The following is a 144,179-nucleotide window of genomic DNA, read 5'->3' on the forward strand; positions in this document are numbered from 1 at the left end:
CGAGGAACTTTCTGAGGATTTTGAACTCTTGAGGATTCTGATGAGCCTTGAAGAGTTTCTTCCAGAAACGCTGCAAATGAGTTAATGTGATGAGAACCGAGAGATTCATCAGCTGACATGTGTGTACCTGTGAACAGAGTATAGTTGCGAGGAATTTGGAGAGGTCATATGCGTTCTCAAATTTGAAGAAAAAGGAAAGGTTTGACAGTTTGAGGAATATAACCAGTGGTTGAGGAATTTGCTTAAGCATTCTGTTCTTGGGTTCTAGAGTTGTACAGATCCGAAAATTCGCACAATTGAGGAATCTCGTGAAAATCTTAGATGCTTAGCTAGTTCATCAATGATTGTGGTGATGGATAGTGTGTGAGGAATCATGTGCGCATCGTATCTTGAAGAAAACCAGATTTTACAAGGGAGAGGTAAAATTTTAGATCAAGTCTGTTGTAAAAATGGGATATATTTGCCCTGGAAGATGCGAACGAAGAACACAAAAAGGTGGCGTTGAAGAGGCTCTTCGGTCAAGTGTCCAACGTACCCTAACTTGGCAGCAGAGGACGTCTACGGCGGCGGCGGACGTAGATGTTCCGTCTCCGGCGTGATCCTGGCGGCGAGAAGGTTGAGGCAGTGAAGCTCTTCCTTGCCGGCGTCAAGACTTCCAGCGGTGGCGCTAGGGTTCGGTGTGCTGTGGCAGGAGAGCGATGAGGCGAAGAAGATGATACCGAGGGGGTTAAGGACATATTTATAGCCCGAAAGTTACTGTTTGGCGCGAATGTTTCGGACCGAATAGCCCTTGCCTCTACGTCTCCGCAGGACACGTGTAGCTCCCGTACGATGCGGTGGAGATAGTGGAGATCGTGGCTATCCAATCGTGGGAAGTGGGGGTTCAGTCACTGTTCCTTTGAAGAAAACAATTTTTCGAAGATTTGAGGATTTTAGTTACAAAATCATCAGCTGACAAGGATACAGTGAGGATTTGGAACAAAGTTTCAAGTAGAACGCATACGAAGAATTAAATAGACTGGATAAGTATAGCATAGAGGGAAGATCGGGTCCGATCACATTCACTTAGCAGAAACATCAACTTGAAGAAATAGCAATAAGTGAATGCTGTTGAGGACTAGAAATCTCAGTCTACCTAGGCAAATGAAAGTCATCAGGTGTTTTTGAAGATTTTGCAATAGATCATCACAATGAAGAAGAACTGTTTTGAAGAAAAATGCATTGTGAGGAATTTGATCATTTGAAGAAAATCAACTTGAGGAATTTCACATTGGGCGGTGGCGTTGCACACCATATAAGAAAGTTGATTACAAACGCCGCGTACAATTGTCGTAGGGCCCTGAGAATCAATTTCTTCGTTAATTTTTTCACATTCAGAGTGACTTTCTTCATCGATTGAAGAAAATCGTTTCATCATGTGTTGCACATCTAAGTCATCAACTTTGCATAAGTGTTAGGATGTGTGCATGTTTTTACAAAACATTTGAAGACTCTAAGATATTTAGCTCACACCGCAACTTGCAAAACCTTTTCTCATCCAAGGGCTTAGTGAAGATATCAGCCAGTTGATCATCAGTCTTCACATGGTCGATGAGGATATTGCCCTTGAGGACATGGTCCCGAAGAAAATGATGACGAATCTGGATGTGCTTGGTCTTCGAGTGATGTACTGGGTTGTAGGCAATCTTGATAGCACTCTCATTGTCACAGTAGAGAGGCACATTCTTCATGTTGATGCCGTAGTCCTTGAGGGTTTGCTTCATCCATAGTAATTGAGCACAACAAGAACCAGCAGCAATGTACTCAGCTTCGGCAGTGGAGAGTGATACGCAGTTCTGCTTCATTGAGGACCAGCAAACAAGTGATCTTCCGAGGAAATGGCATGTGCCAGATGTTGACTTGCGATCCACACGGTCACCAGCATAGTCTGAATCAGAATACCCTACCAGATGAAGATTGGAGCACTTGGGATACCATAATCCTAGTGTTGGTGTGTGAGCTAAGTATCGAAGAATATCTTTCACAGCCTTATGGTGTGATTCCTTCGGTTTTGCTTGAAAACGTGCACACATGCAAACACTAAGCATTATGTCTGGCCTAGATGCACATAGATACAATAAAGAGCCAATCATAGAACTGTATACCTGCTGATCGAAATCTTTACCATTTTCATCAGTGCCGAGGTGACCGTTGGTAGGCATTGGAGTCTTGGCACCTTTGCATTCATGCATGTCGAATTTCCTCAGAACATCCTTGAGGTATTTCTCCTGTGATATGAAGATTCCATTGTTTTGTTGACGAATTTGAAGACCTAAGAAGAATTTCAGCTCCCCCATCATAGACATCCGATATTCTTCACTCATCATATAGGCAAATTCATCACTGTATCTTTTGTCAGTACAACCAAATATGATATCATCAACATAAATTTGACATACAAACAGTTCATTATCATAGGATTTTGTGAAAAGAGTTGGATCGAGTGAACCAGGTTTGAAGCCTTTCTTCATGAGGAATTCCTTCAATGTATCATACCATGCCCGAGGGGCTTGCTTGAGACCATATAGCGCCTTTTTGAGTCTGAAGACTTTGTCTTGATTCTTTGGATCCTCAAAACCTGGGGGCTGAGCAACATATACTTCTTCCTCAAGCTTACCATTGAGGAATGCACTTTTCACATCCATTTGATGTAAGATGATGTTATGATGATTAGCATAAGCAAGTAGAATTCGAATAGCTTCAAGTCTAGCAACAGGTGCAAAAGTTTCATCGAAATCTATTCCTTCAACCTGGGTGTAGCCTTGGGCTACAAGTCGTGCCTTGTTCCTCACCACTTGACCGTCCTCATCTTGCTTGTTTCAGAAAATCCACTTGGTGCCGATGATGTTATGCTTGCAAGGATCGGGTCGTTTGACGAGCTCCCATACGTCATTCAGCTTGAATTGAAGAAGTTCGTCTTGCATGGCTTGGATCCACTCCGGTTCCAGAAAAGCCTCAGTTACTTTTGAGGGTTCTGTGATAGATACAAAAGAGAAATGCCCACAGAAGTTAACTAAGTGTGAAGCTTTTGAGCGAGTGAGAGGACCTGGCGCGTTGATGTCGTTGAGGATTTTGTCAAGTTCTACTTCATTTGCAATCCTCGGATGAGCTGGTTGAGGATTTTGTCTGGGCTGAGGAAGTGGTGTTGTTGCAATTTCCTCAGGAGCATCTTCTTGGTTTCTGTCAGCGATAGGGATTATTTCTTCTTCAATTTCCTCAGTGGGGACAGTTTATCTGGATCAGAAGGCAATTTCTCTCTTTGCGAGCCATTAGTTTCATCGAACCGCACATCTACAGTCTCAACAACTTTGTTGTGATAGTTGTTGAAGACTTTGTAGGTGTGCGAGTCCTTTCCATAACCGAGCATAAAACCTTCATGTGCCTTAGGTGCAAATTTTGAGCTATGGTGAGGATCTCTAATCCAGCATTTTGCACCGAAGACTTTGAAATAACTTACATTGGGTTTCTTGTCAGTGAGGAGTTCATATGAGGTTTTCTTCAGGAATTTGTGAAGATATACCCTGTTGATGATATGACATGCAGTGTTGATTGCTTCAGGCCAGAAGCAACAAGGAGTCTGATATTCTTCAAGCATAGTTCTTGCCATTTCAACCAGAGTCCTGTTCTTTCTTTCGATGACACCATTCTGCTAAGGAGTATAAGGAGCAGACAATTCGTGAGTAATACCAAGTTCATCAAGATAATCATCAAGACCAGTGTTTTTGAACTCGGTTCCATTATCACTCCTAATATGTTTGATCTTGATGCCGAAGTTCGTCGAGGCCCTTGAAGAAAATCGTTTGAAGATTTCCTGCACTTTAGTTTTATACACTATGATATGCACCCAAGTGTATATGGAATAATCATCAACTATGACAAAGCCATATAGAGATGCTGCATTGGTTAGTGTTGCATAGTGAGTAGGTCCAAACAAATCCATATGAAGCAATTCAAATGGACGGGTAGTGGTCATGATGGTTTTGGAGGGATGCTTGGATCTGGTCATTTTCCCAGATTCACAAGCACCGCAGAGATGATCCTTGAGGAATTTGACAGATTCGATGCCAATGACATGCTTCTTCCTTGCAAGTGTGTGCAAATTCCTCATGCCTGCATGACCTAGTCTTCTGTGCCACAGCCATCCTTCTGAGGTTTTTGCTAGTAAGCAAGTGGCTGGTTGAGGACCTGTAGAGAAGTCAACAATGTACAAATTCCCTCTTCTTGCACCTTCGAAGACTTTGGATCTGTCAGATTCCATGATGACTACACATCTATATCTACCAAAGATAACAATCATATCAAGATCACAAAGCATCAAGACTGACATGAGGTTAAAACCAAGGGATTCAACAAGCATCACTTTGTCCATATGCCTATCCTTAGAAATAGCTACTTTGCCAAGTCCCAATACCTTGCTTTTACCTTTATCAGCATATGTGATTTGCTTCAGAGGTGATGGAGTTAGTGGCATATTCATCAGTAGGCTTTTATCACCAGTCATGTGATGTGTGCAGCCACTATCGAGAACCCACTCAGTGTTTTTGGGTTTGTCATCCTGCAGATGAATTAGTACAGCTTACCATCTCATATGCTTCAAGTTTGAAGAATATGATGCTAATTTCATCAGTTTAGTGATTTCATCACTACAGAAATGTAAGGACGTGTGAAATATTTCTATTTCATCAATCATTAGCTTGCGTCCTATCAAGCATTTCCTCAGGTCTCCAGCAAATTCTTCAGATGATGATTTTCATCTGGAGACCTGACCTGCAGAAGTGATTAGTTTGATTTCTTCACCACCCACATCTGAAGGGGTGGCAAAGCGTTCAACATCCTGCGAGCACCATATGAGAAAGGTTGCATTGAAGCTAATGCACTTCTCTTAACAGTAGGGGGGTTAAAGTACTCATATGAGTATGCAGAGAACTGGTTTGAGGATTTATGGACATAATGATTTGAGGAGTAGCGCTCATAATCATATTCCTTGTAGTTTCCCTGCATGTTAGACGCAGAAGCATGGGTACGAGCATAGTTTTGACCAATTGAGGATTTTGATCCTCTTGAAGACTTTGGTCCTCCTGAGGAATTTGATCTGGGGTTCAGATTCTTCAGAGGTGATGTCATGAGGACATTCACTTGAAGATTTTCAAGACAAATTTTGGGAACCCAGATTTTCCTCAGAGGAGGGCCATTCCTGCAGTTAGTTCCAACATATCGAGCAAATACTTTACCAGATTGATCTTTGAACAGTTTATAGTTGGAATCAAATGACTCATCCGAGGAATAGGATAATTCACATGAGAAGCCAGTTAGATTAGATGGATCAAAAGGAGGCCCAGTAGCAGCAACCCATGAGGTTTTGGGATACTGCTCAGGTTTCCAATAAGATCCATCAGCATTCAATTTCCTCTCAAAGGCAATTCCTTCTTTCCTCGGGTTCCTGTTCAGGATCTGCTTTTTGAGCACATCACAAAGGATTTGATGTCCTTTGAGGCTTTTGTACATGCCTGTCACGTACAATTCCTTCAACCCTGCATTTTCATCAGTGACATTTGTGTTTTCCTCAAGTGAGGAAATTGACACAACAGGTGCAGTTGAAGAATCTGTAGCAGTGGTAGCATTTGAAGATTCTGGTGAAGAATTAGCAGTTTCACGATCAATGCATTTAAGACATGGAGGAATAAATTCAACTTGAGTAGCGCTGATCTGTTGAGCTAGTAATGAATCATTTTCCATACGAAGATCATCATAAGACATCCTCAGCTTCTCAAGATCAAGCTTCCTTTGAAGAAATTCGTAGGAAAGCTTCTCATGATCAGTGAGGAGTGTATCATAATGATCCTGAAGAATATCAAATCTAGACTGAAGATTTTTCATGTCATCAGTGAGGATTTGATTAAGATTCATTTCTTCATTCAACAGACCATCACTTTTGTCTAGTAGTTTTTGAAGCTTTTCCAGAGCAGTTTGTTGTTTAGTGGCAATGATGGCAATTTACTGTAATTGGGTTTTTTGTAATCATCATGTTCACAATCACTTGAGTCAGAGGAGGAAGCATTATGTGATACCTTTGAACCTTTTGCCATGAAGCAATAGGTTGGAGCGCAGTCATCAGCATAGTCATCAGTATGGATGGTGCACTCATTTTCTTCAATATTGAAGATTGCCTTGCTGACGAAATTGGTTGCTAGTGCAAGACTAGCCTGTCCGGATTCTGAATCTTCTCCAGAGCCTTCTTCATCATCACATTCTTCTGATTCTGCCTCGGAATCCATTTCCTTGCCAATAAGTGCCCGAGCCTTTCTGAAGCTAGTATTCTTGTGTGAGGAGGACTTTGAAGATGAGAATTTTGAGGATTTGTTCTTCTTCCTTGAGTCATCAGAACTGTCATCTTTGTATTTCTTCCTTTTTGATTCCTTTCCCCAGCGAGGACAATCAGCAATGTAATGACCTGATTTCTTGCACTTGTGAGAGGTCCGTTTCTTGTAGTCCTCAGATGCAGATTCTGATTTCCTCATGTCTCTTTTTGATGATTTACCGAACTGGCCTCGTCGTGTAAATCTCTGGAATTTCCTCACAAGCATTGCAAGCTCCTGTCCAAATTCTTCAGGGTCACAACTGCTGTCATCTGTTTCTTCTTCAGATGAGGAAATTGCTCTAGCCTTCAGTGCTCGTGGTCTGGAATAGCTTGGTCCATATAGATCTCTCTTTTCTTCTTGCTGGAATTCATGAGTATTTAGCCTTTCAAGAATATCAGCTGGATCTAGCATCTTGTAGTCTGGTCTTTCTTGAATAATCAGAACTAGAGTGTCAAATGAAGGATCCAAGGATCTCAGCAGTTTCTTCACAACTTCGTGATCAGTGATGTCTCGAGCTCCCAGTGCTTGCAGTTCATTTGATATATCAGTGAGGCGATCAAAGGTGTCTTGGCAGCATTCATTGTCATGTCTCTTGAAGCGATTGAAGAGATTGCGAAGAATATCAACACGAGAGTCATCTGGGTAGATACCCCTCCATTTACCTTGCACAATATCTCCCAGATCAGTGTTGCAGATCCCAAAGCACTTACTCTTCCAAACTGACCTGGGCTCAAATAGCCACAGATTATGTTCTTCTCTTCAGAATCGAGTTGCTTAAATCTCTTCACATCAGCTGCAGTGACACTAGCAGAAACGAGGGGAATGCCATTTTCCATAATATACCAGAGATCATTGTCAATTGCTTGCACATGCATTTGCATTTTGTTCTTCCAGAAAGGAAAGTTCTTCCCTTCGTAGGTGGGACATGGTGCAGTCACCTTGAACATGCCTGCAGTCGACATAACTAAAACTCCAGGTGGTTAAACCAAAATCACACAGAACAAGGGAGTACCTTGCTCTGATACCAATTGAAAGTGCGTTATATCGACTAGAGGGGGGGTGAATAGGATATTTTTAGAATTTCATCACTAAGGAAATTCCTTTTGAGGAAATTCCTCACTGATGACTAACTTACAGCAGAAAAATTTAAGGATCAGTTGTGCAATCGTTCACAATGGCAGTATTACAGAGTGAAGATTATGAAAACAGATTGCACAGCAAGCAGGCACGCAGATTACAGATGATGATTTACTCAAGTGAAGAATTTGGGGTTGAGGAAATTCAGAGAAAGTCTTCAGCAAATTCTTCAAACAGTCACAGTGAAAGTCATCAACACATAATACAGAGAATGTAAAGAGTTGAGGAATTAGAACCCGATTCTTGGTGAAGACTGTTGTTGATGACCCAGTTCCAACTGCTGTGACAGTTGTACATCTGGTTTGGAGCGGCTTGGTATTTAAACCAAAGGACACCCAGTCCCAGGACACACAGTCCCTACCGTATTCTCCTTGAGCTAAGGACACACAGTCCTCGCCCAACACTCGTGGTAAGTCTTCAGGGCAGACTTCCAAACCCTCACAAACTTGGTCACCCGGCGATCCACAATTGACTTCTAGATTGCTCTAGACCATGACACCTAACCGTCTGGAGGATGCACAGTCCTCAAAGGTAAAAGGCTTCAGTCCCACACAGGAACAACTTCTTCAGTGATGCTCAATCACTAGATTTGGTTTGTGGTTTCGGTGGGTGGTGTATTTCCTCACTGATGATTTACTCTCGAAAGCTCTGAGGAATTGGGTTGCTCTTATGACAAGTGTCAGTTTCTAACGGAGCACCCAACCAGCTTGTGGTTGTGGGGGGCGGCTATTTATAGCCTGGGAGCATCCCGACATGATTTGACATTAATGCCCTTAAATAATATGACCGTTGGAGTGGATAAGATCAGTGACTTGGCGTGGCTTATCGAAACGGTCGGGACTCTTAACTGTGAGAGTTCTCATGTCACTCATATTCCTCACTTGAGGCTTTTGGTAGGATTTGGCTTGGGTTGAGCATCATGAGGAAATCCATTCCATAGTGTTACTTTGACCCCCTTTAACAGTACGGTGTTCCTATTCATCAAATGCGAAGAAAGTAAAACAGAAAGCGAAAATCTTCACGCTTCAATTTCTTCAGAACGATTTTCTTCAGGAATCACCGATCTTCTCAATATCAATATCTTCATGAGGAATATCAATTTCATCGCAGATTCTTCGCGATTCATTTCTTCAACTTCAGACCAATTTCTTCAACTGAAGACATATATTTTTAGGGGTCGATATTCTTCAAATATCTCAAACTCCTCAATGACTTATAGATCCTGTGTACACTTAAAAACACATTAGATACTTAACCTATAAGTCTTCAAACCACCAAAATCACTAAGGGGCACTAGATGCACTTACAATCTGTGATTGAAGAAGGTAGTAGCCCCTTGATGGCTAGTTCAGAGAGCCAGAAGCTTATTCTTCATGGGATGATACTGAGACTCGTCCGGCAAGCCCCATTCCTCCTCGCGTGATGAATACCAGAGAGCTCCTACTCAGTCTTCACCGGAAGATGGATCGCAACCACAAATGGGTCAAACGCCAGTTTGGTGCCATTGTGAAAACCCTCACTAAAACACAGAACTCTGTGAAGCTCAACCATCACTATCTGCATGAGGTTTTTGATCGCACCTGGGCTACACTTGCACATCTGAAGACTCAGACTGAGCTTGAAGAAATGGACTTTGAGTGAGACTTTGAATGGTCGTGGCCTCCCAAGAAGAAGTTCAGGCCTATTCCAGTGCTAGACCTTGAAGACATCTCCTTTTCTTCATTCCGCACTGCTGAAACTGATGAAGAACAGCTCGACACTGCCACCGGTCCAAGGAAGAAAACTACTCCCAAGAAGCATCACGGCTCTTCATCAACTGCCACGAAGTGAAGTCTTCATGGGCGTTAGTCCTCAGTTTGTCCCTTTTTGTCACTTGATGACAAAGGGGGAGAAACTTGAGAGTTAGTCTTCAAGCGGGATATTTTTGGGGCTTATGAACTATATTTAAGTTACAAACTCTTGGCTCTTCTGAAGTTTTTATGTAACGAGTTGTAACTTAAGCCCGATGGTACTCTGACGCTTTTGAACATTTTTCTTCGCATGCTTATTCCTCAAGTTTTTAATGCACGCATGCTGGAACTCGTCAGATACCATTTGTCATCATACATCTTCATTTTCTTCATATGATATGTTACATGTATGCATAATTTACAAGACTCAGCGGGAGATCTCCATGATATAAATCATCAATGTGCATTTTCTATAAAAGCAAAATCCTCAAGATATGCACATCTTCAGGGGGAGTCTCTCTGAATCTTGATTTCAAATTCCTCAAATGAGTATTTACACTTCATATTTTTGATCCCTGTTGAAAACTTAACCTAATTGTCATCAACCACCAAAAAGGGGGAGATTGTAAGTGCATCTAGTGCCCCTTAGTGATTTTGGTGGTTTGAAGACTTATAGGTTAAGTATCTAATGTGTTTGTGAGTGTACACAGGATCTATAAGTCATTGAGGAGTTTGAGATATTTGAAGAATATCGACCCCTAAAAAGGTATGCCTTCAGTTGAAGAAAATGGTCTGAAGCTGAAGAGATGAATCGCGAGGAATCTGCAATAAAATTGATATTCCTCATGAAGATACTGATATTGAGAAGTCCAGTGGTTCCTGAAGAAAATCACTCTGAAGAATTTGAAGCATGAAGATTTACACTTTCTGTTTCATTTTCTTCGCATTTGAGTAATAGGAACACCGTACTGTTAAAGGGGGTCGAAGTTACACTATGGAATGAATTTCCTCATGATGCTCAACCCAAGCCTAATCCTACCAAAAGCCTCAAGTGAGGAATATGAGTGACATGAGGACTCTCACAGTTGAGGGTTTCAACCGTTTCGATAGCCACGCCAAGTCACTGGTCTTATCCACTCCAACGGTCATATTACTTAAGGGCATTAGTGTCAAATCATGTCGGGATGCTCCCAGGCTATAAATAGCCACCCCCACAACAACTAGCTGGTTGTCTGCTCCGTTAGAAACTGACACTTGTCATAAGAGCAACCCAATTCCTCAGAGCCTTCTAGTGTAATTCATCAGTGAGGAAATACACCATACACCGAAACCACAAACCAAACCTAGTGATTGAGCATCACTGAAGAAGTTGTTCCTGTGTGGGACTGAAGCCTTTTACCTTTGAGGACTGTGCATCCTCCAGACGGTTAGGCGTCATGGTCTAGAGCTTTCCAACAGTCAATTGTGGATCGCCGGGTGACCAAGTTTGTGAGGGTTTGGAAGTCTGCCCTGAAGACTTACCACGAGTGTTGGGCGAGGACTGTGTGTCCTTAGCTCAAGGAGAATACGGTAGGCAATGTGTGTCCCGGGACTGTGTGTCCTTTGGTTTCAATACCAAGCCACTCCAAACCAGATGTATGACTGTCACAGCAGTTGGAATTGGGTCATCAACGACTGTCTTCACTCAGAAACGGGTTCTAATTCCTCAACTCCTTACTTTCCCCGTATTATGTGTTGATGATTTTCACTATGACTGTTTGAAGAATTTGCTGAAGACTTTCTCTGAATTTCCTCAACCCCAAATTCTTCACGTCAGTTAATCCTCATCTGAATTATGCGTGCCTTCTCACTGTGCAATCTGTTTTCACATTCTTCACTCTGAAAAACTGTTGTTGTGAAACTTTGCACTTCTGATCCTTTACTCTTTCTGTTGTAAGTTAGTCATCACTGAGGAATTTGCTCAAAAGGAATTTCCTCAGTGATGAAATTCTAAAAATCTCCTATTCACCCCCCCTCTAGTCGATATAACGCACTTTCAATACGTATCAAACATACTACATTTCTTATTATTCCATGCTGATATATTATAATTCTAGGATACTTTTTGGGTATTTTTTATCAATTTATATTATTTTATAGCACTAACCTATTAACCCAATGTCTAGTGCTAGTTGATGTTTTCTGCATGTTTTTCACTTTTTAGGTTTTCAATACCGAACGAAATCCAATTGACCTGAAACTTTTTAGAGATTTGTTCTGGATCAAAAGAAGACAAATGAGCATCAGAAGAAGGTTGCACGCCACCCAAGGGCCCCACAAGACAACCTGTTGAGTCCTACGGGGGATGATGTCTTGTGGGCCCCTCAAGGCTCTCCCGGCTCCTATCTCTGGCTTATAAATTCTCATATATCCCAAAAACCCAAAAGGTATTTCCAAAACACTTTTTATGTCGCCGCAAGTATCTATTCTAGCGGGAGGCCATGTGGAGCTCCGTTTCGGCACCCTGTCGGAGGGATTCGATTAGAGAGGCCCTCTTGATCAACGCTGCTGCCCTCATATTGATGTGTGAGTAGTTCACCATAGACCTAGGGGCACATAGCTAGTAAATACATAGCAATATCTCTCTCTCTTGATCTTCAATACAATGATCATCACATCTTCACTTTGATCCATATGATGTAATCCTTTTGTGAGTGCGTTTGTTGGGATCCGGTGAATTGGGGGTTTATGTTTAGATTATTCGTGATAAATATATGAGTCTCCTCTGAATACTAATATGATTCTTATGTGCATGACTATGATAGCTTCATAATTCTCTTCAATCTATTGAAATAGTTTGGCCAACTAGATTGATATTTCTTCGATGAGAGAGGTGCGTTGTAATAGGTTCAACCTGGTGAATTTTTATATCCCAGTGATAGAAGGGGACAAGATGCGTCTTTGTGTTGCTCCTACTAAGGATAACATGATGGAGTTTATTCATATTGCCTGAGTTTACTTTGTCTACATCATGTCATCGTTCTCCATGCATTACTCTGTTTTACTTAATACTCTACATGCATGCTAGATAGCGGTCAATGAGTGGAGTAATAGTAATAGGTGCAGGCAGGAGTCCGCCTATTTGTTTATGGATGTGATGCCTATATACACACGATCATTGTCGTGAATATCGTATAGCTATCCGATTTTCTCTCAATTGCCCAACAGTAATTTGTTTACCCACCGTATGTTGTTTTCATGAGAGATGCCATTTGGGAAAACTATGCCCCCGGGTCTATTCACCATAACTTACGAAACCTTCAATACCTTGCTGGCATTTACTTGTTTTCATTTTATTTTGCAATCTACAATTATCTACACATCTCACTTGCTTGAAAATAACAAGACCAAGGAGATTGACAACTCTCTTCCCATGTTGGGTGCAAGTTATTTGTTCTTTAGTGTGCAGCCGTTGAAGACGGTTGTTGTTGATATTCCTATTGGTTCGATAAATCTTTGTTTCAAAACTGAGGGAAATACTTACCCACATTGTGTTGTGATAACCGGTTCCTCTTCACGGAAAACCTATTGCAGATCACAAGTATTAGTACTATATCATTTTGACTTAAAGTAGTGCTAATATCCACATGAGCCTCACTATATATTACCTTGGTAGTAATAGCCTCATGAGCTAAATTTAGCACATTATGGGATACTAGAAGATCATAATGAGAGCTTGTGAGCATTACATGACTTTCTTCCAATTTCCCATAATTGCTAGATAGCAATTCAAGTTGAGCCCTTAGATCAAGATGTTTCACAAGAAATAGAGTCAGTACCACAAGCATTATCATTAACAACAAGAGGAGAAGGCAACTTGGCAAGCTCTTTTACATAAGAATTTTAAATTGGGCATGAGACTCGGTGAGTTCGATGAGCGAACTCTTAATGACCACTGAGTCATTTTTGAGGTGCTCAAAGTCCTGAAGGATTTTAGAATGTGCAACTTCAAGCTTATCATTTTTAGTTCTAAAATCATAAGCCACCTCAAGAGCCCTGTCATGGATTCCTTTGATATGGATGATTCTAGAGCAAACGTCTCCTCAAGAGATTCCCTGGTGGTTTGTTCATTTTCAAGAGCTTGAGTTAGCATTGTGATCTCATTAGCGTAATCACGCTCATGACCTTCCATTGTTTTAGTGGTGGCCTCATGCTCCTCGAGATGAGCTTCCAACTCCTTACTATATTTCTTGTCCTCAATGGCAATAGACATGATTTTCAAGAAGTTGGAACAAATAATTTTATTCTTGTGAAGATCTTTAAAAATCATTTCACCCTTAATTTTGAAGGAAGCAATATTATCACTCTCTTCATCATTATCCTCATCCTCATTATTATCAACATCATCATCATGAGAAATATTGGGGTTCAAAGTCGGAGTTAACTTTGGAGCCTTAGCCCTAAGAAAAAAGTGAGAAACAATAGATGATGATGTAGGATCCCTTGAAGCACCCTTCAAGACCACATCTTGTTCCATGGAGTGTTGGGTTTCCTCTACATCGTTAGCACAACAACTACAGGAAAACGATGCATTTTTATCATGGCAACAAGACATATCAAACATATCATCATGAGCTTTAGTCAAATAATTTCTACATGATATGCATAGAATATCAACACAAGCATGTGAAACGTTAAGATGCTCATAGTATTAAAGTCCAAACATGAAGCATTGCAATAAGATAGTAATGAAGGATCATCAAAAACAAGCCCACTATCATCATTACAAAGATCACCACTACTCACCATATCATTACCTTGTGGCAATCCACATGTAGGAGAAGTAAATGAAGTTGAGAAGACAACACGACCACGGGTGGAGGGGGAACAATCATCGCTACAAATCTTGGACACACCATATTTATCTTCAAGCTTTGTACTCAACTCATGAGCAGCCCAGAACGACATGAGTTGAAATATAACTACATTGTTCAAAGCATCAGAAAGCACATTAGAAGCTTGAGAATTGGGATAAGAGTTTTTTCTCATCCTCTAATGATATGTTTTGAGAATCCTTTGGAGGGTAAAACCCCATATCTATAGTTTGCTGCAAATTTGGGTCCATGACCCTAAAGAGATTAAGCATGTGAATTACCCAAACATCAAAATGTGTGCCGTCGAAACTAAGGGTGTTAGAGAATCCTGATCCCCTAGTCGACATCCTTACTATCTAGGTGGTCAAACCTAATAATGAGAGACCTAGGTATGATACCAATTGAAAGGACATGGATGTCCCCTGGAGGAGGTGAATAGGCGCATTAAAATAATTGCAGTTTAGGCTTGACCAAATGTGGAATAAAACTAACGTTTAATTAGTCAAGCACAAAACCTGAAGTAACTAGGATCACCTATGTACACCAACAAATTATGCTAAGCAAGATAAACAACTAAGTGATAGCAAGACATATAACAGGAAACAATAAGGCTATCACAAAGTAAAGTGCATAAGTAAAGGGCTCGGCTAAGAGATAACCGAGGCACGCGGGGACAACAACTTATCCCGAAGTTCACACTCTTGCATATGCTAATCTCCGTTTGGAGTAGTGTGAAGGCATAATGCTCCCCAATAAGCTACTAAGGCCAACGTAATATCCTCGCACCCTTGCACAATGCAAGATGCCATGATTCCACTAAGGTATCCTAGAGTGTGGTCACTGAACCCTTACAAACAAGGTTGAGGCAATCTCCACAACTTAATTGGAGGCTCCCAACACAACCACGAAGCTTCACCACAATGGATTGTGGCTCTGAGGTGCGAAATGCCCAGCGCAATCTCCACAATCTAATTGGAGACCCCCGACGCTTGCCCAGAGTTTTATGCCACAATGATTGAGCTCTGAGGCTCCACCAACCATCTAGGGCGCCAAAGCACCCAAGAGGCACAAGCTATAGGGTGCCCAAACAACCAGGAGTAATAGGTTTCTTAAACTTCAGTTCCATGTATCATCATGGAGAACTCAAACCGATGCAACTAATGCAGTGGCAAGAACACACAAAGTGGTCAAGTCCCTCACACTCAAATCCCTCCACAAAAACAAAGCTATGAAAGAATATTATAGAAAGAACAAGGAGCTCACAAATAACTCCAAGATCTATATCCAAGGGGTATCCCTCACACACAGGAGAAAGTGATTGGTGGAAACATAGATCTAGATCTCCTCTCTCTTTTCCCTCAAGAACTAGCAAGAATCATTGGAGGGATTGAGAGCTATCAAGATCGAAGAAGTTCAATAATGGGGGAAGAACATGAGCTCAAAGGATGGGAACCATTGGGGAAGAAGCCCCCCCCCCCCCAGAATCCAACGGTTATGCCCACCATTAGTGCTCAAGCAGTACTACCGCTCATGGGAGGGGTACTACCACTTAGCACTGTTGGAAATATGCCCTAGAGGAAGTTATAAAATGATGATTATTATATTTCCTTGGCCATGATAATTTTCTATTGTTCATGCTATAATTGTATTAACCGGAAACCGTAACACATGTGTGAATACATAGACCACACCATGTCCCTAGTGAGCCTCTAGTTGACTAGCTCATTGATCAATAGATGGTCATGGTTTCCTGACCATTGACATTGGATGTCGTTGATAACAGGGTCACATCATTAGGAGAATGATTTCATGTACAAGACCCAATCCTAAGCATAGCGCAAGATCGCGTAGTTTGTCTACTAGAGCTTTTCTAATGTCAAGTATTATTTCCATAGACCATGGGATTGTGCAACTCGCAGATACTATAGGAATTCTTTGGGTGTCTCAAACGTGACAACGTAACTGGGTGACTATAAAGGTGCACTACAGGTATCTCCGAAAATGTATGTTGGGTTGGTACGAATCGAGACTGGGATTTGTCACTCTGTGTGACGGAGAGGTGTCTCTGGGCCCACTCAGTAATACATCATCATAATGAGATCAATGTGACTAAGTATTTATCCACCGGATCATGTGTTACAGAATGAGTAAATAGACTTGCCCGTAACGATATTTAACAAGGTATAGGGACACCGACGACCGAATCTCGGGCAAGTATCATACTGATAGACAAAGGGAATTGTATACGGGATTAAGTGAATCACGGACATCGTGGTTAAGATGATGAGATCATCATGGAACATGTGGGAGCCAATATGGGTATCCACATCCCACTGTTGGTTATTGGCCGGAGAGGTGTCTCGGTCATGTCAGCATGGTTCCCGAACCCGTAGGATCTACACACTTAAGGTTCGGTGACGCTAGAGTTGTATTGGGAATTGTATGTGGTTACCGAAAGTTGTTCGGAGTCTCGGATGAGATCTTGGACTTCACGAGGAATTCTGGAATAGTCCGGGGTGAAGATTTATATATTGGAAGTCTAGTTTCAGTCACCGAAATGGTTTCGGGGTTTATCGGTATTATACCGGGACCACCGAAAGGGTTCCGGGGGTCCACCGGGAGGGGCCACCTGTCACAGAGGGCCACGTGGGCTGAAGGTGGGTGGGAACCACCTCCCTGGTGGGCTGGTGCGTGATGACCCACAAGTATAGGGGATCAATCGTAGTCCTTTCGATAAGTAAGAGTGTCGAACCCAACGAGGAGCAGAAGGCTCTGATAAGCAGATTTCAGCAAGGTAATAACTGCAAGCACTGAAAGTAGCGGTAACAAGTGATTGTGTAGCGAGGTGAAACGTAGAAAACAAAGAGTAACAAGTAACAACTAGTAGCAACGGTGCAGCAAGTGGCCCAATCCCTTCTGTAGCAAGGGACAAGCCTGAACAAAGTCTTATAGGAGGAAAAATGCTCACGAGGACACACGGGAATTTCTGTCATGCTAGTTTCATCATGTTCATATGATTTGCGTTTGTTACTTTGATAGTTTGATATGTGGGTGGACCGGCGCTTGGGTACTGCCATTACTTGGACAAGCATCCCACTTATGATTACCTCTCTCGCAAGCATCCGCAACTACAAAAGAAGAATTAAGACAAAGTCTAACCATAGCATTAAACTAGTGGATCCAAATCAGCCCCTCACGAAGCAACGCATAGACTGGGGTTTAAGCTTCTATCACTCCAGCAACCCATCATCTACGTACTACTTCCCAATGCCTTCCTCTAGGCCCAAATATGGTGAAGTGTTATGTAGTCGACGTTCACATAACACCACTAGAGGAAAAACAAAATACAACAGAACAAAATACCGAACGAATATCAAATTCACATGACTATTATCAGCATGACTTATCCCATGTCCTCAGGAAAAAAGTAACTACTCACAAAACATAATCATAATCATGATCAGAGGTGTAATGAATAGCATCAAGGATCTGAACATAAACTCTTCCACCAAGTAATCCAACTAGCATCAACTACAAAGAGTAATCAACACTACTAGCAACCTTACAAGTACCAATCGGAGTCGTGACACGAAGATTGGTTAGAAGAGATGAACTAGGGATTGGAGAGGAGATGGTGCTGATGAAGATGCCTCCCTTCCGACGAGAGGAGTGTTGGTGAAGACGATGACGACGATTTCCCCCTCCGGGAGGGAAGTTTCCCCCGGAGGATCGTCCTGCCGGAGCTCTAGATTGGATCTGCTCAAGTTCCGCCTCGTGGTGGCGGCGAAACCACAAAAAAGCTCCCGATTGATTTTTTTTCCAGACCAGGACTCTTCATATAGCAAAAGAGGGGGCTAGTCGGCCTTCAGGCAGCCCACAAGCCTGCCCTGCGCCACCAGGGGGGTGGTAGCGGTGGGCAAGCTTGTGGAGCCCTGGTGGCCCCCTCCGGTAGTTCTTTCGCGTAGTATTTTTAATATATTCCCAAAAAATTCCACCTAAATTTTCAGGGCATTTGGAGATGTGCAGAATAGTGGACTAGGATTTGCTCCTTTTCCAGTCCAGAATTCCAGCTGCCTGAGTTCTCCCTCTTCAAATAAACATTGCAAAATAAGAGAGAAAAGGCATAAATATGGTACCACAAGTAATATAACAGCCCAAAAAGCAATAAATATCAACATGAAAGCATGATGCAAAATGGACGTATCAACTCCCTGTGGGGACCCCGACTGATGTGTCGAGATCGACGTGCCCAGTGAACACAAATACTAAATAATAGAGTCTTACATCCAAATACCGAATATTACATCAAATGACCGAGGGGTCAGGTTCACAAAGAAGGCCTAAGGCTAAATAAAACGGGTACAACGGGTAGCGGAAACTCATAAGGGCTAAGCGGGTGCCCATGCCATCAAGCCTACACCGACAGGCATTCTGACTTGGAAGCGTCCTAGATCGCAGGTCCGTCTCTGAAGACGTACTCGTCGCCAAACTCCGGTCCTTCCTTGTCTGGTCAATAATATAACCAGTGGCAAGCCAATGAGTACTTTGAATGTACTCGCAAACAGCCCATGATATGAACAATGAAAGTGAAGGATGACAATATCATGCATTTCTAGTATGACTCATTTGGGTAGAATGATCATGAATATGCATCAAGTTAAAGAATTACTTTTGAAGAACAGGTTACAGATATCAACATATCTTCTAAGGGTTGAACCATACGGGTTCACCCTATATGCCAAGTCATCGGACTTGTCATAACCTCGAGGTATTAGCTGAGGGCTAAACCATCCGGGTTTACCCTATATGCCCAGTCACCGAACTTGGTCATATTATTATCTTTACAACAACACCTTTTTAACACCACACACACTCTCACACACACTTGGTTTATGCGGAAATATCATAACGTAGTTTAAGAAGGATTACCCAACTGTCCTTGACCGTGGCCACGACTATTCAAATAGTTTACACTCTGCAAAGGTAGTACGCTGGACCCACGAGATCCGGGAAACTTCCGTGTCTTCCACGACTCATGGTATATCACATATACCCGAGGTAAGTACCCGATCATCATCTTTCCCCTGAGAATACTAGACAAAGAGGTCCACTCGATTGGTACTCAGCCCACATGTTTTATGTCTTACGAGCACCGACTCTGGACAGTATCAACCATGCGGGGACCAACGGTGTGCCTGGAACTCATAATAATTGCATAGTCGTCCTACCTGGCACGACCCCATCATGAGAGTGACAACAATCACTCCCGCCACTAGTAATGTGGCTCTTTGCTAGCACCGACCAGAGTAATCAACAAAGCCCCGTCCCATAAAGGGGTATCGTGGTCGTACTGGTAAGGTTGCGACGGTCGACACATCATAAATCGGTGCATCACACAAAACACCGGTGCATCACATCACCAAAGTGATCACCAACTCATCATCACCCTCGGGCATTAGTGGCACCCAACGGGGTTTTCATAAACTCTTGATTTAACTCATCATTATGCTCATGATAATATGCTTCTATCTTTACTTGTCAACATGGTATTAGCGTGACCCTCAAGGGGTAGGGTCAAGCTCAATGCAATGGTTCTTTAACTCTACTAGTCAACATGACAGTAGCATGATCCTCATAGATGGTAGGGTCAAGCTCATCATGCTTATGCTCAGAGGAGCCATATTTATAACATCACCATCATGCAAGTGCTTCGAAGAAGCCTTTGGTACCATCACATCAATGATGAACCGGCACTGTGATCACATGCAACGAAAAAGTACTTGCTATTCTAGCATGCATCAATTCATATGCTTAAGTCATAGTCAAAGGGCTGCTTGCCTTGGTCAGCTAGGTATCCTGGGTCTTCGAGGTCATCCGCTCTGAATCCTTCGTCACTCGGTAATTCTATCGTCGAGAATAGAATAAATAAGAAATAGCTCACACAAAAACAGATCAGAAACCACTTTTAAAAATGTTACAAAAGTTGGTAAAAATCAGGTTGTTACTTTGAAAAATATTTTCTCTTTGCTTTTACTAGCAAAGCATTTTTAATAATTACAAAACAGGAGCAAACTATTTCTTTTAATGCCTTTATATTATTATAAAACAGATTCTCTTTTTGAAAAATGTCAACAATGGCAGAATCAAATACTACTCATTTTTAGAAAAATATCAGTGGAAGAATCATATTTTTCCACTGGATAGTTATTTTTCTAAAAATCATTTTAGTCTCAGGTTTAAAAATGAAAGAAAAGGCCAAAGCCTGGCCTGGGAAGCAGGCCGGCCCAGCCAGCCAGCAGGCTGCCAGGCGCGCGCGCACCAGGTTTGAACCTGACGTGCGGGCCCCCGGAGTCAGCGGCAGTGGGTGCACACGGGGCAGCTCCAGGACGCCGACAGGTGGAGCCCACCTGTCGGGTTCTTCCCCTACCTCCAGCCAAGGAGGAGGAGACGAACGCCGGCGAGGCTACCGTCGTCCATGGGCCTAGCTAAAGGCAGGAATGGGTTCAGCATGCCTCCGCCTACCTACATGTGCTTGGGACAACGCCGGAGAGGCGTGGAGTCACCGGCGACGAGGTGGCCGTGGCGGAGGTGTTTCGGGAGGTGGTTGAACTGGTAGCTAGGGGCACGGAAAAGCTTGGGGCTGTTGGGGGAAAGGTTCCTAGTGTCGAGGGGAGTGCTCTGGTGGGTCGAGTGTCGCAGGAGCCGACGTGTGGCCGGAGATCGACCGGAGCTCTGAGGCGGAGGGGCCTCGGTCCATCTCGAGCACCGGGGCTCTGCGAGCTCGATTGGGTGGCTAGGGGGGAGCTAGTGGTCGTGCAGAGGCTGTTGGAGGGGTGCTGAGGTGCCGGGGGGCCTATTTACAGGCTCACGACGGTGATCCGAACTCGGTGCGCCGGTGACTCACCGCGGCGCGCGTGCGTGCACAGTGAGGAGTTGGCTGTGAAACCATGGTCTCCGGATGTGGTTTAGGATGCTCTCAAGCATCAGCCGCAGAGGGAGAAGGCGTGGGGTCGAGCTGCAGCGTCCGTGCATGCTCGGCCGAGTCGGGTGCGCGCGGGCACGCATCGCCCGAGCTCTAGCGCGGGGGAGGAGTGTCCCTGGCTGCTGCTTTACACTGAGGGGTTGTCGGGGGAGGTCTTGGACACTTCGGGGGAGGTTGGAACCGGCCGGGAGCGTCGTCCCCTTCTCCGTTGCTCCCTGTAGCGCGTCCAGAGCGTAGTTTTGGCATTCCACGCCATGCTGGCGCGCTCTGGTGCACTTCAGACGTGTCCCTCATGTCCTGGGTGTTGCTGGGAGTGTAACTAGCCGCTGTGTGCTAGTGTGAGCACTGGCTGGTCAAGGGGGACATGTTTTACTAGTGTTGCCAGTCCTGATCTGTGGCACAAATTGGAGTTTTTGCCACTTGTGCTTTGAACTGAGGAGGGGCCAGTTGACTGGGTGTTTAGGTTGGTCTGAGGCACTAATACACCAAGTTTGAGGCTCTGACATTGGGTAAAACAGTGCTAGGTGGGTTATTACCTTGCTGTCAGAAGGTGTTCGACAGTGGTTTGGGGTGCTTCCACTCCACCACTGGAACTACAACCTAAAAGGTTTGGTCTTGGGGTTAAAGTAGGGGTTTCCACCAATTTTGAGCTCCATTGCACAAGTTTAGCTTTGTAAACTTGAAAATGCATGAGAGTGGCCAAATCTGTCCTCGCCAAAGGGAGTGTGACTAAACAGAGTCTAACAAATCTCATTTTTGGTGTGGAGTCCTCATTTGAGGTGCCAAACACCCCTGCAAAGTTTCAGCCCTATTGGACAAATTTTGCTACATAGAGTTGTTCCAACTCTATTCTGGATAGAGAGGGTTTTAGGCCTATTTGGTGACCCTCCCCACCTTGGATCAAGCTGAGATTTTATGTGGGCACCAAATATGGTTTGGGGAGGCTCCTGTAATTTAATGGGATTTTATTGAGAATATTTCCTTTGGAAATATCTCAAAAGGTTAAAACAGAGAGGGATGGTTTTCAGGGTTTTACTCAAATAATTATAATGTAAAATGGGGTTGAAAATCTTATGTATGGAAAATATATGTCCTTCTAAGTTTCCATGATTTTACTCAGAATTTTCTAAGGCAGAGAAGCATTTTTCCTTGTGGGAATATCATTCCTGGCCTTAGAAACAGACATGCATTTAAAATAGAGAAATGATGTTTTAAATCATTAAATAATGTTTTTGGCAAATAATAATAGTATTAGAGTTCAGATCACCAACTATGGTTGGGAGTGCTACTAGGCATCATGAGCTAGTAGTGTAACCCAAGCAAGGTAGAGGTGATTTGATGTCAAAGAAAAGAGTTTTGGAAATTCATTTTAAATAAATAGATTTGCCATGGGTTTGGTTCAACAAGCAAACAAGCATACATTCATACAAGGCATTCATAGCACTCACAACATCATTAGAAAAAGTTTTAACAAGCCCTGATTTTTGCAACTCAAAACATTGGTGGTGAAAAACAGGGTGTGACCAACCTATCCCTCTTACAAGAATCTCGTCCCCGAGATTCCTAAGCTAGGCGTTAAATAGCTGTGGAAACTCTGATTGGAGATAGTCTTCACGTTCCCATGTTGCTTCTGCTTCGGTATGGTTGCTCCACCGAACCTTGAAATACTTGATGGTGCGGCTTCTGGTGCAACGCTCTGCTTCATCCAGAATGCGAATCGGCTTCTCACAATAGGTAAGGTCTGGTTGAAGGTCAACAGCTTGGTGGTCAATGTCATTGCAATGATCGGAACGGTTCGGCACTTGTAAGCACTTCCAGAGTTGTGACACGTGGAACACGTTGTGCACACCCGTAAGTTCTGGGGGTAGCTCTAACTGATAAGCCACTTCCCCGCGCCTTGCCGCGATCTTGAAGGGTCCAATAAACCTTGGGGCTAGCTTCCCCTTGACGTGGAAACGCTTGGTTCCCTTGAGAAGCGTAACGCGCAGGTACACCTGGTCTCCCGGAATGAACTCCACATTCTTGCGGTGGGAGTCCGCATAGCTCTTCTGTCGTGACTTAGCTGCCTTCAGGTTTTCTTGGACGAGCTACACCTTTCTTTCCGCTTCCTGCAGCGCTTTTGTCCCGAAAACTAGTCCTTCTCCGGTTTCGGACCAATTGAGTGGGGTGCGACACTTCCGCCCATATAGCACCTCGAATGGGGACATTTGGAGACTGGACTGGTAGGTGTTGTTGTATGAGAACTCAGCAAACAGCAGACAGTCTTCCCACTTGGCAGCATGGGCCAGGACACATGCGCGGAGCATGTTCTCGAGTATCTGGTTCACCCTCTCGGTCTGTCCGCCCGTTTGCGGGTGGAAAGTCGTGCTGAAGGAGAGTTTGGTTCCGAGAGCTTCTTGAAACTTCTTCCATAATCTTGAGGTGAATCGCGTGCCGCGGTCGGACACGATCTCCTTAGGAACTCCATGAAGGCTAACGATGCGCTCAATGTAGAGGCTAGCTAACTTGTCGCCCCATAGGTGGTGTTGACCGGAATGAAATGAGACACCTTAGTTAAGTGGTCGACGATGACCCATATGGAGTCATGACCCCTGCTTGACCGGGGTAGTCCCGTGATGAAGTCCATGCCGACTGATGGGGTCATAGTCCTAGGGTAGGGTCATAGGCTTGTCATATAGGTCCTACCCAAGGACTACCCCTCACAAAGGACAAGGCCCTAGTCAGTCCCGACTGAATTAAGAGGTCCCCATCATCCAGTCGGTAACAGGTCCTCAACCATCCAGTCGGAGACTAGCATTCGGATTATACCAAGCTAACCGACTGGCTACACTCGGTACATCGTAACCTCTCTGGAGGGAAACTGCCGTACGTTTCCCGGTGCATTTATTAGCATTTAGAGCATACGTTACCCGTAACGTACGCATTCAATCGCTACTACTCCACCCCTGTACCAGAACCGTTGTGGAGGGCAACGCACTCTATATAAGCCGCCCTCCCCCACTGGTAGAGGGGTTAGAAAATCATTGTATTCCATATTCCACTCGACAACAAGCTCCGAGAGCACTGAGACGTAGGGCTGTTACCTCCACCGCAGAGGGGCCTGAACTCATACAACCTTGCCGTAGCTAGGACTCTGCCCATCTCATCCGTACCCTACACATCTACTGTCAGGCTTATACCCACGACAGTTGGCGCCCACCGTGGGGCAGGTGTCTAAGCGACTTCCAGCGAGTTTGCGACTACTTCCTTTCGTCATGTCGTCCGGTGGAGATTCGAGCATGGGTCACCAGATCTTCTTCGGTGCTCTCTCCTTCATCGTTGACGATTCGGTGTGGCTTCGGGATGCGCCCCTCGACATCGAGGCGCTTCCCCGTCGCGGGGCCACGCACTTCCGTGCCGGCGCCCGCGGCATTCTTCTTCTCCAGCGGTCGGCTCCGGTGTCGACCTACACCGCCGTCACGCGCCGTGTCAAGCGGTCCCGCCGTCCGCGGCTCCAGCGTTGGGTGCAGCACGCCCAAGCGCGCAAGAATGCATCTTCGCAAGTGGCGGTTCTTGAGTCCGTTGTGGTTGCCCCGTCGTCCCAGCACTCGGACTCGGTTCCGACTGAGTTTCCTTCCGAGTATGCGGGTCACGGGCCCGCCGCAGAAGTACACATGGCCAACTCCCATGAAGATCCCCGTCAGGCTGGCCGGAATGAGCACGAGATCGACGAAGCGTCCGGCGCACGTCGTCCACCTCGCCGTTCTGCTAGTCGGCACACTCGGCGGAGCAACGTGGAGCTGTTCCGCACACCACTCCTCAACTTGGTTGCAGCTGCCAAGATAGCCGATTCCCTACAGCCGACTGATTTAGAGGCTGGTAGAGGGATCGAGCAGATCCGAGCCTTGTTGCACACGACGCAGCAGCAGAATTCAGCAGTCTCCCAGTCGCACAACCGGATCTATAACAGTTCCGTCCACGCGAATACGCATCGGTCGGTTCACAGCCCTGGTTCCCATCAGCGCCACAGGGGAGGCAGCCGTTCCGTGATTCATGAAGATCGCCGCCGCTCACGCACCCCTCCGCGGGGTGGGCCATATGGGTCCCGACATCATGATGATCGGCGTTGAGTCGGCGACACTTACGACCCAAGAACCGACGCAAGAGGACATATCTCCCAGCGGAGAGTCGACAGAGGTCGAGCCCACCGCGATGGTCGCGATACCGACCGTCCGAGTGGAAGCAGGGCCACCGTGTCTGGTCCCGAGTGTTTCAGTCGAGGCATCCGTTCGGCTGACATCCCTCCCAACTTCCGATTGGCGACGGGAATTAGCAAGTTCACAGGAGAGTCCAAGCCAGAAACATGGCTAGATGACTACCGAGTGGCGGTCCAGATCGGAGGAGGGGACGACCATGTTGCCATGAAGCACCTCCCTCTGATGCTCGACGGCTCGGCACAAGCGTGGCTAAACCAGTTGGCCCCCTCAAGCATCTACAGTTGGGCTGATCTGGCCCGAGTGTTCATCAAGACCTTCGAAGGGGCGTGCAAGCGCCCTGCTGGCCTTGTGGAGCTCCAGCACTGCGTCCAGAAGCAGAATGAGCCCCTGCGTGACTTGATCCAGCGCTGGACAACTCTCTATCACACGGTGGAGAACGTCACCGAGCATCAAGCAGTCTGCGCTTTCAAGGCAGGCGTGCGGTACAGGGATCTGTACCTGAAGTTCGGCCGAACAGGGGACATCTCCATGAGCAAGATGATAGAGATAGCAACACGCTACGCAAATGGCTAAGAAGAGGACCGCATCCGGAGCGGCAAGCACGAAACAGTCGCTGATGGCGATGGGGGCAACACTCGGAAACAGAAGCAGAAAGCTCCGACCGCTCTGCAAGCGGAGGATGCAGCCGTAACCAATGCCAAGTTCAAGGGTAAAGGGAAGGCTCAGTTCACCCCCAAGAAGAAGCAGTTCAATAACCCCATCCTGGACCAGCCATGTCCGGTTCATACGAAGATGGACGAAGAAGGCAACCCAATATATGCGAAGCATACCACTCGACAGTGTCGCCTCCTGATCCAGGGGTTCAGCGAAGGGCAACCGAGCGAGAAGGACCATGAACAGGATGAGGTGGATAAGGAGGATCCGTTCCCCCAAGTCCATGCAACCCTGATGATCTTTGCTGACATCGAGAGCAAGAGCCGACTGAAGCTGGTGAACAGAGAGGTGAACATGGCCACCCCTTCTAACCCCAAGTTCCTCAAATGGTCTCAGACTGCGATCACCTTCAACCAGTCGGATCATCCGGCATATGTACCCACCCCGGGGAGACAGGCCCTGGTCGTCGACCCGGTGGTAGAAGGAGTCCGACTGCGCAAAGTCCTCATGGATGGCGGGAGCGGCTTGAACATCATGTACGCCGACACCCTCAAGGGGATGGGCATCCCGATGTCCAAACTAAGCGAGAGCAGCATGCAGTTCCACGGAGTCGTCCCTGGACGGAAGGCCAAGTCACTCGGCCAGATCGCTTTGGACGTCGTTTTCGGCTCCGACAAGAACTTCCGCAAGGTAAAGGTGACGTTCGAAGTGGTTGACTTCCAGAGCGCTTATCACGCAATTCTGGGTCGCCCAGCATATGCGCACTTCATGGCCCGTCCATGTTACGTGTACCTGAAGCTGAAGATGCCAGGCCCGAAAGGTGTGATCACCATCACAGGCAATCGGCAGCGGGCTGAAAAGTGTCTATAGCAGGGATCAAGAATCGCCGACCAGCAAATGGCCGTCCTCGAGCTGGACGAGTACAAGAAAACAGTCGACCCCGCCGACCTGATGCGCTCGAAGAAGCCGGCTTCAGAGTCTGCATTTCAGTCGGCGGGAGAGACGAAGAAGGTCAGCATCCACCCGACGGACGCCACTGCTGCCCCGACGAACATCTCCACCACCCTCGATCCTAAATAGGAAGCCGAGCTCACCCAATTCCTCCGTGAGAACTGGGACATCTTCGCATGGAAACCCTCTGACATGCCAGGTTTACCCAGGGAGTTGGCTGAGCACCGACTACACGTGGATTCCATGGCTCGGCCTGTCCGAGAGCGCTTGCGCCGGTCCGCAGCACACAAGAGGAAGGCAACCGGGGAAGAGTTGGCCAAGCTGCTGGCAGCCAACTTCATTCGCGAGGTTCACCACTCCGAGTGTCCCGCTAATGTTGTCATGGTGCCCAAGAAGGACAAGTCGCTCCGAATGTGCATCGACTTCAAGCATCTCAATAAGGTCTGCCCGAAAGACCATTTTCCGCTCCCCCGCATAGATCCAATTGTCGATTCGACTGCGGGCTACGAGCGTCTGTCATTTCTCGATGCCTACTCGGCCTATCATCAGATCCGTCTGTATGGCCCAGATGAGTTAAAAAAAGCCTTCATCACCCCATTCGGTTGCTTCTGGTACATCACTATGCCATTCGGTCTGAAGAATGCAGGAGCTACCTTTATGCGCATGATCCAAAAATGTCTCCTCGATCAGATCGGTCGGAATGTGGAGGCATATATGGATGATATCGTAGTCAAGTCACGCAAAGGTTCCGACCTGCTGACTGACTTGGTAGAAACATTCGCCAACCTTCGTAGGTACGATATCAAGCTCAACCCAGCCAAATGTTCATTCAGTGTTCCCAGCGGAAAGTTACTTAGTTTCTTCGTTTCCGAACGAGGGATCGACGTCAACCCCGAAAAGATCGGGACCATCGTCCGAATGGAGAGGCCGGTCAGAATACACGATGTTCAACGGCTCACAGGTTGCCTAGCGGCTTTGAGCAGGTTCATCAGTCGACTCGGCGAAAAAGCACTTCCTCTGTACCGACTCATGAAGAAATCAGATACCTTCGAGTGGACAGATGAAGCCCAAGTCGCATTCGACGACCTCAAAGTCCTACTTTCCACCCAGCCGGTTCTTACTGCTCCGCTCAGTAAAGAGCCCCTTCTTCTGTATATCGGGGCTACAAATCAAGTCGTCAGTACTGTTCTTACAGTCGAATGAGAAGAAGAAGGAAAAGCATACAAAGTTCAGCGGCCAGTGTACTACGTCTCTGAAGTCCTGACTCCTTCCAAGCAAAGGTATCCCCACTATCAAAAACTTATCTACGTGATTTACATGACTGCGAAGAAGGTGGCCCACTATTTCCAAGACCACTCGGTGTCTGTCGTTTCTGATGCTCCATTGTCGGAAATTCTCCACAATCGAGATGCGTCAGGCCGGGTGGAGAAGTGGGCGATGGAGATGCTATACTGTGACATCAAGTTCGAGGCCAACAAAGCTATTAAGTCTCAAGCTCTGGCTGACTTCATAGTAGAATGGGTAGAACAACAGCAACCGACCCACATCTGCTCGGCCCATTAGACAATGTTCTTCGATGGGTCCAAGATGTTGAATGGCTCCGGCGCTGGCGTTGTGATCATATCACCAAAGGGCGACAAGCTCAAGTACGCACTACAAATACACTTCGATTCCTCCAACAACGAGGCGGAGTATGAAGCTCTCCTCTACGGGTTGCGTATGGCCATCTCACTCGGCGTCCATCGCATGATGGTCTACGGCGATTCAGATCTGGTGGTCAATCAAGTGATGAAAGAGTGGGACGTCAGAAACCCCCCATGACTACATATTGCAATGCAGTGAGGAAGCTTGAGAAGAAGTTTGAAGGTCTAGAACTTCACCATGTTCCAAGACTGAAGAACCAAGCAGCTGACGAGTTAGCAAAACTCGAATCCACTCGGAGACCAGTCTCGAGTGACGTCTGCCTCAAGCACCTCCACCTCCCCTCAGTCAAAGAAGACCCTTTCACAAAGGAACCAGTACAACCCAAGAGCACAACAGATCCGACTGAAGTCGATATACCTGCTGTGGTTGATCTGGTCATGGAGATTCTGTCTGTCATTCCCGATTGGACTGTGCCGATCATGGCATATACCTTAAGGCAAGAACTTCCAGAAGATGAAGTACAAGCCAGGCAGATAGTCCGCAGGTCGAAGTCATTCACTATCATTGATGGCCAATTATACAAGGAAAGTATCTCAGGTGTTCTTCAGCGATGCATCTCCCAGAGGAGGGGCAGCTGATTCTGGAGGATATTCACTCGGGGACCTGCGGTCATCACGCTTCTTCGAGAGCAATCGTCGCCAAGGCATTCAGGGCTGGCTTATTTTGGCTGCAGGCTAACGAGATGGCTAAGGATATGGTTGATCGATGTGAGGGCTGCCAGTTTTACTCCAACAAATCCCACAAGCCAACGTCTGCGTTGAAGATGATCCCTCTAGTGTGGCCGTTTGCAGTGTGGGGATTATTTACAGTCGGCCCATTCAAGACAGGCCAAGGTGGATACACACATCTGTTGGTGGCAGTCGACAAGTTCACGAAATGGATCGAAGCGAAGCCCATCAAGAAGCTCGATGCCTCAACAGCCGTCAAGTTTGTGAGGGATATCATCTTCAGATTCGGTGTACCTCACAGTATAATCACGGACAACGGGACAAACATTGACTCGGACAGATTCAAAGGTTTCTGTACAAGCCAAGGCATCCGAGTGGATTTTGCTTCCGTAGCACATCCTCAGTCCAATGGACAAGCAGAGCGGGCAAACGGACTTATTTTGCAAGGTTTGAAGCCCCGACTCCTGCGAGAGATAGGACATGCCGCTGGCGCTTGGGTTACCGAGCTACCTTCAGTGCTTTGGGGACTTCGCACAACCCCGAACAGATCCACAGGGCGATCACCGTTCTTCCTCATTTATGGAGCAGAAGCGGTCCTTCCGAGTGACTTGCTTCACAATGCAGCACGAGTCGAACTCTTCTCCGAAGCCGAAGCAGAACAAGCAAGGCAAGACGGAGTGGATCTTCTGGAGGAGGAGCGCGAGATGGCATTAACTCGCTCGACCATTTATCAACAAAATCTGCGGCGTTTTCATGCACGCCACATCAGAAGTCGCACGTTCCAAGCAGGTGATCTGGTGCTCCGAGTGGATCAGCAAAGACCTCACAAGTTGGCTCCGGCCTGGGAAGGACCCTTCATCATCTCCAAGGTGCTGAACAACGGAGCATACATACTCTACAACATCAAGAGGGAGACAGACGAGCCGCGTGCATGGAATGGAGATCTCCTGAAGCGCTTCTACACGTGACCGTCGACTGAAGCAATGTAAAGAACAAGTGTTGGCGAAATAATATAAAGCAGATTGAGTTTTTTGCAGGTTCAAAGTTCTTCCGCGGCCGCAGACTTCGGTCTCAAAAAAAAACCGAGTGTGCACTACACGTCACACTCGGGGGCTTAGCTGCGATCCAGAATCGCCTAAGTACTAACCTTCTCCGAGTCTGCACTACACGTCACACTCGGGGGCTTAGCTGCGATCCAGAATCGCCTAAGTATTAACCTTCTCTGAGTGTGCACTACACGTCACACTCGGGGGCTTAGCTGCGATCCAGAATCGCCTAAGTATTAACCTTCTCTGAGTGTGCACTACACGTCACACTCGGGGGCTTAGCTGCCATCTAGAATCGCCTAAGTATTACCCTTCTCCGAGTGTGCACTACACGTCACACTCGGGGGATTAGCTGCGATCCAGAATCGCCTAAGTATTAACCTTCTCCGAGTGTGCACTACACGTCACACTCGGGGGATTAGCTGCGATCCAGAATCGCCTAAGTATTAACCTTCTCCGAGTGTGCACTACACGTCACACTCGGGGGCTTAGCTGCGATCCAGAATCGCCTAAGTATTAACCTTCTCCGAGTGTGCACTACACGTCACACTCGGGGGCTTAGCTGCGATCCAGAATCGCCTAAGTATTAACCTTCTCCGAGTGTGCACTACACGTCACACTCGGGGGCTTAGCTGCGATCCAGAATCGCCTAAGTATTAACCTTCTCCGAGTGTGCACTACACGTCACACTCGGGGGCTTAGCTGCGATCCAGAATCGCCTAAGTATTAACCTTCTCTGAGTGTGCACTACACGTCACACTCGGGGGCTTAGCTGCCATCCAGAATCTCCTAAGTATTACCCTTCTCCGAGTGTGCACTACACGTCACACTCGGGGGATTAGCTGCGATCCAGAATCGCCTAAGTATTACCCTTCTCCGAGTGTGCATTACACGTCACACTCGGGGGCTTAGCTGCGATCCAGAATCGCCTAAGTATTAACCTTCTCCGAGTGTGCACTACACGTCACACTCGGGGGCTTAGCTGCGATCGAGGATCGCCTAAGTATTACCCTTCTCCGAGTGTGCATTACACGTCACACTCGGGGGCTTAGCTGCGATCCAGAATCGCCTAAGTATTAACCTTCTCCGAGTGTGCACTACACGTCACACTCGGGGGCTTAGCTGCGATCGAGGATCGCCGAAGTATTAACCTTCTCCGAGTGTGCACTACACGTCACACTCGGGGGCTTAGCTGCGATCCAGAATCGCCTAAGTACTAATTATCTCCGAGTGTGCACTACACGTCACACTCGGAGGCTTAGCTGCGATCCAGCATCGCCTAAGTACTACCTATCTCCGAGTGTGCACTACACGTCACACTCGGGGGGTTTAGCTGCGATCCAGAATCGCCTAAGTATTAACCTTCTCCGAGTGTGCACTACACGTCACACTCGGGGGCTTAGCTGCGATCCAGAATCGCCTAAGTACTAATTATCTCCGAGTGTGCACTACACGTCACACTCGGAGGCTTAGCTGCGATCCAACATCGCCTAAGTACTACCTATCTCCGAGTGTGCACTACACGTCACACTCGGGGGTTTAGCTGCGATCCTGAATCGCCTATGTATTAACCTTCTCCGAGTGTGCGCTAAACGTCACACTCGGGAGCTTAGCTGCGATCAAGAATCGCCTAAGTATTAACCTTCTCCGAGTGTACTCTTAACGTCACACACGGAGACTTTTGGAATTCCACGAAACAACTGACATGTTCAGCATGTTTGCCTTTGGCTTCACCAAGAAACGCCAAACAAAAACCCGAATCAAAATTGCAACAGAAGAGCAAAAATTCGATTCAAAGCTGTAGCAAAGATAGTTTACTCGGTGCGGATCAAGCTTACCCGCACCGATCTAAGAATGTACCGGCCAACAGCAGTGGCCAAAGTTTCTTATAGATTAACACTCGGCATACCGAGGATAAAGTTTTTTCAAGCGTCAGCTGGGTCGGCGCCAGGACTGGAGGGCTCTACAGAGGTGTCCAAGTCGATTCCGTCGGCGATGCGGGTAGCACTCTCAAGGAACGTCTCCATGAAGTCCTCGAATCGAAGCTTCTTCGTGTTGGCGAACTTCAGTGTCTTCAACTTCTCCTCGCGCACCTCCTTGCAATGGACTCGGACCAGGGACAGAGCAACATCTGCACCGCAACGAGCTGCAGATTTCTTCCACGACTGCACTTGGTTGGGAATCTCCTCCAGTCGGGCCATCAGGTTCTCCATCTCCTGCCGCAACTCATCCTCTAGCCAAAGTTCCTTCTCGATTCGGCCGACGACTTCTCTCGGTCGACCGATGAAAGGACCCACTTTGCCTACGCGGATATGCGCCCGGAGCAAATCCCGATTGGCGTCCTCGCCGAGTGGCACGTTGTCGCGAATGGACCGCTCCACGTCTGCCGCTTCAGCTTCAGCATCAACGCAAAAGTCTGCAACAAAAGGGCAAGCGCATAATAAACGCCGAGTGTCACGCACACAGTACAAGCACTCGGCAAAACATAAGACTTACCAGCCAGACGCGTCATCATCTGCCCAGCCCAGTCGCTGACATACTTCTCCTGAGCGGTGCATCGCTTATTCAGGACGACCATCTGATTTGTGAGAGCAGCCCTCTGTTTCTTCATCTTTTCCACTTCCTCAGTCAACACCTTGTTCGCTTCACGCGCCTCCTCCAAGGACTTCTCTCGTCCCTCCAGAGCATCCTTCATGCCGACCATTGCGAGCATAGCCGCATCAAGCTCCCCAGCGACCTGGTTCTTCTCCGCTTTGAGAGCCTCATAGGCCGTCCCCATTTCACAAGTTCTCTGCCACCAAGCACCAAGGAACAATCAGAAAGTTCAACAGTTAAAAGTCTAAGTTCTTCAGACCACCGCCGACGCAAGCAGTCGACAGCGGTCTCGGGGACTACACCCAGTGGGTTCACTAAGAGTGAGCCCACTGGCATGCAGCTCAGGCAGGTCTGCCCTATTGAGATGCATGTCATCACCTACGCCTACGAGGCCAATAATACCCGACCTGAGTACAAATTACTCTCGGGGACTCTTACAGTAAGTGCACTCCGAGTGCCACAACTACGCACTCGGGCATGTTATTTACAGACCTGACCAAAGCACAGACAATATGTATAAAGACAACTGCCGGTGCAAGCACTCGACAGAAGTCTCGGGGACTACACCCACTGGGTTCACTCAGAGTGAACCCATTGCGAACAACAGATGCTATCTAAAAACACCCAGTGGGTTACAGGAGAAAAGTAAATACTTACTAGCCCACTTACTCGGATATCATCCCGCAGCTCCAGGCTCCGCTGGTACAAGGACGCGACGGAGTCGTAGGTCCTCTTGGCCTCCCCAGCCATCAGCTCCGCCTGCACCATGGCTCCCTTGGCCGCTCCCACCTGCTCCTCCGGGAGACGCCGGATGTTGAATTCGGCATTCGACGAGCCTGGCATCGTCGAAAGCTCCTGAGGCATCCCGAGGTCCGCTCCAGTCGGCACCTCAACCACCGGCGCCGACCAGTTCAGTCGGCGGCAGCACCTCAGTCGGCAGCATGTCGGCGGCGAGAGCAGCAGCGGGAGGAGCAGCCTCAAGAACAGGCTCCACGGCTGGGTCGGCTCTCCTCTGGTACCCCTCGTCCGGGCAAATCGCCCCTGACAGGCCGAATGACACGAGGTCTCAGAAAAATGAAGAGGCAGAACCTATGGTAGAATAAAACACTCGGAGTCACTACAACGCACCTGGCTGGGACGAGACGACATTGTCCGTGTCCATGGGGTCATCTACTTGACGCGCCGGAGAGGTGGCAGAAGTAGAAACACTGTCGAGTAAAATCCATTCGACCAATGAACAAGAATTCACTCGGATATCAGAAGAAATTAGAGGATCGATACACTTACGTGGAGGTAACGGGGACAGCAACCCTCATCCGCGGCAGAGCCTTCCGAGGTTTGGACCCACTCGGTCTGGCTGCCTTGGAAGACTGACCCGCAGGCTGAGCGGCAGCATCCCTAACCCTTTTGGTGCTCTGAGCACTCGGGACCACCGGGGCAGTAGGTGGAGCACTGGAAGATGCTGGAGGGGCCGAGGGAACGACGGGCTCGTGTCGGCGCTTGGTCCGATGCTCTATTTGTGGAGGCGGAGAGTCCTGCTCTTCGTCTTCCTCCTCTTCCTCACTGGTCTCTTCCTCCGACTCCCCGCTGTCGGAGACATATTCAGCGCTCTCCACGCTGTCTTCCTCCTCCTCAGTCGGGTTCCCGTTCGAGACGGGGGAGAACCAGTTGGTCCACTCCTGCATAAAATTCAGTCGGCGGCATCAGACATCACATAGAGATATAGACAAACGACAAGAGTTCAGTGCACTCGACAAGTGTCACTCACCTGATTCGGTGGAGGATGATCCGCGCTGTAAGGCTTCACTCGCCGAGATCCTTTGGGATTCTCGCAAGGGCCCGTGATTTGGAGCACCCACGAGGTCACCCTCTCCTCAGTCACGCCCACCACGTTGGTCCGAGTGGAATCTTCGGGCCCCGTGTAATGCCACATGGTATGGTCGTGAGCCTGCAGAGGCTGGATCCGCCGACCAAGGAAGACCTCCAGCAAGTCTATGCCGGTGACCCCCCTCCTGACGACGTCCACGAGTGCCTCGACCAAGGGCTGAATGTCGATCTTCTCCGCCTTCGAGAGCCGAAGTTTCTTAGGCGGAGCGGGCCGATATAAACTAAAAGGAGGCAGCCCAGTCGACGCATTCGGACAGGCGATATCCTGGCAGTACAACCACGTCGACTACCAGTTCCTGACCGACTCACTTAACTGAAGAGCAGGATAACTACTCCGACTCTTCTTCTGAAAACCTAAACCCCCGCAGAGCTGGAGGAGATGCGTCTTGTCAACCGACTGGCTAAGTCGTTTGATGGTTTGGGATCTGGCGGAAAAGATGTGTTTGAACAAACCCCAATGGGGAGGGCAGCCGATGAAACACTCGCACAAAACTATAAAGGCAGAAAGATGGGCGATGGCATTCGGATGAAAATGGTGAAGTTGGGCCCCGAAGTGATTCATGATGCCCTTGAAGAAAGGATGCGGGGGCAAAGAAAAACCTCGGTGGACGTGGCTGAGGAGCAGGACGCGCTCCCCCTCCCGAGGCGCTGGCTCGACCTCGTCCTTCGCTGGCAGCCTCCAGGACTCATGCACGATCATTCCGTGCTCCACCAGCTGCAACAGATCCCCCTCCGTCACTGTGGAGGGGAGGAAGTCGCCCTGAATCCACCCCGCCGGCAGCGGCCGCTGCCGCCGCTGAGCAGGCGCCACCGCCTTGCCCTTCTTCTTCCTCGCCTCCATCTTGCTGGTCTGACCCTTGATCATGGAGGCGACGGCGAACCCTTGGGAGGAAGGAGAAGGAAGGAGTGTAGGAGCACTGGAGGTGGCGATGAAGACGGAACAGACAAGAGCGAAAGATTCGGCGAGCGTAACGAAGAAGCCTCGCCGCCGAGATTTAAATAGGGTTCCGACTGAGTCGCTGGCGGGTGGCCCCGAAACCTTATCCACCCGACCGGCTGTGGCGATATAAGTGGAGGAGTTGAAGGCGCGAGAATCAAGGCGTCAGGCGCTACTCGAGCGCGCCAGCGTCATCCCCGCTGGACGCACGGAAACCGAAATTTGAAGATCTCAGAAAATCCGCCGCTGTCAGTTGACCGGTCGCGTCAAAAGATGCCGCAGAAGCACTCGGCTTTTGACAGTCTGTTTCGCGAATACTTCCACTCGGATCGTTGGTCACAAAAGATAAAATGGATCGAGGCAAGCAACGCCCAAGCCAAATCTGTTCCAGTCGGATCCAAGCTTCGTCGTTTCAACCCCAATCCATTCGTGGACTAATGATGGGGTCATAGTCCTAGGGTAGGGTCATAGGCCTGTCATATAGGTCCTACCTAAGGACTACCCCACACAAAGGACAAGGCCCTAGTCAGTCCCAACTGAATTAAGAGGTCCCCATCATCCAGTCGGTAACAGGTCCTCAACCATCCAGTCGGAGACTAGCATTCGGAGGATACCAAGCTAACCGACTGGCTACACTCGGTACATCGTAACCTCTCTAGAGGGAAACTGTCGTACGTTTCCCGGTGCATTTATTAGCATTTAGAGCATACACTACCTGTAACGTATGCATTCAATCCCCACTACTCCACCCCTATACCGGAACCGTTGTGGAGGGCAGCGCACTCTATATAAGCCGCCCTCCCCCACTGGTAGAGGGGTTAGAAAATCATTGTATTCCATATTCCACTCGACAACAAGCTCCGAGAGCACTGAGACGTAGGGCTGTTACCTCCACCGCAGAGGGGCCTGAACTCATACAACCTTGCCGTAGCTAGGACTCTGCCCATCTCATCTGTACCCTACACATCTACTGTCAGGCTTATACCCACGACACCGACCTTGTGTCATTTCCATTCTGGCACTTGAAGAGGTTGTAGTAGCCCAGCAGGTCGTTGATGCTCAGCCTTGACCCGCTGGCATACATCACACTTAGCGACATAGGAGCCTATTTCTCTTCTCATGCCATGCCACAAGAATCGATCTTGGAGGTCTTGATACATCTTGGTACCACCGGGATGGATGGAGTATGGTGTGTCATGAGACTCTTGCAGGATCAAGTTCTTGAGTTCGGCCTTGTTGGGCACGCATAAACGTTTCCTGTACCACACCACTCCTTGATCATCGACCGAGAACCATGGGGCCTTGCCTTCCCGAATCTTCCTCTTGAGGCCTTCAATACTCTTGTGTCCCTTCTGGGCTTCCTTGATATCATCAGCCAGAGTTGGTTTGACTTCAAGGTTGGCCAGTTATCCTGGTCCGACCAATTCCAGTCCGAAGCTTTCCATCTCTTCATACAAGGCGGGCAACCGTTCCTTGAGTATGACGTTCAAGGTGCCGGCCTTCCGGCTTAAACCATCGGCTACCACGTTTACCTTACCGGGGTGGTACTAAATGTTGTGGTCATAATCCTTGATTAACTCAAGCCATCTTCGTTGCCTCATATTCATCTCCCTTTGGGTGAAGATATATTTCAGACTCTTGTGGTCCGTGTATATTTCACATCGCTTCCCTAGAAGGTAATGTCGCCATGTCTTCAAGGCATGCACTACGGCTGCTAACTCGAGGTCATGGGTGGCGTAGTTCTCCTCATGCGGACGCAGTTGCCGTGACAAGTACGCCACGACTCTGCCATCTTGCATTAGAACTCCACCGAGTCCGGTTCCGGAGGCATCACAGTAAATCACAAACTCCTTGTTGATGTCCGGGGTAGCTAGTACCGGGGCGGTGTCAGTCTTTTCTTCAACTCTTGGAAGCTTGCTTCACATGCCGGTGTCCACTCAAACTTCCGACCTTTCTTCAAAAGCCGAGTCATAGGTCGAGCGATGTTGGAGAATCCCTCTACGAACTTGCGGTAGTATCCCGCGAGTCCGAGGAAACTCCTGACATCCTTCACATCCCTCGATGATTCCCAGTTGGCCACCGTGGTAATCTTGGATGGATCTACTGTCAATCCGCTTGCCGTCATGATATGACCCAAAAATCCAACTTCGTTCAGCCAGAATTGACACTTGCTGAACTTAGCATACAGTTGGTGCTCTCGAAGCTTTCCCAGAACTATCCTCAAGTGTTGCTCATGTTCTTCTTCGGATTTTGAGAAGATTAGAATGTCATCGATGAATACGACGACAAACTTATCTAAATACTCAGTAAAGACCTTGTTCAATAGGTACGTGAAGTAAGTTGGGGCATTTGTCAATCCGAAGGGCATGACGGTGCACTCATAGAGACCGTATCAGGTCACGAATGCAGTCTTGGTTATGTCCTCGGGTCGAATCTTCAACTAGTAATATCCGGATCAAAGATCGATCTTGTAAAATACCTTAGCTCCATTTAACTGGTCAAACAAGGTCTTCTATCTTGGGGAGCGGGTACTTGTTCTTGATTGTGACTTCGTTGACAGAACGGTAATCGACGCAGAGTCGAATGGTACCATCCTTCTTTCACACAAATAGAACAGGTGATCCCCAAGGTGATGCACTCGGACGGATGAATCCTTTCCTGAGTTGCTCCTCTAGTTGCTTCTTCAGCTCTGATAGCTCCTCGGATCCCATCCTGTAAGGCTTCTTATAAATAGGCCTTGACCCGGGCATGAGCTCGATGATGAACTCGATGTCTCGGTCAGGAGGCATTCCGGGTAGCTCGTCAGGAAAGACGTCCGGGTACTCACAGACTACTCGCACTTGGTCGAGCTCTACCTCGGATAGGCTGTTGATTCGAGGTACTTCAGCTGATACCGGCTCAGAGACATACTTGACCTTGACCCCTAGGTTGTTTGTCATGGTAATGCCCCTGTTGGCACAGTCCAAGAGACTCTGGTGCTTGGCGAGCCAATCCATGCCGAGAATTACCTCTAAGCCTTGCGACTTAAGAACAATGAGATCTGCCAAGAAGCTCGTCCCATTAATATCTATCTCGACCTTTATACACCCTAGATTAGACCTCAACACTGCTCCCGGGGTTTGAATTGCCATCTGCCCGCAAAGCAGAGTGGGTTTTGAACCACACTTCTCCGCAAACCTTTGAGTAACAAAAGAGTGCGAAGCACCACAATCAAACAACACTGTAGCTGGGGTGGAGTTGACGAGGAACGTATCGAGAATGCAGTCTGGGTCTTCCTACGCCTATTCGGCGGTGATGTGATTGATCCGCCCCCTGCTGTTGAACTGCTGATTGCGGGGAACTTGGTTTCTTCTTGGTTCTCCTTGACCTGGGTTGGGTTCATTGGGAAGCCGTGCATCGGGCTTCTTGTTGGGACCCTGCCTGGAATAGTGCCCGGTTTAACCAGACCCAAAACATGTGACCTGACCCGGAGGGTTGGTCTTGACTCCACTGTTGTTTGGCGGGTTGGAAACTGGCTTGGTGTTTACTTGAGGCTGATAATTCCGATGGAATACAGGGGTCTTGTACTGCTGCTGCTGATAGTTGGGCCTCGGAGGTGCTGACTACCATCGTCTTGGTCTTGCATTAGTGGGTCCTCCACAACCTATCATCGTGCGCTTGAGGGTGTCGTCCATTGCACGACGCTTGTCTTCCAACATAAGTGCCTTGTTAACTAGGTCGCTGAAGGTCTTGCAGTCACAAAATACCAACTGATATTGCAGGGACTGCTGCAATCCTTCCATGAAGCGTTCCACCTTAGCGGCCTCGGTGTTAACATCCTCATGGGCATACCTCGACAAGAGGTTAAACTTCTGCAGATATTCCTTAACAGTTCCACTGCCTTGCCTCAAGGCTCGGAATTCCCGCTTCTTGATGGTCATCATTCCTGGCGGAATATGAGCCGCGCGGAATCCTTCCTTGAACATTTCCCAAGTGATGACTTGCCCATCTCGCATGATCTGGAAACCATCCCACCAAGCCCTGGCGGTGCCTTTGAGACAGTGAGAGGCATAAAGGACCTTCTCACGTTCATCGGTGCACTTGACCAGTGCAAGGAGGTCTGCAATAGTGCGAATCCAGTCATCGGCATCCAACAGTTCAGTCATCTCTGTGAATATGGGAGGCGTAGTCCGCATAAACTCCGAGAGAGTAGAGCGGCCATTTCCATTCCCGTTCTGAGGTGGGTTGTTCACTAGGACTTGAGTCAGTTGCTGAATAGCGGCATTGTTGGCTTGTCGCTCCTCGCGAAGAGCATGAAGGAACTGAGCCATAGTCAAGTTCTCAGTAGGAGGTGGCGGAGGAACATTTCCATGCTGCTCATGGTGATCTCCAGCGTGAGCTTCTCCTTCGGTTCTCTGTGGCTGACCTAAGGAGGCGGTGTCGGGGTTGCCGAAGGTGCTGTTGCGGGTTGCATTCACCATCCTATCATGGAAACAGAAAGGTCCAAAATCCGCCTTGCTTGAAACCACAAGAGGGGGGTCCAAGTGTGCTAGTGCGAGTTTACAAAAAATCAAAGTCTTGAAAACGGAATTTGCATTCATTGAAAACAAGTGATGTAGTCGCGTACAGGCTGCCTAAAGCAGAATGCGGCTTACATCATACACACTCATAACTTAAAAGATCGGATACATGGATACTCTATGCTTATGGGTACTCCTAGTTGCCTACGCTGAAATCCTACGCGGCGGACTGCTCGGTCTCAAAAGTGGGTTCGGCAGGATCTTCGTCTTTGTCGGTGTCTTCTTCCTTCAACGGAGTGGAAGAAAGAATCCGCACATCACGGTGTCTCTTAGGTGAGGCGGCGAAGAGCTTAGTATATTCTTCCGGTGTCAGGCGGCGACTCTGAAGAGGGACGGCCCGGATCGGTAGCACACCACCCCTTGTAGCAATACCGGCCCTTCCTTCAGGTGCGCCTTCTTTCTTCATCTTGCGATTCTTCATCTTCTCAGTGTGAAGTAGGCCCTTGACTTGGTGTAGTTCTTGTCGAAGCTTCGTCGATTCCTTAACCAGAAGGTGCGTCAGGGTGTCGGATGAGAGACTGAAGTAGGTCTGAAACCTTAATGGCATCCCATCCTTAGACGATGGAGTGAGCGTCTAGCTCCCGTCCACTCCTTCCTTAAGAAAAGGTAGGTGGCGAGTAGCGGGTTCATCAGCCATCTCAGGGAGGATATCGCGGAGATGCACGAGCGCCTCTCATGCGGCTGTCTCTACTACCATCATCAGTTCTCCCATTTGTGGTCCTTCAAAGAACCAACTAGTCGGGGAGTCATTAGCCTTCACTATCACGTCCACGTGATATTCCCTGGTGTCGGCGTTGACTCAGTGCTCGTGGTAGAGGAAGATGGGCGTGCAGCGTACGTGGCACTTCTCGAGACTATCCACCAGAAGTAGGGGAAAGCCGGTCTCTAGAAGCGTCTCAGGTACGGCGGCCATCTACAAGATATAGGAGAGAGAAAATCAGAAGGTTTTAGGTGCAAAGTTGTGTAAGGCAGGTGTACTAATCGTTTATGGCTAACGTCCATGCTACCTAAGGCTTCATATAGTCAGGATGGCTCTGATACCAGTTCTGTGGGGACCCCGACTGGTGAGTCGAGATCGCCGTGCCCAGTGATCCCAAGGATCAATGCTCACTGAACACAGATACTGAATAATAGAGTCTTACATCCAAATACCAAATATTACATCAAATGACCGAGGGGTCAGGTTCAAAAACAGGGCCTAAGGCCAAATAAAACGGGTACAACGGGTAGCGGAAACTCATAAGGGCTAAGCGGGTGCCCATGCCATCAAGCCTACACCGACATGCATTCTGACTTGGAAGCGTCCTAGATCGCAGGTCCGTCTTCGAAGACGTACTCGTCGCCAAACTCTGGTCCTTCCTTGCCTGGTCAATAATATAACCAGTGGCAAGCCAATGAGTACTTTGAATGTACTTGCAAACAGCCCATGATATCAACAATGAAAGTGAAGGATGACAATATCATGCATTTCTAGTATAACTCATTTGGGTAGAAGGATCATAAATATGCATCAAGTTAAAGAATTACTTTTGAAGAACCGGTTACAGATATCAACATATCTGCTAAGGGTTGAACCATCCGGGTTCACCCTATATACCAAGTCATCGGACTTGTCATAACCTCAAGGTATCAGCTGAGGGCTAAACCATCCGGGTTTGCCCTATATGCCAAGTCACCGAACTTGGTCATATTATTATCTTTATAACAACACCTTTTTAACACCACACACACTTGGTTTATGCGGAAATATCAGGAAGTAGTTTAAGCAGGATTACCGAACTGTCCTTGACCGTGGACACGGCTATTCGAATAGTTTACACTCCGCAAAGGTAGTACGTTGGACCCACGAGATCCGGGAAACTTCTGTGGCATCCACGACTCCTGGTATATCACATGTACCCGAGGTAAGTACCCGATCATCATCTTTCCCCTGACGATACTAGACAAAGAGGTCCACTCAATTGGTACCCATCCCACATGTTCTACGTCTTACGAGCACCGACTCTCGACAGTATCAACCATGCGGGGACCAACGGTGTGCCTGGAACTCATAATAATGGCATAGTCGTCCTACCTGGCACGTCCCCATCACGAGAGTGACGACAATCACTCCCGCCACTAGTAATGTGGCTCTTTGCTAGCACCGACCAGAGTAATCAACAAAGCCCCGTCCCATAAAGGGGTATCATGGTTGTACTGGTAAGGTTGGGACGGTCGACACATCATAAATCTAATCCCATTTCTGAAACCATACTCACACAAAACACCACTGCAGCACTTCAGCAAAAGTGATCACCAACTCATCATCACCCTCGGGTATTAGTGGCACCCGACGGGGTTTTCATAAACTCTTGATTTAACTCATCATTATGCTCATGATAATATGCTTCTATCTTTACTTGTCAACATGGTATTACCGTGACCCTCAAGGGGTAGGGTCAAGCTGAATGCAATGGTTCTTTAACTCTACTAGTCAACATGACAGTAGCATGATCCTCATAGATGGTAGGGTCAAGCTCATCATGCTTATGCTCAGAGGAGCCATATGTATAACATCACCATCATGCAAGTGCTTCGAAGAATCCTTCGGTACCATCACACCAATGATGAACCGGCACTGTGATCACATGCAACGGAAAAGTACTTGCTATTCTAGCATGCATCAATTCATATGCTTAAGTCATGGTCAAAGGGCTACTTGCCTTTGTCAGCTAGGTATCCTCGTTCTTCAAGGTCTTCTGCTCCGAATCCTTCGTCACTCGATAATTCTATCGTCGAGAATAGAATAAATAAGAAATAGCTCACACAAAACATATCACAAACCACATTTATAAATGTTGCAATACTTGGTAAAAATCAGGTTGTTACTTTGAAAAATATTTTCTCTTTGTTTTTACTAGCAAAGTATTTTTAATAATTACAGAACAGGAGCAAACTATTGCTTTTAATGCCTTTATATTATTATAAAACAGATTCTGTTTTTGAAAAATGTCAACAATAGCAGAATCAAATACTACTCATTTTTAGAAAAATATCAGTGGAAGAATCATATTTTTCCATTGGATAGTTATTTTTATAAAAATCATTTTAGTCGCAGGTTTCAAAATAAAAGAAAAGGCCAAAGCCAGGGCTGGGAAGCAGGTCGGCCCAGCGAACCAGCAGGCTGCCAGGCGCGCGCGCGCCAGGTTTGAACCTGACGTGCGGGCCCGTGGAGTCAGCGGCAGTGGCTGTGCGGCAGGGCAGCTCCAGGACGCCGACAGGTGGAGCCCACCTGTCGGGTTCTTCCCCTACCTCCAACCAGGGAGGAGGAGACGAACGTCGGTGAGGCTACCGTCGTCCATGGGCCTAACTAAGGGTAGGAATGGGTTCAGCATGCAGAGGGAGAAGGCGTGGGGTCGAGCTGCAGCGTTCGTGCATGCTCGGCCGAGTCGGGTGTGCGCGGGCACGCGTCGCCCGAGTTCTAGCGCGGGGGAGGACAATCCCTGGCGGCTGCTTTACACTCAGGGGTTGTCGGGGGAGGTCTTGGACACTTCGGGGGAGGTTGGAACCGGCCGGGAGCGTCGTCCCCTTCTCGGTTGCTCCCTGTAGCGCGTCCAGAGCGCAGTTTTGGCATGCCACGACATGCTGGCACGCTCTGGTGCACTTCAGACATGTCCCTCATGTCCTGGGTGTTGTTGGGAGTGTAACTAGCCGTTGTGTGCTAGTGTGAGCACTGGCTGGTCAAGGGGGACATGTTTTACTAGTGCTGCCAGTCCTGATCTGGGGCACAAATTGAGTTTTTGTCACTTGTGCTTTGAACTATGGAGGGGCCAGTTGACTGGGTGTTTAGGTTGGTCTCAGGCACTAATACACCAAGTTTGAGGCTCTGACAATGGGTAAAACAATGGCTAGGTGGGTTTTTACCTTGCTGTCAGAAGGTGTTCGACAGTGGTTTGGGGTGCTTCCACTCCACCACTGGAACTACAACTTAACAGGTTTGGTCTTGGGGTTAAAGTAGGGGTTTGCATCAATTTTGAGCTCCATTGCACAAGTTTAGCTTTGTAAACTTGAAAATGCATGAAAGTGGCCAGATCTGTCCTCTCCAAAGGGAGTGTGACTAAACAGAGTCTAGCAAATCTCATTTTTGGTGTGGAGTCCTCATTTGAGGTGCCAAACACCCCTGCAAAGTTTCAGCCCTATTGGACAAATTTTGCTATGTAGAGTTGTTCCAACTCTATTCTGGACACACAGGGTTTTAGGCTTATTTGGTGACCTTCCCCACCTTGGATCAAGGTGAGATTTTATGTGGGCACCAAATATGGCTTCGGGAGGCTCCTGTAATTTAACGGGATTTTATTGAGAATATTTCCTTTGGAAATATCTCAAAAGGTTAAAACAGACAGGAATGGTTTTCAGGGTTTTACTCAAATAATTATAATATAAAATGGGGTTGAAAATCTTATGTATGGAAAATATATGTCCTTCTGAGTTTCCATGATTTTACTCAGAATTTTCTAAGGCAGAGAAGCATTTTTACTTGTGGGCATATCATTCCTGGCCTTAGAAACACACATGCATTTAAAATAGAGAAATAATGTTTTAAATCATTAAATAATGTTTTTGGCAAATAATAATAGTATTAAAGTTCAGATCACCAACTATGGTTGGGAGTGCTACTAGGCATCATGAGATAGTAGTGTAACCCAAGCAAGGTAGAGGTCATCTGATGTCAAAGAAAAGAGTTTTGGAAATTCATTTTAAATAAATAGATTTGCCATGGGTTTGGTTCAACAAGCAAACAAGCATATATTCATACAAGGCATTCATAGCACTCACAACATCATTAGAAAAAGTTTTAACAACCCTGATTTTTGCAACTCAAAACATTGGTGGTGAAAAACAGGGTGTGACACTCCCCTAAGCTTAGACCTCGCTTGTCCTCAAGCGAAAACCAAGTTCGATAAACATGTCCTCATGTTGAGGGACGAAGATGTCAATAAAACATAATACGGACATTAGGGCATCGTGATCACACATAGAATAGCAATACATCATAAAGATTCTTATGGGAAAGTAACAATTCCTTCACAAAGCAAAGCATGAAGCAAAAACCTTACCGAGAAGTAACCAACAATAGTCCGTAGTCATTGAAGCAATTGCAATTTATCACAACATCAGAAAGAGTCAAATAAGTGCTTGTAAGGCAAACCCACATACTCAATCATCTCTTTCGTTTTCCACAATAGTTACAACTCACATGGTACTCATGGTGTCAAAGTTTCAACTGGACACAGAGGAAGATAGGAGCTTATAGTTTTGCCTCCCAACGATTTACCTCAAGGGTAAAGTCAACAACAATAAAGCATGAGAACTCAACTCCAAGTTGATATAAGCATATAGATCTATCCCAAGCATGTGACGGTAGCCAAGACTAAGGAAAAAAGGGAATTGGTGAAGATCACCATGACTCTTACAAGGGTAAAAGGTAAAGGTACAAGATAGGCCCTTCGCAGAGGGAAGCAGAGGTTGTCAAGCGCTTTTGGGGTTTGAATGCGTGTCCTCTTAGTGCGGAGGAACTTCACTTTGTATTGCCTCCTGTGATAAAGAACTTTATTATGCAGTCTGTCGCTTTTATGTCTTCCTCATCACAGGTTCGTACAAACCTTATTTTCCACACACTAATAGATCATACATATTAGAGAGCAATTTTTATTGCTTGCACCGATGACAACTTACTTGAAGGATCTTATTCAATCCATAGGTAGGTATGGCGGACTCTCATGGCAAAACTAGGTTGGAGGTTTATGGATGCACAAGTAGTATCTCTACTTGGTGCGGGAGTTTCGGCTAATATGAGGTGGAAGCAATCGTCACATGCTAAGGGATCTCTAATCATATAACATTGTTTGGAACCAAGCAAACACAATTCATTATGTTGTCTTCCTTGTCCAACATCTACTCCTAGGCATGTAATAGTTTGGTGAGTGCTCACAATTGTAAAAAGTGTCTAAGATGATATATTTATATGTGAACCTCTCTTTCCTTATTACTTCTTATTAATTGCAACAATGACTGAGGTCTATGTTGATTTATTCTCAACAAGTTTCAATCATCATACGTGTCATAAGTGAAGTTATCACTTTCCATAAGATCGTCTCTTGATCTTTCATGCCATTGTTCTTTTCATACTTTTGATCATGGCACAAAGCAAAATCCCTTGACTAAGACACTCTTTATTATATAGCTCTTAAGCTTGAATACATCGGGGGGGGGGAGACAAAAGCAAAAGACTCAAACTAAAAACTAAAGACTTACTCCTCTAAGAGAAGAAATAAAAACTGAACATGAAAGAACTAAAACAAAGGTAAAAGCAAAAGATATAAAGGTGATACGATACCAGGGCAACTCCCCCAAGCTTGGCAGAAGCCAAGGGGATTTCCCATACCAATGCTTAGTTGTCTTCCTTTGGTGGGGATGGTAGTTTTGTTGGAGTAGTCTGATCCTCCGTCTTCCAAGGCATAGGTGCTCCATCATGGCAGGATGAACGAGTCGCCGGAATCCTCAAATCTGCAGCCAACCTTATTGATTTAAATGTGTACTCATACTCACAGTTTTGATTCTACCGGTCATAGATCTGGCCGTGAAGTTTGTCAACCCTATCGTAGAGCCTGGAGAGGTATTTCCCAATATCAATGGCATCCATCATGTGATTGCTAGTGAACTCCGTGATCATCGTGTGGTTGGCGTTGAGTCCACGCTCCACCATCCCTTGGCACTTAAAGACTTGTTGCTCCATTGCTTCGAGCCTCGTCTCCACGCTTCCGGTCTTCTTAGGCCCCTCAACGTCACGGATGTGCAACATCCCCTCGCTCATCTTGATAGATTGAGGGTGTTTCAGCACTTTCGTGAGGTAGGGATTGATGACCTTCTCGAAGATCTTGTCCTTAGGAGCGCTGGGGGAAGTCATGATGATCTAGATCTGCGGCAGAAACAAGCTCGAAACGAAAACAGAGGAAAACTGCGTGATACGGAGATCAAAACCTTCGGGCGACTAGATATTGATTTTTTCTGCGCCAGAAGGAGTCCTCCACAAGAAAACGGAGTCCAGGAGGCACACGAGGTGCCCACAAGCTTGCCCACCGCCACCAGGGGGTAGGGGGCGGTGGCAGGGCTTGTGGCTGCCTCGTTCGCTCTCCAGACTGCTTTTTATTTTTCTAATTTTCCAAAAATTCCAAAACTGAGGAAATTTCCTATTGGGAAAGTATCGGAGTCCAATTTCTTGTCGAAACAGATACATCTTCGTTTTCAAGGTCTGAAACAGGCTGATAAACATCCCTTATGTACTCCTCTGGAGTTATGACATTGATGATATTGGTCTCAACATTTATGGGAGTACGAGAGATGTAATGCTTGATTCTTTGCCCATTTACCACTCTAGGAAAATTTCCTTCTGTGTTATTGATTTTGATGGCACCGGAACGATATACTTCCTCGACAACATAGGGACCTTCCCATTTAGAGAGAAGCCTGCCTGCAAAGAATCTCAAACGAGAATTGTATAGCAGGACATAATCACCTACATTGAACTCTTGTTTCTGTATCCGTTTGTCGTGCCATCTCTTAACCTTTTCCTTGAACAACCTGGCATTCTCATATGCCTGGGCTCTCCATTCATCTAAAGAGCTGATATCAAACAACCGCTTCTCACCGGCAAGTTTGAAATCAAAGTTGACCTCTTTGATTGCCCAATAAGCTTTGTGTTCCTGCTCAAGAGGTAAATGTCAGGCCTTACCGTAAACAATTTTATACGGTGACATGCCCATGGGATTCTTATAAGCAGTCCTATAAGCCCATAGTGGATCGTCAAGTTTGCTAGACCAGTTCTTTCGAGATCTATTGACGGTCTTTTGTAGGATCAACTTGATCTCCCTATTACTCAACTCCACTAGACCACTAGAGTGAGGATGATAAGGAGATGCAACTCTATGGTTGACATCATACTTAGCTAGCATCTTGCGGAAAACACCATGAATGAAGTGTGAACTGCCATCAGTCATCAAGTATCTAGGGACTCCAAATCTTGGGAATATGACTTCTTTAAGCATCTTAATACAGGTGTGGTGATCAACATTTTTAGTGGGGATAGCTTCTACCCACTTAGTAACGTAATCCACAGAAACTAAGATGTGAGTGTACCTATTGGAACTCGGGAAGGCTCCCATATAATCAAAGCCCAGACATCAAATGGTTCAATGACAAGTGAATAGTTCATAGGCATCTCTTGACGCTTACTAATGTTCCCTATCCTTTGGCATTCGTCACAAGACAAGACAAACTTACGGGCATCCTTGAAGAGAGTGGGCCAATAGAAACCTGATTGCAATACCTTATGGGCAGTTCTATCTCCAGCATGGTGTCCTCCGTAGGCTTCAGAATAACACTTCTGCAGGATCTGTCCCTGTTCATGTTCAGGCACACAACGTCTAATAACACCATCTACTCCTTCCTTAAAAGGTGAGGATCATCCCACAAGTAGTGTCTCAAATCAAAGAAGAATTTCTTCTTTTGCTGATAGGTCAAACCGGGTGGTATGTATTTGGCTACGATATAGTTTGCATAATCGGCATACCACTGTGCACTAAGTGAAGTGCGGATGACATTTAATTGCTCATTAGGAAAGTTGTCATCAATAGGTAGTGGGTCATCAAGGACATTCTCTAGCCTAGACAAGTTATCTGCTACAGGGTTATCAGCACCCTTTCAGTCAACGACGTGCAAATCAAATTCCTGTAGCAGGAGAACCCATCTGATCAGCCTAGGCTTAGCGTCCTTCTTCTCCATGAGGTACTTAACAGCAGCATGATCAGAGTGAATAGTGACTTTGGAGTCAACTATGTAAGATCTGAACTTTTCACATGCAAACACGACTGCTAAAAAATCCTTTTCTGTAGTGGCATAGTTTCTTTGGGCACTGTCTAGAGTTTTACTAGCGTAGTGAATGACATTCAACTTCTTGTCAACTCTTTGTCCTAGAACAGCACCAACAGCATAATCACTAGCGTCGCACATGATTTCGAAGGTCAAGTTCCAGTCAGGTGGTTGAACAATAGATGCGGTTATCAAAGCCTTCTTAAGTATTTCAAAGGCTTCCTCACAATCCTCATCAAAAACAAAAGGAACATCCTTCTGCAAGAGGTTGGTAAGAGGACTAGAAATCTTAGAGAAGTCTTCAATGAACCTTATATAGAAACCAGTATGACCTAGGAAACTTCGTATACCTCTGATATCCGTGGGGCAAGGCATTTTCTCAATTGCATCAACCTTAGACTTATCAAATTCAATGCCTCTCTCAGAAATTTTGTGTCCTAAGATGATACCTTCATTAACCATAAAGTGGGACTTCTCCCAATTCAAGACGAGGTTGGTTTCTTCGCATCTCTGTAAGACTCGATCAAGGTTGCTAAGGCAATCATCAAAGGAAGACCCGTAAATGGAGAAGTCATCCATGAAAACCTCGATGATATTTTCACAAAAGTCAGAGAATATAGCCATCATACATCTTTGTAAGGTGGCAGGTACATTACATAAGCCAAAAGGCATACGTCTATAGGCAAAGGTACCGAAAGGGCAGGTGCAAGTGGTTTTCTCTTGGTCAGATTGTGCAACAGGTATTTGCGAGAAACCTGAATAAACGTCTAGAAAGCAGAAGTGTGTGTGTTTTGATAGCCTTTGTAGCATTTGGTCGATGAACGACAAAGGATAATGATCTTTCCTGGTTCCCTTGTTCAGTTTCCGAAAGTCTATCACCATTCTATAGCCGGTAATAATCCTTTGTGGGATTAGTTCATCCTTATCATTAGGAACAACGGTGATACCTCCCTTCTTAGGTACGCAATGTACTGGACTTACCCAATCACTATGAGCAATAGGATAAATGATTCCTGCTTCCAGAAGCTTTAATATTTCTTTTCTAACAACCTCTTTCATCTTAGGATTTAATCTCCTTTGATGATCAGCAACTGGTTTAAAGTCAGGATCGGTTTTAATCTTGCGCTGACATAGAGTAGGACTAATACCCTTAAGATCATCAAGAGTATATCCAATAGCAGCGCGGTGCTTCCTCAGAATTTTTTGTAACTTCTTCTCTTCACGCTCTGAGAGGAGAGCACTAATAATGACAGGATATATCTCCTTCTCATCAAGATAGGCATACTTAAGAGTATCAGGCAACTGTTTAAGCTCGAACACATGATCACCCTTCGGTGGGGGAGGATCCCAAAGCAGTTCAACAGGCAGATTATTCTTGAGAATAGGATATTGTTCTAGGGAAATTTTATCTATCTCATCTCTCTCCTCCATATGCATATCATTTTCATGCTCAAGCAGATATTGCTCTAAAGGATCCATAGGAGGTACGGCAATAGAGGCAAGAGCAACGATTTCATCCCTACCAGACGACTCTCTTTCATGGGTTTGTCTTCCAAACTTGGAGAAGTTAAATTCATGAGACACACCCTCGAAACTTACCGTGACAGTCTGCTTAATGCAATCAATGTGAGCATTGACAGTGTTGAGAAAGGGTCTACCAAATATGATGGGACAAAAGCTATCTTGTGCAGTACCAAGGACGAGGAAATCAGTAGGATACTTCGTCTTACCACACAGGACTTCTACGTCTCTCACAATTCCGAGAGGGCAAATAGTGTCTCTATTAGCTAGCGTAATAGTGACATCAATGGGTTCTAACTCAGCAGGTGCAATCTCATCTTTGATTTCATCATATAGAAAACGGGGTATTGCACTAACACTAGCTCCCATATCACATAAACCATGGTAACAGTGATCTCCTATCTTAACAGAAACAACGGGCAGGCCAACTGCAGGTCCGTGTTTGTCTTTCGCGTGAGGCTTAGCAATTCTAGCGGAGTCCTCACAAAATTTGATAACATGCACTTTTATGTCTTCGGCTAAGAGATCTTTGATAATAACAACACTAGGTTCAACTCTAATCTCCTCAGGGGGTGCAAGTGGTCTAATGTAACCCCTACGTATCATAGTTGGAGCTTTATAATAATCCTTTATCCTAGCCGGGTATGATGGTTTCTCACTGTAAGCACAAGGAACAACAGGATCACTAAAAGCTATGATTTTCTCCTCAACTAGATTGGTGTTGGCTATGTTGCTTTCTATAGGAGGATGATATTTAAACCACTTCTCTTTGGGAAGATCAACATGAGCAGCAAAAGATTCACATAGAGAAGCTACTATCTCAGAGTCAAGTCCATACTTAGCGCTAAAATCTCTAGAAGTGTTTGTCTCAACAAAAGATTCAAAGCAATCAAACTGGAAATTCATACCTGACTCCTTACCTTCCTCCAGCTCCCAATCTTCAGATTTGCGTTTGATTCTCTCAAATAAATTCCACTTGTGATCAATATCCTTCTTCATAAAAGAACCGGCATGGTACGATCTTCATGAGAAAGCCGAGCATAAAAGTTTTGAGTGATGATTTCTCTCGAGAGCTCATGATTGGGGCATGAATATAACTTTGATTTAAGCCTCCCCCAAGCTTGAGCTATGCTTTCCCTGTCACGAGGCCAAAAGTTATAAATAAAGTTCCGATCATGATGTACTAAATGCATAGGATAGAACTTTTGCTGAAATTCCAATTTCAACCGATTGTAGCCCCATGATCCAGTATCATCACATAGCCTATACCATGTCAACGCCTTATCCTTCAAAGATAAAGGAAAGCCTTTCTTCTTTACCTCATCCTCGGGCAAACCTGCAAGCTTAAATAAACCACAAACTTCATCTACATAGATTAGATGCAAGTTTGGATGTGAAGATCCATATCCTGTGAAAGGATTAGCCAGCAGTTTCTCAAGCATACCCGAAGGAATTTCATAAAAGATATTTTTAGTAGGTACCTCAGGTTGAGGAGCAACTCCTCATTCTTACGTTCGTGGTGAAGATACCCCGAACAAACTCCTCAAAGGAACATTTTCCATAGTGACAAGTGACAATAAATTTCAGCACGGTATATAAATGTTTCCTTACCACTTTCCACTTATCAAAGGCGCTTCACTCCCCCGCAACTGCTCCAGAAAAGAGTCTTGATGACTCAAAAGTATAGGGGATCAATCGTAGTCCTTTCGATAAGTAAGAGTGTCGAACCCAACGAGGAGCAGAAGGCTCTGATAAGCGGATTTCAGCAAGGTAATAACTGCAAGCACTAAAAGTAGCGGTAACAAGTGATTGTGTAGCGAGGTGAAACGTAGCAAGCAAAGAGTAACAAGTAACAAGTAGTAGCAACGGTGCAGCAAGTGGCCCAATCCCTTTTGTAGCAAGGGACAAGCCTGAACAAAGTCTTATAGGAGGAAAAACGCTCCCGAGGACACGCGGGAATTTCTGTCATGCTAGTTTCATCATGTTCATATGATTCACGTTCTTTACTTTGATAGTTTCATATGTGGGTGGACCGGCGCTTGGGTACTGCCCTTACTTGGACAAGCATCCCACTTATGATTAACCTCTCTCGCAAGCATCCGCAACTACAAAAGAAGAATTAAGACAAAGTCTAACCATAGCATTAAACTAGTGGATCCAAATCAGCCCCTCACGAAGCAACGCATAGACGGGGGTTTAAGCTTCTGTCACTCCAGCAACCCATCATCTACTTACTACTTCCCAATGCCTTCCTCTAGGCCCAAATATGGTGAAGTGTTATGTAGTCGACGTTCACATAACAACACTAGAGGAAAAACAACATACAACATAACAAAATACCGAACGAATATCAAATTCACATGACTATTATCAGCATGACTTATCCCATGTCCTCGGGAACAAAAGTAGCTACTCACAAAACATAATCATAATCAGGATCAGAGGTGTAATGAATAGCATCAAGGATCTGAACATAAACTGTTCCACCAAGTAATCCAACTAGCATCAACTACAAAGAGTAATCAACACTACTAGCAACCTTACAAGTACCAATCGGAGTCGCGAGACGAAGATTGGTTACAAGAGATGAACTAGGGATTGGAGAGGAGATGGTGTTGATGAAAATGTTGATGAAGATGCCTCCGCTCCGACGAGAGGAGTGTTGGTGATGACGATGGCGAGGATTTCCCCCTCCGGGAGGGATGTTGCCCCGGCAGGATCGTCATGCCGAAGCTCAAGATTGGATATGCTCAAGTTCTGCCTCGTGGCGGCGGCAAAACCACGAAAAATCTCCCGATTGATTTTTTTTTCCAGACCAGGATGCTTCCTATAGCAAAAGAGGGGGGCTAATGGGCCTTCAGGCAGCCCAGAAGCCTGCCCTGCGCCACCAGGGGGGTGGTGGCTGTGGGCAAGCTTGTGGAGCCCTGGTGGCCTCCCTACGGTAGTTCTTTCGCCCAGTATTTTTAATATATTCCCAAAAAATTCCACGTAAATTTTCCGGGCATTTGGAGATATGCAGAATAGTGGACTAGGATTTGCTCCTTTTCCAGTCCAGAATTCCAGCTGCCTGAATTCTCCCTCTTCAAATAAACCTTGCAAAATAAGAGAGAAAAGGCATAAATATGGTACCACAAGTAATATAACAGCCCAAAAAGCAATAAATATCAACATGAAAGCATGACGCAAAATGGACGTATCAGTGCGCACCACCCAAGGGCCCAAGGCGCCTAGGGTTGGGAACCCTAGCGCGTGGGGGCTACCTCCCACCAACTTGGGAGGCAAGCCACCCCCTTGGGCACCGTCGCCCCCTCCTAGGCCATCTAGGGTTTCCGGACCCTCTCTCATTTCCCGGGTGAGAGGGTTGCAGCAGGCCTGAACCCTCTCCCCCTGGAGCAGCCCTACCCCCTACACCTCCTCCTCTGTTGAGCTTATCGAAGCTCTAATGGAGAACCACGAGCTCTACCGCCACCATGCCGTCGTGCTGCCAGAGCTCTCCCTCAACTTCTCCTTCCCCTTGCTGGATCAAGAAGGAGGAGACATCCCCGGGCTGTATGTGTGTTGTACACTGAGGCACCGTTCGTTCAGTGCTTGGATCAGATCTTCCGCGATTTGAATCGTCGCGAGTACGACCCCATCAAACGCGTTCTTTGCAACCTTCCGCTTAGCGATCTTCAACGGTATGAATATGCTATCTCTCTCTCTCTCTCTAGTTGCTAGCATCTCCTAGATTGATCTTGGTGACACGTAGGAATTTTTTGAATTATTACTACATTCCCCAACAGTGGCACCTTGAGCTAGGTCTATGCGGGGCTTCTATGCACGAGTAGAACACAAGTAAGTTGTGCGTGATGATTTGGTCAATTTTCTTACCATTACTAGTACTATCTTGATTCGGTGGCATTGTGGGATGAAGCGGCCCGGACCAACTTTACATGTATGCTTACGTGAGACTGGTTCCACCACCTGACATGCACTTGTTGCATAAGGTGGCTAGCGGGTGGTTGTCTCTCCCACTTTAGTCGGATCGGATTCGATGAAGATGGTCCTTATGAAGGGTAAATAACCATTGGCATATCACCGTTGTGGCTGTAACATAGGTGAGAAACGTTCTTGCTGGAAACCCATAGCAGACTCGTAAAACTTGCAACAACAATTAGAGGACGTCTAACTTGTTTTTGCACGGTATGCTATGTGATGTGATATGGCCAAAAGGATGTGATGAAATATATGTGATGTATAAGATTGATCATGTTCTTGTAATAGGAATCACGACTTGCATGTTGATGAGTATGAAAACTGGCAGGACCCATAGGAGTTGTCTTAATTTATTGTATGGCCTGCGTGTCAATCAAAAACGCCATATGATTACTTTACTTTATTGCTAACCGTTAGCCATAGTAGTAGAAGTAATAGTTGGTGAGACAACTTCATGAAGACACAATGATGGAGATCGTGGTGTAGTGCCGGTGACAATGGTGATCATGTCGCGCCCCGAAGATGGAGATCAAAGGCGCAAGATGATATTGGCCATATCATGTCACTTTATGATTTACATGTGATGCTTATGATGTTTTTACATCTTATTTCCTTAGAATGACGGTAGTAAATAAGATGGTTCCTCACTAAAATTTCAAGAAACATGTTCCCCCTAAGTGTGCACCGTTGCGAAGGATCGTTGTTTCGGAGCACCACGTGATGATCGGGTGTGATAGATTCTAACGTTCGCATACAATGGGTATAAGCCAAATTTACACATGCGGAACACTTAGGTTGACTTGACGAGCCTAGCATGTAGAGACACGGCATAGGAGTTGTCTTAATTTATTGTATGGCCTGCGTGTCAATCAAAAACGCCATATGATTACTTTACTTTATTGCTAACCGTTAGCCATAGTAGTAGAAGTAATAGTTGGTGAGACAACTTCATGAAGACACAATGATGGAGATCGTGGTGTAGTGCCGGTGACAATGGTGATCATGTCGCGCCCCGAAGATGGAGATCAAAGGCGCAAGATGATATTGGCCATATCATGTCACTTTATGATTTACATGTGATGCTTATGATGTTTTTACATCTTATTTCCTTAGAATGACGGTAGTAAATAAGATGGTTCCTCACTAAAATTTCAAGAAACATGTTCCCCCTAAGTGTGCACCGTTGCGAAGGATCGTTGTTTCGGAGCACCACGTGATGATCGGGTGTGATAGATTCTAACGTTCGCATACAATGGGTATAAGCCAAATTTACACATGCGGAACACTTAGGTTGACTTGACGAGCCTAGCATGTAGAGACACGGCCTCGGTACACGAGAGACTGAAACGTCGAACATGAATCGTATAGTTGATGTGATCAACATGAAGATGTACACCATTGATGACTAGTCCGTCCCACGTGATGATCGGACACGACCTAGTCGATATGGATCACGTATCACTTAGATGACTAGAGGGATGTCTATCTGAGTGGGAGTTCATTAAATAATTGGGTTTTTTATTTCCGTGCCCCTGGTTCGTTAGCTCTACTCATTCATCCCCACGCTCTTAACTTTTGATCACTTTTCCCCACTCATTTCCCTGAAACCCTCAGAACTGGTCACGGCGGATGTTGTCGTTGGGTCAACGCTTTGACCATTAACTGTGACGAGTGGGGCCACGCTGGACTGTATCACCCGTTGGACCTGACAATTGGGGCCACGTCGAACGATGCCGCTATTTACTCGTTGGGTCGTGGTTAGATTGTTGGCCCTGCGCGCGCCGTAACGACATGAGCCTGCTATGCATGCACATAGCTAGCCAGCCTCCGTGCGCTGATGCCCGCCGCCACGATGCGCTGACCTCCCCTCTTTCTGCACACAAGCCGCCACGTACGCTGACTGGCCTCTTTCTGCATGCTAGCCGCCACGGACTTAGGGACGGTCGCTGCTGGGCCTTGCGCGCGCCGTAACGACATGAGCCTGCTATGCATGCACGTTGCTAGCCTGCCTCCATGCGCTGATGCCCGCCGCCACGATGCACTGACCTCCCCTCTTTATACACACGAGACGCCACGTATGCTGACCGACCTCTTTCTGCATGCTAGCCGCCACGGACGCAGGGACGGTTGCTACTGCTGGTTCGTCTCATGTCACACGCTTGTCTCCCCGATCCACTCGCATCTATTCAACGTGGCAATTAAAGTGGCGAGCCACCATGATTTCTGCACGCTAGCCGCCACGATAAGCCTGCTATGCATGCGCGACATGAACCGCCTGCCTGCCTGCCAGCATGCGTCGATGCGCCCCGCCACGGATGCAGCCTTCCTGTGAGCCGCCACAGGACGCAATGTCTGTCGCCTCCTCGATCGATTTACAGTTCACACCGTCTCAGCCTTTGATCATCGCAGCATCAATTCAGCATGGAAATTAAACTCTAGGGCATACCGATTGACGTGCGCCGCCATGATACCGAAGCCTGCTGTGCATGCCATGTGATCGAGCTAGGCTGCCTGCCTGCGCGTCGTCACGGACGCAGCGTTAGTCGCGGCCACTCGTTAGTCTCTTCTCGCACCCGTCTCCACCTTCCAAGTGCCACAGACCAAGGCTAGGGTGCAGTGCTACATTTAGGGTTAGGGTTTAGGTATTTTAGGGTTTAGGGCTTTGAAGCATCAACAAAAAGCATGTAATATATTTTTTGAAGCATCACATTTTGAAGCATCAACATACATAGCTCAGAGAGCATAATAACGAAAGCATACATGCTGAAGCATCAACAAACATAGCTCAGAGAGCATAATAACGAAAGTATACAATATAGGGAAGCCTATGATATATATCCTACGTACTTCCTAGTGCACTATGCGTCTTCATAGTCGGAGATGGCTCGATCCGCCTGCGCCGGAGCCTGGTCCTCCTAGGCCACCACCTGTGCCCCCTCCTGCGCCGCTCGCGCTGCCTGCATTTGCTACTAACGAAGATGTCGGGCCTGCGCAGCTGCTTCCGAGCGGATGGAGTTGAGGATCACCACTTGGTCGGGCCGCAGTTAGTAGACAGGCGGTGCCTCCACTTTCGTCTCCTGCGATGACGCCTCCACGTCCGGCTCCTGTGGCGGCGCCTGCACCTCCAGCTCTTGTGGTGGCGCCTCCACCTCTGGCTCCTCTGGTGTCGCCTCCTCCTCCAGCGATGCCTCCACTTCCGGCTCCTACGACGGCGCCTCCTCCTCCGGCTCCTCGAAATCCTCTAGAGGTAGCCTCGCTGGCCTCTGTATTTCAGCCCGCCGAAGAAGATAGAGACGTTCTTAGATCGTGTAGTACTGGCGGCGTGGTGGCATGGATGATGGGCTGGGAGAGGGGAGTTCTCGGGTCTCGGTGGGAAAACGGAGCAGGCAAATGAGCTACGGCTGGGGGAGGGGAGTATCCGTCTGGCTTAAATAGCCATTGTAACCTAAACCCTAAACCACCCCGTTTTAACACCCACCGCGGCATCAGGAGTGTACACGCGTGGGAAACTGTGATTTGTTTGATGAGTGGACTGTGATCGGGGTCAAATGTGACAGAGCCAGCACGTTCACAAACGATGCAAAAAACAATGCAAAAAAACGATGCAAAAAAAACGACGCGATTTGACGGCGCAACTAGAGCTTGGTGTCCTTTTGGGCCTAACACCACCCTTTTTTCTCGGAGTCAGTGGTGGGCAAGCAGCCGAGCACAACCAACAGGATCGCCTCTCGCGGATCACCCCACGATCCAACGATGTGGAGCCATCCTTGTGATCCAACGGCCTGGAGCCTGCACGCAGCCTGCCCACCGAATTCCTTTTAGAAGACCACATCCGAGGGTTGTCGCTTGGCGCCAGGGTGTGATCGGACGGCTGACGTTGGGATCTAGGGTTAGGCGAAACCCCGTGGGGTTTAGAGGGGTTTTGAGCTCGTCAACGGGGTTACAAAAGCTTTGACTCAGGATAACTAATTTAAAAAAAATCGAAAAAATATGAAACCTTCGCCATTCGTTGTTTTATAAGACACGCTAACTAGGAAAAATACTAAACTTGGTATATGGTCATTTTCATGAAATAAAACCTAGCTAGCACGATCGAGGTCAAATGAGCACCATTAATTTAAAAAAAATCAAACAAATATGAAACATGCGCACAATGTTGTCTTATGTGACATGTTACCAACCAAAAATCATAAACTTGGTCTATGGTCATTTTCATGAGAAAACCTTCACACATATTAGCTATCACCTACAAGATTTCATAGAGTACAAGGAGATGAGGTAGGGTTACCTTCTGTTTTTGAAATTTAAAAAAAAAATCAAAAAAATCACCAAAGCTTTATTTCAAAGTGAATAAGAAGGATCTGAACTTAGTTTTACATTTTCGTATTTTAAACGTGTTTTAATTGTTTTTATATTAAAGTGTATTTTTCAAAAGAAAATGTAAAAATATGAAGATTAATTTAAAAAATAGTGAGACTTCGAATCTACACTATATAGATTGAATAGGTGTTATTACAAAACATTTGGCTCATTTAGATTAGGTCCAAAAAACTTGATTACAAATGGGCTGGTTACCCTAGCGTGGCAGCTTATTTGGAGCATATTTCGAATCTACACTATATAGATTGAATCCATCACTAGTAGCCAATTGAAAATTTAGATATGCACACATGACACATTGATCATAGGGCTAATGTACTCCCAATATGAGAAATGTTTTAGAAGTGGGGTTTTTTATTTTTGTGCCCCTTAGCTCTATGCATTCGAAAACCACATCCATCACTAGTATATAAATGTATTAGATTTGTACACACATTGATCAAAAACCCCAATATGATATTCAAATAACACATTGATCATTCGTCATGCACACACATTGAAGAACAGAGCTAATATAACTACATATTGTGGACAAATTTATATACTAATGAATCAAATTTATATACTAACGAATCAAAAAACCCCAATATGACAAATTTACACACATTGAATCAAATTTATGACTTCTTAATCAATGGATTCCATTTGGGCATATGACATTCAAAACACCAATCTGAGTAGCTTTATTTCAAAGTGAATAAGAAGGATTTGAACCTAGTTTTACATTTTTCATATTTTAAACATGTTTTTAATAGTTTTTATATTAAAGTATATTTTTCAAAATAAAATGTAAAAACATGAAGATTAATACAAAAAATAGTAAGACTTCGAATCTACACTGTATAGATTGAATAGGTGTTAATACAAAACAGAACTAACCATACACCACAGGCAAATATAAGGACACACAAATATAGATAGAATAATACGTTACTAGCATCACCATAGATTAAGTTGACACCATAAACTGCCACATTAAGTTTACCATAAGTAACCGGACCCTGAGTACTCAAAAGATTAAGATTTAGTTCACATCATCACACCATCACAGCATCATAACATCACTTCACGCCGGAGTCAGGGCCTTCGCGAGCGCAGCATGCTGCCCCCTGATCTTGTAGTCCTCCACGTGGATCGCTACATCCTCTGCATGAGACAAAAGGTGATCGAGGCGGCCATCCTTGGGCTTTGGTTTGGTGGTGCAGTAGGGGCAGTGCCACTTCTTGAACTTGCGACAGAAGGAAGCAACTACCTTGGCCTTGATCTTCTGCACCTCCTTGGCTATGAAGGACGCGACGTTTCCCTTGTACACATCATCTCCAGAATCATGCTGCACACACGAATGAATTGCATTACCCTTAATAAATTATAGATTCATATACACCATGTCAAAGGAACTAAATGAACAAGGGATAGGCTTACCTCATATTCAGAATCGTCACTAAACGCCCCCTCGTACGGGTCATAGTCGGTCAGCTTCCTTTCTCTCCACCCCAACCATCATCCTCCTGAATATACAATTACATCCATCACTAGTATATCAATGTATTAGATTTGTACACGCATTGATCAGAAACCCCAATATGACATTCAAATAACACACTGATCATTTGTCATGCACACACATTAAAGAATAGAGCTAATATAACTACATATTGTGGACAAATTTATATACTAATGAATCAAATTTATATACTAATGAATTAAAAAAACCAATATGATATATTTACACACATTGAATCAAATTTATAACTTCTTAATCAATGGATTCCATTTGGGAATATGACATTCAAAACCCCAATATGAGTAGCATTCAAAAACAAATCTAATAGGGACCCAATCTAAGGCAACGAATCAGAGTAGCATTAAAACCCCAATTTGTGAGCACTAAAAACAAATCTAATAAGCATCATAGTATTAAAAAACCCAACCTGTTCACAACATCTAACATTTTTGCAACGAATTTATGCAAATCTAAAAACAAATTTAAAAACCCCAATCATTGCAGCACCTAAAATCATAGTTCACAACATAGCATTTTTGCAACGAAATTATCCAACAAACCCTAGTCCAAAAACCCCCGTCCCCCAAACCCATACCCTACAAAAAACCCCGGCCCATCTGTCAAACCAACTACTCTAACCATCTGAACTACCGTATCAATCACAATCTAACCAAGGCAACCAGGGAGCAATTAACTCTACAAGCTAAGCAAGTGCAAATACCTGCTCCTCCATGGCAGGCGGCGCAACGGGGGCATCTGGATTGACTGCGTCGCTCGACGCCTTCACCTTCTGCAGCGATGAGGCGGAGCCAGCCACATCCGCAGTGGTTGCAAGTTACCCCGCACCGCCGTGGACGTCGACGACATCCGCGGTCACCGCGCCTGGACCCTCCAGCTCCACCACATCTCCGGACGTTGCGCCGACGTCGCCACGAGCGTCGGCCATCTTAAATATGGAGGCGATGAAGGTAAGGAAGAGGATGCGGTGGTGGAGAGCGAGAAGGTGTGGTGGAGGCAGTGGAGGAGAGCGAGACGACGTTGGCGGGGGAGAGGAAGACGATGCGACAGGGAGGGGATTTGGGAAATGGTAGGTGCGATGGAGGTGGTTGCCCTCTTTATATGATGGGACGTTTCTGGCATGTCCATGGACACGTGCTACCCCACGACCGCGGTCTCGCATGTGCCCACATATACGCGGCCCCACTCGTCAGCTAACGGTCAAATGCATAGACCCGATGGCAACGACCGTTATAACCTGTTCTGAGGGTTTCAGGCAAGTGAGTGAGGAAAAGTGAGCAAAAGTTAACAGAGTGGGGATGAATGAGTAGAGCTAATGAACCAGGGGCACAGAAATAAAAAAACCTAAATAATTTGATTAGATGAACTTAATTATCATGAACTTGGTCTAAAATTGTCTTTACAATCTATATTGTAGATCCAATGGCCCACGCTAATGTTGCCCTCAACTTGAACGCATTCCTAGAGAAAACCAAGTTGAAAGACGATGGAAGCAACTATATGGACTGGGTCTGTAACTTGAGGCTCATCCTCATAGCTTCCAAGAAAATATATGTCATTGATGCACCGCTAGGTGACGCACCCGGTTTCCCAGCAACTCAAGATGTTATGAACACCTATAGCAGTCGCGTAGTGATGATTACTCCCTGGTTCAGTGCGGCATGCTTTACAGTTTAGAACCGGGGATCCAAAAGCATTTTGAGCAACATGGAGCATATGATATGTTCCAAGAGATGAGAATGGTTTTCCAAGCTCATGCCTGGGTCGATAGATATGAAGTCTCTGACAAGTTCTTTAGCTGTAAGATGGAGGAAAATAGTTCTGTCACCGAGCACATACTCAAATGTTTGGCTTGCACAACCGCTTGTCTCAGCTGGGAATTAATCTTCTAGATGACTCTGTTATTGACAGAATCCTCCAGTCGCTTGCACAGAAATCCATTCCTAAGTTATATTCAATGCTGAAATTAGCGGAGGTGGAAATCAAAAAGGAATATCAAGTGTTGTTGGTGAATAAGACCACCAGTTCCAAGAAAGGCAAGGGTAAGAAGAACTTCAAGAAGGACGGCAAAGCAGTTGCCGCGCCTGGTAAATCAGTTGCCGGGAAGGAGCCCAATAATGGACCCAAGCCTTAGAATGTGTGCTATTATTGCAAGGGAACCGGTCACTGGAAGCAGAACTGCCCCAAGTACTTAGCGGATAAGAAGGTTGGCAACGTCAAAGGTATATATGATATATATGTTATTGATGTGTACCTTACCTGCGCTCGTAGTAGCTCCTGGGTATTTGATATCGGTGCAGTTGCTCACATTTGTAACTCAAAACAGGAGCTGCGGAATAAGCGGAGATTGGCGAAGGACGAGGTGACGATGCGCGTCGGGAATGGTTCGAACGTCGATGTGATCGTCGTCGCCATGCCACCTCTGCATCTACCTTCGGGGTTAGTTTTAAACCTTAATAATTGTTATTTAGTACCTGCTTTGAGCATGAACATTGCATCTGGATCTCGTTTGATGCGAGATGGCTACTCATTTAAATCCAAGAATAGTGGTTGTTCTATTTATATGAGAGATATGTTTTATGGTCATGCCCCGCTGGTCAATGGTTTATTCTTATTTAACCTCGAACGTGATGTTACACATATTCATAGTGTGAGTACCAAAATATGTAAGGTTGATAATGATAGTCCCACATACTTGTGGCACTGCCGCCTTGGTCATATTGGTGTCAAACACATGAAGAAACTCCATGCAGATGGACTTTTGGGGACTCTTGATTATGAATCATTTGACATGTGCGAAACCATGCCTCACGGGCAAGATGATTAAGACTCCGTTCTCTGGAACAATGGAGCGAGCAACCAACTTGTTGGAAATAATACATACTGATGTATGCAGACCAATGAGCATTGAGGCTCACGGTGGCTATCATTATGTTCTCACCCTCACTGATGACTTAAGCAGATATGGGTATGTGTACTTAATGAAACACAAGTCTGAGACCTTTGGAAAGTTCAAGGAATTTCAGAGTGAGGTAGAGAATCAACGTGACAAGAAAATAAAGTTCTTGCGATCTGATCGTGGAGGAGAATATTAGAGTCACGAGTTTGGCACACACTTAAGGAAATGTAGAATTGTTTCACAACTCACGTCGCCTGGCACACCTCAACATCATGGTGTGTCTGAACGTCGTAATCGCACTCTATTGGATATGGTGCGATCTATGATGTCTCTTACTGATTTACCGCTATCATTTTGGGGGTATGCATTGGAGACTGCCACATTTACTTTAAATAGGGCACCGTCTAAATCCGTTGAGACGACACCGTATGAATTATGGTTTGGGAAGAAACCTAAGTTTTCATTTTTTAAAGTTTGCGTATGTGATGCTTATGTCAAGAAACTTCAACCTGAAAAACTCCAATCCAAGTCAGAACAGTGCATCTTCATAGGATACCCTCAAGAAACTATTGGGTATAGCTTCTATCTCAGATCCGAATGCAAGATCTTTGTTGCAAAGAATGGATCCTTTCTAGAGAAAGAGTTTCTCTCGAAAGAAGTGAGTGGGAGGAAAGTAGAACTTGATGAGCTAATTGTACCCCCTCTCAAACCGGAGAGTAGCGTAGCACAGGAAAATGTTTCTGGGGTGCCTGCACCGACTACAGAGGAAGTTAATGATGATGATCATGAAACTTCGGATCAAGTTACTACTGAAATTCATAGGTCCACGAGGACACGTTCCGCACCAGAGTGGTACGACAACCGTGTCCTGGAAATAATGTTGTTAGATAACAGTGAGCCTTCGAACTATGAAGAAGCCATGGCGGGCCAGGATTCCAACTAATGGCTTGAAGCCATAAAATCTGAGATAGGATCCATGTATGAGAACAAAGTATGGACTTTGGTGGACTTGCCCGATGATCCGCAAGCCATAGAAAATAAATGGATCTTTAAGAAGAAGACTGGCGCAGATGGTAATGTGACCGTATATTGTGGCACCCCGGCTCAGAGGAAACCGGAACGCCCCGTATTCCAGGCCAGGACAAGTCTTCTGGAATACGACACCGTTGGCATAGAACAAATCAGCTCTTTGTTACTATGGAAAAGATTATAGGGGAACATGGATTACATCGCCTCGGTGATACTACACCTGCCTACGGTAATTCCTACCACTAGCAGCGGAACAATAACTGATGTGATGAACTCCACTCCGCATGGACTCGGCCTGGAACGCGCATCCTAGCTTGCAACTCGGAATCCTCGACAATCAAGCAATCATGGCATGACCTGTAAACTGGCATGACACGCCAGGTGAGTACTTTGAATGTACTCGCAAGCTCACAACAAACATTGGCATTAAGGCAAGTCAACATCATAGCAATCAAGAATACGTAAAGATTTGCTATCACTAAAGGGGTAGTTGACAAATAATTATACCAGGCTACTACCACCGTACTCTGGTCATACCAACTCTTAAGATCTTACTCAGAACCTTTAGAAAATATCCTCAAGACAGACACCAAGATTTGTCACCGGCATGATGCCCAACTGTTACCATACTCAGACGAGTTCTTCCATCATTACTATCATAGTTATGGTTGACCACCTACTGAGGTCTGGACGGGCTGTCCAATACCATGCACGCGGCTATTCAAATAGGTTTGACACTCTCCAGAGGTTGCACACTTTACCCACATCATGGAGCACTGACCTCGTGATCCCATTCGGGTGGACCAACATTGCTCCAACGAAACTTGTCTTACCCGTGACTCTTTCATCGTACCACCAGCATTCATCCTCCCCCGGAGTCCTGCCCTAGGTGGCCCTGTGTCCTCATGACACCTTCCACCAACGTGGCCAAAATAAACTGTCCCAAATCGGGACATGCACACAAAACAACTCAACTGGCTCACATGGTTATCACCGCCTACCGGGCCAAGGTAGCACGCGTGCATAACCCTCCCTCTTTGGAGGTACTGGTGAAAGAGCACGCAATCAGACCAAGTCAAGGTCGTCCCATATTGGCAAATGTGGCTGCACGGATAAGCCTGAACAGGTGACTCTCGATCAACCAACTAAGTTATCTTATCTCCGAATAATATATTTGTCATAGCTTACACTCCGATGTCACAGTAATCCAATGACCGATAAGCTCAACCACTACTTGATCCAAATCCATAAACTGTCGGTTGAAACCCAAAGTAATCATAGAAAGTAATCTCGACATCAGGGCATCGACTAGTGTGTAAGACACTAGTCACTAACAATCTCGTACTCATCATAGTAGTCATCTATTCAAACAGTGCATACTCACATTCCAGACTATAAACAGATATACTTGTGAGTAAAATAGTTAATTAAACTATGGTATTGCATTGCAATTAAGCAAATGAGAGTTGTGGCTTGCCTGGGATGAGGGATCCACCGGGAAGAAGTGCGAGGAGCTCGCAGAAGGAATCGCTGGAAACAGTTCTCTCTCGGAGGAGGTGTTACTTACAGCAATGGCAACATGGTCATTTCCACCGTGGGAACACATAGTGGAAATGGTACCATGTTTACGGGCTCGATGAGACAAAGACGTGGGCTTTGGAATAACTAGAATCGGAGTTATGGGTAAAAAAATATGAGTGCTTTTTTGTCAAGGACCTATTTGCAAAAACAATATTTCCACTGGGGTCCCTAGCATCTCAGCAGGTCGCGCACTTTGGAAGAATTCGATTTCCCTTGGGGAAAGCGTAACTATGCCAGGACGTCTCCACTTAATCCAGCTGGCGGCGCCTCCTCTCACCGACACGTGGGGTCGGGGGCCACGTTTCGGGTCCCTTTCTCTCTCCTCTTGTCTCCTTCTTCCTCCTCCCCCATCTGTCCCGACCGAGAATAGCACAGGCGACAACCTCGTCGGTGCCGGCAACGGGAGACCACGTCGGTCTTGGGCACCGACGGGGATGGATGCGCCGATCCACCCCGCGCCCATGGGTGGTCGAGGCGGAGACGGGGGTGTCCTCAGGCGGCCGGTCAAGGTGGAGGAAAAAGGGCGGCGGTGGTGAGCTCGAGCCGGAGCTCTGGTCTATCCCAAGAGGAAATGGAGGTGTGCGGAGCCTGCTGATGGTGGTGGTGGTCTGCCATGGCGACTGGCGAAGAAATAGGGGCGGAAGGAGAGAAAATTTTGGCGAGGGGGAGGAGCGGCCATGCCGGCCATTGGAGGGTAGGAGAGCTCCTCGAGCTCGGCCAGGAGGTTGGGAAGGGGTAGAGGAGAGAGGGAGGCTCTAGGTGAGCTCAAAGGGCTCCAGGGAGGGCTATAAATAGGTGCCCGACAGCGAGCAGATGGGCTCGGCCTCCGTTGCGACCTTATCACCTCACTGGAGCTCGGGGGATGGCGTGGTCGGCCGTTTGCGGAGTCTAGAAGACCCATGGAAGAGAAAGGGAGGCCAGCTGGGCTTCGGGAGGGCTCGGGAAGGAAGAAGACAACGGCGGTCACTGGTGGAATAGGTCTAAGCTCGTCGCGGCGCGGCGAGGAAGAATCCAGAGGGGGGAGGGCTCCAGGAGGAAGGGGACGATGAGGGGGGATAGCTCGAAATGACTAGAGCTCGAGGGAGAGAAGAAATTGACGAAGCCGAGGGCCCCAATGCACAGAGCGCGCGTTTGGCATGCCAAAGGCATGGTAACCGCGTGCACTGTCACTGAGAGGACAAGAGAGGCTCGCACACCATGTCTAGCAGATAGTCCTTCCAAGGAGGGGGTCCAACAGAGGTGATAGATCACCAAAAGACACCAAGAGTTGATGGGAAACTTCACTCGAAGGTTCCTGCAGCAGACTTGGTCCTATTATCATGATCAACAGAGAGGATATAAGGGCAAACTATCATGTCTGGGAGGTTTAGGGTACGAAGAACTATAATCCTGTGAAATTTGAGAATCACATGACCAAGATTTAATAGGGTTGCTTTGCATCTGACTAATCTGGTCCAGAACAAGAGTTTTGATGTGGCACTCACATACTTGCTTGGATGGAGCTGAAACTTGGAGGAGATGAGTTATTTGGGATTAGGAAGACATTGTATAAATTTCATACCATCTGGATAAACCAAAGTGGTACTTCCTTCACACTGTATCCCACTGCACAGAATCTTAGGAAAAATACTAGGAATAATTTGCTAGATAAAATGAGCTCAAATTTTGTTGAGAGAGGTTTTATAGGTAGGAGAATTTCCTAGTAGAATTTCAGAATTTCTGCAGCAACAAAAAGCATAGTTGCTTCACAATCCAAAATAATGACCAGAGACAAAGATTTGATGCTATGGTCACATGGTTGAAGGAGTGATGCTCAAATTTGGTGGAGAGGCATGATTTGAGCATATTGAGATAATGGAAAAGTTTCAACGCATTTGAACACTCCTAGCTAGCACTTGCTTCACAAAGCTTCCTCTGGATCGGAAACTTTGGAAATTTGCCAAGAAATATTTACTAGCTAAATTGAGTTGAATTTTGGCATGAGGCAATGATATGGATAGGAAAGAGTGCCCGCAAATTTTGAGATCACGCAAGCAAATAACAAGGGTACTTGCTTCACAACTTGACAGATAGGGCAAAATTAGAAAAGGAATATTTGACGAATATTTTTGAACATGGCAAGGAAAGATTTTGTCATATCTGAGGAATATATGACCCAAGAGATTTATGAGAATTATTTGGGAATCTTTGGAGACATAGAAATGGGGGGTTGCCTCACTACTCAAGGCAAAGGGAATTATTCCTTTAAAAGAAAAAGGAATATTCCCGGGGAAAAGAATATTGATATTGGCTCAGGATGAAAATGACAAGGTCTTGGGATGGTTTTGGCATTGGCAAGCCACTAGGAAGAAGAATCAAGGGTGATCCCTTTAGGGTTCAAAACTATTAAGCCACAGAAAATCATAACCAGACCAAAATCAAAGGAAAAAGAAACGGGCAAAATCCACGGTTGATGGGGTTATAGTCCCAGGGTAGGGTCATAGGCCTGCCCTATAGGTCCTACCCAAGGACTACCCTTCATAGAGGACAAGGCCCTTAGACAGTTTCGACTGAACTAAGGACTCCCCCATCATCCAGTCGGCGACGAGCACTCGGAGCATATTTAACGTACCGACTAGAATCCACTCTGTACATCGTAACCTCCCAGGAGGGCAACGGTCATACGTTTTCATACACCATTATTAGCATTAAAGACTTACGTTACCTGTAACGTAGGCATTTATTCGCCACTATTCCACCCTTTCCCACCGGGCCATTATGAAGGGAAGCGCACTCTATATAAGCCGCTCTTTCTCACTGGTGCAAGGGTTGGCACTTGTTGTAATCCTATAATCCACTCGACACTAAGCTCCCAAGAGCACTGAGACGTAGGGCTTTTACCTCCACCGTAGAGGGGCCTGAACTCATACATCCTCGCCGTAGCTAAGGCTCTGCCCATCCTTTCGTACCCTACACTTCTACTGTTAGACTTATACCCACGACAGTTGGCGCCCACCATGGGCCAGGCGTCTAAGCGACTTCCGGCGAGTTTGCGGTTTCATCTTTTCATCATGTCGTCCGGCGGATATCTGTGCGTGGGTCATGAGATCCTGTTCGGCGCACTCTCCTTCATCGTCGACGATTCGGTATGCGCCCCTCGACGTCGAGGCGCTCCCCAGTCGCGGGGCTACGCACCTCCGTGCCAATTCCCGTGGCGTCCTTCTTCTCCAGCCATCGGCCCCAGTGTCGATCTTCGCCCCCGTCACGCGCCGCAACAAGCAATCCCGTCGTCCGCGGCTCCAGCATTGGGTGCGACACGCCCACGCACGACAGAATGCTTCCTCTCAAGTGGTGGTCCTCGAATCGGTTGTGGTCACGCCGCCATCCCAGTGCTTGGACTCAATTCCGACTGAGCTACCTTCCGAATACCTGGGTCGCGGGCCTGCAGCCGAAGTTCTCATGGCCAATTCCCATGAAAGTCCCCTCTGGACCGGTCGGAACGAGCATGAGGTCGGAGAATCATCCGGCGCTCGTCGTCAACACCATCGTTCTGCCACTCGACGCACTCGCCAGAGGAACGTCGAGGTGTTCTGCATACCCGTCCTCAACCTGGCTGCGGCTGCCAGGATAGCCGATTCTCTCCCGCCGACTGATTCAGAGGCTGGTAGAGGGATCGAGAAGATCCGTGCCCTGTTGCATACGGCGCAACAGCAAAATTCGGCGGTCTCCCAATCGCGCAACGGGATCCACAACACTTCTGTTCACGCGAACACGGATCGGTCGGTTTTCATCCCCGACTCTCATCAGCGATGCAAAGGGGGCAGCCGTTCCAGGAATCCCGAAGATTGTCGCCGTTCGCGCACCCCTCCACATGGTGGGCCTTACGGGCCCCGGCATCACGATGACCGTCGTTCAGTCGGTGATGCGCATGATCCAAGGCCCGACGCAAGACAGTACATCGCCCAGAAGAAGGTCGACAGAAGTCGAGCCCACCGTGATGGTCACGATAGAGACCGTCCGAGTGGAAGCAGGACCGTCGTCTCTGGTCCCGAGTGCTTTAGTCGGGCCATCCACTCAGCTGACATCCCTCCCAACTTCCGATTGGCGACGGGAATCAGCAAGTTCACAGGAGAGTCCAAGCCAGAAACTTGGTTGGACGACTACAGAGTGGCGGTCCAGATCGGTGGCGGAGATGACCAGGTCGCCATGAAACATCTCCCCCTGATGCTCGACGGCTCGGCGCGAGCTTGGCTGAACCAGTTAGCTCCGTCAAGCATCTACAGCTGGGCAGATCTGTCCCGAGTCTTCATCAATACCTTCGAGGGTACGTGCAAGCGCCCTGCTGGTCTCGTAGAGCTCCAGCACTGTGTCCAGAAGCAGAACGAGCCCCTGCGCGATTTCATCCAGCGCTGGACGACCCTCTACCACACGGTGGAGAACGTCATAGAACACCAAGCAGTCTATGCCTTCAAGGCAGGCGTGCGGTACAGAGATCTGTACCTGAAGTTCGGTCGGACAGGAGACATCTCCATGAGCAAGATGATGGAGATAGCCGCACGCTATGCAAATGGCGAAGAAGAGGACCACATACATAGCGGCAAGCATAAGTCAGTCGCCGATGGAGATGGGAACACCAATCGGAAGCAGAAGCAGAAAGCTCAATCCACTCCGCACGCAGAGGCAGCAGCCGTTACGAATGCCAAGTTCAAAGGCAAGGGGAAAGCTCAGTACACCCCCAAGAAGAAGCAGTCAGGAAACTTCATCCTCGATCAACCGTGTCCAATTCACACGAAGACAGATGAAGAAGGCAATGTCATATTGCCGAAGTATACCACTCGGCAGTGTCGCCTCCTGATCCAAGGATTCGGCGACGGACAGCCGAGTGAGAAGGACACCGAGCAGGATGGCGAAGAGGAGGATCCGTTCCCCCAAGTCCATGCAACGTTGATGATTTTTGCTGATGTGGAAAGAAAAAGTCGACTGAAGCTGGTCAACAGGGAGGTGAACTTGGCAACCCCATCCACTCCCACGTTCCTCAAGTGGTCACAGACTGCGATCACCTTTGATCAGTCAGACCACCCATCACACGTACCCACCCCTAGGAGGCAAGCTCTAGTCGTCGACCCGGTGCTGGAAGGAGTCAGGCTGCGCAAAGTCCTCATGGACGGCGGCAGCGGCTTGAACATCATGTACGCCGACACTCTCAAGGGGATGGACATTCCGATGTCCAAACTTAGCAAGAGCAGTATGCAGTTCCACGGAGTCGTCCCAGGACGAAAGGCCAAGTCACTCGGCCAGATCGCGTTGGATGTCGTCTTCGGCTCTGACAAGAACTTCCGCAAGCAGAAGTTGACATTCGAGGTGGTGGACTTCCAGAGTGCATACCATGCGATTCTCGGCCGTCCGGCATATGCGCGTTTCACGGCCCGACCATGTTACGTCTATTTGAAGCTCAAGATGCCAGGCCCCAAAGGTGTGATTACGGTCACAGGCAATCGGCAGCGGGCCGAGGAGTGTCTGCAGCAGGGGTCGAGGATTGCCAATCAACAGATGGCTATTCTCGAGCTGGATGAGTACAAGAAGACCGCCGACCCCGCTGACCTGATGCATTCAAAGAAGCCAGCTTCCGAGTCCGCATTCCAGTCGGTGGGAGACACGAAGAAAGTCGGCATCCACCCGACGGACGACGCCGCTGGCCCGACAAACATCTCCACCACCCTTGATCCAAAATAGGAAGCCGAGCTCATCCAATTCCTCCGTGAGAACTGGGACATTTTTGCATGGAAGCCCGCTGACATGCCAGGTGTACCCAGGGAGTTGGCTGAGCACCGACTGCATGTGGATCCTGCTGCTTGGCCCGTCCGAGAACGCTTGCGTCGGTCCGCCGCGCACAAGAGGAAGGCAATCGAAGAGGAGGTGGCTAAACTTTTGGCAGCCAACTTCATTCGCGAGGTACACCACTCCGAGTGGCTCGCTAATGTTGTCATGGTGCCCAAGAAGGACAAGTCTCTCCGTATGTGCATCGATTTCAAGCATCTCAATAAGGTATGTCCGAAAGATCACTTCCCGCTCCCCCGCACTGACCAAATTGTTGGTTCGACTGTGGGTTGCGAGCGTTTATCCTCCCTTGATGCCTATTCTGGCTATCAGCAGATCTGTCTGTATGGTCCGGATGAATTAAAAACAGCCTTCATCACCCCATTCGGGTGTTTCTGTTACATCACTATGCCATTCGGTTTGAAGAATGCAGGAGCAACTTTTATGCGCATGATCTAAAAATGCCTCCTAGACCAGATCGGTCGAAATGTGGAGGCATATATGGACGATATCGTAGTCAAGTCACGCAAAGGTTCCGACCTGCTGACTGACTTGGCAGAAACATTCACCAACCTACGTAGGTACGATATCAAGCTTAACCCAGCCAAGTGTTCATTCGGTGTTCCCAACGGGAAGTTACTCGGTTTCTTCGTTTCCGAACGAGGGATCGATGTCAACCCCGAAAAGATCGGGACCATCGTCCGAATGGAGCGGCCGGTAAGAATACATGATGTTCAAAGGCTCACAGGTTGCCTAGCGGCTTTGAGCAGGTTTATCGCTCGACTCTGCGAGAAAGCATTACCTCTGTACCAACTCATGAAGAAATCAGATACCTTCGAGTGGACAGACGAAGCCCAAATTGCATTCGACGACCTCAAAGCCCTGCTTTCCACCCAGCCGGTTGTTACTGCCCCGCTCAGTAAAGAACCCCTTCTTCTGTACATCGCGGCTACAAATCAAGTCGTCAGCACCGTTCGAACGCGAAGAAGAAGGCAAAGCGTACAAGGTTTAGCGGCCAGTATATTATGTCTCCGAAGTCCTGACTCCTTCTAAGCAGAGGTATCCCCATTATCATAAGCTTATTTATGGGATCTACATGACTGCAAAGAAGGTGGCTCATTATTTCCAAGACCACTCGGTGTCTGTCATATCTGATGCTCCGTTGTCGGAAATTCTCCACAATCGGGACGCATCAAGCCGATGGCAAAGTGGGCAATGGAGATGCTATACTGCGACATCAAGTTCGAAGCCAAGAAAGCTATAAAGTCTCAAGCTCTGGCTGACTTCATAGCAGAATGGGTAGAACAACAGCAACTGACTCACATCTACTCGGCCCATTGGACCATGTTCTTCGATGGGTCCAAGATGTTGAATGGCTCCGGCGCCGGCGTAGTGATCATATCCCCAAAAGGTGATAAACTCAAGTATGTGTTGCAGATACATTTTGATTCTTCCAACAATGAAGCAGAGTACGAAGCTCTCCTTTACGGGTTGCGCATGGCCATCACACTCGGCGTCCGTCGCCTGATGGTCTATGGTGACTCAGATCTGGTGGTTAATCAAGTAATGAAGGAGTGGGATGTAAGGAACCCCACCATGACTGCATACTGCAACGCAGTAAGGAAGCTCGAGAAGAAGTTTGAAGGTCTGGAACTTCACCATGTTCCCCGACTGAAAAACCAAGCAGTAGATGAATTGGCAAAACTTGGATCCACTCGGAGACCAGTTCCAAGTGATGTCTGCCTCGAGCACCTACACCTCCCCTCGGTGAAGGAAGATCCTTTTACAGAGGAGCCAGTACAACCAAAGAGCTCAACAGATCCGACTGAAGTCGAGGTCCCAGCTGTGGTTTATTTGGTCATGGAGATTCTCGCTGTCATCCCCGAGTGGACTGTGCCGTTCATTGCGTACATCATGAGGCAAGAGTTACCACAGGACGAAGTCCAAGCTAGGAAGATCATCCGCAGGTCGAAGTCCTTCACCGTCATTGATGGCCAGTTGTACAGGGAAAGTGTTTCAGGCGTCCTCCAGCGGTGTATCTCCCCTGAGGAGGGACAGTTAATCTTGGAAGAAATTACCTGAGGTCATCATGCCTCTTCAAGGGCAATCGTCGCCAAAGCATTCAGAGCTGGTTTCTTCTGGTTGCAGGCGAATGAAATGGCAAAAGATATGGTCGACCATTGTGAAGGCTGTCAATTCTATTCAAACAAGTCCCACAAGCCAACGTCTGCGATGAAGACAATTCCTCTTGTTTGGCCATTCGCCGTGTGGGGATTAGATACAGTCGGACCATTCAGAACAGGCCAAGGAGGATTCACCCATCTGCTGGTAGTAGTCGACAAGTTTACCAAGTGGATTGAACCCAAGTCCATCAAGAAGCTTGATGCCCTTACGACCATCAAATTTATCAGAGACATCATCGCCGGATACGGGGTTCCGCACAGCATAATCACCGACAATGGCACAAACTTTGACTCGGACAGATTCAAAGGTTTTTGCACAGGCCAAGGTATCCGAGTGGATTTTGCATCTGTGGCGCACCCCCAAACAAACGGGCAAGCAGAGCAGGCGAATGGACTTATTCTTCAAGGGTGGAAGCCTCGACTCCTGCAAGAAGTTGGACATGCCGCTGGCGCATGGGTCACTGAGCTGCCTTCGGTGCTGTGGGGCCTCCGCACAACTCCGAATAGATCTACAGGGTGATCCCCGTTCTTCCTCGTGTATGGAGCAGAGGCAGTCCTCCCCAGTGACTTGCTTCACAACTCTCCATGAGTCGAACTCTTCTCCGAAGTCGAAGCAGAGCAAGCCAGGAAAGACGGAGTGGATCTTCTAGAAGAAGAGCGCGAGATGGCACTGATCCGTTCAACAATTTATCAGCAAGATCTGCGGCGATTTCACGCGCGGCACGTCACGAGCCGCACATTCCAAGGAGGCGACCTGGTGCTCCGAGGGGCTCAGCAGAGACCACACAAGTTGGCTCCCGCCTGGGAAGGACCCTTCATCATCTCTAAGGTGCTGAACAACGGAGCATATCGACTCTAGAACCTCGACAGGGAAATGGACGAGCCGCGAGCATGGAATGGAGATCTCCTGAAGCGCTTCTACACATAATCACTGACGGAGACAATGTAAAGAACAAGTATCATTGAAGTAATACGAAGCAGATCGATTTCTTGCTGATTCAAAATTCTTCCGCATTCGCAGGCTCCGGTCTTAAAAAAAACTAACTCTGAGTGTGCACTAAAAGTCACACTCGGGGACTTAGCTGCGACCCAGAGTCGCCTAAGTACAAACTCACTCCGAGTGTGCACTAAAAGTCGCACTCGGGGACTTAGCTATGATCCAGAGTCGCCTAAGTACAAACTCGCTCCGAGTGTGCACTAAAAGTCGCATTCGGAGACTTAGCTGCGACCCAGAGTCGCCTAAGTGAAAAACTAATTCCAAGTGTGCACTAAAAGTCGCATTCGGGGACTTAGCTGCGACCCAGAGTCGCCTAAGTACAAACTCGTTCCGAGTGTGCACTACAAGTCACACTCGGGGACTTAGCTACGACCCAGAGTCGCCTAAGTACAAACTCGCTCCGAGTGTGCATTACAAGCCGCACTCGGAGACTTAGCTGCGACCCAGAATCGCCTAAGTACAAACTCGCTCCGAGTGTGCACTAAAAGTCACACTCGGGGACTTAGCTGCGACCCAGAGTCGCCTAACAACAAACTCGCTCCGAGTGTGCACTACAAGCCACACTCGGAGACTTAGCTGCGACCTAGAATCGCCTAAGTACAAACTCGCTCCGAGTGTGCACTAAAAGTCACACTCGAAGACTTAGCTGCGACACAGGGTCGCCTAAGTAAAACTCCGCTCCGAGTGTGCACGAACAGTTACACTCGGGGACTTAGCTGCGACTCAGAGTCGCCTAAATAAAAAGCTTCCTCCAAGTGTGTACTAGAGATACACTCGGAGGTTTAGTAGACCCTCATTGAGACTCATGTGGGTGTGAAGACAACTGACAACTACATGAAAACAACTCATTCCGAGTGTGCATGAACGATCACACTCGGGGACTTAGCTGCGATTCAGAGTCGCCTAACTAAAAAGCTTCCTCCGAGTGTGTACTAGAGATACACTCGGAGGCTTAGCAAACCCTCATTGAGGCTCATGTGGATGTGAAGACAACTGACAACTACATGAGTAACAACTCACTCCGAGTGTGCATGAACGGTCACACTCGGGGACTTAGCTGCGACTCAGAGTCGCCTAAGTAAAAAGCTTCCTCCGAGTGTGTACTAGAGATACACTCGGAGGCTTAGCAGACCCTCATTGAGGCTCATGTGGATGTGAAGACAACTGACAACTACATGCTCCGCATGTTTGCCATTGGCTTCACCAAGAGACGCCAAACAAAAACCACAAGCCAAAATCGTGTCAAAAAAAAACTCAGCGAAGGAAGAGCAAAAGATCCGATTCGAATTCAAAGTTGGATCTACGATCAGTCGGCTCGTTGTGAATCAAGCTTATCCACACCGAACCACGAATGTGATGGCCAACAGCACTGGCCAAAGTTTAATACAGATACCACTCGGCATACCGAGGCAAATGTGCGTTCATCATAAAGTTTTTTCAAGCATCGCCGGGACTGGCAGGCTCGACAAAGGTGTCAAGGTCGATTCCATCTGCGATGCGAGTGGCTGTGTCAAGGAAAGTCTCCATGAAATCTTCGAATCAAAGCTTCTTGGTGTTGGCGACCTGCAACGTCTTCAGCTTTTCTTCGCGGGCTTCCTTGCAGTGCACTCGGACCAGAGATAGCGCCACGTCCGCACCGCAACGAGCGGCAGACTTCTTCCATGCATGCACTCTGCTTGGGACGTCCTCCAGCCGAGTCATCAACCCATCTATTTCTTTCCGGGAGTCGTCTTCAGGCCACAGCTCCTTGTCAATCCGGCAGACAACTTTTCTCAGGCGGCCAATGAAAGGGCCCACCCTGTTAAGGCGACAATGCGCTCGGAGCATGTCCCGGTTAGCTTCGTCGCCGATTGGAACATTCAGAACAAGTGACCGCTCAATGTCGGCTGCTTCAGCCTCAACGTCCCGACAGAAGTCTGCAAAGAGAAGACAAGCACAAAGTAAGCACGATAGAGTGAACTCCAAAGTCAAGAAGCACTCGGCAACAACTTACCACAAAGCAGTGCGACCATCTTCCTTGCCCAGTCGCTGACATAGTTCTCCTGCGCCGTGCACCGAGTGTTCATCACCTTCAGCTGGCCCATCCATTCGGATCTCTGACTCTTCAATTTTTTCTACTTCGGCTAGCAATGCCTTGTTGGTCTCCCGAGACTCCTCCAAAGATTTCTCTCGGTCAGCAAAAGCCTCCTTCACACCAGCCAGGTCATTCATAGCCACCTCCAAGTCCGCAACAAGCTGAATCTTCTCAGCCTTCAGAGCATTGTACGCAGATCCCATTTCACAAGTCTTCTGCTAAATAGACACAAAAGGAGGATCAGACACATTCAACAAGGAAAAAGTCTCGACAGATACGACAAAACAAACAAAGCTCAAAATTCTTCAGACCCCTGCCGATGCAAGCAATCGACAGCGGTCTCGGGGACTACACCAAGTGGGTTCACTAAGAGTGACCCCACTGGTATGAAGCTCGAACAGGTCGGCCCTATCGATCTCCATAGCAAACAGACAACACTATGAGACTACTATTACCCGACCTGAGTAACACTACTCTCGGGGACTACACCCAGTGGGTGCACTCGGAGTGCCCCCACTGATACCATTCGGGCAGATCAGCTCTGATCTGTTCAGATTACAGAAAATACATATAAAGACAATTTCCGGTGCAAGCACTCCGCAGAAGTCTCGGGGACTACACCCACTGGGTTCACTCGGAGTGAACCCACTGCAAAATCATCCTACTGTATCCGAGTATATCGCTGAAACCCCCAGTCGGTAACAAGAGGAAAGTAAACACTTACTAGCGCACTTACTCAGATATCGTCCCGGAGCTCCAAGCTTTTCTTGTACAAAGACGCGATGGAGTCATACGCTCCCTTGGCGTCACCCACCATCAGCTCCACCTGCACCATGGCATCCTTGGCGGCCCCCACCTGGTCTTCCGGGAGGCGTCGGGCGTCATATTGAACGGCTGACGGACCCGGCGCAACAGAAGACTCCCTGGGCATCCCGAGTTCCGCTCCAGTCGGTTCCGCCGTGAGGGGCACCGTCTCAGTCGGCGGCACGTTCATGGTGGGAGCAGCAGTAGATGGGACAACCTCAAGGACAGGTGCCAAAGCTGGCTCCGACCCCCTTTGGTCGTCGCCCTCCAGATGGATCACCTCCAAAGGAAGCCCGACTGAACAAAATGAAATTACAGAAAAAGGGCAAGATCAAAGACAGCACTCGCGAAACAATAATACAACTCCCGGAGTCGTGACAACGTACCTTGCTGGGAGGTGGCGGCATTATCCGTGTCCATGGGATCATCATCCTGGCGCGGTAGAGAGGTGGCTGAGGTAGCAGCTCTGTTGAGTGAAATCCACTCGACGAATAAGCATGAGTTCCCAAAAAGAGGAGTTCAATCGGATACTAAAAGGAGATGGAAGAACAAGACACTTACGATGAGGCGACCGGAACAGCGATCCTCATCCGAGGCAAAGCTTTCCGAGGCTTAGGCCCACTAGGTTTGGCCACCTTGGACGGCTGGTTCACGGTCTCGGCAGCAGCGACCCTGGTCCTCTTCACATTCCGAGCACTCGGAGCTGGTGGAGCTGGTGGAGCACTCGGAGCCGCTGGAGGAGCCGGCGGAGCAGCAGGGTCCTGACGGCGCTTGGTTCGCTGCTCTGGTGGTGAGGGTGGCGAGCTCTGCTCCCCATCCTCCTCCTCCTCCTCTTCCGTCTCCTCCTCCGTCTCCCCACTGTCGGAGACGTACTCGGCGCTATCCACGCTGCCCTCCTAGCTGCCCTCCTCTTCCTTGGCTGGATTCCCGTTCGAGACAGTAGAATACCAGTTGGTCCACTCCTACACAGAACACAGTCGGCAAGGTCAGTCAGCGGGACAAGAAAAGCAATAAATCTAAGAAGATTAAAAGCACTCGACAAGATGTACTCACCTCATTCGGAGGAGGATTGTCGGCGCGGAAGGGCTTCACCCGCCGGGCTCCCTCGGGGTTATCACACGTGCCTGTGATGCCACGGACCCACGCCCTCACAGTCTCCCCGCTCACGCACTCTCGATGAGACCGAGTGGAATCTGAAGGCCCCGCGTAGTGCCACATGGCATGTGTCGGGCCTGCAGCGGCTCGATGCGCCGACCCAGAAAAGTCTCCAGCAGGTCTGTGCGGGTGACTCCTTTACGGACAATGGCTATTAGCGCGTCGACCAAAGTTTGGATCTGGATCCTCTCCCCATTAGAGAGCGCAAGCTTCCTGGGAGGGCCCGGACGGTCTAAGCTAAAAGGTGGCAACCCACTCGAAGCATTCGGACAAGCAATGTCCTGGCAATAGAACCAGGATGATTGCCAGTTCCTAACTGACTCGGACAGCTGGAGGGGGTAGCTACTCTTTGTTTTCTTCTGGAAGCCTAAACCCCCGCAGAGCTGGAGGATATGGGTCTTATCGTCCGACTGGCTAAGCTTTTTGATAGTTTGGGATCTAGTGGAGAAGACGTACTTAAAGAGCCCCCAGTGGGGGGGACATCCAATAAAGCACTCGCAGAGGGTGACGAATGCAGCAAGGTGGGCTATTGCGTTCGGAGGAAAATGATGGAGCGGCGCCCCGAAGTAAGTCATGATACCTCGGAAGAAAGGATGGGGAGGCAAGGAGAAGCCTCTGAACACGTGGCTGAGCAGCAGAACGCGCTCCCCCTCCTTCGACGCCGGCTCCGTCTCGCCTTCCGGCAGCCTCCAGGACTTGTTGACGATCATGCCATGCTCCACCAGCTCCAGCAAGTCGTCCTCTATCACCGAGGAGGGGAGGAAATATTCCTGGATCCAACCCGCAGGCAGCGCCCGCTGCCGCCGCTGAGTAGGGGCCGCCCCCTTCTTCTTCTTCTTCTGCGTCTCGAGTTTGCTGGTCTGCCCCTTCATCATGGCGAAGGCGACGGATCCGCAGAGGAGGAGGGGAAGGAGGAGGCTTGAGGCGTGCACAGAGCTGCGGGAGGAGCGGGATTAATGCGAGGAAGATGAGCAGCGCAACAGGAAATCCCGCCGGGAGGTTTAAGTAGGCTTCCGGCTGGGTCGCTAACAGGTGACCCCAAGATCTTATCTGCCCAATCGGCCGCTACGATGTTAGTGTAGAAGATAAAGGCACGGTAATCGAGGAGGCAAAACCTACTCGATGGCGATGTCGTCATCCCCGCTGAGCGCGCGGCAACCAAAATTTGAGGATCCCGAAAAATCCGACGCTGTCAGTTTGACCAGTCACGTCGAAAGATTCCGCGGAAGCACTCGGTCCCTGACGGTTCGTTCACTGATATATTCACTCGGATCACAGGTTGAAAGGATAAAATGGATCGAGGCAAACAACGCTAAAGTCACCTCCGTACCAGTCGGTTCCATACTCCAGACATCACTTCATCGTTCCAACCCCGATCCATTCGGGGACTAATGATGGGGTTATAGTCCCAGGGTAGGGTCATCGGCTTGCCCTATAGGTCCTACCCAAGCACTAACCTTCATAGAGGACAAGGCCCTTAGACAGTTCCGACTGAACTAAGGACTCCCCCATCATCCAGTCGGCAACGAGCACTCGGAGCATATTTAACGTACCGACTGGAATCCACTCTGTACATCGTAACCTCCCAGGAGGGCAACGGTCATACGTTTTCATACACCATTATTAGCATTTAAGGCTTACGTTACCTGTAACGTAGGCATTTATTCGCAACTATTCCACCCTTGCCCACCGGGCCATTATGAAGGGCAGCGCACTCTATATAAGCCGCTCTTCCTCACTGGTGCAAGGGTTGGCACTTGCTGTAATCCAATAATCCACTCGACACTAAGATCCCAAGAGCACTAAGACGTAGGGATTTTACCTCCACCGTAGAGGGGCCTAAACTCATACATCCTCGCCGTAGCTAAGGCTCTGCCCATCCTTTCGTACCCTACACTTCTACTGTCAGACTTATACCCACGACAACGGTGTTACAAACCTACCCCCCTTAAAGAAATCTCGCCCTCGAGATTTGGTTGCTCAGGGTTTAGGCATGAATATCCTTCCTTAAGGAAACTGTTTCCAACTCGGGTTTCCTTTTTGCCTTGATATAATGCTCTCGGTATCAGGTGACCGACTGTCTGGGTTCGGGTGGTTTGTTTCACTAGATCCTCATATATCACTCTCACTTCCATCCGTTTATGTGTGCTGACTTGACTGACGGGTGTTCTGGTAGAAAGATCTTGTTTATGGCAGGCTACCTTTTCACTGATTCCCGTATATTCTCCGAGGTTGTTGTCCAACATTCTGGTCGTTCCGTCTGTCGACATCTTTTGGTGAATAGTAGGCCATATAATGCTTTAACACTGCCGCTGCAACCGGAATGTGGACTCATCGTTACAGATTCTCTCTAGACCCTTCAAATGATTCTGAGCATATCTGGTTGGGCTGAGTGGGTTGTCTAGATATAGGATCTTTGCAAATGGAATAGATTCCATGGGTGTGTACCTACGGTGATTGGTATCGATCCATACTGTTTTCAGCATCTGTACCATGTTGATCTTGCAACCATTGTTATACCTATATGGACAATCTTGCTCCTTCATTATAGTTCTCTTTGCCTGGATCCTTAGTTGAAAGAGCTATGCCTGATGCGTTCTTGATCCTTCAGATGACCATAGGTGCTGCCAGTTGCAATATTCCGGCAAGCCTATTACATAACAACTTGTAGTTATAGGGTAACGACCGTCTGAACCCTTGGATAAAACCGGCAAATAAACCAGTAGCCACCAGAACGGTTTTACAACTCAGATCTGGGACATTACTGGGGTAACTCAACCCCTACTCAAGATGGCTGAAAAGCAGCTCAGAGCATGAGACAGTGTCGATAAGAAGAAAGTAGCAGTTCCCTAAGACGGTCGTGAAACAGCTCACAGCATAGGGTCACTACTACGGAAAGAAATTCAACAGCTGCCCGAGACGGTCGAAAAACAGCTCAGAACACGAGCTAGTTGCTAGCAAGAGAAATAAAAGTCGGCATCCACCCCGGACGGCCGAAAACATCTCAGAAAACAAGCATGGTGCCGTCACCAAAGAAAGACGGGCAAGGGTTCATCCGTGTCCCATACAACTTATCCATAGGTTGTTGGTCATCTCACTAAAGTGTATAACTCGCGTCCTTCTTCTTCTTATATAGCTTATGCAATAGTCGGATTCTCACCAGGCTGACATCTCTGTATGATTAACTCATGTGACCTTGGCAGCATGTCCACCATACATATTGAGTATATGAGGATGAGCGCTTGATTCCTGAAGCAAGCTTGTGTCTTGACTCACTATTTTGCCTTCTGACCAACTATTGCGGATTTGATCCTTGAGATACATAGTCATATGCTGCCAACTGTTGGTAGAATAAATGTACCAGTGAGAATGCGATGCCTTCCCAACAAGGGTTACTTAGTTCGTCTTGTAAGTCATCAAGAGTATCATGTCAAGGAAGACCGGGTAGCTTGTTCTCGCTGCTTCTATCGGGGTAGCTTGTGAAGAAGATTGGGTACCATATCTCAAATGCTTTTGTTCTTTACAGACTTGATGAGTAAGACTTGGTACCTTATGCCGGAAACTTGCTGTGATAACTCACTGGAGGAGCATGGGTGTCCTGTATGAACAAAGATCCCTGTGTCATATTGAGGAAGTCACAGAAACCTTGCATCGTAAGATTTTCTGGTAGCTTGCGGAGAAAAACTGGGTTGCTTATACCTGAAGCTTTCTTTTTGTCATATGCAAGCTAAGTGCATGTATATATCCTTAACGTTCGTGTTGTCGGTTACTTGCTGTATGCAATAGGATATTCGGATATCCTTCTTTCTGAACATTAAGTTCATAAACATTTTGACTTCCTTCCTTAGTATAGCAGGTTTCAAATTGTGCTCATAATAGACTCAACCGCGTATATGAATCATACCTTTGACTCGAAATGTACACATCTCTTCCTTCTTGTTGATTCCATGATTGTTGCTGCGAAGGTGGTATTGATGTCAGCTTGTTGTTGATAACTCATCCAGTGAGAATATCATTTATATTTAGGCTCGATATTCCTGATATCATGTAGTGTGCTGAAAACTTCTATATTGCTGAACTGAGCTTCCAAATGCGTGTCTTCACTAATTCCTTGAGTCCAGTGTCGGTGATCAACTTTCATAAGGGGAAAAAAGGTAACACCAAGGGCCCAAAGAAAAAGCAAACGACAATCACACAAAGCGGCAAGATCACACACATGCAATATCATATTCTACAGCTATTAACAACAATAATATGCATTCCTACTTAAGCACAAAAAACTCGCAAGAACTCCGGTACTACGGTCTAACATGTTATGCCGGTGTGCACGAAAGTGAATCAATGTCTCGAAGGGAGACGGTGTAAACAAAGCTACACCAAACAGGGGCTTACACTGGTTCCGTTTGGACGGACACGATGACAAGGACGAACTTGGTGATCGTGGGTCGGAACACAGGGGTCTCCACCACGTTATCATCAAGCATATGGAAGAGAGCCGTACTCGTCTAGAGGATGGATGGCAGAGTGGGATAACGATGGAAAAAGGGCTTGCGGACATTGCCCTTTTCTGATAAGAAAGATCAGTAAGGGTTGCCAACGCGGCTAGAGGGATGGGCAAGATCCGGGATAGAAGTAGGTCTATCACCGAAACAATAGGGCGGCTTAATAGAATGCATTGGTGTGGTACCGGTGCATTAATCCGACAAGGGATCGACACCACCAGGCATCTTGGCATCACTCCGCTAGGGCGAAGATGACACCACACCAAGTGATAAGAATGCAAGCTGGAGAGCGCAGGTAGTGCATCGGAACCAATACCACCTACACTCGCCAGATCCATCGTTAGTGATAAAATATCTAATCTTTATGCATGTTATGCACAAACAAGTGCAGCCAACCAACTGGATCCTATACTACCGGTTACTAACGCTCGCGCGATCTAGGGCGTCCTACAACCACACCTGCTCTGATACCAACTCTTGTGGCACCCCGGCTCAGAGGAAACCGAAACGCCCCGTATTTGGGCCCAGGGACAAGTCTTCTAGAATATGGCACCATTGGCATAGAACAAATCAGCTCTTTATTACTATGGAAAAGATTACAAGGGAACATGGATTACATCGCCTCAGCGATACTACACCTACCTTCGGTAATTCCTTCACTAGCAGCGGAACAACAACGGATGTGATGAACTCCACTCCGCATGGACTCTGGCTGGAACGTGCATCCTAGCTCGCAACTTGGAATCCTCGACGATCAAGCAATCATGGCATGACCTGCAAACTGGCATGACACGCCAGGTGAGTACTTTGAATGTACTCGCAAGCTCACAACAAATATTAGAAATAAGGCAAGACAACATAATAGCAATCAAGATTAGGTAAAGATTTTCTCTCACTAAAGGGGTAGTTGAAAAATAATTATACCAGGCTACTACCATCGTACTCTGGTCATACCAACTCTTGAGATCTTACTCAGAACCTTTAGCAAATATCCTCAAGACGGACACCAAGACTTTTCACCGTCATGATGCCTAACTGTTACCATACTCAGACGAGTTCTTCCATAATTACTATCATAGTTACGATTGACCACCTACTGAGGTCTAGACAGGGTGTCTAATACCATGGACGCAGCTATTCGAATAGGTTTCACACTGTGCAGAGGTTGCACACTTTACCCACATCATGGAGCACTGACCTCGTGATCCCATTCGGGTGGACCAGCATTGCTCCAACGAAACTTGTCTGACCCGTGACTCTTTCATCGTACCACCGGCATTCATCCTCCCTCGAAGTCCTGCCCTGGGTGGCCATGTGTCCTCATGACACCTGCCACCGTCGTGGCCAAACTAAATTGTCCCAAACGGGGACGTGCAAACAAAACAACTCAACTGGCTCACAGCGTTATCACCCCCTACCGGGCCAAGGAAGCATGCATGCATAACCCTCCCTCTTTGGAGGTACTAGTGAAAGAGCACGCAATCGGACCAAGTCAAGGTCGTCCCATATCGGCAAATGTGGCTGCACGGATAAGCCCGGACAGGTGACTCTCGATCAACCAACTAAGTTATCTTATCTCCGAATAATAACTTTGTCATAGCTGACACTCCGGTGTCACAGTAATCCAATGACCCATAAGCTCAACCACTACTGTTGATCCATATCCATAAACTATCAGTTGAAACCCAAAGTAATCATAGACAATAATCTCGACATCAGGGTATCGACTAGTGTGTAAGACACTAGTCACTAACAATCTCGTACTCATCATAGTAGTCATCTATTCAAACAGTGCATACTCACATTCGAGACTATAAATAGGTGTACTTGTGATTAAAATAGTTAATTAAACTATGGTATTTCAATGCAATTAAGCAAATGAGAGTTTTGGCTTGCCTGGTATGAGGGATCCACCGGGAAGAAGTGCGAGGAGCTCGCGGAAGGAATCGCCAGAAACAGTTCTCTCTCGGACGAGGGGTTGTTTACGACAATGGCAACATGGTCATTTCCACTATGGGAACACATAGTGAAAATGGTACAATCTTGACGGTCTCGACGAGACGAAGACGTGGGCTTTGGAATCACTGAAATCGGCGTTATGGGTAAAAATATATGAATACTTTTCTGTCAGGACCTATTTGCAAAAAGAATATTTCCATTCGGGTCCCTGGCAGCCCAGCGGGTCGCGCACTATGGAAGAATAAGCCTTCGCTTGGGGAAAGCGTAACTATGCCAGGACGTCTCCACTTAATCCAGCTGGCGGCGCCTCCTCTCACCGAAAGGTGGGTCGGGGCCCACCTATTGGGTCCCTTTATCTCTCCTCTCGTCTCCTTCTTCCTCCTCCCCCATCTGTCCCGACCGAGAGCAGCACAGGCGACAGCCTTGCCGGTGCCGGCGACGGGAGACCACGTCGGTCTTGGGCACCGGCGGTATGGATCCGCCGATCCACCCAGCGCCCGTGGGAGGTCAAGGCGGAGACGGGGGTGCCCTGTGGCGGTCGATCGAGCTGGAGGCAAAAGGGCGGAAGTGGTGAGCTCGAACCGGAGCTCTGGTCAACCCCGAGAGGAAATGGAGGCGGGCGGAGCCTGCTGATGATGGTGGTGGTCGGCCGTGGCGACTGGCGAAGAAATGGGGGCAGAAGGAGAGAGAATTTTGGCAAGGGCGAGCGGCGGCCAGGGCAGCCATTGGAGGGAAGGAGAGCTCCTCGAGCTCGGCCAGGAGGTTGGGAAGGGGTAGAGGAGAGAGGGGAGGCTCGAGGTGAGCTCAAAGGGCTCAGTGGAGGGCTATAAATAGGTGCCCGACGGCGAGCAAATGGGCTCGGCTGCCGTGGCGACCTTATCACCTCACTGGAGCTCGAGGGATGGCATGGCCGGCCATTTGCGGAGGCTAGAAGACTCACGGAAGAGCAGGGAGACCAGCTGGGCTTCGGGAGGGCTCGGGGAGGAAGAAGACAACAACGGTCACTGGTGGTATAGGATGAAGCTCTGCGCGGCGCGGCGAGGAAGAATCCATAGGGGTAGAGGGTTCCAGGAGGAAGGGGACGACGAGGGGGGACTGCTAGACATGACTAGAGCTCGAGGGAGAGAAGAAATCGACAAAGCCGAGGGCCCCAATCCACATAGCGCGCGTTTGGTGGTCACCGCGTGCAATGGCACTCAGAGGACAAGAGAGGCTCGCACACCATGTCTAGCAGATGGTCCATCCAAAGAGGGGTCCAACTATGGTGATAGATCACCAAAAGACACCAAGAGTTAATGGGAAACTTCACTAGAAGTTTCCTGCGGGAGACTTAGTCCTATTATCATGATCAACAGAGAGGAGAAGAGGGAATACTATCATGTGTGGGAGGTTTAGGGTAGGAAGGACTATAATCCTGTGAAGTTTGAGAATCACACGACCAACATTTAATAGGGTTGCTTTGCAACTGACTAATCTGGTCCAGAACAAGTATTTTGATGTGTCACTCACATACTGGCTTGGATGGAGCTGAAACTTGGAGGAGATGAGTTATTTGGGATTAGGAAGACACTGTATAAATTTCTTACCATCTGGATAAACCAAAGTGGTACTTCCTTCACGTAGTATCCCACTGGAAAAAATCTTAGGAAAATTATTGGGAATAATTGGCTAGATAAAATGAGCTCAAATTTGGTTGAGAGAGGTTTTATAGGTAGCAGAATGTCCCGGTAGAATTTCGGAATTTCTTGAGCACAACAAAGCATAGTTGCTTTACAATCCAAAATAATGACCAGAGACAAAGATTTGATGCTATGGTCAAATGGTTGAAGGAGTGATGCTCAAATTCGGTGGAGAGGCATGATTTGAGCATATTGAGATAATGGCAAAGTTTCAACTCAATTGAACACTCCTAGCTAGCACTTGCTTCACAAAGCTTCCTCTGGATCAGAGACTTCGGAAATTTCCCAAGAAATATTTACGAGCTAAATTGAGTTGAATTTTGGCATATGGCAATGATATGGATAGGAAAGAGCGCCCAAAAATTTTGAGATCAACCAAGCAAATAAAAAGGGTACTTGCTTCGCAACTTGACAGATAGGGCAGAATTAGAAAAGGAATATTTGAGGAATATTTTTGAACATGGGAAGGAAAGATTTTGTCGTATATGAGGAATATATGACCCAAGAGATTTATGAGAATTATTTGGGAATTTTTGGAGAGATAGAAATGGGGGGGGTGGCTTCACTACTCAAGGAAAACATGATTATTCGTTTAAAAGAAAAAGGAATATTCCCAGGGAAAAGAATATTGAGATTGGCTCAAGATGGAAATGACAAGGTCATGGGATGGTTTTGGGATTGGCAAGCCACTAGGAAGAAGAATCAAGGGTGATCCCTTTAGGTTTCAAAACTATTAAGCCATGGAAAAGCATAACCAGACCAAAATCAAAGGAAAAAGAAATGGGCAAAATCGAGGGTGTTACATCTATAAGGCTCGACTTGTCGCTAGGGGTTATCGAAAAGTTCAAGGAGTGGACTACGATGAGACTTTCTCACTCGTAGCGATGCTGAAGTCCGTCTGAATCATGTTAGCCGTTGCCGCATTTTATGATTATGAAATCTGGCAAATGGGTGTCAAAATGGCATTCCTTAACGGCTTTGTTAAGGAAGAATTGTATATGATGCAGTCGGAAGGTTTTGTCGATCCTAAGAATGTTGACAAGGTATGCAAGCTCCAGCGCTCCATCTATGGGCTGGTGCAAGCATCTCGGAGCTGGAACATTTGCTTTGATGAGGTGATCAAAGCGTTTGGGTTTGTACACACTTATGGAGAAGCCTGTATTTACAAGAAAGTGAGTGGGAGCTCTGTAGAATTTCTCATTTTATATGTGGAATACATATTGTTGATGGGAAATGATATAGAACTTTTGGAAAGTTGCTTACATATTAGGCATCAAGAACTATATAGATAGATCAAGACGCCTCATTGGTGTTTCACAAAGCACATACCTTGACAAGATATTGAAGAAGTTAAATATGGATAAGTCCAAGAAGGTGTTCTTGCCTGTATTGCAAGGTGTGAGATTGAGCACAACTCAATGCCCGACCACGATGGAAGAGAGAGAAAAGATGAGTATCGCCCCCTATGCTTCATCCATAGGCTCTATTATGTATGACATGCTGTGTACAAGACCTGATGTGAACCTTGCCATAAGTTTGGTAGGGAGGTACCAAAGTGATCCCGGAATGGATCACTGGACGGCGGTCAAGAATATCCTTAATTCCCTGAAAAGGACTAGAGATATGTTTCTCATTTATGGACGTGCCGAAGATCTCGTCGTAAAGGGTTACATTGATGCTAGCTTCGAGACAAATCCGGATGACTCCTAGTCACAAACTGGATACGTGTATATTTTGAATGGTGGGGCAGTCAGCTGGTGCAGTTGCCAGCAAAGCATCGTGGCAGCATCTACATATGAAGTGGAGTACATAGCTGCTTCGGAAGGAGCGTAGGAAGGAGTGTGGATGAAGGAGTTCATCACCGACCTAGGAGTGATTCCTAATGCGTCGGGCCCGATGACTCTCTTCTGTGACAACACTGGAGCTATTGCCATTGCCAATGAACCCAAGTTTCACAAGAAGACCAAGCACATCAAGCACCGCTTCAACTCCATTCGGGGTTACATTCAGGATGGAGATATAGATAATTGTAAAGTACATATGGATCTGAATGTCGCAGATCCATTGACTAAACCTCTTCCACGAGCGAAACATGATCAGCACCAGAACTCTATGGGTGTTCAATTCATTACAATGTAACTAGATTATTGACTCTACTGCAAGTGGGAGACTGTTGGAAATGTTCCCTAGAAGCAATAATAAAATTGTTATTATTATATTTCCTTGGTCATGATAATTTTCTATTGTTCATGATATAATTGTATTAACCGGAAACCATAATACATGTGTGAATACATAGACCACACCATGTCCCTAGTGAGCCTCTAATTGACTAGCTCGTTGATCAATAGATGGTCATGGTTTCCTGACCATGGACATTGGATGTCGCTGATAACGGGATCACATTATTAGGAGAATGAGTTGATGGACAAGACCCAATCCTAAGCATAGCAAAAGATCGTGTAGTTCGTCTGCTAGAGATTTTCTAATGTCAAGTATTATTTCCTTAGACCATGATATTGTGCAACTCCCGGATACCATAGGAATGCTTTGGGTGTATCAAACGTCACAACGTAGCTGGGTGACTATAAAGGTGCACTACAGGTATCTCCGAAAGTGTCTGTTGGGTTGGTACGAATCAAGACTGGGATTTGTCACTCTGTGTGACGGAGATGTATCTCTGGGCCCACTCGGTAATACATCATCATAATGAGATCAATGTGACTAAAGAGTTCGCCACGGGATCATGTGTTACGGAACAAGTAAAGAGACTTGTCGGTAATGAGATTGAACAAGGTATAGGGACACCGGCGATCGAATCTCGGGCAAGTATCATACCGATAGACAAAGGGAATTGTATACGAGATTAAGTGAATCCCCGACATCGTGGTTCATCCGATGAGATCATCGTGGAACGTGTGGGAGCCAATATAGGTATCCACATCCCGCAGTTCGTTATTGGCCGGAGAGGTGTCTCAGTCATGTCTGCATGGTTCCCGAACCCGTAGGGTCTACACACTTAAGGTTCGGTGACACTAGAGTTGTAATGGGAATTGTGTGTGGTTACTAATACATCCCAAACGTATCTATAATTTCTCCTTGTTCCATGATCTTTTGGGTGACATTGTTATATGTTTTGCTACACTTTAAATGTTTTTACACATATTTGGACTAACCTACTAACTCAGTGCACCGAGTGCCAGTTTCTGCATGCTGATGTCTTCTTTGCACGGGCTTTTACCCAATTTTCCGGAGCCCCAAAAATCCCAAGAAAAATATATAAAAATCAGCATAACGGAAGCTTCCAAATCACCGAGGATGGGCCAGAGGAGGGTCAGGGCCTGCCCACGTGACCTCCCGGCGCGGCCTGGCCCCTGGCCGGGCCCACGGGCTGCCTGGGTGGGTCCCACCTCTTCTGATCCTCTCCTTTGGCCTATATTACTCCTCTGCAAGGAAACCCTTCCACAACATCCAGAATCGCGAATTTCTCCATCGTTCCGCCGCCGCAGCGCTTTCGAGATTGGGAGCGTGAGGAGACCTCTTCCCGGCACCCTGTCGGAGGGAGGATTGACCTCTGGGAGCTTCTCCACTGCCATGGACGCTTCCCGGACGTGCCGTGAGTAGTCCTCCTTGGACCATGAATCCATGACCAGTAGCTATGTGATGTCTTCTCTCCAATCTTGTGCTTCCACGATTAGCCCTTGTGAGCTGCCCTACATGATCAAGGCATCTATGTAATTTTCCTGCTATTGTTGTCCTCAGTTTGTTGGGATCCGATGGATTATGAGATTATGTTCAGATTGTTTTGAGTTATATATTTGATTATCCTTTTAAATTATGTTCTTTAGTGATTCATGCATGTTCTCTATTGCTCTTTATTGCTTTGGCCGAGTAGTAGATTGTAACTCCAAGAAGGAGCGTTTTGAATGATTGTGAGTTCATGCCCCCTGATGTCTGGCTTGTGTGACAGAAACATGAGATTAGGGGATGCGTTGTTGACACCAGGGACAAAACAAAGATGCTTGTGACCACGGTTGCAAGGATTGTTTACCTTACGCATAGTTCGTTAATGCAGTTGTCCGTTGCTTTTAGTTTCACTTTGGTTGGGGCTCGCAACTTAATACCAGCGAGATGTTCTGGATAGATATCTCAAGGTGGATGATTAGTCAGTAGATGCTCATGAATAAACGATCTACTTGCCTTGGCGTATTGCCCATTACTATTGAGCATCTAACTTTCAAGTAGCATAATTAGCATTGCGGTGCGTTTATAATTCTGTCAATTGCCCAGCTGTAATTTGTTTACCCAAGCATAGTTGTTTATCGTGTTTTGGGAGAGAGACATCACTAGTGAACATAATGTGACTCCGGTCCATATCACTATCATTGCTTACACCACCATCATTTACTGCTTTATTTACTTTTCCGTTCCAATCACTATCACTATTCTTGCTTGTGTTTTGATCCTTTGCAAACTATAAGGCCGGAGAGATTGACAACCTCTCTGTACTCGTTGGGAGCAAAGTTATTTGTGTGTGTGCAGGTCCACATCTTTTGCTTGCGCTAGGGCAGGGGACACCTACTTGTTGATCCTAGGAGTCATGCTGGTTTGATAAACCTTACAGTCTCCGTGTAAGGGGAAACTTGCTGCTGATTACATTTCCACCTTCCACTTGGGGTAACCAACGAGGGGAGAGAAGTATATTCATCAACTCGTCATCAGTTACCGAAAGTTGTTTGGAGTCCCAGATCAGATCCCGGACGTCGCGAGGAGTTCCGGAATAGTCTGGAGGTGAAGACTTATATATGGGAAGTCTAGTTTTGGTCAAAGGAAAGGTTTCGAGGTTTATCGGTATTGTACCCGGACCACCGAAAGGGTTTCGGGGGTCCACCGGGAGGGGACACCTATCCCGGAGGGCTACGTGTGCTGAAGGTGGGTGGGAACCAGCTCCCTGGTGGGCTGGTGCGCACCACCCAAGGGCCCAAGCCATCTAGGCTGGGAACCCTAGGGCATGGGCGCTGCCTCCCACCAACTTGGGAGGCAAGCCCCCCCCCCTGGGCGCCGCCACCCCCTCCTAGGCCATGTAGGGTGGCCGGCCCCCTCTCACCTTCCCCCTATAAATAGAGGAGGGATGAGAGGGCTGCAGCACACCTGAACCCTCTCCCCCTGGCGCAGCCCTACCCCCCTACACCTCCTCCTCCGTTGAGCTTAGCGAAGCTCTGCCGGAGAACCACAAGCTCCACCGCCACCACGTCGTCGTGTTGCCGGAGCTCTCCCTCAACTTCTCCTTCCCCCTTGTTGTATCAAGAAGGAGGAGACGTCCTCGGGCTATACGTGTGTTGAACGCATAGGCACTGTTCGTTCGGTGCTTGGATCGGATCTTCGGTGATTTCAATCGTCGCGAGTACGACTCCATCAATCATGTTCTTTGCAATGCTTCCGCTTAGCGATCTTCAACTATATGAAGATGCTCTCTCTATCTCTATTTCTAGCATCTCCTAGATTGATCTTGGTGACACGTAGGAATTTTTTTGAATTATTACTATGTTCCCCAACAACCACGGTCAAAACAGCCCAACGAGACAGAAGAACACAAGTGGTAGTTCTGCCAGAGAGGTAGTACCACTCAGGGGAGATGTAGTACCGCTTTAGAGGTAGTACCACTCGGCGGAGAGGTAGTACCGCTTGAGAGGTACTACCGCTCTCAACAACCCCTCTACTATCGCTCAAGCAGATTGGGCACTAGAAGCATAAAATAAGAGGAAGTGGGGGCGGTAATGGTTAGCAAAAGTACCACCTAAGAGGTACTACCATTTGGGGGGAGAGTTACTAGGGCTTCTGGGGTACTGCCACTCTCTACTACCGCTTAAAGCAGTACTTTAGCCCAAGCAAAACAGAAACCGCCATAAATTTCACATAGGGACTCTGGAATGAGCAAACTCAACCTTATTGGATCGATGACGACAAGTACTATCAAGCAATGGAGAATAAATGCCATAGGATAAGGAATATTACCTTCTCAAGAATTATCTCGCAAAATCTCCAAGACTAAAAAAATATGATACATATGAAAACTATTTTCGATGAGCTTGAGCTGATCACAATGAAGACCATAAGCTCTAAAACTCCCAAAGCAAAAAATCCAAACAAGAACCAAGAAAGATGATGAGGGCAAGGATGTAATGGTTTCAGATCTCAACGAACAATATGACCAAGTTACTCACTCGAGAGCCCCCTTGATAGTGTGATTATAGATCATATAACCCGGTCTCCCAACTAACACCGTGAGACCAGTAAAATACAAAACCTATCAAGTACAAGCCTTTGCCTTGCGCATGGTCCACTTGATCTAGATTATGACAATCTTTTCCTCCTCAAGATGGACCACCTTTCTTGATTACACCGGCTCAATGAAGACTAGTACATTTATTCTCCATACTCAACTATGGGTGAGCCACTCTTGAGCACATCTTCACATGTCCATTATCACCGTAATGGACGACAAGCTTCAAGCATGTGATCTCTTCATGATGCTACACTTGAACTTGCACACTGCAACCTTGATGACGATCACCACTTGATGTCATCCTCCATGGGTTGTATGGGATATTTTGTAACGACTAAGATGCAGCCCTTTGCTTATTTGGGGGCGAGGCCTCAAAAGGGGAAAGGGGTGCATCTATGTGTTTCGCAAACGGGATAATCATCACAATACATAATTAAAAGAGTAACAAGTAGGGCATACACTTGCCATCTGTTAAGAATATAGCATATAGCTTACAGACACACATTATTCAGAGTAGTACAAGGTCCAGCTACGGACTTAAACAGAAAACAAATGAACTAAAACATCCCTTATGCTGGCCCACGATCACGACCACGGCCTTAGTCTTCCGGATAGTTCACATACAAACGGCCAGAGTCCTCATTGAACTGCCACTTCAGTTTGTTGTCATCAGGATCTCCTGCGTCGGCCATACCTGTACCTGTTGGGGTTTGTAGTAATCTGTGAGCCACTGGGACTCAGCAATCTAATGACCTTGGTATCGAATCTAGCCAAGTTATTAGGTGAGGAAGGTTTAGTGTATGGGTTGCAGCAACCTAAGAATATATGGTGCCTACCTTACAATGATCAGAGTAATCATGTGGTGGTCTACGCGAGCGATTGAAGACTAGATGACCACTAAGTGATCCTAAACACCTACTTACGTCAAACATAATCCAACTGCGTTTTTGATCGTAGAACGATCTCCGAAGGAGATGGTCACGGATACGCACAGAGTTGGCAGTTTTATTAGAGTTACTTCAAGTTGTCTAGAACCGGATGTTAACAAGATATGCACATTTGCCACATAACCGCGGGCATGGCTTTCCGAAAGATTAAACCCTGCAGGGGTGCTCCAACTAGTCCATCACAAACTGCCACGGGCCGCAAAGTAATCCTCTATCCCAAAACTTGTGATCTCGTCGGATTCCTTAGAGGAAAACCTCAACTTTGAGGAGACCCAAAGTTTCACCGGAATCCCTATACGCAAGATATATCGCTAAGGTAAGACAACTCTAGCAGGACCTCTCGGTGTGTCGACGACCCGATAGGAGCCGCGTATCTCGTTCTTAGGACAAGACCTTCTATGCATAGTGGACGATAACCAAATGCCTCAGATTGCCCCGAGGTGGCATCGCCGACTGCTAGGTGGGTAGACCAACACTCATGAGGAGCACTGGCCCGGGGGTTGATTAGAAACCTCGGGGTAGCTATTCCCTATGCAATTATTATGAGGTGATTAGCAGATTAAAACCAATGTTGGGTCCTGCCAGACAAGCCTTAACGCTACACGATTTATCAAGGGGGTCCCCGTAACAACCCGGACCGTGTTAGGAGCGATCAGTTATGGAATCAAACACCGGTAACCGAAACTAAGGCGGCAACAACGAAACAAATCACCTGACAAAAGGTTAGGTCTTCCGTAATTTACCAAGTATATAGGTGCATTACATAAATAGCAGTTTTAAACATAATGATATCAAAATGCCCATGTTATCACATGAGACAGCTGGCACGTGCAACTAGCAAAGCTACTCATTAGAGGTTGAGCAATCCTACTTAGCCAAACAACATTTGCTAGGAGAGGGAGGTGTTTGGGGTTCATGGCAAAGATAGGTGGCATTTGTTTTAAGTGGTAGGCAGGGAGCAAGTATTGAAGGAAACGTCATTGTAAGCCTATGAAAGCTAGATACGGTGTCAAGGTCACGGTCATCTTGCATGTGATGTCTTCAGCTTGGAACTTGTGACAGCCCGATGCCGACGTTCCAGAAGATTCCCCTTCTATTCCGTTCTCGTCGTGTGGTTATTTTAATTTGTTGCATCATCATCGCATCATGCACATCATCAACATTGCATCGGCATCTAGTTGCCGCCCGTTTTAAAAAGTTGCGTCCGTTATTAGTTGCCAGTTCTCTCCGTGTTCGTCGTTGCCCGTTCTGAGTCCTACCACACACGCACGCGATTGCAGCTACGTTTAAATCTAGTTTTCAAAAGTGTGCGTAAAACTTTCTCTCATCGGGGTGAAACTCGGCATGCGGTCGTGATTAGTTATAGGTAGGCTGCCTGTCGAATTTCGTCGCGATCGGAGTCCGTCTGGTACCCGAACGGTCGACCGTAGCGGCACCGTATTCGGTCTATCGTCGGACGTTTTTGGTTGTTTTAAAAATCGCCTTGTCGCGCCGCACCTTTTCCCTCTCGTCCCCAGCTAGCCACTCTACACAGCCTATCCAATCCATTCACGTGTCCGTGACCGTCCGATCACGATTCCGTGGGCGATAACGGATCCCGATTCGGATAACCCTAGCCCCCTTTCCCTATATAAACACCCCTAATCTGCCCGTGAAGGAAACCCTAGCCCCTGCCTCGAAATCCGTGTAGCCACATCTCTCCCACCTCTCTCTCCTCTCCCCTCAGCACCAGCCGCTGCCGGCCCGCGAGCCAAGATCCGACCCACCCGGGACCGGATCGCCCCCCCCCCCCCCCCCCCCGCCGCCGCTGGCTCTCCGTGCCTTGTGCGACACCTGAGCTCCCGAGAATGCTGCCGACTCCCGCGTCTGCGTCCTCGTCCTCCTGTGCTCCGCCGCCATGGCCAACCCCTGAGCCCGAGTCGCCCATGTCTCCGTTCCTCGCCGTTGTTCCTTGCCCCGCCTCCGCGTTGCCAGATCGCCGTCGTCAGCTCGGCCAGGTCCCGCGCAGCCCGTTGCTTGTTCGTCGCCGCTCGCCCAAAGCTCGCGCTGCCCTGTAGCCTCTCGGATCTGGCTCCTCTGGCCACCTCACGCCCGGATCCGTCCCCAGCGGCCCGCCTGCTCGCCAGCCCTCACGCCGCCATGCGCCATCGCCCCGCCTAGAGCCGCCGCCAGCACCTTCCGGTCGAGGGGGGACGAAGCCCCGTGACCAGCGCCACCTGCCGCCTCGGCTGGGCCCCGAACCGGCCCAGGCCAGGCGCCCCCGCAGTGGCCCAGCTGGGCGTAGCTTCCCCGGCCCATCTCCACCAACCTCTGCCGGCCCAAGCCTAGGTGAGGTTCCTAACTCTCGTCGTGTGCATTTTTTTTATTATGAAACGCCCATACCCATGTAGCCCGTTAGCGTTTAAATCTGGCCCATTTAGCTTAGGTTTTTTCTGAGATTTTTAATTTCAGGGTTTAGCTAAATATTAAAACGCGCGTATCTTTTAATCCGGTAGTCGGAACGAGACGTGTAATATATGGATTTTTGGTAGCTTTGCGCGTAGAATCCGTTTTTTGCAACATGCATAATTGTTTGACGTCGTTTTGCGTGCCTAGTGCCTAGTTTAGTGTGCCGTCTCGACAGGTTTATTGTCGTAGTTATTTTTCGCACATGTCCGGATAGCCCGTATGCCTTAGCTAAAATGCCCATGTTTTAGGAACCTATTTTCCATGTATTTTAGAGCGGTCATTGGTATTTTGCGTGTAGGGTTTGCCACTAGTTTATTTTTCCGTGTTTAGGATTATTTCTCGCATTTACGTGTGGTAATATTTTGTTGTTGCAACCCCACATATTTTATATGTTTCCGGGGGATTTTTTTGTGCAATTAGTTTTAGCTTTTGAGCAAGTTAGTTCGCGCGATATTTTTTCGTGTTGCCCTCTTTTCTTTTTCATAGAATTTGTTTCGTGCTTCGTTTGACGGAGTTGTCAACTAGGGAGTTGTTCTTTGGTGTTTAGACTAGCCCCTGGTATTTTTGGTTGCAATAGAAATGCATGTTTAGGTGTGGTTTGATTGCCCTCAAGTTGCTAGAAATAGTGCTGTTTTGGAGGAGCTGAAATATTTCTAAGTCTAGAACCTGTTATATTTTGTTGTTGTCTTGTCTTGCTTGTATCTTGTGATCTGTAGCTCTTTTGAGGTTGGTCCAATGGAGTAAGTTGTAGTCCTTGTATTTCGCTAGCATTCTGTGAATTTTCATGCCATTTGGAGTCCTGTAGCTATAGGTTTTGCTGCTGTCAATATGGCTTCAGATCGAAAACTGCACTTTCATGAGGTGTAATTTTCACTAAGTCTGAAATAGTGTGTGAGATGCCATTTTGTGTCTTCTTTCCCTAGTGATCCATGATGCCATGCTAGTTGTTGTTAGTTGTTTGTAGTAGTGCTTCTTGCCCTCTTTCGTGTCATGCCTTGCTTGAGTTTATCAGAGTTGTGTAGCCCGTAGTTGTGGGGCGTAGAAAATGCTATGTGGCTGATTTTGGCAGATTGTAGTGTTTTCTTGTTTTGCTCGTAGTTTTTGATCCGTAGCTCCGATTTGATCGTGTCCTACATGAAAGTTGCTTAGAATCTCGTGTAGTTTCATTTTATCTTGCTGGTTGTATGATTTGAAGTGCTCGTAGCCGTCGTTGCACACATATTGCATTCATGCCATCATATCTTGCGGTGCTTGTATCTTTTGATTCGTAGCTCCGTTGGAGATGTTCTCTATGTGTAAATTGCTTGAAATGACGCGTAGAATCACGTGAACCTTTTTGTTTTGCTGTTTAACAAATAATTATGTGTCAGTTCAGATCTGGACAGAATTGTAAATTAACATGTGAGGTCATTTCGGAGGTGCTATAAGTCATTTCTGGCCTCATTTGAAATGCCTAGATAGGTAGTATAATTGCGCTTCACCTCTTGCCATGTTTAACAACACTTAATATTGCCGTGTATCTAATCGGGATAGAACTAAATAATTAAATGTGGAGTTTCGTCAATACGCAACTCGTTGCATATTGAACTTCACTTAATGTGTAGTGTTTGATTGTGTGAATTGTCATGCCGTATCTTGCATGTATTCAGCTGCTCATGCATCAAATGTATTGTGCATCGTGTGGTGAATTCCGTGTGTTGATTTGTGTTTCTGGTTTCCTCCGTCCCGATAGAGTTCCGCAAGCGTGTCGGATGTGAGGACCCGTTCGACTACGTCGGTTCGTCTGCTTCACGGAGGCATTCTTCTTCCAAGCGGGATCTCAGGCAAGATGACCATTTCCCCAGACACCATTACTATCATTTCCATGCTAGTTTTACCGCTTCTATCGTTTTTGTCTCGTTGCCTACCACATGTTAAATATCAGCCTCTCAACAATGCCATGAAACCTTCTACCTGTTCAACCTAGCAAAACACTAATTGGTTATGTTACCGCTTGCTTAACCCTGTGTTAGCGTTGCTAGTTGCAGGTGTAGTTGCTTCCATGTGATAACATGGGTTCCTTGTTATATCACCCTATTAAATTCTATTTAATTTAATGCAGCTATATACTTGGTAAAAGGTGGAAGGCTCGGCCTTTCTAGCCTGGTGTTTTGTTCCACCTTTTCCCCCTTAGTTTCGGCTACCGGTATTATGTTCCATAATTGAGCGCTCCTAACACGATCGGGGTTGTTATGGGGACCCCCTTGATAATTCGTTTTAGATTAAACCTGGTCTCGCAAGGCCCAACATTGGTACTACATTTGCCCAACATAATAATTTTGTTAATTTGAAATGCATAGGGAGTTAGCGCTACCCGAGGAGTAATTTTACATAAACAAGGGGCCAGTGCTGATGGTGTTGGTCCCAAAAGGACAGACTATGGGGCCACCACGGGGCAACTCGAGGTTTCGTACCTGTAGGCTTTTCCATCTGTCGTGTCCTGAGAATGAGATACGCGGCTCCTATCAGGTTCGTCGACACGTCGGGCGGCATTGCTGGATTAGTTTTACCTTTGACGAGATATCTTGTGCATTGGGATTCCGGTGATGCTTTGGGTAATCTCAGAGTTGAGGCTTTCCACTAGGGAATCCGACGAGATCGCGAGCTTCGTGATTGAGGATTTCTATGCGGCTTGTGGTAATTTGTGATGGACTTGTTGGAGCACCCCTGCAGGGTTATATCTTTTCGGAAAGCCATGCCCGCGGTTATGTGGCAACGTGGAAACTTTGTTTAACACTGGTTCTAGATAACTTGAAGTTAGCTTAATTAAAATATGCCAACTGTGTGCATAACCATGACTGTCTCTTTCGTGAGTTCATTCTCGGTTTGAGGATACGGTGGGGTTATGTCTGACGTAGGTAGGTGTTCAGGATCATTCATTTGATCATCAGTAGTCACGTCCGTTATGCGTAGATCTTCCCCCTCTTATTTTCTTGTACTCGTAAGTTTAGCCACCAAATATATGATTAGCCGCTGCTGCAACCTCACCACTTAACCATACCTTACCCATTAAGCTTTGCTAGTCTTGATACCTTTGGAAATGAGATTGTTGAGTCCCCTGTGGCTCACAGATTACTACAACACCAGTTGCAGGTACAGGTAAAGGTTACTTGACGCGAGCGCGTTGATTGTTCATTTGGAGTTGCTTCTTCTTCTTCTTCATCGATCTAGGATGGGTTCCAGGCCGGCAGCCTGGGATAGCAAGGATTGACGTCGTTCTTATTTTTTTCTCGTTTGTTTTCGTCCGTAGTCAGACCCTGCTCTTACTCTTGATGATTATGTAATGTACCGATGTGACTCTGATGTAGCTTGTGGAGAGTGTAACACAATTCTATATATATCTCTTCTTTTCAATACATGTACTTATAACGATATCCATTCTTGCGACACGACGAGATGCGCTTCTATCCCTGACGAGGCCTTCGTGCCAAATTGAGAATTGGGTCGCATCTTGGGTGTGACAAAACTGCTCTTGATCTTCCTGCACGTACTCTCCAGATTCCAAGTACTCACTCTCCGGTCCCGATGCTACCCAAGATAAGATAACAGCCAATGAACACCGGCAAAACATAATGCAACAACCAATATGATGCATGTGTGAAGAAGGAAGCATGCATCACTATTCTAGTCACTTTCATATGCATTAGTTGAGTTAATTGAATTCTGGACGGAACTTCATATTAAGTTATCTTGACATGCATGAATATGGCATGAACATGTGCATCACGAGAAAATGATACAAAAACATATAAAGAACATAGAGAACGGATTTACGGATCAACCGGAACCTACAAAACAAGTTTCAAAAGGCCTACGGATCAAAACAACCACAAACACACTCTAATGGGCACTCCGTGGTGTTACCAGGTTGACACATGATCAGGCAACAAAATATAAGTGGGGTGGTGCATGGGAGCACACCACACCATCAACAATGCCCACACAAGCTTCAAATCAACACAAACATACAATATGTTTTCAACATCAACATAGCAGTCTGTCAACAATATTTAAAGTAGCTACAACCATCTAATTGAATCAGCCAACATATGAGGCAAAAGCCATCCAAAATCTCTACAACCCTGAATAAGAAGCTAATCCAAAGGAGTCACCCATGAGCTGATCTATAGACACTAACTTGGACAAAATGTCACAGATTCTGGGACTTAGTGAAAATCACAGATTTTCACCAGCTCTGAAGAATTTTGGCAGCCTCCAAAATGATATCTACACGAGGTGTATAAGCATGAAATATAACAGGGAGATAAACAATCATAATAGCTCACAAACTTTAATTTGTTGCATGGGCTAATTCCCAACACAAGAGCTAATACACTCAACGCAAGAGGGGAAGAAAATAACATCAGAATCTCACACTTAGTGAAAATCACATATTTTCACAAATCTGACATTTTCAGCCAAGTGTCAACTTTGGCAGGGCACAATAGGTGCATACAAATCCCTAAGAACACAACAAAGGCCCCATGTCGTAGGGGCGTTCACCCACTACCCCTACATCAAGGAATCATCCTCAAAGGGTCAAGGCACCACCTAATAAAAAGCACTAAACATGGCATCATGACAGAAAATAACAATTTTATGAAGTTGCTCTAAAGTGAAATCTGATTGCACCAATGGATTCCTGGGATGATTCTACCCAAAAAAGCATATATCATACAAGGGTACTTGCATGTAACAACAATGCACAAAGCTAGCTCGAAAATGTCACATAGAATCCAATAAGCTATAAATAGCTATCATCACATGTAGGAGCTATCACATATTGCAACACTTACACATGCATATATCCTAGGACAAGAACAACCTAACTAGACATAGCATGGATTCACTAACATGTCACACCAACATATATTGATAGGTGTTCATCCACAAACACACACACATGTGCAACACCTACACATGCACTCACACAAGTACTACTCACTCCACCACATTACTTGTGGCAAACATGAAGGATTAGGCCCTCATGCACAAGTGCATGCACACTCATGCACACACACACACACACATTCATGTGCACACACACAGTCACATACACATGCACATGCACTCATGTGCACACACATACACTCACATACACATGCACATGCACTCATGTGCACACACATACACTCTAGGCCTCAAAAGAAATAAAACACACCCCCTAGTGTTTTAAAAGAAATAAAACAATAATATGCAGCAAAAGAAAAGAAAAGGAAAAATAAAACAAAGGAAAAAAAAGGGAGGCCATGGGGATCGAACCCACAACCCCTCGCATATCCACACACACTCACACCACGAGGCTACTGCATCGGTGCTTGACTTAGAGAGGGATGCAGTCAAGCTAATCTCTCTGGCGCTGCACCTGCCTCTAGGTGAAATAACAGAAAAAGAAAAGGGTGCGCCGAGGGGACTCGAACCCACAACGCGCGGTGACGACGCGCGGCTCGGTTCCACTATGCTACGGTAAGGAATATTACGAGAGAGGGGGATTGTGCTCTATTGAGCAACCCCACTACAACTAACCTACCACCACGCGGCGGACGGAACAAGGGAGATCGACGGCGGCGCAACGGCGGCTAATCCCTATGGCTAGCACCACAAGGGGGAAGAGGGAGCCCTAGGGGTTCCATTCGCGCGCCTAACTAGGCGAGAGGACAGCTGCATCCGCGACGCAATGGAGTTGCTGCTCCTGGACATGGCAGAGCACATCGGTGGCGAAAACTACGCTACGGCGAGCAACGGCTCTACGACGAGGGAAAAGGAAGGAGGAGGAGGTGCTGCTCACCCCAACACGTTGAGGAGGAGAAGTAGGCTCGACGAAAAGGAAGAAGAGGCGATGCGGCTCGACCCTCCGCTCCTTCCGCCCGAGACGACGACGGCGAAGAGGGGCCGACAGAGGAAGGGATCCCCCTTCCTAGCACCGGGAATGGATCGAGGGAGGATCCAGCATCCTCCCTGCGCACTCGGATTCCACGGGGACGCACCGGCGACGAGGGGAGAGACGACGGCGGTGAGTGATACGTCCATTTTGCATCATGCTTTTATGTTGATATTTATTGCTTTTTGGGCTGTTATATTACTTGTGGTGCCAATTTATTCCTTTTCTCTCTTATTTTGCAAGGTTTATTTGAAGAGGGAAAATTCAGGCAGCTGGAATTCTGGACTGGAAAAGGAGCAAATCCTAGTCCACTATTATGCACATCTCCAAATGCTGTGAAAAGTTACGCGGATTTTTTTGGGATTATATAAAAAATATTGGGCGAAAGAACTACCGGAGGGGGGCTGCCAGGGCGCCACAAGCCCTGACACCGCCACCCCCCTGGTGGTGGAGTGGGGGCTTGTGGGCTCCCTGACGGCACACTAGCCCCCCTCTTTTTCTATATGAAGCGTCTTGGTCCAGAAAAAATCAGACGGGAGCTTTTTTGTGGTTTCGTCGCCGCCACGAGGCGGAACTTGAGCAGATCCAATCTAGAGCTCCGGCAGGACGATCCTGCCGGGGAAACTTCCCTCCGAGAGGGGGAAATCGTCTCCATCGTCATCACCAACACTCCTCTCGCCGGAGGGGAGGCATCTTCATCAGCACCATCTCCTCTCCAATCCCTAGTTCATCTCTTGTAATCAATCTTCGTCTCATGACTCCGATTGGTACTTGTAAGGTTGCTAGTAGTGTTGATTACTCTTTGTAGTTGATGCTAGTTGGATTACTTGGTGGAAGAGTTTATGTTCAGATCCTTGATGCTATTCATTACACCTCGGATCATGATTATGAGTATGTTTTGTGAGTAGTTACTTTTGTTCCTGAGGACATGGGATAAGTCATGTTAATAATAGTCATGTGAATTTGATATTCGTTCGGTATTTTGATATGTTGTATGTTGTCTTTTCCTCTAGTGGTGTTATGTGAACGTCGACTACATAACACTTCACCATATTTGGGCCTAGAGGAAGGCATTGGGAAGTAGTAAGTAGATGATGGGTTGCTGGAGTGAGAGAAGCTTAAACCCCAGTCTATGCGTTGCTTCGTGAGGGGCTGATTTGGATCCACTAGTTTAATGCTATGGTTAGACTTTGTCTTAATTCTTCTTTTGTAGTTGCGGATGCTTGCGAGAGAGGTTAATCATAAGTGGGATGCTTGTCCAAGTAAGGGCAGTACCCAATCGCCGGTCCACCCACATATCAAACTATCAAAGTAACGAACGCGAATCATATGAACATGATGAAACTAGCATGACAGAAATTCCCATGTGTCCTCGGGAGCGCTTTTTCCTCCTATAAGACTTTGTTCAAGATTGTCCCTTGCTACAAAAGGGATTGGGCCACTTGCTGCACCGTTGCTACTACTTGTTACTTGTTACTCTTTGCTTGCTACGTTTCACCTCGCTACACAATCACTTCTTACCGCTACTTTCAGTGCTTGCAGTTATTACCTTGCTGAAATCCGTATATCAGAGCCTTCTGCTCCTCGTTGGGTTCGACACTCTTACTTATCGAAAGGACTATGATTGATCCCCTATACTTTTGGGTCATCAGCGAGCGGCGCTCTCTTTCAACTCTCTGAATCTCTTTGGAGCTAGCTTGCACAGGGAGAGGGAGAGAGATGGGAACGAGGTGGCGGCGGAAGAGGAACCCGAGACGAGGGTCTCGCACCCCGAGGGGATTAAATAGGGGTCGAGGGGACGGCCTCGACGTTCGTGAAGCCACGGTGTCGAGCTCACTCTCTCACACGCGCTACGCACTCGTTGACGGAAAGGAGGGGATAAGGAAACGGTGTCAGAAGGTGGAAGAGGTTCGCCGAGCGGGCGAGGCGCTAGTGAAGGAAAAGAAAGAAAGGGGCAAGGCCCAGGTAAGAGGAGGGAGACGGCCCACCTGGGCGCGTGCTAAAACAGAAAAGAATTAAAAGGGTTTTTCCGTTTTCAAATAAACCAAACAGAAACCAAAATACCCAGACTTACACAGGGGTTTTGAAAATAATATAAAAATACCTAGGGCATGAGGGATTTATGCCCTATTTAAATAAAATACAAATCTGATTTTTAGAACAAGTAAATTATATTCAAAACAGGATTTATAATGTTGTTTTTTTAATAAAAACCCCAAATATCTTAAAGCTTTAAAACAACAAGACAAATACCCCATCAACCACAAGTTAATACTCTGACGGTATAACATTTTTAAAACAGGTTCCCACAAAGTTTAACACACAAGTTATAATAACAAAAGGGGAAGGCTTTGCCTTGTTTGAAAAGCATTGAAGTTTGAAAGCATGTTTGGAAGCATTGTATAAAAACACCACAACACTCATCACACCAAAGCAAGCTATCATAACCAATATGGAATTGAACACAATGCACTTGAAAGCGATGCCATGATGCAAGATGATGACATGAGATGATCCACATGAAATGACAACTTTATAACATCCAAACATGGCTCCACAACATAGGAAAGTATCCAAATATGGCAAGGATTACATCTGGGTTGTTACAAACTCTCCCACACTACAAGAAGATCACGACCCAAGATATAGGACTGAAAGAACTCTGGAAATTCGGAACGGAGGTGATCCTCGCACTCCCAAGTGGCCTCTTTGTCGGAATGATGTGACCATTGCACCTTGAGAAACATGATTTTCTTATTGCAGGTCTTCCGCTCAGTCGTCTCAAGAACTGCAACTGAATGCTCACGATAGGATAGGTCGGGTTGAAGGTCGATATCCTGAAGATAAACTGTGCACTCGGGAGTCTTGAAGCATCTTCGGAGCTGAGAGACATGAAACACGTCGTGCACATTTGAAAAGTTTGAAGGGAGCTCTAATTGATATGCACGGTCGCCTCTCTTGCCAACAATTCTGAAAGGCCCAAAAAAACGAGGAGCAATTTTCCCTTTGATGCTGAAGCGTTGAGTGCCCTTCATGGGAGACACTTTGAGATAGACGAAGTCATCGAGCTGATAACACATGTCACGATGCTTGCTATCGTAGTAGCTCTTCTGATGGGACTGCGCTACTTTGAGATTATCCCGAATGACACAACACATCTCTTCTGCTTCAGCAATCATGTCATTCCCAAGAATCTGACGCTCACCAGTCTTTGACCAATTGAGCGGGGTACGGCACTTCCTGCCATAGAGAATATAAAACAGAGTTTTTTCCTGAACTTGCTCGATAGTTGTTGTTGTAAGAAAACTCACCAAAAGGTAGGAAGTCTTCCCACTTCATGCCAAAGGAAATGACATAGGCTCTTAGAATATCCTCGAGGACCTGATTGACTCTCTCCACTAGCCCACTAGTTTGAGGATGAAAGGCTGTGCCGAATCGAATCTTAGTACCCATCACAGACTGAAATGAATCCGAGAACTCGGAAGTAAAGATGCTTCCTCGATCCAAAGAAATCAGCATTGGAACGCCATGCAAAGAAACTATTCTTGACGTATATAGCTCTGCAAGCTGAGCTACTGAGATAGTCTCCTTGACTAGAAGGAAATGAGCTACTTTTCTCAACTTGTTGATGACGACAAAGATAGCATCGTTACCTTTCTTGGACTTCGGAAACCCGGTGATGAAATCCATCTCAATATGGTCAAACTTCCACTCGGTAATGGGCAATGGATGCAAAAGACCAGCTGGACGTTGATGCTCTGCTTTCACCCTTCGACATACATCACATTCATTTACGAACTGAGCAATCTCACGCTTCATGCGAGTCCACCAGAAGGTCTGTTTCAGATCCTGATACATCTTGGAACTTCCTGGATGTATTGAGAGAAGAGAGTTATGAGCTTCTTCCATGATAACCTTTCTGAGATCCCCTTTTGGAACGACAAGGCGATCCAAAGAATAATGTATCTCTGGCATCAACACTGAAGCACTTATATTTGGGAACTCCCTTTTCCAAGCCAATCTTAACTTTCTTCACCATTGCATCAAGAAGTTGAGCTTGTCGGACCTGGTCTTCCAAGGTAGGAGTAATCTGAAGATTAGCAAGAAATCCCTAAGGTACTAACTGAAGGTTGAGCTTTCTGAAAGATTCACAAAGGTCAGGCTGGAGAGGCTTCAGAATGAGACTGTTGCAGTAAGCCTTCCTGCTCAAAGCATATGCAACGACATTAGCTTTGCCTAGAGTGTACTGAATGCTCGGATTAAAATCTTGGAGCATTTCCACCCAACGAGTTTGCCGAAGATTAACATTAGGCTGGGTGAAGATGTACTTGAGACTCTTGTGATCGGTGAACACTTCAACCTTTCTTTCCAACAAGAGGTGTCTCCAAGTCATCAGAGCATGTACCACTGCCGCCAACTCAACATCATGAGTGGGGTAATTCTTCTCACTTGGCTTCAACTGCCTCGAGGTATAAGCTACCACTTTCTTGTCTTGCATCAACACTGCACCAAGACCTTGAAGAGAGGTACATCAGAACACTTGATAAGGTTTGGAGTCATCAAGAGGAACCAAGACTGGAGTAGAAGTGAGCTTCTCTTTGAGTGTGTCGAAAGCCAACTCACACTCTGGGGATTAGACATACTCCACACCCTTCTGAAGAAGACTTGAGAGAGACTTAGCAATCTTGGAGAAATTCTCAACGAATCTTCTGCAATAGCTTGCAAGCCCGAGAAAGCTTCGAAGCTGCTTCACATTTTGCGGAGGTTCCCACTCAACAATGGCCTACACCTTCGACGGATCAACTTTGATACCCTCGGTAGAGATGATGTGCCGAAGGTAGACAACTTCCATCAACCAGAACTCACATTTGGAGAACTTAGCATAGAACTTATGCTCTCTTAGCTTATCAAGCACAAGCCTGATATGTTCTTCATGCTCCTCCTCAGTTTCCGAAAAGACCAGAATATCATCAAGATACAACAAGACGAATTCATTCTTGAATGGGGAGAAGATATAATTCATCATCCGACAGAATGTCGGTGGAGCATTGGCCAGACCGAAAGACATCTCCGTATACTCATACGAGCCAAAGCTTGTTCTGAAAGCAGTCTTGGGAATGTCCTCTTCGCGAATGCGAATCTGTTGATAACCCATCCTGAGATCAAGCTTCGAGAAGATCTTAGCCCCTTTCAATTGCTCAAACAACTCATTGATGTTAGGAAGTGGATACTTGTTCTTGATCGTCTTCTTATTCAATGGACGGTAATCGACACAGAGTCGTTCCGTACCATCCTTCTTCTTGACGAAAAGAACTCCACAGCCCCAAGGCGATGAGCTTGGTCTGATCAGACCCAGACGCTCTTGCTCATCAAGTTGTTTCTTCAGCTCCTTCAGCTCTTCTGGACCCAGTTTGGACGGCCGTTTACACACAGGCTCTGTACCCAGTTCAAGCTCAATTACGAACTCAACTGTTCGGTGCGAAGGCATTCCTGGCAGTTCTTTCGGAAAAACATCTTCATACTCGAAGACCACTAGGACTTGCGAAATTGGAGAGATCTCACCCTTTTCATTCAAGGAAAACATACGGACCGTGTCATCACGCGCTCCGAAGATAATCACGTCCTTCGAAGAATGAGTTCGCTTCACCTCTTTAGCTTCACAATCAATATATGCCTTCTTCATAGCCAACCAATCCATGCCAAGGATCAATTCAATATCAGAGTTGCCAAGGACAATAGGAGAAGCCAGAAAGGCATAATCACCCATCTTGACAGAAACATCCGGAACTATCGTATGGGAATTCATGATCTTGCCGGGAGACACAATTGACAGAGGCTTAGGAAAATCACTAGTTGGGAACCCATGCTTAAATGATAAAGGCCTTGAAACGAATGAATGTGATGCACCAGAATCAAATAAAACCTTTGCAGCAACATCATTAACCAGGAGATTACCCATAATCACGTCTGAGGAGTTTTCTGCTTCAGCTGCATTCACCATATTGACTCTCGTAGACCTGAGGTTGAACTTCACTATAACATTGCTTGGAGGCTTCCCTGGAGGAGGGGCCGGAAGACGCAGCTGAGAGGTGCACTTGTTGGCATAGTGACCCTTCTGCCCACACTTGTGACAAGTAACATCTGTCGGCTAACAGAATTGCACCTGAGGATTCCCTTGCTTCTGCTGCTGAAACCTCTGCTGGAAAGCTAGGTTGGGTGGGTGGGAAGAACCACGACCACCTGATTGCTTGAACTGCTGATTCTACCGAGGAGGAGGAGGAGACACCCAGTATTTCTGCTCCTTCTGAACCACCTGAGTTGAGGGCGACGAGCTGGACACTCTGAAACGCTTCCTCGAATTCTCCACTCTGAGCAAAGCTGCCTCAGCCCTGAGAGCCAAGTTATAGAACTTATCAAACTCATCAGGATCATGCAAGGCAAGGGCCAACTGCAAGTCCTCTTTCAGACCACCTCTGAACTGATAGATCTTGCTCTTCTGATCTGGAATGTCCTGCAAATCATATCGAGCCAGCTCATGGAACTCGGCGTTGTACTTGTACACCGAGGATCCATGTTGCTTCAAGCGTCTGAACTTCTCACGCATCTCCTCCACAAAGCTAGACGGAATATAGTGAGACCAGAAATCTCTGCAGAAATCGTCCCAACTGATCATTCTGTCTCCCCTGGAGTCCTTCAACTGTTGCCACTAGACTGCTGCTTCCCCCTTGAGCTGAAATGTTGCAAACTTGACGAAGTCCTCTGGACGGACATTGCTGCACTCAAAATGCTTGTTCATCTCCCGAATCTAGTCCTCGGCGTCAAACGGCTCGTCAGAAAACGTGAAGGTCTTCGGCTGGTTCGCCAAGAATTTATTTAGAGAAGCAAACTGACTACCACCATGGTTGAAATTGCCCTGCTTCTGATTGGTCCTCTCTTGCAACAGCTGGATTAACATCTGGGTGTTGGCATTTGTTGCAGCCATCACCGCTTGCCAAGCATGTGCAGGAGGAGGCGGCCGAGGAGGAGGCGGAGGGGGTCATGGCAGAGCATCAGTACCCTCGCGACCCGGATTCTGGCGAGTTGGTGGAGCCATCCTGAAGAGGGACAACACATTAGCCCAAGGAATAACATTCAAGGTAAAGCTGAATCAATAGGCAGAAATATATGAACAAGAATTTTTAGCAATTGCACTCGAACAAAATAGTAAGAATGCTTCCTCAAAGTGATTTTCGACAAAATTTGATTAATGACCACTTGCAAACCAAGTATGAGCTAGAACTTCTCGGAACAAACGTATGATAGAGATTCCATCCGATATCTTCTTGGATATGATCGCACGGGCTCGCATTTACAGTAGCCATCCTGTGCAAGGCAGTGCACACGACTTACGAAGCATCCCCGAGTTGTAGCAAACTACAAGGACTCTTTAAGACTCAACGAGAACCGTTGTAAGACGACCGTGAACAAACGTACCCACTGAATGTCGAATCCCAACCTCACATCTTGCATCTGTAGGAAGATTGTCCTATAAGTCACTACCTCATATCCCACCTATGAATTCCTGAAATATCTGGTCATCCAATATGGTACACGGATACAAGGAGTAATATGTCACACAACTCCTATACTACCCCGTTCAATGTATCACATCCGTCAACACATAACCAGAATCTCGGACCTTCATCTACTATAGACCCTCGTAATCACAACGATACAAAGTGTGGCGATACATCTGGAACTCTCTGCACCAGTACTAGGGAAGCCGAACTCCTCTCGTCACAACTAGTATTGAAGCAATTACGAACATCCTCCGTCCTGATATACTAAGAAATCTGAATGATGGGAATGTGCACCCCCTGGAACTCAACTCCCCGGAAGAAATCAAGTCAGACAGGAGGCACCATGACAGAACTCCATCACATCGATATCATATAGATTTCAAAATACCAGCGTGTTCCTAAAAAAATTGAGCGAGAAGAGGAGTAGAATTAAGATTTCCTAAGTCGAGAACCTCATCAGAGCATAGAAGAGGAGAAAAAAGAAACCTACTCTCTGATATAACTAAGACTCAAAATATTTAACTAGACTCGACTCGGCCAAGTTCGATCACACAAAGGCTCCTATGGTCGTAAGGCTCTCATTACCAACATGTAATGACTAAGATGCGGCCCTTTCCTTATTTGGGGGCGAGGCCTCAAAAGGGGAAAGGGTTGCATCTATGTATTTCGCAAACGGGATAATCATCACAATACATAATTAAAAGAGTAACTGAAAGTGCATGCTATGCCCCTAATTGTCTTTTGGTGTTAATGACAACACATACATAGGAAACTAATCCTATTTGTTGAGTGTATCTCAGGACGGCAAGTACTTTAGTAGATTAAGATTTATGTGCCAAAGGTTGCCTGAAAAGATTGGTGATGTATATTTCGAGAAGACTCGGGATTAAGAAGAGATGCTGTAGAATAGTCTTTTGAGTTTATTGATATTGAGTATAGGGATCCCGCACTATTAAGAGGGGATCACAGGCTTTGCGATAAACTTGCTCATACCACATCTCTACAAACATATCAAACACCACATACTATCCACTGTCTACAATTCAATATATGTCCAATTAACTCAGACATCCGGCTCCGTCCGGACGTCCGAGGGCCGGACATCCGGTTCCCTCCGGAAATCCGCTGCCAGACACCAGTAGTCTGTAAGGCTTATATCTCGGAAATCCGGCTCCCTCCGGACGACCGAGGGCCGGACGTCCGGCCAAGCTCCGGAAATCCGGAGGTCAACACCAGTAGAATGTGTGCACTATATCTCGGAAATCCGGCTCCCTCCGGATGTCCGAGCGCCGGATGGCCGACACCCATCGGAAATCTGGAGGTCAACACCAGTAGAATGTGTGCACTATATCTCAGAAATCCGGCTCCCTCCGGATGTCCGAGCGCCGGATGGCCGACACCCATCGGAAATCCGGAAGCCACCACCAGTAGAACTTGTGCTGTATAACACGATCTTCCGGGCCACTCCGGACGTCCGGCTGCTGATGAATTCAGAAGAGTTCCAGTCATGCCTACAGGTCTCGGACGACCGGCCCCTGTCGGACGTCCGGCCCCTCACGGACGCCCGGACTTCCGACAAGTGTCGGACGTCCGGACCCTGTGTGACTTATTGCACCTCCAACGGCTGGATTTCACTGCACACTATAAATACTCTTCTCCCACCTCGTGAAAGGGTGTTCAACACAGTTAAGACACACCCAAGAACACCTTTTCTCTCACTCACTCTTGTCTACACCAAATCCTAGATCCCAAGAGCATTAGTGAGTCCTTTTGAGTGTTGTTCCAATCAAAAGATAGATCGTCTCCCTCTCCTCCTTCCCACCAAAGTGATTTGTGATTTGAGCAAGTTTTGAGCAATCTCCGTGATCTTGTTACTCTTGGAGGTTGGAGACTCCTAGGCGGTAGGAGTCTTCGGAGAGGAATCAAACCATTGTGATATCCCCCGGAAAGTTTTTGAAGGTTTGGAAGCCACCTCAAGGCTTACCACTAGTGGTTGAGAAACGCCTTCGTGGAGTTATCTCAAAGGGAGAATAGGGTGAGCCTTCGTGGCGTTGGTGTGCCTTCGTGGTAACGTCCGCCCCTCTAACGGTGACGTAGCTATCCTCCAAGGAAGTGAACATCGGGATACATCCTTGTCTCTCTCGGAGTTTCGGTTATTCCTAACCCTAACTATCTACTTGTGTTAATCCTTATTACATACTTGTATTTTCTTATTGTTTATCGCTTGCCTTGCTTCACTCCTAATAGCTTACTCTTTGTCATTGCAATTATTAGGCTTACACTTATATTCCGCACTTTAGCCTAAAATTGCCAAGTAATTATTAAAATTTGGATTTGTACCTATTCACCCCCCCCTCTAGGTCCATCTCGATCCTTTTCAATTGGTATCAGAGCCTCGTGCTCTATTTGTGTGGCTTTACCGCCCTAGAGCGAGATGGACGTGAATCCAGCTACGATAGCTCCAGTGCAGAGGGACGGGACTTCCTCGGAAGTCAAGTATTTCACCTCTGAGGACATGGAACGGGCCCTTGCCAAGCAAAAAGAGGAGCATGATGCTTCTCTTGAGACCATGATCCAAATGAGACTAGCATCACTAACCACGGGGACAACCACGTCCCCGAGGGCCTCAGGGCCCCACATGCACGGTACTCCATTTGGCCAACCTCCTCCAGAGAGGAACCAAACCAGTGTTCCATGGCTTTATGCTAGATCTCAAATTGAGAAAGCTAAGTACAATCCTGGAGGAAAACCTCCCTTGCTTGATGACAATTCTGATTTTGCTTTGTGGAGAGTTGGTATGCAGGATCATCTTAGGTACGCCAATGATGAGATGCTGGACATCCTCGAACATGGGTACAATCCTGTTGATCCAAGATGCCTCACGCCCAGAGAAACTTATGACAAGCATCTCAATGACACTGCGATCATGTGCATAAGAAAAGGAATGAATGACAAGCAACGAAGACCTTACATTCACATCACAAGTACCAAGGAATTGTGGGACAGCATCATAAGGACCAAGACCGGTACCTCCACTCTTCGGCTTGCTCAATATGAAATTGCCAAGAGGCAATTACAGAATTTCTGTATGGAAAAGGGTGAATCTCCCAAGCACCTACTAGAACGGCTCATGACTCTCGCTGCAGACATTGAGTCACGTGACTGTGACAAGACGCAAGATGGTTTCAATCTGACCAAGAGATTCCTTGTGGACAAGTTACTTCACGCTCTTGCTCCATATCACCATCAAATGGTATCGGACATGAAACAACATCATGCTTTCAAAGAAATGACTCGGGATGACATCATATCCACTTTCCAATTATTTGAAGAGTCAAAGGCAAATGCAACAAAGCACCTAGCCATGCATGGCACTTCAACATCAAAGATCAATCTTGCTTTGAAAGCCAAGCATGAGTATGACGAAGAAGAAAGTGAAGAAGAAGAAGGTGATGATGACTGTCAAGATGGTGATGATGTTGACTCTGATGAAAGCCCATCGTTTGAGGACATTGCTCTCTTTGTGAAGAAGTTCAGTGCAGGGAAGTTCAAGGGAAGATTTCCAAAGAAGAAGGTAAGGAAATGCTATAACTGTGAGGAAACTAACCACTTCTCCAACGACTGCCCTTATGAGAAGAGAGAAGACAAACCAAGGTTTACAAAGACCTTTGTTAAGAAGAATTACCAAACCCTATGAACTCCAAGTCCAAGAGGAAAAATGGAAGAGCAATGGTTGCACAAGAAGAATCAGATCCAGAAGATGTTGGTGGAGTTGCCGGAGTAGCTCAAGATACACGGAGTACCTTGAGGCTAGTCAACAAAAGTGGTGATGTTGTTCACTACAACTATATGAAGGACTACAAGGGCAACGCTCACAAGTGTTTGATGGCAAAGACTGCCATGGGAAATGGGGAAGACCAAAGCTCCCATGATAAGGTTAAGGTAACCCCACGGTTAAACTCTTTCAGTCTAGTTTCTACCCCTTCTGATGAGTATCTTGATGCGGAAGATCATTATGAGGATGATGATTTAGATCATCCCATGTTTGCTAAAATGAACAAATTTATGTGCTCTCTTAAAGGAAAGAAGCTCACTATGTTTCGCATACTTATGGAAATGGTGAGTAAGCACACCAATACCCTCAAGGAACTCGAAACCCTCGTCACTGAGGAGAAGGAGAGAAATGAACTCCTTGAGCAGAAAGTCCTTTATGAGGAACCACAAAATGATGCATTATGCTCAAAAGTAGGTGAAAACCTTGATAAACATGCTAATGATCTTGCCTCCTTGAAAAAGGCTGAAAATGTGTGCAGAGAATTACTAAATGATAAAGACCGACTTGTGAACTCTCATGCTTCTCTTTCTAAGGACCGTGAGCGTCTATCCTTGTCTCTCAAAGACAAGAAAGAGAAACTCATTGTTCTTACAAAGAGCTTTGAGGCACTTAAGGTCACTTATCTTGACACTCTAGCTAAGGCCTACTCCTCACCTATTATCAATGTCGATACCTGCACTACTAACCCTAGTAGTGAACTGACATCTATCCTTGAGGAAAACTGTTCGTTGAGGGCATAGCTAGACAGAGGTCTCATGACATGTGCACAAGGACAAAAGACTCTCAATGAGATCTTAAGTCGACACAATGGAGGTGTCGCCAAGGAAGGGCTTGGGTTCAACCCAAGCACTGCCAAGAAAAGTGCATCTCCTCTGAAGAGTACCACTCCTCTTAAGGAAATATTTGTACCAGAGGGACACACGGAGAAAGGTAAGGTTGTGAGTGGATCGGTCACTAGGGGTCCGTCTACTCACAACAACACAACCGTATTCATGCCACCATCCTATGTACTACGCAAATCAAAGGAAGGAGAAGTTTATGCTAAATTCGTTGGTCCCCGTAATGCATTTAGATTCTATGCTATTTGGGTCCCTAAGACTCTTGTAACTAATGTGAAAGGCCCCATGACAAAATGGGTACCTCAAACCAAGTCTTAATTCTTTACAGGCTGTTTTCTCCGGTAGAGCAAAATGGGTGATCGACAGTGGATGCACCAATCATATGACCGGAGATAGTAACTTGCTCTATGACTTCATGCAAGCCATTCGACCATACATGAGCATTGTATTTGGTGGAGGGTCGAAAGGGCAGGTAATTGGGTTGGGCAAGGTGGAAATCACTAATGACATGTCTATTGCAAATGTCATGCTTGTCCAATCTCTTCAATATCATTTACTTTCAGTTCGTCAATTGGCTTCCGTCGGTTATGACACACTATTTGGACTAACGGATGTGAAAGTATTTAAGAGAGACACTCTTGAAGTGGCTTTTGTTGGAGAGTTGGATGGCAACCTTTACACGGTTGATTTCTCGAAAGAGAGCACTTTCCATACAACTTGTCTAATGGCCAAGGCCGACATGGGATGCCTGTGGCATCGCCGGCTCGCCCATGTTGGCATGAAAAACCTTCAAAATCTCTTAAACGGTAATCAAATTCTTGGACTAACAAATGTATCTTTTATGAAAGATCGTGTGTGCAGTGCATGCATAGCTGGGAAGCAACATCAATCAAGACATCCACCCAAGAACATTGTATCCACCTCGAGGCCATTAGAGCTCCTTCATGTGGATCTATCTGGGCCTCCTTCATGGGCAAGTCTTGGAGGGAAAAAGTATTGCCTAGTCATTGTTGATGATTACTCAAGATATACATGGGTGTTCTTTCTCAAGTCCAAGGACGAGACGAAGATCACTTTCATTGACTTTGCCAAACAAGCCCAGCGGAAGTTTGACAAGGACATCAAGGCAGTAAGAAGTGATAATGGCTCTGAGTTCAAGAACTACACCCTAGAAGAATTTCTTAGTGATGAGGGGATTGAACATCAGTACTCCGCACCTTACACCCCCCAACAAAATGGTGTGGCAGAGAGGAAGAACCGGACACTTGTGGAAATGGCAAGGTCCATGTTAGATGAATACAAGTCACCACATAGCTTTTGGGCTGAGGCCGTCAACACAGCATGTCATGCATCAAACCGGCTCTTCCTCCGATCAATATTGGAGAAAACTCCATATGAGCTCCTAAATGGGAACAAGCCCAATGTTAAGTACTTTCGTGTGTTTGGATGCAAATGCTTCATCCTCAACAAACGGGAACGGTTAGGGAAATTTCAATCCAAAACAACTGAAGGGATTTTTGTTGGCTATGGGTCAAACTCTCACACCTACAGATTCTACAACAAATCCACTGGATGTGTTATAGAAACCTGTGACGTGACGTTTGATGAATTTAACCGCTCCCATGGGGAGCAAGTTGATCTAAATGTTGCAGGTGAAGAAGACTCCCCACAAGATATCTTAAACATGGGTGTAGGTGCACTTTTGCCTATGGAACAAAGACCCCATGATGATGATGAAGATGATGAGAACATCTTGCATCCTCAAGACAGTTCACTACCCGTACCTCCACAAGATATTAGCACACCCATCATGCCAGTTTTTGAGGATCAAGTGGGAGATGACACTCAAGAACAAGTTGATCTTCAAGAGGTAGACCAAAGTATGGGTATGCTTGATGATGAACCTCAACAGGTGCAACGCGAAGAGGAATATCTTCCTCCGCACATAAATGATCCATATGTTGAGGACATTGATGATGGAAACAAAGTTGAACCTCGTGAAACCTTGACCTCCATCATGCCACGTGTGGCCGGTCGTGTTGACATTGATCAAATCCTCACGGGCGTATCGGAAGGTAGAGTGACTCGTAAACAATTAACAAACTTTTGTGCTCACTTTTTGTTTGTCTCTAGTACCATGCCACACAGGGTCAGGATGCACTATGTGACAATGACTGGCTACTTGCTATGCAAGAAGAGCTAAACAGTTTCACGCGCTATGAAGTATGGTCATTGGTAGAACGACCAACTGAGGAACATAATGTTATTGGAACTAGATGGATTTTCAAGAACAAGGAGATGAGAACGGGACTGTTCTACGCAACAAGGCAAGGTTAGTAGCACAGGGGTACTCCCAAGTTGAAGGTTTGGACTTTGGTGAAACTTTCGCCCCTGTTGCTCGTCTTGAGTCCATTCGCATTTTATTGGCCTATGCTGCTTTCAATGGTTTTACCTTGCATCAAATGGATGTGAAAAGTGCATTTCTTAACGGTCCTCTGCAAGAAGAGGTATATGTATCACAACCACCTGGTTTGTTGACCCTCATCACAACGACCATGTATATAAACTTCACAAGGCACTTTATGGTCTTAAACAAGCACCCCATGCTTGGTACGATCATCTTAAGAAGTTCCTACTCGATGATGGCTTTGTGGTGGGGGTGATCGATCCCACTCTATTTACTAAGAGGGAAAATGGTGATTTGATCTTATGCCAAATCTATGTAGATGACATCATTTTTTGGTTCTCCTAACATCCATTTGTGCAAGAAGTTTGTGGCCTCCATGACCAAGACCTTTGAAATGTCACTCAACACGGACATGAAGTTCTTTCTTGGTTTTCAAATACAACAATTTCAAGAAGGGATTTTCTTGTCTCAAACTAAGTATATCAAGGACATTCTTCAGAAATTTGATATGACAAATGCTAAACCAATGAAGACACCCATGGCCACCGATGTAGTTCTAAATGAAGACTCAAACAGTATTCCTTTTGACCCATCTACTTATCGCTCCATGATTGGTTCGCTGCTTTACCTTTGCGCATCTAGACCGGACATCATGTTAAGTGTAGGAATATGTGCTATATTTCAAGCTTCCCCTATGGAAAGCCATCACACGGCGGTTAAGCACATTCTTAGATACCTTGTTCACACCCCAAAGTTTGGCTTATGGTACCCTAAGGATGCAAAGTTCGATCTTATTGGGTATTCTGATGCGGATTGGGCCGGTGATAAAGTGGGACGGAAATCCACTTCCGGTGCATGTCAGTTTCTTGGACGCTCGTTGGTAAGTTGGTCCTCGAAGAAGCAGAACTGTGTTTCTCTCTCCACGGCCGAGGCCGAATATATTGCAGCCGCAAGCTGTGCTACTCAATTGCTATGGATGAGGCAAACACTGAAGGATTATGGTATCATGTATCGACACGTTCCTCTTCTCTGTGATAATGAAAGTGCCATAAAAATCTCGGTAAACCCCATTGATCACCCTCGCACAAGACATATTGATATTAGGTATCATTTCTTGAGAGACCATGTGCAAAAGGGTGACATTGATATTACCCATGTGGGTACCGACATGCAGTTAGCCGACATTTTCACCAAGCCACTTAGCCTAGCTAGGTTCTGTCAACTTAGGCGTGAACTTGGTATCTTGGAGCTTGACAATATATCTTGAAATCTTGCACACATACATACACTCACATTATGGTTGTGTCTTGATGTGCGCATATATTTAGGGGGGGTTCGTAGTAATTCTATGTGTTTTTAAGCTTACAACGTACGCACAGATCATTTCATGCATGTAATGCTTCTAGGAAAACAGTGCTCATAGTTTGTCTTATATATATATATATATATATACCATGCAAGTCATCATCATCAAAACACTCCCCTCCTCTATCTCTCGGACGTCCGGCTCATCTCGGACGTCCGGCGCCAGAACATCCTCCGGACGTCTGACACCTCTCGGACGTCCGACCGCCGGACGTCCGATGCCTCTCGGACATCCGACGCCTCGGGGCCCCTATATAAAGCTGGGCGCGGGGCTGGGCCTTTTTTCCCTAATCCCCAGCGCCCCTTTTTTCCCTAGCCGCCGCCGCCAGCCCTGGGAGCTGCTCGAGGAGCACCTCCCCAGCGCCGCCACCCTCGAGATCAAGCTGATCTCCTCCGCGGCTCCCCTACTTCTTTGTCCGTACTCTTCACGGGATCCATCTCAGGTTGCTCCTCCGTCTTTTCTCGCGTTGGATTTGATTTCTCCCATGTCTCTCCCTGTTCGTTCCTCATTTGGGGATTCTTCATCCGCAAAGGACTTCATGGGCAAGACCAAGCACACCGCTCGGAAGACCGGAGCCGGCTCATCCTCTCGCACCCCTATGAACACGGGGTCGGAATCGGATGAGCCACACTGTCCTTTCAAACGGACTGCCCGGCGTTCCCCGCCCCGGCGTTCGCCGTCTCCCTCGTCGTCTGATGATGCTGACCCCTACTTCGAGGAGGAGCTTGCCGCCGAGGAACTTCCTCAACCCGTCGCTCGAAGGTCCAAGCTCGGGTCTCGTAGGGCGTCCTACATGCCACAACCGCCTCCTGCCCAGCCTGAAGGTGAAGCTCGCCGCATCTCCTTAGAGCCTCCTGCCACGTTAGGTCGTAATATCACAAACTTCACCACACTTGGGGCAGCTTCCTATCCTACTTTCCGCTGCGACGTAAATCAATACGAAGTCGGCAGTGATTCTACGGATTCACGTTTCCGCACAAACGTCCAGGCGGACATCTTTTCCACCGTCATAGTTCCTAAGGGGTTATCTAATCATCTTTACATTGATGTTGAGCACATTCGCATGCACCCGGCGAAATATCCAGGTGCCATTGAGCTTATTGAGTCATCGGGGCTTGCCGCCCCGTTTGCTTTTCATTGCGACTATAATGCTGCTGCCATTCACCAGTTCTATGCCACATGTCATTTTGGCTCCGACAACACTGTCACCTGGATCACCTCTAACGTTCGCCTCAAAGCCACTTATGCTACTTTTGTTGCCGCACTGGGTTTTCCCCATTCCGGTTATAAAATACATAAGGATGATCCTAACCATGCGCCTAAGACTATTGACGTGTGTGGACACCTAATCAAACTACTACGTGAGCTTGATGCGGATGAGCGCCTGAAGGACCTTAACCAGGTATCCATCTGGCCCTCACCTTACTTCATTATCTTTCAGTGTGTCATCCGCACCATCTATCCCAAGATGGGTGATAAGGGTTCTTGTTGTGGCTATTGTATCGATATCATGTACCACTTGTTCGAGAACCCCAAGAGAAAAATCAATGTGCCTCATTTCCTATGGCATGAGATTCGGCTTGCTAGCTTTCAGTACAAGCGAGCCTTTCCTCACGCTCCTTTCATTCAGGCACTTATTAACCACGTTGTTGATTTATCTGTGGCTACCACTCACATCCATCGCAAGTGGTCCATTCCCTCTCACATGGCGGATGACTTTGCTCCCAAGAACGCCCCTTCTTCCTCTACCACCACTCGCCGCACTGCTGCACGGGCCGCCACCCCTTCATCTAGCTCTGCTTCTCTCGCTCGCATTGTCAAATTCCTTGGCAAAGCTCACTCTGCTTTGATGAAGGTTGTCTCCTTTCAGTGTGGTCAAACCCATGATGTGGTTTCCCTCTTAGTTTCCTCTCAGAATGCCCTCAAGGCTCGTCTGAGATCCTCGGGCGATCTTGATGTGAGTGATGATGAGGCCCCTCCTGCTGCTCCTTCCATTGATTTTGGCTTCCCTTCTGGTCCTGAGTGGTCCGAGTTCTTTGACGAGGCTGGGGGCAGTGGTTTGGTTGATGATGCTGATGATGATGGTGATGCGCCTTGAGTTTGGTTGGTGTTGTTGATGGCTCCCTTTTTGGTACTTGGTGCCAAAGGGGGAGTAATGTATCGTAGTTAAATTTTTATTCTCGTCATTTTTTAGTCTTCAGAGATTTAATGTAATGGATAAAACTCATGTATGGCTACCTATGAATGGTTGTGACTTGCTATGATATCATCATAGACTATTATGTCTTGCTCCTTTATTTCTATGATGATCTATTATCCTTCCATTTAATCCATTTGGAGCTTCGATTTCTTTATCATGCATATCTTGAGGGGTGCTCCGTACTAAACATCTCCTAGACTATAATGTATGTTTTAATATTTTTGAGACCTATGTATATGTTGTCATCAACTACCAAAAAGGGGGAGATTGAAAGTGCATGCTATGCCCCTAATTGTCTTTTGGTGTTAATGACAACACATACATAGGAAACTAATCATATTTGTTGACTGTATCTCAGGACGGCAAGTACTTTAGTAGATTAAGATTTATGTGCCAAAGGTTGCCTGAAAAGATTGGTGATGTATATTTCGAGAAGACTGAGGATTAAGAAGAGATGCTGTAGAATAGTCTTTTGAGTTTACTGATATTGAGTATAGGGATCCCGCACTATTAAGAGGGGATCACAGGCTTTGCGATAAACTTTCTCATACCACATCTCTACAAACATATCAAACACCATATACTGTCCACTGTCTACAATTCAATATATGTCCAATTAACTCGGACATCCGGCTCCGTCCGGACGTCCGAGGTCCGGACATCCGGTTCCCTCCGGAAGTCCGCAACCAGACACCAATAGTATGTAAGGCTTATATCTCGGAAATCCGGCTCCCTCCGGACGACCGAGGGCTGGACGTCCGGCCAAGCTCGGGAAATCCGGAGCTCAACACCAGTAGAATGTGTGCACTATATCTCGGAAATCCGGCTCCCTCCGGATGTCCGAGCGCCGGATGGCCGACACCCATCGGAAATCCTGAGGTCAACACCAGTAGAATGTGTGCACTATATCTTGGAAATCCGGCTCCCTCCGGATGTCCGAGCGCCGGATGGCCGACACCCATCGGAAATCCGGAAGCCACCACCAGTAGAACTTGTGTTGTATAACACGGTCTTCCGGGCCACTCCGGGTGTCCGGCCGCTGATGAATTCAGAAGAGTTCCAGTCATGCCTACAGGTCTCGGACGACCGGCCCTTGTCGGACGTCCGGCCCCTCACGGACGCCCGGACTTCCGACAAGTGTCGGACGTCCGGACCCTGTGTGACTTATTGCACCTCCAACGGCTGGATTTCATTCCACACTATAAATACTCTTCTCCCACCTCGTGAAAGGGTGTTCAACACAGTTAAGACACACCCAAGAACACCTTTCCTCTCACTCACTCTTGTCTACACCAAATCCTAGATCCCAAGAGCATTTGTGAGTCCTTTTGAGTGTTGTTCCAATCAAAAGATATATCGTCTCCCTCTCCTCCTTCCCGCCAAAGTGATTTGTGATTTGAGCAAGTTTTGAGCAATCCCCGTGATCTTGTTACTCTTGGAGGTTGGAGACTCCTAGGCGGTAGGAGTCTTCGGAGAGGAATCAAACCATTGTGATATCCCCCGGAAAGTTTGTGAAGGTTTGGAAGCCACCTCAAGGCTTACCACTAGTGGTTGAGAAACGCCTTCGTGGAGTTATCTCAAAGGGATAATAGGGTGAGCCTTCGTGGCGTTGGTGTGCCTTTGTGGTAACATCCACCCCTCTAACGGTGACGTAGCTTCCCTCCAAGGAAGTGAACATCGGGATACATCCTTGTCTCTCTCGGAGTTTTAGTTATTCCTAACCCTAACTCTCTACTTGTGTTAATCCTTATTACATATTTGTATTTGCTTATTGTTTACCGCTTGCCTTGCTTCACTCCTAATAGCTTACTCTTTGTCATTGCAATTATTAGGCTTACACTTATATTCCGCACTTTTGCCTAAAATTGCCAAGTAATTATTAATATTTGGATTTGTACCTATTCACCCCCACCCCTCTAGGTCCATCACGATCCTTTTCAGTAACAAGTAGGGCATACACTTGCCATATGTTAATAATATAGCATATAGCTTACAGACACACATTATTCAGAGTAGCAGAAGGTCCAGCTACAGACATAAACAGAAAACAGATGAACTAAAACATCCCGTATGCTGGCCCACGATCACGACCACGACCTCAGTCTTCCGGATAGTTCACATACAGACGGCCACAGTCCTCATCGAACTCCCACTTCAGCTGGTTGTCATCAGGATCTCCTGTGTCGGGCATACCTTTACCTGTTGGGGTTTGTAGTAATCTGTGAGCCACGGGGTCTCAGCAATCTAATGACCTTGGTATCGAATCTAGCCAAGTTATTAGGTGAGGAAGGTTTAGTGTATGGGTTGCAGCAAGCTAAGCATATATGGTGGCAACCTTACGATGATCAGAGTAATCATGTGGTGGTCACGCGGGCGATCGAAGACTAGATGACCACTAAGTGATCCAGAACACCTACTTACGTCAAACATAACCCCACTGTGTTCTCGATCAGAGAACGATCTCCGAAGGAGACGGTCACGGTTACGCACACAGTTGGTAGTTTTATTAGAGTTACTTCAGGTTGTCTAGAACCGGATGTTAACAAAATATCCACATTTGACACATAACCGCGGGCATGGCTTTTCGAAAGGTTAAACCCTGCAGGGGTGCTCCAACTAGTCCATCACAAACTGCCACGGGCCACAAAGTAATCCTCTATCCCGAAACTCGTGACATCGTCGGATTAGAGGAAAACCTCAACTTTGAGGAGACCCATAGTTTCACCGGAATCCCTATACGCAAGATATATCGCTAAGGTAAGACAACTCTAGCAGGACCTCCCGGTGTGTCGACGACCCGATAGGAGCCGCGTATCTCGTTATCAGGACAACACCGTCTATGCATAGTGGACGATAACCAAATGCCTCAGATTTCCCCGAGGTGGCATCGCCGACTGCTAGGTGGGTGGACCAACACTCATAAGGAGCACTGGCCCGGGGGTTGATTTGAAACCTCGGGGTAGCTATTCCCTATGCAATTATTATAAGGTGATTAGCAGATTAAAACCAATGTTGGGTCCTGCCAAACAAGCCTTAACGCGACACGATTTATCAAGGGGGTCCCCATAACAACCCCGACCGTGTTAGGAGCGATGAGTTATGGAATCAAACACCGGTAACCGAAACTAAGGTGGCAATAACGGAACAAATCACCCGGCAAAAGGTTAGGCCTTCCATCATTTACCAAGTATATAGGTGCATTAATTAAATAGCAGTTTTAAACATAATGATATCAATATACCCATGTTATCACATGAGATAGCTGGCACCTTCAACTAGCAAAGCTACTCATTAGAGGTTGAGCAAGCCTACTTAGCCAAACAACATTTGCTAGGACAGGAGGTGTTTGGGGTTCATGGCAAAGACAGGTGGCATTTGTTTTAAGTGGTAGGCAGCGAGCAAGTATCGAAGGAAACGTCATTCTAAGCCTAACAAAGATAGATACGGTGTCAAGGTCACGGTCATCTTTCCTGTGATGTATTTAGCTTGGAACTGCTCTTGATCTTCCTGCACGTACTCTCCAGAATCTACGTACTCTCTCTCCGGTCCCGATTCTACCCAAGATAAGATAACAGCCAATGAACACCGACAAAACATAATGCAACAACCAATATGATGCATCTGTGAAGAAGGAAGCATGCATCACTATTCTAGTCACTTTCATATGCATTAGTTGAGTTAGCTGAATTCTGGACAGAACTTCATATTAAGTTATATTGACATGCATGAATACGGCATGAACATGTGCATCATGAGAAAACGATGCAAAAAAACATATAAAGGACATAGAGAACGGAGTTACGGATCAACCGGAACCTACAAAACAAGTTTCAAAAGGCCTACGGTTCAAAACAACCACAAACACACTCTAATGGGCACTCCCTGGTGTTACCAGGTTGACACATGATCAAGCAACAAAATATAAGTGGGGTGGTGCATGGGAGCACACCATAAAATCAACAATGCCCACACAAGCTTCAAATCATCACAAACATACAATCTGTTTTCAACATCAACATAGCAGTTTGTCTATAATATTTAAAGTAGCTACAACCATCTAATTGAATCAAACAAGATATGAGGCAAAAGCCATCCAAAATCTCTACAACCCTGAACAAGAAGCTAATGCAAAGGAGTCACCCATGAGCTGATCTATAGACACTAACTTGAACAAAATATCACAAATTCTGGGACTTAGTGAAAATCACAGATTTTCACCAGCTCTAAAGCATTTTGGCAACCTCCAAAATGATATCTACAGGAGGTGTATAAGCATGAAATATAGCAGGGAGCTAAACAATCATAACATCTCACTAACTTTAGTTTGTTGCATGGGCTAATTCCCAACACAGGAGCTAATACACTCAACACAAGAGGGGAAGAAAATAACATCAGAATCTCAGACTTAGTGAAAATCACAGATCTTCACAAATCTGACATTTTCTGCCAAGTGTCAACTTTGGTAGGGCACAATAGGTGCATACAAATCCCTAAGAACTATACAAAGGCCCCAAGCTATAGAGGGGTTCACCCACTACCCCTAGATCAAGGAATCATCCTCAAAGGGTCAAGGCACCCCCTAATACAAAGCACTAAACACGGCATCATGACAGAAAATAATAGTTTTATGAAGTTGCTCTAACGTGAAATCTGATTGCACCAATGGATTTCTGGGATAATTCTACCCCAAAATCATATATCATACATGGGTACTTGCATGTAAGAACAATGCACAAAGCTAGCTCGAAAATGTCACATATAATCCAATAAGCTATAAATAGCTATCATCACATGTAGGAGCTATCACATATTGCAAGACCTACACATGCATATACCCTAGGACAAGAACAACCTAACTAGACATAGCATGGATTCACTAACATGTCACACCAACATATATTGATAGGTGTTCATCCACAAACACACACACATGTGCAACACCTACACATGCACTCACACAACCACTACTCACTCCACCACATTACTGGTGGAAAACATGAGGGATTAGGCCCTCATGCACAAGTGCATGCACACTCATGCACACACACACATTGATGTGCACACACACACTCACATACACATGCACATGCACTCATGTGCACACACATACACTCACATACACATGCACATGCACTCATGTGCACACACATACACTCACATACACTCTAGGCCTCAAAAGAAATAAAACACACCCCCTGTTTTTTTTAAAAACAAAACAACAATATGCAGCAAAAGAAAAGAAAAAGAATACAAAGGAAAAACAAAAAGGGGAGGCCGTGGGGATCGAACCAACAACCCCTGGCATACCCACACACAGTCACACCACCAGGCTACTGCATCGGTGCTTGACTTAGAGAGGGATGCACGCGAGCTAATCTCTTTGGCGCTGCACCTGCCTCTAGGCGAAATAACAGAAAAAGAAAAGGGTGCCCCGAGGGGACTCGAACCCACAACGCGTGGTGACGACGCGCGGCTCGGTTCCACTGTGCTACGGTAAGGAATCTTACCAGAGAGGGGGAGCATGCTCTATTGAGCAACCCCTCTGCGACTAACCTACCACCACGCGATGGGCCGGAATAGGGGAGATCGACGGCGACACAACGGCGGCTAATCCCTACGGCTAGGACCACGAGGGGGAAAAGGGAGCCCTGGGGGTTCCATTCCCGCGCCTAACTAGGCGAGAGGACGGCTGCATCAGCGGCGCAATGGAGCTGCTGCTCCTGGCCATGGCAGAGCACAGCAGCGGCGACAACTACACTACAATGAGCAACGGCTCTACGACGAGGGAAAAGGAAGGAGGAGGAGGTGCTGCTCACCCCAACGCGTCGAGGAGGAGAAGGAGGCTCGACGACGAGGAAGAAGAGGCGATGCGGCGCGACCCTCTGCTCCTTCCGCTCGAGACGACAACGGCGAGGAGGGGCCGACAAAGGAAGGGATCCCCCTTCCTAGCATCGGCATTGGATCGAGGGAGGATCCAGCATCCTCCCTGCGTGCTCGGATTCCACGGGGACGCACCGGTGACGAGGGGAGGGACGACGGCGGTGGGCGGCGCTCTCTCTGAACTCTCTGAATCTCTCTAGAGCTTACCTGCACAGGGAGAGGGAGAGAGATGGGAACGAGGTGGAGACGGAGGAGGAACCCTAGACGAGGGTCTCGCATGCCAAGGGGATTAAATAGGGGTCGAGGGGATGGTCGACGTTCGTGAAGCAACGGCGTCGAGATCACTCTCTCACACGGGCGACGCACTCTCTAACGGAAAGGAGGGGAGAAAGGCAACGACGACAGGAGGTGGAAGAGGGTCGCCGAGCGGGCCAGGTGCTAGCGAAGGAAAAGAAAGAAAGGGGTGAGGCCCAGGTAAGAGGAGGGAGCCAGCGCACCTGGGTGCCTGCTAAAACAGAAAATAATTAAAAGGGTTTTTCCTTTTTCAAATAAACCAAACAGAAACCAAAATACCCAGACTTACACAGGGGTTTTGAAAATAAAATTAAAACACCTATGGCATGAGGGATTTATGCCCTATTTAAATAAAATACGAATCTGATTTTTAGAACAAGTAAATTTTATTCAAAACTGGATTTATAATATTGTTTTTTAAGAAAAACCCCAAATGAGTTAAAGCTTTAAAACAACAAGACAAATACCCCCTCAACCACAAGTTAATACTCTCAATGTATAACATTTTTAAAACAGGTTCCCACAAAGTTTAAGACACAAGTTATAATAACAAAAGGGGAAGGCTTTGCCTTGTTTGAAAAGCATTGAAGTTTCAAAGCATGTTTCGAAGCATTGTACAAAAACACCACAACACTGATCACACCAAAGAAAGCTATCACAACCAATATGGAGTTGAACACAATGCACTAGAAAGGGATGCCATGATGCAAGATGATGACATGAGATGATCCACATGAAATGACAACTTTATAACATCCAAACATGGTTCCACAACATAGGAAAGGATCCAAATATGGCAAGGATTACATCTGGGTGTTACATCTTCCTATTGATGCAAGCCCATGGAAATATACCTAACCCAATGAAGAACACTCACAAAGATCATGGGTTAGTACACAAAGCGTAATGGACAATACTTACTGTACCATGAGATCACTTGATCCCAATTGGTACATCTTCTATGCTTTGTGTGTTGATCGACCTGAACCACTCTTTGCCTTAGTCTTGATCAACTTACTATCTTATACTCTCTTCGTAAAGATGATTTCTTGAAGGTAACCATGAATGTTCACACCATCTTGTTCTTCAAGACATGCTTACAATAAGCTCAACTCTCGCATGGCCAATCATTGAATAAAATCTTGAATACCACCTTGGTCATCACATAAACTCCTTGGAACCAACAAATGGAGTTCAAGAAATGCCTATGGACAAATCCTTCGAATATAACTCAAGGAAACTATTAGTCCATAGGGATTGTCATCAATTACCAAAACCACACATTGAGAAATATGCTCTAACAAAACTATGTTCTCTACGCACCATCATGAACGATCGTTAGCCCACGATGTGATGTGAAAAACGACGTCGTTTCCCAGGACGTCAGCGGCTCACAACCGCTGGCCGACCATTCCTTTTGTGTTCAACTACTCTATACATGTGGTTGCTCGTGGTTGAGGTGGCCGCGGCATGCTCTGCTCACGTCCCTCCGCACGCGCTGCTAATGGTTGATGCCGGCACATGAACACGTACATTTGGGGCACCATGTGCATGCGGTTGCACCGCACCATGTGCTTATTAACAAGAATTTTCTGTGCTATTATTGGTCTTCCCACACAATTCTAATTACTGGCTTGTTTATTGGGTATCACACACATCATTTGTGTTATTTTGGCTCATAGCAAACAATTCATCCGAGTGACCTGTTTGTCAGGTATCACACACATCCTCATACACCGAATCATTTGTTTATTTTGGCTCATCGCAAACATTTCATTTGAGTGACCTATTTTCTGGGTATCACCCACACCTTGTTAGCCAAACCGTCTGCGTTATTTTGTCTCATCCAAATAGTTCGTATGAAACAAATGTATGACATGCATCACACACACAACTCTTATCTAAATCATGTGTGATGGTTTGACCATCACACACAGTTCTTTTTATTGGTGACGGTTCTATAACCATACCATTTGCAATTCGTGCATCGCACACAGTTTCATTGAAGTGTCTCCTATACATGTGTCATCTTAGGACCTTCCTACAGTAGTGGTTGTATAATTAAACAACTTTTCTTACTCTTTGATCTATCTTTTTTAGTCAAGTTTGATGGATTTTTCTTCAAAGGGAGTGATGCTTTGTAGTTGTTTCAATCCTGCGATGATCTAACCCAGGGACAAAAAGAGCTAAGACATGTATTATATTGTTGCCACAAAGAATAAAATGATGGGGTTTCATCATATTGATTGACGTCTTCCTGCCTACAATATGTTATCTTACTTATCGTGATACTCTATTTCTTGCAAACTTAATACCTTGAGATGCATGTTGGATAGCGGTTTTTTGGTGGAGTATTTGTAGTAGATGTAGTTGCATTAACGGTGTTATCATGGACATAATGCCTATATGAGATTATACAATGAATGATCATAGTCAGAAAAGTAAATGTTGAAATTTAATCACTGCCAAACTGTATTTTGTTCACCACACTACTTGCTTGTTTCAAGAGAAATGCCACTAGTGAACCTATGCCCTATGTCTATTCTCCGTTACTAAAATGTTCATCACAATTGCTACTTTTACTTTTGTTGTGTTACTTTGCTACAAACTATCTTACCACTTGCAGTTTAATCTTGTAAATAGCAAGACAAGGGGCTTGCCAACCCTCTTGCCGTGTTGGGGACAAAAGTGTTTTATAATGTGCGTGCATGTATTTCTCATCGTTTAGCTGGGAGACTCCTACTGGTTCGATTAACCTTGATTCTCTAATCCAGGGAAATACTAACTATTAGGTTACATCAGCTAACACTTGAGGGATCTCAACCACTCTTACGAGACAGCAAGCAGTGAACCATCCACCCATCCGTCCTTCTAATGCCATCAATGACTTTCCCTGTCTGCAAAACTAAATGAAGCTCACTCGTAGCACGGTATATCCATAGGTGAAACATCTAGAAGGTCGCACGTCGTGGAAGAACTACCTCTCCTTTGATTGCAACATTGAATCCTAGGGGGTTGACATGCCACCACCAAGGGAAGTACCATAGAAGAACTAGGAAGGTAACAAGTCCCACGTCTACCCGTCTGAGATCGTGGAGGGACAACCTCGTTCTTGAGGGATATTGACAGGGGATCCAAAGATCAAGGCATGAACCCTTACAAGATACACACACATATAGGCGGGAAACTGCTCTTGGGAAGTCTCGGTGACGGGGGGGATAACCCCGGGTTAGGCCAAAAGCAAGGACTCCTCGTACCCCCTTTGAAAAACATATATAGGGTGGCGACGCGCTTCGGGCACCTCCTTTCTGATCGCGCGATGCTATAGTGTAGGCTACTATCACTGACCGTCACCGACTACGACCAAACGAGACGGCACAATGACGAGCATGCCTCCGTCCACTCCATTACCTTCCCTAGCATGGGCACTAGTGCAACCAGTCATACAATGATTGAAGTCGGCTACGCAAGGCGACGCGCTTAGCGCGGCGCATGCCACGACGTAGCAAACACGCATCAATGGCGAGGCTTGTCCGACGGGCCCCAGCTCCAAGCGGGACCTAGCAGCCGGCAGGCCCCACTTACGATAAGACTTGTCCAGCCGGTGGAACCCTTGGTCGACTCGAGAGGCTGTCAGTCGGGTCCCACCTAATAGCTTCTATTCCTATTGTAAGCCAGGGGGTTGGCCCATAAAACCCCCTCTCCCAGCCCCATGCAAAGGCCACACATACACACACACCCACACGCATACTCACACAGGAGGGGAAAAGAGAGAACTAAGCTCCTTATTCCTCCTCCCGCATACAACTCAAGGAGCCTATGGTATTCCCAGCCGGATCATCAACCAACTCAAGCAGGCCTAGGGGTGTTACCTCTCGAAGAGCGCCCGGAACCTGGGTACTTTGTGTGTCTCACATTGCCCGTACCCAACCGTGTACCCGGAGTCCGATGGCGTCCTTTCGGTCCGAACCACGTATGATTCGCCTCCCCATGTCATCTGTCCGGAGAAAACGACGAGAGTTGGCGCCCACCGTGGGGCCCTCCGCGGCGCCGGCAAGAGTCGTTCTCTAGGCGGGACCCTTCACCAACTCCACCGGACGCACCGTGTCCGGGATGATCAACATGCCCATGTATCTCTCCCCCGTGAAGGCTTCCGTGGCACTAACTCCATCTCCGCCAGTTACGCAGGCTACATCGTCGCTCCCTCTAATGAGGCGAGCCCTAGCCTCGCCTCGCCCATCATCGATGCTCTCCACGAGCTCTTCAGCAAGCTACGGCTGGACTGCTCCGACCCGCCATCGTTCGCGGGAATAACCACCTCAGGCGGTGCCCATGACTTTTGCGCCCATGCGGAGGTGATGGTCATCGGCTCTGCCACGAGCTCTGCTCACGCCAGAGCCGAGGTACACACGGCCGCGGCCACGACTCGCCCTGGCCCCTCCAATCCTCTCTGCTCGCTGCTGGAGGGGCTAAGCACCCCTATGACACCAACGGCTAACCCAGCCATGGCCAGAGCCGAGCAAGAGATGGCTTGCTAGCAGCTATTCGCGGAGGCCAGCACCCTCGCATCAGCCAACCGCCAGATGGAGGCTGCAGAGCGCGAGTGCAACACCGCCTACGGCCTCATCCCGGCTAGCGACGGGCCCAGCCGGCACGGTGCGGTATGCAGCCGCCGACGCGTAGTCACAGACATCCTTGGTGGCAAGCTCCCCACCTACGACAATCTTGTGGCCAACATGAGGGCCGCCCAGGTGTCCTATGAGGAGTTGGCCACCATGGAGGGCGAGGAATGTGCGTAGCACGAAAAGCACATCCAAGACCTCATCACCGCCGCTAACATGCAGCAAGCCCGCTGATACGTCTCAAACGTATCTATAATTTTTGATGTTTTCACGCTGTTATCTTGCCTTCTTTGTATGTTTTATGTACCTTTTTATATCTTTTTGGGACTAACTTATTAATTCAGTGCCAAGTGCCAGTTCATGTTTTTCCGTGTTTTTGACTCTTTTCAGGTCTGATTTTGGAACGGAGTCCAAACGGAAGAAAAACCCCGAAATGATTTTTTTCCCGAACGGAAGAAGTCCCGGGGGCTTTTGGGCCAAGCCAGGTGGGCTCCAGGGAGCCCACAAGCCCCACTCCGCCACCAGGGGGAGGCGGCGGTGGGCAGTCTTGTGGCCTCCTTGGCCGCCCCCTGATCTAGGTCTTTGGCCTATAATTTCCCAAATATTCCGCAAAAAATCAGGGGAGCCTCGAAAATACTTTTCCGTCGCCGCAAGCTTCCGTTTCCGCGAGATCTCATCTGGAGACCCTTCCCGGCGCCCTGCCGGAGGGGACTTCGGAGTTGGAGCGCTTCTTCATCATCATCATCGCCCTCCAATGAGTCGTGAGTAGTTCACTTCAGACCTACGGGTCCGTAGTTAGTAGCTAGATGGCTTCTTCTCTCTCTTGGATCTTCAATACAAAGTTCTCCACGATCTTCATGGAGATCTATCCGATGTAATCTTCTTTGGCGATGTGTTTGTCGAGATCCGATGAATTGTGGACTTGTGATCAGATTATCTATGATATATATTTGAGTCTTTGCTGATTTCTTATATGCATGATTTGATACCCTTGTAAGTCTCTCCGAGTCATGGGTTTTTTTTGCCTACTAGATCTATGATTCTTGCAATGGGAGAAGTGCTTGGTTTTGGGTTCTGCCATGTAGTGACCTTTCCCAGTGACAGTAGGGGCAGCAAGGCACACATCAAGCAGTTGCCATCAAGGGTAAAAAGATGGGGTTTTTATCATTGGTTTGAGATTATCCCTCTAGATCATGTCATCTTTCTTAAGGCGTTACTCTGTTCTTATGGACTTAATACACTAGATGCATGTTGGATAGCGGTTGACGTGTGGAGTAATAGTAGTAGATGCAGAAAGTATCGGTCTACTTGTTTCAGACGTGATGCCTATAGAAATAATCATTGCATAGATATCGTCACGACTTTGCGCGGTTCTATCAATTGCTCGACAGTAATTTGTTCACCCACCGTCTACTTGCTTTCATGACAGAAGCCACTAGTAAACACTACGGCCCCCGGGTCTATTCACATCCATCGTTTACACCTCCGCTTTTACTTTGCTTTGTTACTTTGTTGCTTTCAGTTCTCACTTGGCAAACAATCTATAAGGGATTGACCACCCCTTCATAGCGTTGGGTGCAAGCTTTTGTGTTTGTGCAGGATCTTGAGATACTCTTCCGTCGGATTGATACCTTGGTTCTCAAACTGAGGGAAATACTTACCGTCGCTATGCTACATCACCCTTTCCGCTTCGAGGGAACACCAACGCAAGGCTCCAAGGCCATGGGGGAAATCCTTTGCATACTTGCCTAGGAAGTCCCTTAAGGCGTAGACATAGCTAAAGGATTCCTGGTGTCGTTGATACAACTATTTCCTGACGCCATTGCAAGGGATACACAGCAAACATCAGAAGTATTTCTGGCGCCGTTGCCGGGGAGGAGAAATCAAGATCTATCCAAGTAGGTCTCACAAACTCTTCTCTTGCATTTACTTTTGTTGCCAGTTGCCTCTCGTTTTCCTCTCCCCCAATTCACATTTGTCGTTTTCATTCGTCTTTCTCCTTCGCCGTTTTCTTTTGCCCTTGCCATTTTCCTTTGCCAGTTTCTTGCTTGCTTGTGTGCTTGTTTGTTAGTTGAAGACATCATGTCTGAAAACACCAAACTTTGCGACTTCTCGAGCACTAATAATAATGATTTTATTAGTACTCTGATTGCTCCTGCCACTAGTGCGGAATCGTATGAAATCAACACAGCTTTGCTGAATCTTGTTATGAAAGAGCAATTCTCAGGCCTTCCTAGTCAAGATGTCGCATCCCATCTCAATACCTTCATTGAGCTTCGGGATATGCAAAACAAAAGAGATGTGGATAATGACGTGATTAAGTTGAAACTTTTTCCTTTCTCGTTGAGAGATTGCGCAAAAACTTGGTTTTCTTCTTTGCCTAAAAATAGTATCGATTCTTGGGATAGGTGCAAAGATTCTTACATATCCAAGTATTTTCCGCCGGCTAAGATCATCTCCTTACGTAATGATATCAGGAATTTCAAGCAATTTGATCATGAACACGTTGCACAATCTTGGGAGAGGATGAAGCTTATGATTAGAAATTGTCCCGCTCATGGCTTGAGTTTGTGGATGATTATACAAATCTTTTACACTGGCTTGAATTTCTCTTCTCACAATATCTTGGACTACGCCTCGAGTGGAACGTTCATGGAAATCACGTTAGGAGACGCTACAAAACTCCTAGACAATATCATGACCAACTACTCTCAGTGGCACACTGAAAGGTCGCATGCTAGCAAAAAGGTGCGCGCTATAGAAGAGATTAACTCGCTTAGTGCTAAGATGGACGAGTTGATGAATTTGGTTGCTAGTAGAAACGCTACCGTAGATCCTAATGACATGCCACTATCTTCTTTGATTGAGAGTAGCAACGCTAGTTTGGACGTGAATTTTGTTGGTAGGAACAATTTTGGCAGCAACAATGCTTTTACAGGAAACTATGTTCCTAGGCCTTTTCCTAGTAACTGCTCTAACAATTATGGAAATTCCTACGGCAACACTTACGGAAATCACAACAAATTACCCTCTGATCTAGAGAGTAATATCAAAGAGTTCATGAACTCTCAAAAGATTTTCAATGCGTCCATAGAGGAAAAACTACTCAAAATAGACGATTTGGCTAAGAGCGTTGATAGGATGTCTTGTGATATTGATACTTTGAAATTTAGATGCGCTCCTCCCAAGATCAACTTGGATGAAACTTTGAAAGCTATGCGTATCTCCATGAATGAGAGCAAAGAAAGAACCACCCAAATTCGCGCTAGACATGAATGGTTTAAAAGGGTGTGTTCTAGTGATGCAAATCACGAAAATCTTAAAGTGCTTGGTGTGTCTCCTCTTGAATCTTTGTTTTCGCGTGTGAAACCTACTTATGGAGGGGCTTTATATGAATCCACTTTGGTTGAAAAACGCCCCAACGATTTGGGTGCTAGTGTTTCCGCGATTCCAAAGTCTTTATGTGATATTCTTGGTTTTCATGAGATTGAAGAGTGCTCTCTTAATTTGCATCTTGCGGATTCTACTGTCAAGAAACCCATGGGGAGGATCGATGATGTTCTTATTGTTGCAAATAATAACTATATACCCGTGGATTTCATTGTACTTGACATAGATTGCAATCCTTCATGTCCCATTATTCTTGGTAGACCTCTCCTAAGGACTATTGGTGCTATCATCGATATGAAGGAAGGGAATTTAGATTTCAATTTCCTTCAAAGAAGGGCATGTAGCACTTTCCTAGAAATAAAATAAGATTGCCTTATGAATCTATGATAAGTGCTACCTATGGTTTGAGCACCAAAGATGACTATACGTGATTTCATCACCTTTCGCCTAGCTAAGGGCATTAAACAAAAGCGCTTGTTGGGAGCCAACCCAACGAATCTATAATTTTTCTTTTTGTTTTGTGTTTTCCAGACTTTCATAATTCTGTTATGATTGTGTTTTTTGTGTTTCTTTTTGCGTTTGTGCCAAGCAAAACCGTTATGATTAGTCTTGGGGATGATCGTTTGGTCATGCTGCAAAAGACAGAAACTTTCTGCTCACGAAACAAATTTTCATTTTTTTCTGTAAGAGATTTTGAGTTGATTCTTTTTGCTGATGATTTCTACGCCAATTCTTCATACTGTAGTACATTTTTCAAAAAAATTTAAGTAACAGAGTTGCACGAAACATACAGATGCTGTTAACAGATTCTGTTTTTGTTGTGTTGGTTGCTTATTTTGATGAAACTATGGATAGTATCAGGGGGTATTAGCCATGGAATATTGAAATTACAGTAACCCAACATCATCACAAGTATAATTTAAGTTTTCTACAGTACCTATGGAAGTGGTGGTTTGCTTTCTTGTACTAATGTTATCACGAGTTTCTGTTTAAGTTTTGTGTTGTGAAGTTTTCAAGTTTTGGGTGAAGTTCTTATGGACAAAGAGATAAAGAGTGGCAAGAGCTCAAGATTGGGGATTCCCAAGGCACCCCAAGAGATTCAAGGATGTCGTAAAATCCTAAGCTTGGGGATGCCCCGGGAAGGCATCCCCTCTCTCGTCTTCAATCCATCAGTAACGTTACTTGGGGCTATATTTTTATTCACCACATCTTATGTGTTTTTGCTTGGAGCGTCTTGTATCTTAGGAGTTTTTTATTTTTGTTGTGTCACAATCATTCTTGCTGCACTCCTAGAGAGAGAGACATGCACACACCGTGATTTTGTCGAGCTTCACTTATATCTTTTCGTAGACAATTCAGCTCACATGTGCTTCACTTATATCTTTTGAGCTAGATACTTTTGCTCTATGTTCTTCACTTATATCTTTTACAGCGCAGCGGTGCGTGGCTTGGTAGTTGATCTATGCTTTGAAAGTAGTCTCAAAAGGGGTAGTTATCCAAAGGGATACGAAAACTTCCACCTTCATGTGCATTGAATAGTTAGAGAAGTTTGATTCATCTCAATTAGTTTTGAGTTGTGGTTATGGTAATATTGAAGTCATGCTAGTAAGGTGTTGTGGATCTAGGAATACTTGTGTTGAAGTTAGTGATTCCCGTAGCATGCATGTATGGTGAACCGCTATGTGATGAAACCTGAGCATGATTAGTATATGGATTGTCATCCTTTGCGTGGCGGTCGGGATCGCGCGATGGTTTATACCTACCAACCCTTCCCATAGGAGTATGCGTTGAATGCTTTGTTTCGATTACTAATAAAACATTTGCAACAAGTATATGAGTTCTTCATGACTAATGTGAGTCCATGTTTTAGATGCACTTTCACCTTCCACCATCACTATCTTCTTAGTGTCGTGCAACTTTCGCCGGTGCACAAAACCCACCACTAGCCTCCCTCAAAACAGCCACCATACCTACCTATTATGGCTTTTTCAAAGTCATTCCGAGATATATTGCCATGCAACTACCACCATGATATGTGCCACCATGTCTACATTGCCATTGCATGATCGTAAGATAGCTAGCATGATGTTTCCATTGATGTCTATGCCATGCTAGATCATTGCCACGGTACACTACCGAAGGCATTCCATATAGAGTCATAGTTGCTCTAAGTTTTGAGTTGAAAGTGTGATGATCATCATTAATGGAGCATTGTCCCATGTGAGGAAATAAAAGAGGCCAAAGAAGCCCATAAAAAAGAGGCAAAAGAGCCCACCAAAATTTTAAAAAAAATGAGAGAAAAAGAGAGAAGGGACAATGCTACCACTTTTTCCACACTTGTGCATACTAAAGCACCATGATCTTCATGATTGAGAGTCTCTCGTTTTGTCACCACCATATAGCTAGTGGGAAATTTTCATTATATAACTTGGCTTGTATATTCCAATGATAGGCTTCCTCAAAATTGCCTTAGGTCTTTGCGAGCAAGCAAGTTGGATTCACACCCACTAGTTTTCTTTAAGAGCTTTCACATATTCGTAGCTCTAGTGCATCATTTGTATGGCAATCCCTACTCATTCACATTGATATCTATTGATGAACCTCTCCACAGCTAATTGATATGCCCAGTTAATGTGACTATTTTCTCCTTTTTTGTCTTGCAACCTCCACTACATTCCACACCATCTATAGTGCTATAACCATGGCTCACGCTCATGTATTGCGTGAGAGTTGAAAAGGTTTGAGAAAGTAAAGGTGTGAAACAATTTCTTGGCCAATACCGGGGTTGTGCATGATTTAACTTCGTTGTGCAATGATAATAGAGCATAGCCAGACTATATGCTTTTGTAGGGATAACTTTCTTTTGGCCTTGTTATTTTGAAAGTTCATGATTCTATGCTAGTTTGCTTGAATTATTATTGTTTCCACGTCAATAGCAAACTATTGTTTTGAATCTAATGGATCTGAACATTCACGTCACATAAGAGGAATTACAAAGGACACCTTTGCTAGGTAGCATGAAAGCATCAAAAATTCATTCTTATCACTTCCCTACTCGAGGACGAGCAGGAGTTAAGCTTGGGATGCTTGATACGTCTCAAACGTATCTATAATTTTTGATGGTTTCACGCTGTTATCTTGTCTTCTTTGGTTGTTTTATGTACATTTTATATCTTTTTTGGGACTAACTTATTAATTTAGTGCCAAGTGCCAGTTCCTGTTTTTTCCGTGTTTTTGACTCTTTTCATATCTGATTCTAGAACGGAGTCCAAACGGAAGAAAAACCCCGAAATGATTTTTTCCTGAACGGAAGAAGACCAGGGGGCTTTTGGGCCAAGCCAGGTGGGCTCCAGGGAGCCCACAGGTCTCCACTCCGCCACCAGGGGGAGGCGGCGTTGGGCAGGCTTGTGGCCTCCCTGGCCGCCCCCTGACCTAGGTCTTTGGCCTATAAATTCCCAAATATGGTGCAAAAAATCATGGGAGCCTCGAAAATACTTTTCCACCGCCGCAAGCTTCCATTTCCACGAGATCTCATCTGGAGACCCTTCGCGACGCGTTGCCCGAGGCGACTTTGAAGTTGGAGGGCTTCTTCATCATCATCATCGCCCCTCCAATGACTCGTGAGTAGTTCACTTCAGACCTACGGGTCCGTAGTTAGTAGCTAGATGGCTTCTTCTCTCTCTTGGATCTTCAATACAAAGTTCTCCATGATCTTCATGGAGATCTATCCGATGTCTTTGGCGGTGTGTTTGTCGATATCCGATGAATTGTGGATTTTTGATCAGATTATCTATGATATATTTTTGAGTCTTTGCTGATTTCTTATATGCATGATTTTATATCCTTGTAAGTCTCTTTGAGTCTTGGGTTCTGTTTGGCCAACTAGATCTATGATTCTTGCAATGGGAGAAGTGCTTGGTTTTAGGTTCTACCATGTGGTGACCTTTCCAAGTGACAGTATGGGCAGCAAGGCTCACATCAAGTAGTTGCCATCAAGGGTAAAAACATGGGGTTTTTATCATTGGTTTGAGATTATCCCTCTACATCATGTCATCTTGCTTAAGGCGTTACTCTGTTCTTATGGACTTAATACACTAGATGCATGCTGGATAGAGGTCGACTGTGGAGTAATAGTAGTAGATGTAGAAAGTATCGGTCTACTTGTTTCGGACGTGATGCCTATAGAAATAATCATTGCATAGATATCGCCACGACTTTGCGCGGTTCTATCAATTGCTCGACAGTAATTTGTTCACCCACCGTCTACTTGCTTTCATGAGAGAAGCCACTAGTAAACACTACGGCCCCCGTGTCTATTCACATCAATCGTTTACACCTCCGCTTTTACTTTGCTTTGTTACTTTGTTGCTTTCAGTTCTCACTTGGCAAAGAATCTGTAAGGGATTGACAACCCCTTCATAGCGTTGGGTGCAAGCTTCTGTGTTTGTGCAGGATCTTGAGATACTCTTCCACCGGATTAATACCTTGGTTCTCAAACTGAGGGAAATACTTACCGTCGTTGTGCTACATCATCCTTTCTGCTTTGAGGGAACACCAATGCACGGCTCCAAGGCCACGGGGGAAATCCTTTTCATACTGGCCTAGGAAGTCCCTTAAAGCGTAGCCGTAGCTGAAGGATTCCTGGTGCCGTCGACACAACTATTTCGTGGCGCCATTGCAAGGGATACACAGCAAACATCAGAGGCCACTAGGGGGGGCCACAAGCCCCCTAGGCGCGGCCAGGGGGCGCGCCTAGCAGGCTTGTGGGCCTCCCGTGGCTCGTGTGCCCTACTTCTTCCGCCTATAAATCCCCGAAAAATACAAAACCACGGGAGAGATCCACGAAAATACTTTTTTGTCACCGCAAGCTTCTGTCTCCGCAAGATCCAATGTGGGGCACGTTCTGGTGCCCTGCCAGAGGGGGATTCAGATACGGAGGGCTTCTTCATCAACACCATTGCCTCTCCGATGATGCGTGAGTAGTTCACCATAGACTTTCGGGTCCATATCTAGTAGCTAGATGGCTTCTTCTCTCTCTTAGATCTTCAATACAAAGTTCTCCATGATCTTCATGGAGATCTATCCGACGTAATCTTGTTTTGCGGTGTGTTTGTCGAGATCCGATGAATTGTGGATTTATGATCAGATTATCTATGAATCTTATTTGAGTTTCTTGTGATCTCTTATATGCATGATTTCATATCCTTGTAATTCTCTTCGAGTTGTGGGTTTTGTTTGGCCAACTTGATCGACGATTCTTGCAATGGGAGAAGTGCTTGGTTTTGGGTTCATACCGTGCGGTGACCTCACCCAGTGATAGAACGGGTAGCGAAGCACGCATCATGTTGTTGGCATCAAGGGTAAAAAGATGGGGTTTATATCTATTGCATGAATTTATCCCTCTACATCATGTCATCTTGCTTAAGGCGTTACTCTGTTCGTCATCAACTCAATACACTAGATGCATGCTGGATAGCAGTCGATGTGTGGAGTAATAGTAGTAGATGCAGAAAGTATCGCTCTACTTGTCTCAGACGTGATGCATATATTTATGATCGTTACTTTAGATATCATCATGACTTTGCGCGGTTCTATCAATTGCTCGACAGTAATTTGTTCACCCACCGTAATATTTTCTATTTTGAGAGAAGCCTCCAGTGAACACTATGGCCCCCGGGTCTACTTCACATCATATTTTCAGCCTTAAACTTTTACTTCGTTGCACTTTCCGCCTTCAGATCTCACTTTACAATCAATCTTGAAGGGATTGACAACCCCTTTATAGCATTGGGTGCAAGCTCGTTTGTGTTTGCGCTGGTACTCTGGACACTTGGCTTGATTCTCCTACTGGATTGATACCTTGGTTCTCAAACTGAGGGAAATACTTACTGCTACTGTGCTGCATCACCCTTTCCTCTTCAAGGGAAAAACCAACGCAAGCTCAAGAGGTAGCACCTATATTGTGAGACAGTGATTTTTTGTTGAGCATACTATCTTTATAAGAACAAGAGAAAGGAGTTCATTATTCTACCACATCTATTACCTTTTGGAGGGTGGTGACTCCTAGATTGGTTAGCTGTTGCTTGGGATCCTCCTACTTCGTGTTGTGGAGTTAAACCAAAATGTTTGTAAGGGCAACGAGATCACCTACTTCGTGAAGATCTACCATGACTAAGGCTAGTTCTTCGTGGGAGGAAGCCGTGGTGGCATGGACAATGCCACTTCTTCATGGACCTTTCGTGGGTGGAGCCCTCCGTGGACTCTTGCAGTCGTTACCCTCCGTGGGTTGAAGTCTCCAATAACATGGACGTACGATAGCGCCACCTATCGGAACCATGCCAAAAGTCGTCATGTCAACCTCATGTGTTTGATCTCCCTACCTTACTACTTTACTTTACACATGCAATTGTACTTTCCGCTGCTATACTCTTAGAACTGCATGTTTAGGGTGTACTTTAGTTGTCATAGCTATCAAAATTGGCCCTCAACTAAAATTGGGAAAAGGCTAAGCTTTTATCATGTAAAGTAGTCTAATCACCCCCCCCCCCTCTAGACATACTTTCAATCCTAGAAGTGGTATCAGAGCTTTGGTTTCCATTGCATTGGTTTTAGAACCTAGGAGATTGTAGCGTCTACTGAGGGAAGTTATCACCATAGAGGTCCATACTTTGATGGCACTAATTTTGCTAGTTGGAAGCATGAGATGAAAATGCATATTCTTGGTTATAATCCTTCCGTATAGGCTATTATTCGTGTTTGTGTGCAAGGTGATTTCTTTGCAGAAGCGCGTGAACCGGATCATGATGCGACAGCGGAAGAACTGAAGATGTTATAATTCAACGCACAAGCGTGTGACATCATCTTCAACTATCTTTGCCGCGAAGAATTCAACAAAATCAGTCGCCTTGAGTGCAAAGCAGATTTTGGATACTTTGATCGATATGAACGAAGGTACTGATTATGTCAGAGAATCTAAGTTGGATGTGCTTCAAAGTCCGCTTGACAAGTTCAAGATGAAGGATGGTGAAGGTGTCGCTGAAATGTACTCTAGGCTAGCTCTCATCACCAATGATATTGTCGGCTTAGGAAGCGAAGAGATGACCGACAAATTCATCATCAAGAAGATACTTAGAGATCTTGATGGGAAGTATGACACAGTTTGCACGTTGATCCAAATGATGCCAAACTACAAAGATCTCAAGCCAATTGAAGTCATTGGTAGGATTGTTGCTCATGAGATGACACTCAAGGACAAAGATGAGCTGCACAACAAGTCAAGCGGTGCTTACAAAGCTTCATGTGATTCTCTTGCTACTTCAAAGGACAATCTTGTCACTGATGAAGAGAAAATCCTCATGGTCAGAAAATTGAACAAGTTCTACAAGAGTAGAGGCAAACAGATAAACTCAAGCTCAAGACATGATGAGAAGTGTTCGTCCAGTCGTGACCGAAACAGCTACAACTATGGGAAGCGTGAACACTACTCCAATGAGTGCTCGGCTCCCTACAAATGAAGAGAAGAGTCAACTCGAAGACGAAGCTCAAGGGATGAGTCACCTCATAGATAGAGGAGTAGAGAAGATCGTTATGAACGAAGACACTCACGAAGAGGCAAGGAATCTGAGAAGAAGGACAAATATACCAAGAGCAACTCAAGAAGAAGACATCAAGCTCATGTTGGTGAATGGGCTCTGGCTCCGAGTGTGACAACCATTACGAGAGAAGCCACCACTCCAACTCCGACTATAGTCAAGATGAAGGTGTTGCCGGCATTGCACTTGTTTCCTCCAACTCCTACGACTTATTTGATTCACCAAATGAGCGGTTTGGAAACTGCTTCATGGTTAAAGGCCCCAAGGTATCACACCCCGAGTATCTTGATTTCAATAGTGATGAGCATGACTTGTTATAAGATGACTTGTTCTTTGATAAAACTAGTGATTGCACTAAAAATGAACTTGCTAATTATCATGCTAGTCAAGAGGAATCGAGTGATGATGATAAGAAAGAGATTGAGCGACAAACTATAGAATTAAACACTCTTAAGTTAGCTCATGAAACTACTCTAGAAGATCATAGAGAGCTTGCAAGAACTCATGAGAAACTACGCTTCGAAAAGCTTAATTTGGAGCAAGAGCATGAGTTCCTAAAAGCGATCAATTATGATCTTCCAAAGAAGAGTTCTTGTTATCTAGCCGAACGATTACTCTTATCTACCTTTGTTCCACAAGTTAAACCTAAGAACACTAGTAACAAAGGCAAGAAAGTTTCTTCATCTATTAACAACAATGCTAAAGCTAGATCTAATGATGTTGTTGCTAGTAGCTCTCTTGATTCCACTAATGATTCTCTTGGCCAAGTTACACTTGAGCAAGAAAATGACTTACTGAAAGGGATGATAGAGAGAGGTGTCATCAAGAGTCTTGCCAGAAGTAAGCAATTTTAGGAAACTGTGCGCAAACAAGGAGGACATCGAAAGAAACAAGGTGTTGGCTACTTCAACATCAACGGAGATGATTGGGAAGAAGGTCCATATCCCATTCCTAAGTTTGTTCCTCAAGAGGAAAAGTATGATTGTACTCCTCCCAAGGGAACAAGCTCACTAGATGGTCTTCTACCACAAGGCCACAAGGGCAAGGGAAAGCTTCAAGAGGACATTGACTTATTTGAAGAAGAACCCCAAGTCAAGGTCAAGTGGATTCCCAAGGAAACTACTAGCACTACCTCATCTAGTGCTACGACAACTCCAAGGATTCCCATCAAGTTGATGTGGATCCCCAAGAGGAAGAACTAGAAAGTTCTTGAGGGGTGACTCCAACAATGAAATTCGCTTTTATTCTCTTTGGCAAGAACTATATGCAATCAACCTCAACCATTTGCATTAGTTCAAGGAGTCACACATTCCCTAAAAGGTAAGCAAGAGACA

This window comes from Hordeum vulgare, chromosome 6H (genome assembly GCF_904849725.1).
Source record: "Hordeum vulgare subsp. vulgare chromosome 6H, MorexV3_pseudomolecules_assembly, whole genome shotgun sequence".
Taxonomy (NCBI): domain Eukaryota; kingdom Viridiplantae; phylum Streptophyta; class Magnoliopsida; order Poales; family Poaceae; genus Hordeum; species Hordeum vulgare.